The 128,229-nt window shown below is 39.3% G+C and overlaps 13 protein-coding genes across 14 annotated transcripts; 4 read left to right on the top strand and 9 right to left on the bottom strand.

Annotated features, from left to right (window-relative positions):
• Positions 1-10,486: 10,486 nt before the first annotated feature.
• On the bottom strand, positions 10,487-12,491 carry LOC116197482 (ankyrin repeat-containing protein BDA1-like). Its single transcript, XM_031527638.1, has 2 exons — positions 11,600-12,491; positions 10,487-11,430 (listed from the first exon to the last, which is right to left on the bottom strand). Exons 1-2 carry the CDS (start codon positions 12,248-12,250, stop codon positions 10,621-10,623), a joined length of 1,461 nt encoding a protein of 486 aa, XP_031383498.1. The 5' UTR covers positions 12,251-12,491; the 3' UTR covers positions 10,487-10,620.
• An 18,071-nt stretch (positions 12,492-30,562) lies between these two features.
• LOC116197484 lies at positions 30,563-31,843 on the top strand. The gene has a single exon (XM_031527639.1). The coding sequence runs from the start codon at positions 31,046-31,048 to the stop codon at positions 31,646-31,648; it is 603 nt and encodes a 200-aa protein (XP_031383499.1). The 5' UTR covers positions 30,563-31,045; the 3' UTR covers positions 31,649-31,843.
• Positions 31,844-36,223: 4,380 nt separating this feature from the next.
• LOC116193957 lies at positions 36,224-37,063 on the top strand. Its single transcript, XM_031522694.1, has one exon. The coding sequence runs from the start codon at positions 36,224-36,226 to the stop codon at positions 37,061-37,063; it is 840 nt and encodes a 279-aa protein (XP_031378554.1).
• Positions 37,064-42,789: 5,726 nt separating this feature from the next.
• LOC116197481 (ankyrin repeat-containing protein BDA1-like) lies at positions 42,790-45,099 on the bottom strand. Its single transcript, XM_031527637.1, has 2 exons — positions 44,228-45,099; positions 42,790-44,023 (listed from the first exon to the last, which is right to left on the bottom strand). The coding sequence occupies exons 1-2, from the start codon at positions 44,876-44,878 to the stop codon at positions 43,076-43,078; spliced, it is 1,599 nt and encodes a 532-aa protein (XP_031383497.1). The 5' UTR covers positions 44,879-45,099; the 3' UTR covers positions 42,790-43,075.
• A 21,229-nt stretch (positions 45,100-66,328) lies between these two features.
• On the top strand, positions 66,329-68,864 carry LOC116197505 (ankyrin repeat-containing protein BDA1-like). The gene is made up of 2 exons (XM_031527670.1): positions 66,329-67,144; positions 67,510-68,864. The coding sequence occupies exons 1-2, from the start codon at positions 66,494-66,496 to the stop codon at positions 68,467-68,469; spliced, it is 1,611 nt and encodes a 536-aa protein (XP_031383530.1). The 5' UTR covers positions 66,329-66,493; the 3' UTR covers positions 68,470-68,864.
• Positions 68,865-80,537: 11,673 nt separating this feature from the next.
• On the top strand, positions 80,538-81,235 carry LOC116196414. The gene is made up of 2 exons (XM_031526117.1): positions 80,538-80,929; positions 81,062-81,235. Exons 1-2 carry the CDS (start codon positions 80,659-80,661, stop codon positions 81,130-81,132), a joined length of 342 nt encoding a protein of 113 aa, XP_031381977.1. The 5' UTR covers positions 80,538-80,658; the 3' UTR covers positions 81,133-81,235.
• A 36-nt stretch (positions 81,236-81,271) lies between these two features.
• LOC116196415 (kinesin-like protein KIN-12D) lies at positions 81,272-95,929 on the bottom strand. Its single transcript, XM_031526118.1, has 39 exons — positions 95,602-95,929; positions 94,839-95,499; positions 94,467-94,622; positions 94,292-94,375; positions 93,651-93,770; positions 93,436-93,549; positions 93,254-93,346; positions 92,992-93,152; positions 92,818-92,892; positions 92,656-92,743; positions 92,517-92,575; positions 92,364-92,427; positions 92,219-92,284; positions 91,927-92,115; positions 91,565-91,669; positions 91,250-91,485; positions 91,093-91,162; positions 90,953-91,012; positions 90,797-90,841; positions 90,624-90,703; positions 90,125-90,206; positions 88,349-89,884; positions 87,816-88,271; positions 86,573-87,709; positions 85,179-86,282; positions 84,796-84,903; positions 84,565-84,686; positions 84,355-84,442; positions 84,200-84,274; positions 83,753-83,995; positions 83,423-83,521; positions 83,154-83,225; positions 83,016-83,068; positions 82,820-82,931; positions 82,508-82,618; positions 82,250-82,420; positions 82,088-82,153; positions 81,779-81,898; positions 81,272-81,641 (listed from the first exon to the last, which is right to left on the bottom strand). The coding sequence occupies exons 2-39, from the start codon at positions 95,496-95,498 to the stop codon at positions 81,501-81,503; spliced, it is 8,421 nt and encodes a 2,806-aa protein (XP_031381978.1). The 5' UTR covers position 95,499; positions 95,602-95,929; the 3' UTR covers positions 81,272-81,500.
• Positions 95,930-100,921: 4,992 nt separating this feature from the next.
• LOC116197946 (proteasome assembly chaperone 2) lies at positions 100,922-104,724 on the bottom strand. Of its 2 annotated transcripts, none has more exons than XM_031528228.1 (8): positions 104,594-104,724; positions 104,160-104,252; positions 103,681-103,846; positions 103,431-103,489; positions 103,139-103,257; positions 102,124-102,361; positions 101,524-101,647; positions 100,922-101,404 (listed from the first exon to the last, which is right to left on the bottom strand). In XM_031528228.1, exons 2-8 carry the CDS (start codon positions 104,217-104,219, stop codon positions 101,328-101,330), a joined length of 843 nt encoding a protein of 280 aa, XP_031384088.1. In that variant the 5' UTR covers positions 104,220-104,252; positions 104,594-104,724; the 3' UTR covers positions 100,922-101,327. The 2 variants fall into 2 exon arrangements, with proteins under 2 accessions (XP_031384088.1, XP_031384089.1); XM_031528229.1 differs by lacking the exon at positions 104,594-104,724 and adding an exon at positions 104,336-104,510.
• A 5,377-nt stretch (positions 104,725-110,101) lies between these two features.
• On the bottom strand, positions 110,102-111,895 carry LOC116194641 (salicylic acid-binding protein 2-like). Its single transcript, XM_031523501.1, has 3 exons — positions 111,149-111,895; positions 110,578-110,709; positions 110,102-110,478 (listed from the first exon to the last, which is right to left on the bottom strand). The coding sequence occupies exons 1-3, from the start codon at positions 111,620-111,622 to the stop codon at positions 110,194-110,196; spliced, it is 891 nt and encodes a 296-aa protein (XP_031379361.1). The 5' UTR covers positions 111,623-111,895; the 3' UTR covers positions 110,102-110,193.
• Positions 111,896-112,662: 767 nt separating this feature from the next.
• On the bottom strand, positions 112,663-114,456 carry LOC116195017 (flavonol synthase/flavanone 3-hydroxylase-like). Its single transcript, XM_031523967.1, has 3 exons — positions 113,692-114,456; positions 113,215-113,545; positions 112,663-113,082 (listed from the first exon to the last, which is right to left on the bottom strand). The coding sequence occupies exons 1-3, from the start codon at positions 114,162-114,164 to the stop codon at positions 112,810-112,812; spliced, it is 1,077 nt and encodes a 358-aa protein (XP_031379827.1). The 5' UTR covers positions 114,165-114,456; the 3' UTR covers positions 112,663-112,809.
• Positions 114,457-116,135: 1,679 nt separating this feature from the next.
• LOC116197260 (salicylic acid-binding protein 2-like) lies at positions 116,136-116,570 on the bottom strand. Its single transcript, XM_031527343.1, has one exon. It carries the CDS (start codon positions 116,543-116,545, stop codon positions 116,222-116,224), a length of 324 nt encoding a protein of 107 aa, XP_031383203.1. The 5' UTR covers positions 116,546-116,570; the 3' UTR covers positions 116,136-116,221.
• A 979-nt stretch (positions 116,571-117,549) lies between these two features.
• LOC116197234 (flavonol synthase/flavanone 3-hydroxylase-like) lies at positions 117,550-119,772 on the bottom strand. Its single transcript, XM_031527307.1, has 3 exons — positions 119,205-119,772; positions 118,142-118,472; positions 117,550-118,009 (listed from the first exon to the last, which is right to left on the bottom strand). Exons 1-3 carry the CDS (start codon positions 119,675-119,677, stop codon positions 117,737-117,739), a joined length of 1,077 nt encoding a protein of 358 aa, XP_031383167.1. The 5' UTR covers positions 119,678-119,772; the 3' UTR covers positions 117,550-117,736.
• Positions 119,773-125,559: 5,787 nt separating this feature from the next.
• Positions 125,560-127,562, bottom strand: LOC116197235 (probable 2-oxoglutarate-dependent dioxygenase At5g05600). The gene is made up of 3 exons (XM_031527308.1): positions 127,030-127,562; positions 126,152-126,482; positions 125,560-126,019 (listed from the first exon to the last, which is right to left on the bottom strand). The coding sequence occupies exons 1-3, from the start codon at positions 127,500-127,502 to the stop codon at positions 125,747-125,749; spliced, it is 1,077 nt and encodes a 358-aa protein (XP_031383168.1). The 5' UTR covers positions 127,503-127,562; the 3' UTR covers positions 125,560-125,746.
• Between the last annotated feature and the right edge of the window lie 667 nt (positions 127,563-128,229).

Below are 128,229 nucleotides of genomic sequence, written 5' to 3'. Positions count from 1 at the left end.
CATTTTGTTATATTGTCTCATTTTGGTTGAACTGTAGTTGGTTGTCTTGGTGGACTGGTAGTTAGGGAGTCTGGTAGATTGACAGGATGAAATTTGGTCATTTTGATGATGCTTTTTGTAAATATATCAGCCATCTTTGTACATTGTGGTGTCCAGCAGTTGTTTGTTCATAGAAGGAACAAGGTACTGTCTGTACATTTTGGTAGATTGAATGAATCATTGACAATTTGCCTTGTAAAATTCTTTCAACACTGAGTTTTGTCGAAAATCCTATTCTGAATTATTTGATGAAAAGCAATCATCTTTAATTTCACCATATAAATGTAAGACATACAAATTGAGTAATCAAGCAGCCCAATATGGTTTATGCTATTACATACATTTGATGAGTAATAAGGTGGGACAATCTACTAAAGAAGCATCAGCTTGAACAACTAATTTTACTACAATTCCATCATACACTCTGTGCTTGCAGTGATCATTCTTCCAATGCAGCTACGGCACAATCACAGACCCCAATTCATAAGAACAAAGTAAATCTTCTCCTTTCTGATCACACTATCTTCGTACCAATGAAAGGATGAACAAACAAAAGGTAATCCACACAGAGACTGAAGCTTGAGTAGACGTAAGGCCTGTGAGTCCACGGTCGACGTCGAGGACAGGCCCAGCTGCAGCGATGGGAGCATCGATGGTGTCTGTGCGCGCATGTGGGTTGACCTCTGTCTCTCTCTCTCTTTCTCTCCAAGCTCCTCTGTCTTTGTCCGTGCCCCTCTATCTTTGTTCGAGGTCCTGTGCCTTTGTCTGAGCTCCTCTCTCTCTCTCTCTAATCTACAGATACAATGCATGGAAAGCAGGGAAGAGAGCTTCCTCTGGAAAGCCACGAACTCCCAGTGGACCTCCAACTCAGCAACTTATACTTAAATCGGAAAACCCTCACCTCAAAACGACTCCCAAATTCGTCCTCCACAGCACACCAAGCAAACACAATCCAGAACCGATCAATGCAACCACACCCTAATTGCAAAAGCCCTCTCCAATTTTCGGTGGAAAAGAAACAGAGAAGGATTTGAGAGTGATTTACAGAAGGGGCAAAGTGAAAGGCAGTAACGCGGGAATGGGCGGGAAGGTAGGTGATGGGGCGGGAAGAGACAAACGTGGCAAATGGGGGGCCCGCATACCGGCACATGTAAGCAACGTTACGAATTTAACGTGCCACGTGTGCCATTCCGTCACTTTTTGACGGAAAATTAGCGTCGGGCGAGATGCTATACCAAAACGTCAACGTTAGGCTATCTCAGGTAAAAAATCAAGTTTAGGCTATAACTAAGAATTATGTCAAACGTTAGGCTATATCAGGTTATTATCCCTAAATTTTGTATGTTAAGCCTTTATAATTCTGAATAACTAGAGATCTAAACCAGTTATAAAAGTTTGTACATGTCCATACGCTCCAATCAAGCAAAGTGGAGTAAATATTACGCAAAAAATCTTAGTTCTGGGATGGGAACATGATACAGTTATATCATCCGGCATGAAATTAAAGTGTCTCAGTAATTAAGTAGAGTTCCTCCATGGTGACCTCCGGGCATAGAAAAAAAGTGTAAAAAAAAAAAGATACTTTATGTGACATCTTTTAGTTAAAGATATTTCTCTCACATCATTTCAATTGTTAATGTGATACTTTTAGATGACAGTTTCCTCACTTTTTCTAATTTTCTCAATTGAAAAAAGCCATCTCTCAATAATTCTACACTATTTTGATGTTTTGTCAATTTCAATTTCCTTCATCCAAATTATTCCTCGAACATTTTCTTCTAAGTGAAAAGAAATTGAGTTACTAGACAGGTTGAAGCTGATCCGTTTCTTTAGCAGAAGATCTATGATAGACTGTCACATTCCGCATAGATATTTATGATGGATTCATCAGTTGGGCTATCCACCTACCTGCCGGTAATTGGACTCATCAGAATTTAGGTTTCCGAAACAAGAAAAAAAAATCAGAAATTTGCATAATTGCAACGAAGGTATCTAGCTAGTAAATTCTGGGACTTCAATTGGTATAATGTCCTTGAAGATGTTTTTGCTATTTTGAAACAATATCTATATATTAGGCGGCATTGCTGTTTGTTTATGTGGTCTAAGATTCTTAGAACTTTTGGTGTAAAAAAGTTTAGGTGGTCCAAAATTAGAACTGTGGACCTTGCCATTAGACAACATGAATGTGTGGAATTGAAAGTAAGAATAGATTGGTCTCCTTACGTCGGCAAGTCAATCGGCCACAATGCGAATTCAATAGGAACAGGCAACTGTCCATTTCCTGAAGTTTCAAGGGAAAACATATAATACTTAAGCGTGCACACCGAGTAATTTATCATCTTCGTCTGTCCTAGCACACGAAAGGATGACATAATCACTAACATCGATCCACATAACTAGTGTAAAAAATAATTTCGAAGATTGATTAAATAACATCTATAATTCATGCCATCATAACTTATGTAAAATTCATCTTCGATCATTTATAATTTTCTCCAAAATAAATTCCTGCTTTTGAGATAAGTTCCACCTCTTTAATTCAGAAAATGTAACATTCATAATTCGATAAATATTAAGATAAAATAGTTTGAACATCAAAAAGTTACACTTACATGTCAAAATTTCTAACCTGTTACATCTCAACAAAACCTCCGATACATCTCAAGTTTCATCACGGACTAGCTTTGCTTCATTTGAGGCCCGATCAAGTAAACTCACAGCCAAACAAGACGTGCACCTTGTCTTAAGAAATTATTTTAGAAAATTCTTTTCCTGCCATCCTTTTCCTGGGAATGTAAAAAGAAAAAAAAAAAAGAGCGAGTTAAAGAGCTCAGTAAGTTTAACCACAATAATCACGTTAGTTCGAAACTCAACAAAAACCAAGTGAGATGAAAAGGGAAAACGAACTAAATGGCTCAATGATCATTACACAAAACAACGAGAACAGCTCGAGCCCGATCGATTTTAGTGCAGAACTTGATTTTAGTGCAAACTGACTCTAATAGACCTGACACCCTTCCGGTAAATAAACCACGGAACACCTCTCAACAAATAGAATACCACTAAATATATCCATCATCAACAACGTTAAAATTAATCAAACATCTCACAAGCATACACATAAACATAAGATTTCACTTCTCAGCAATCATGACAAGCTCATGATTCCGCACTCAAAACGAGGACTAAACTAACCGAACACAAAATTCATAAAAGAGAATATTACTGAGTTTATGTATTGTTCGAACTATAATCGGATAATAATACACAGAGTAAATCTCAACTTTACTAAATTTAATGACGCTTTTTCATTATTGATAATAAAATTTAAATCTCATTATATACTGTTCTACTCGAAGGTGATGGAACAATTCTAGCTTGCAAGTAAGATTACAACCACAAACTCAATGGCATATATCACAGAATTTTGGAGCTCAACATGTAAAAGAAAAGGTTTGATTTCTTCGGGCTTCCCCCCATTTACCCACCGAAAAAAATACATAGCTGTCCATAGCAACCGCTATGTAATGGTATCGGTGGCTGCCGATACTCTTGCGAGCTGATTTAGCGGACAGCTTTTTTTTGCTTTCCCGTGGCGGCTGAAGTGGGAAAAATAGCGGATGTCGTGGCCCCTACGGAAGCTATTCCACCATGAAGCTTATTGAAGTGATGTTTTTTTGGCATTTTTTCCTGCCTAATTAGAAAAGAGAGTAGCAATCAAACACTGAAAAGAACAAACAAAAAGAAAATGTTAAAGTTGAAGCTCATGGGGTCACGGCAATGATTCCAAAACGAACCCGATTATTCTGTTTATACTTTTTAGCACACTTATTCAACATCAATCCCTATATATTCCGAGGAACTGAGCTTCTATTCACTGTAATGCCCCATGCCAAGCAAACTTTCTTCAAAATTTTCTATGGCAGCAAGACATGCCAAGAAATCCGGAGCATACCCAACAATCTTTAAAAGAAATATCGCGATTCTTTTTCCCTTCAAAGCAGCTGCCAACTTCACATTAGAAACGTAGAAGCTTCTTTTGTTAAGAGATTCCATGTAATATATACACATATAAAGTAATGTATAGCAAGTTCTATATGTATTGGATTTTTTTCCCCTTATCGTCTCAAAAAATTCTGTTCGCAATGGGCGCGATTCTGTTACGTAATACCGCGAAATCCACATCCGTGACAACCGCTTCTGCAATCGTTACGCAAGCCGCGGCTGCGATTTGATTCCTTTGGACTTCCTCCATCAGGGTAGTGTTTTGTTTGTTTGGATGGGTTAACCCACTGAAAATAGTATATAAACTAACCAAGAGGACATCCTCTCGGATGACGTAGGCTTTTTTTTAATAATAGATAATTGATAATATGTGTGGTTGATATCAGATAAAGAATAGTGTTTTTCTTCCAGGTGTTCTCTTATTCTATTTGACTTGGGATTTTAGTTTCTTCTTTAACCGACTGAACCTTCCTGGTATCTCATTATACAATTGAATACTCAGATTTAGGCGACAGTGCTTGGATTGATTGATGTCTACACAGAAATAAGTGGCAATGATTTTTTTTTTTACCATTTATCCAATTCATCGTCAGATAATAAATAATGTTTTGAATTTTATTGTGTAGAATATTTCATTGCTTGCTTATAGATATGTGTGTGCAAGGGCACGCTGCATGCGTGTGTATGTCTACCTTCTTATATAAAGAACCAAAGGAAAAAGAAAGAAAACAAAATACTATTTCATTGGATTAAATTAATGGAAGAATTAAATAGTCGTGGCTAGGTATATATCTCTAATTTGTGGAGCTGGGTGAACATTAATATCGTTCAAGAAGAATTTCTGATTTTTAATGATCATGAGCCCACATTGTAAAGGAAATAAATTATGAAGATCTGTCATCAGCAAATATTACACGATGACAATGCTCGAATTTGGATATTTAAGAGGACAAGTACGTTACTCTATATGGCAGCGGGAGATATTTCCAGGACTTGCACACTAGACATGGGGAATTAGCGCTACACATTTTGTCATTGGCTGAGTATGGGAACAAGTTTGATCTATTTCCGTGCTTCGATAAATACGTGCAACTGTGGTAACAAAGGCACGGCTGGTGCCCTAATTTGGACGGCCAAAGGCATTTCCATGAATTAAGAGTCATCCATATGAGGATTCTTAGAGAGTTTAGCATGTAGAATATTGTAACTAGAAAATTTCCATGTAATTGGCTAGGGAGTGTACTCACTTTCTTAGTTTAAGCGGCTGCTATTGCAGCACGATTTTCTTGCTTAGTTTTTATTATTTCTGATGTAATAAGCTCGATCTTGCTAGGACTAGGGTTCCTAGGTCTACCCTATAAGCAAGAGTGTGAACAATGTTTAAGTCTCTCGACAATACATCACAAATTGGCTCAACGCTACGTACTTTACTTATCCTTACTTTTTTGCATCTTCCAACCCCTTCGTCTCTTTTTTCTTCCCTTTCATCTCTCTCCCTCACCGGATCCCTTGGTTCCCTTTTTCTTCACCTACCCTTTGGAATGTCTTGTTCCGTTCTTTCTCTCATCTTTCTTCGTCAAAGCCCTCGGCTCTATTCTTGTTTTTTTTGTCCTCGCATCCAAGCAAGGATCTGGCTTTTACCCCGATCTCGGCTCCTGGGCATGGACTTCTTTATGCTTGGCTGCCCCTAGCTGAGTCACTTGCACCCCTTGTAAAACTTCTAGCAGCTCCGCTTTTGACTTATCAATAGAGCTAGCTAGCCGGCCGCTCCCTACACAAGCATTCTAAGGCATAAAGTCGTGCGCCCGTGGATAGAACTTTGGCGGCATAACCCTCAAAGTTGCTTCATCATCCAAACGCCTATTTGACCCCTGCAATATACGACACAATTCCATCTACATGAAACCTAGCTACTGCTTACACTTATGGACTATTGGACCGTGGAGCTACGCTATAAGACGATGAGGATAACTGGTGGTTTCGCCATAACCTTGGGACAACGCCCTAACACACTTGATACACACGTCTTACCACGTGTCGGCTGGAGATGGGCTCGTCTATTTTGGGTGAAACAACTAGCTTCCCATGTCGCTCGAGGAATGCATATGGGGCAGAAACCAATCCCATGATGGCCGCTTCATGGAGACCTGAAGCCGGAACGGTCTTCTGGCAGCACAGAGCCGGTGCTACCATACACCTGCTATCTCTAACCTCTCCGTTGTCATTGAAAAGGATTAAGTTTCAACAAAGAGACTAACTATAGAGACCCCCCGGAATTTATTGTTTTAGATAATTGTTGGTGAGATTTTCTGTCACATAATAAGACTCGTGGCTTCTTCTTAAATTTATTGACATGGTAATAAGAGCGCAACCCAAGGTCCACAACGAGTAAGCTTTACCTTTTTTTCTTTTCTTTTCTTTCTTTGCAGGGTAGATTTACCTTTTATTCACTTTTAACTTTTCTGAATAAGAAGCAATGCTTACGAGGAAAGCTTCCTGTGTGCGAAAATCAACTACTGGACAGAAGAATGTCTTCAAGGGAAAAATCTCCAGAATCATCACCTGTCGTTGCACGGCACTCTTGTGATCAACAACAATTTGACTGTGTCTTTAGGAGTTTTGGGAGACATGAGGAAAGCCCAATGGGCCCTCCGGAAGCAAAAGCTCACCTTTTATGTATAATGGATTGTTCATGACCTAATCTATCATATTTACAATCATATATAGTATGGTGACGAATCACATATTTCTTGCCATACTAGCTAGGTTATATATTTCCACTGTAGATAACCCATCCTTAACCTATATAACGAGTTCTGGCTGGCTAGCTGACGCAGCGTACAACGCGAGTAACCGTCACAGACCCGTTGATTCGCGCACGAGTACCGGAACTACGACCTTCTATACCTGTTGATTCTACGAATACCAGGAAATAAGTATCAAACTCGAATCGATCCGAGATTAGACAAAGTAAGAAAGTTCTGAATTTTATTGATAATCTGAAAAGACGACTCTTACTCTCCAACCCTAGGGTTTACATCACTTAAATGTAATTAAAAATGCCTAAATTGCACAAAAGACATAAATTTTTCCTGAAATTGTAAAAACGCCCAAATAACATAAAAATGCCCGTTTGAGGCCCGAAACGACCGAATTCGGCCAAAATCTCGTCTTTTCACAGCCAAAGGCTGTGAGTTTTGCTCTGGAGGTCGTTTCCTTCGAGATAGGGTCGTCAGAACCTATTTTTCTCGAAATACCGATTCACTATGTCTTCTGCCGCATCATTCTTCCATGGGTGGAGAGAAGTCGCCCTCAAATTCGCCCTAGGAGTCCAAAGATAAAATCAGCAGCATGATCCTCGTGAAGAAAGTCTTTGTCTTCAAGAATGATCCTCAGCAAGCGACAATAGGCAAAATCAACAGCATGCTTTCCCCCATGCCCATCGAAAACCCCATAGAAGACATTAAGCCCACCGCTTAGATTCTCGAATCCATAATCATGCGCAAAATTATCCACACAAACATACACATATTCCATACTTGACCGAAAACCGATGTCAGCCCATGCTCCAAAACGGATGATTGGAAAAAATCATAACTCAAAATACTCTATCGCAGTGATGGGTTCGATAGAGACATCTAACATCCTTGTCCTCATCTGATCACAATAATGAAAAAGTTTATCACCTCCAATATCATTTAATAAGGATTTGTTGACAACGAACGTTGGTTTTCCTTGATCATCAAATACAAATTCTGCAACTTCTTCTTGATCTTCATCTGAATATATGTCGAAAATTGGATTGGCTTCATCGTATGATATGTCTTCCATCCTCCGATCCAATTCGTCCTCCTCCGCAGCACGACGTTGATTAGCCGTTCTTTGAGGCGGCATTGCTGATCCAAGAGCGAACCTGGCTCTGATACCAACTAATGCAGCGTACAACGCGAGTAACCGTCACAAACCCGTTGATTCGCGCACGAATACCGGAACTACGACCTTCTATACTTGTTGATTCTACGAATACCAGGAAATAGGCATCAAACTCGAATCGATCCGAGATTGGACAAAGCAAGAAAGCTCTGAATTTTATTGATAATCTGAAAAGACGACTCTTACTCTCCAAACCTAGGGTTTACATCACTTAAATAGAATTAAAAATACCTAAATTGCACAAAAGACATAAACTTTTCCTAAAATTGTAAAAACGCCCAAATAACATAAAAATGCCCGTTTGAGGCCCTAAACGACCGAATTCGGCCAAAATCTCGTCTTTTCACAGCTAAAGGCTGTGAGTTTTGCTCTGGAGGTCGTTTCCTTCGAGATAGGGTCGTCAAAACCTATTTTTCTCAAGATACCAATTCGCCACGTCTTCTGCCGCATCACTAGCCTGGTATCAGCTAGACCCTTTTTCTACTGTGCGTATGAATCTACTATGAGTTTCGACGTGCTGGGACTGAGTATGAGTGAACCCCTCCAGGCAGCTTTGTACTTGGAGTGGCTCAGCCATGAAAAGGAAGAGGCTGACAATAAACCTATCATCACCGCCCAGACAGTATGAATCAGACTTGGGCTCGTCTCAAGAGCGTATCAATTGATCTCGCTGGGACCACCAGCCACATGGTTTTGAAGAAGGTGCAGCCAAGGGAGGCCACTGTGGCACACATGGCTAGTGACAATAGCCATAAGCAAGCACCGCATTCCGGCAACATAGCCCTACCTAACAGCAAATAACAGGAGTGTATCAATTGATCTCGCTGGGACCACCAGACACATGGTTTTGAAGAGGGTGTAGCCAAGGGAGACAACGGTGGCACACATGGCTAGTGACAAGAGCCATAAGCAAGCACCGCATTCCGGCAGCACAGCCCCACCTAACAGCAGATAACATTAAAGCTTTTCTCTAGTTCGGTCCAAGCTTTTTATAGCTAGTGTCATGGCTGGCTCCACATGCCACCTCAGGCCGCCATCCCTGCCTGGAAGGTGATGGTGGCCGCCGGCACCATAGCCAGCTCCCTCCCTTTTTTCTCCGATTGATTTTTTAAAATTTATTTTAAGAATAATTTTCTATTAAATAATCTTTGGTGGGGTCTAGTCGTCGTTTCAAATCGTGTCGCGTAACACCGTCATGTCCACGTCAACCATTACCGTTAAAATAGACAAGAAGATTGACGGCTAAAAACGCAACTAAAACAAAACGCCACACTTTGTATGCAATTTATATAAGGTCATGCGAGAATTAGGAGTTCGAGCAAAAGCTATTAACCCTTATAACTTCTTGTTATTATGGGGATGGCATGAAGTATCTGATAACAGGTAAAGTATATAAAGAAGCCCCGACTTTGCTATGTAAATTTACAGTAGCAATATATTCATTTTGGTCGCTTGTAGAAAGTAACGGAAAAACAATAGGAGGAGCAAAACATATTCGCTCCTTATCCTTAATTCTTGGGTTGATCAAATCTTGCTGCGAGACCATAGGAAGTCTCACGAATGTATCAGCAAAAATGTGAATGACCTGCTTAGATCGACTCGAAAAAAATTAGGATGGACCTAGAGGACACAACTTTGACCCGTGTGTTCTCCGACTTCAACGTCCACATCAATTGTGTATATATTTGGTATAGGCAAGTGCATATTAATTATATGACTTCATGTCTCCAATGATTATTCACCAACAAAGATCAGTTTGCCTCATTTAGTACTGTTAACATGTTACGTTGAATCATTGGTAAAGGGTTCTGCCTTGAGCTGGAGACTATAACATTGTGGTAAATGCATTCGATCTTTATGTCAAAGACTATACAGACCGTCACAAGAAGTTACTCAGGATAACGAAGTGATCTGATTACTGTTGGCTGGCCTTCGACGTAATTCTTATTAAAAATTCCCTTTTTAATTAAAGGCTATTGGAATATATACATATGGAAATATTCATTGGAGAGAGGCCGGCCATTGGAGGGGAAGTGCATATGCATACAACCTCTATGATATGTACATGAAAGCGGCACACAATTTGTCGCCTTACTGTGCTAACAAACCGTTAGGATTTTCTCCAGTTTCGAGATTGTTTCACCTTCAAAAATAATAATTAAAAATGGAAATTATATGTGGATAACTTTGGAATATGGTACATATATACGTGTATATATATATTTTTTGTGGGAAGTTTCAAATTCAATCCTGGCAAGTAAGACTTCCCATGCTTTTTTAATTCTTGTACTGGATGTATATATATATATATATATTTACAATACGGTGACAAATTACATTTGCCTATATATGCGTTTAAATTCTTGCCTGGTTAGCTATAGGTTATTTAGGACCCGTTTGGTTTCGGAGTTTGATTTTAGAATCATGATTTTGATTTTAACTCTACCCACTATATAACAAAAACACACGTTTTCTAAGTCAAATTTATAATATCATCTCATTTGTCATTTTCCACAATCAAAATCAAAATCAAAATCAAAATCAAAGTAACTTTAACTCTGAATTCAAACAGCCTCTTTAACTCTGAAACCAAACGCACTCTTATATTTCCATTGTAGATACTCATCTGCAGATACTCCACTCCTAACATAATGGTTCTGGCTTCCTAGCATGGCCGCTGGAATCAGCTCGATCGAGTTTCAACGTTGTAAACCAAGCACCTTTGGGCACAAAGCGTTTCAGCCAGAAACACATGCGGACCAAAAGGAAGAGCCCGACAATACATGCAGTCACTGCCCACACGATGTATAGACCATTCTTGAGCTCGTCATAATGGTTTGTCATGTGACTGGGGACCACCAGCCACATGGCTTTGAAGAAGGTGAAGCCAAGGCAGGTGACTGTTCCACTCATGACTAGACACAAGAGCCATAGGCAGAATTTGTGGCTCAGCGGGAACCCGCTAATGACCAGGAACAAGACCACAAGTGACCCGAGGAATGAGACCATGTTGTACTTCATGAATTCGTAGTACTCGCCAGGGTAGTAGTAAGAAAGTACCGCCTTCCCGGCAGAACACATTGAGTCTGTGCTGTTTTTGCAGTAACCCTTCATGTCCATAGTGGTGTCGTTCTGCCATACACCGCCCGGGGGTGCAATCGCTGCCTGGAAAGTGCAGGTTGCGATGATGCTGGACACCATCATCAGGGACCCCTTTTGCTCATTCATCCAGTTCCCGCGGTATTCCATGATCGAATTAACAAAGTGCCACACCCGTGCCTTTCGTGACTTGGGGACCGGGCAACGTGCCTCCGCAGGCACTTGTACCGCTCCCGCTCCGGCTCCTGCAGCAGCTAGGATTTCCCGAATCTCCAGGCTCTTGAAGTTTTTGGGGGAGGGGTTTAGTACATCCTCTGTCCTAACTCTCGGTAACTCGTGCAAGAAACTCACCATCTGCGTATGCCGTCAACCCATCAGCCAATCAATTATAGGCTTATAGTACGTAAGATGATATATATACACTTCATTTATCAGATTGACAGAATCATTATAAAGTACATATGTATAGCTGGAAAGATCTATATATATATAAATATCCATATGTGTGCGTGCGCTACGGTACCTCTATCTGATTCAGCATCACAGCTAAGTGCAAGACAGTGTTGCCATGGGAATCGGTCATCTTCAGGACCTCCCCATCATCACTGGTCGAACCCAGCACGAGTTTGAGGACCTCCAAATGGTTGTACTTCACGCACAGGTGGAGAACGCTATCTCCATCATCGACCTTCTTCTTCACAGACTCCCGCGCAAGCTCCGACTTCAAGAGCTCCTGGACCACTGGGATTCGCCCTCTCATGGCTGCTAAGTGGAGCGGGACCCTTCCCTCTTGGTCTTGGATGAGAGAGGCCTTTCCATTTGCTTTCAGCAGCTCCTTTACGATCTGGTCGTGGCCATTTGCTGCTGCCAAGTGGAGAGGGGTGCATTTCTCCGAGTCCTGCTCTGTGGCAAGCTCGGGTCTGAGCTTGAGGAGCCGTTTCGAGAAGTTGAGGTGGCCCATAAGAGCCGCCAAGTGCAGGGGAGTTTCTGCAAATGATGTAAGTGAAACTCGATGGAGTATTACCTTCCCATATTGTTTGAGCAAATCGTCTAGGGCGGCAACTGAACCCGCAATTGCTGCGTCATAGAGAGCTGCAGCTATTGTGGAATGGTTTCCTGGCAGTACGAAGCCGGGGCTACTACTACCGCCTGCTATCTCTAACTTCTCCATCATTTGAATGGCTTTGGTATGTAGCTGTTTCTCAGATTCTGTGGCAGGGAATTTAAGAATGCCGCCACGAAGCAAAGCACGGAGCTGATCGACCACCCTTGTTAACTCGCTCGTTAGATTGATCAGGATGCCGTGCACGTCAGGACACAACTATCAGACCGCAGACTAAGCTTTACTTTACTCACGCTAAACTTTTGTGGGAAGTGTAAGGGTTACCTGAAGGGTATTTATCCATACACTTAGATATATGAATTTTGCACATCTCTAATATCAACAAATAGAAATTCTAAAAGTTGAGTCCTCCTTTTACGTCATGCTCGATGACGGAAGCAAAAAAGATTTCCATTCTCGTCATGCTCTCTCCCTCTTTCAACCTCATCGCATCATTGGAAAGGCCCACCTCCTTAATCCGAACCAATCGAGTTGTCGTTAAACGTTGCTGACATCAGCCCCACTGTGAATAAACACAAAGCGATCCGGTTGTTTAATTAAACTATATATATATATATATCAGTTAATCATTTAAGCTATATATATAGTTCAATTAAGCTGCACATACACACAGATATATATATATATACACACACACACACATAAACAAGACGCATTGCACGGCAATTTATGGCTTTTTCTTGTCCTTTTATAATTTCTAGAAAATACAATAATTTTTCATAATTTTCTCATATGGGTATAGATTTTGGATTTTATATTATCCACCGTCGGCTTTTCAAATTACACCACGTGTCCCATTAACTCTTAGCTCTAATGGTGTTAGTCCTTTAATTTGTCTTTTTTTTTTAATTTTAATGTTATAACAATATTGTCTTATTTACAAAGACTAACTTCCTAGTTCAACAACAATTCTATAGGGCAATATTGATATACAATAACTAAGAATATACAAGAGTCCTTGTATATCTTCTCTCATGTACAACATTCATCTTCTTTTTTTCTCCAGGGATTTCACATTCACAAAAAAAATAAATAAATTTAAAGGATAAATGTCGAGTAATGTCCAGTCTCTATTTTAATTAAAAAAGTTTACATTGAATTTATAGTGTTACAGTACAAAAGAAAATATTTTGAGTCTCATTGTGTCTTTGATTTAGCATCTATACAATTAAAATTTCAAGGATTGTCTCCCATAAAATATTTTAAGAATCTAGAAATGTCCTTATTTCATATTATCTTACAATATTCATCTTCTTTTTTCTTATGTATTGTAATGCTATAAATTCCATCTAAGAAAATATTAATAAAAATAAAGAATAGACACCACTCTTTTTTTTATGAATAGACACCACTGGTCGTTCATAGACGCGATGGTTCAAAATTATATAGAACATGAAATCCATGGAGAAAAAGTGAAGATGAATATTATAAGAAAATAAGGTATACAAGGATTTTTCTAAATTCTTAGAATATCGTATAGGACAAGATCCTTGAATTTTTTACGGTAAGGAGATCCTTCAAATTTAATTGTATAGATTAACAATATTAATCAAAGACACGATCAGACTCGATCTATTTTCTTCTATACTATATGGCTATAAATTCAATGTAAAAGAAACTTTAATTAAAATAAAAATTTGACACCCCTCGACGTTCATATACATAATCCTTTAAATTTATTTTTTATTGAATGTGAAATCCATGGAGAAAAAAAGAAATTAAAGTTGTATGGAAGAGAAGATACACAAAGACTTTTGCATACTTTTATAGTGCGTTTAGTGCGTGAGAATCTATCCACATTCTTAGGAATGTGAATTATTTTCTCTGGAACCCATCGGATTCTCATGTTTGGTTATTAGGTCATGGTAATTTAAGATTCCCACCCTTGCATTCACACATGGACGTAGCCAGAAATAATGCTCAAGGGGGCAAGTTAGAAAATTTTAGGACTTATGAGAAATTTTTAGGGGTAAAAGTCTAATGACAAAATAATTTGGGGGCATTTGTGTTTCCTAGGGGGCAAAAGTTCATATTTTAACAAATTTTTATTTAGAATGATTGGGAATTGCAAAACTCAGGAGGCAATTACCCCTCCTGGAGCTTTACTACCTGGGCCCCGGCATTCACGCAAGAGTGGTAATGTATATTCCTACCAAGGGGGCCGGAAAGTGAATTCTCACTTTAATGGGAATATATATTATTGGTAATTATTTTACTGATAAACTACCAAACGCACTCTTAGATTATTATGCAACAATATTACCTTAGAGAATTGGTGTTTAATTAGAAAGTTAGTCAGAATTTAGGTTTATGAAACAAGAACAAAAAATCAGAAAATGGCATAATTGCAAAGAAGGTATCTAGCTAGTAAATTCAGGGACTTTAATTGGTATAATGTCCTCGAAGATGTTTCTGCTATTTTCAAGCAATATCTATATATTAGGCAGCATTGCTGTTTGTTTCTGTGGTCAAACCGTCAAAGTCTAAGATTCTTAGAACTTTTGGTGGAAAGAAGTTTAGGTGGTCCATAATTAGAACTGTCTATTGGCCCCACTGCGAATTCAAAAGGAACAGGCAACTGTCTATTTCCTGAAGCTTCAAGGGAAAAACATAATAATACTTCAGCGCCACACAGAGTAATTTATCATCTTTGTCGGTCAATTTGTAGAGAGAGAAAGCTTTCAGAGACCAAATTGTAAATGTAGTCCATTGAATGTTGATTGATCCTGAGATGAGTCTTTTTGTTATTACTCTCACACTCTCTGAGCAATTTATCATCTTCGCCGGTCCTAACACAGGAAGGGACGACATGATCACTAACATCGATCCACATCACTAGTGTAAAAAAATAATTTCGAAGATTAATTAAATAACGTCTATAATTTATACCTTCATAACTTACGTAAAATTTATCATCGATCATGTATAATTTTCTCGAAAAAAAATTCTTGCTTTTGAGATAAGTTCCCAACTCTTTAATTCAGAAAATGTAACATTCATAATTCGATAAATAGTAAGATAAAATAGTTTGAATATCGAAAAGTTACCCTTACATATCAGAATTTCTAGTCTGTTACATCTCAATAAAACCTCAAATACATCTCAAGTTTCATCACGGACTGGCTTAGCATGATTTGAGGCCCGATCAAGTAAACTCACAGCCAAACAAGACGTGCACCTTGTCTTAAGAAATTATTTTAGAAAATTCTTTTCCTGCCATCCTTTTTCCTGGAAATGTAAAAAAGAAAAAAAGAGTGAGCTAAAGAGCTCAGTAAATTTAACCACAATAATCACGTTAGTTCGAAACTCAACAAAAACCAAGGGAGATGACAAGGGAAAACGAACTAAATGGCTTAATGATTATTACACAAAACAACGAGAACAGCTTGAGCCGATCGATTTTTTTTTTTTTATACAATCAATGACCCATAGCTTCAAACCAACTAGCAAAACTTGATTTTAGTGCAAACTGACTCTAATAGACCTGACACCCTTCCGGTAAATAAAACACGGAACACCTCTCAACAAATAGAGTACCACTAAATATATCCATCATCAACAACGTTAAAATTAATCAAACATCTCACAAGCATACCCATAAACATAAGATTTCACTTCTCAGCAATCATGACAAGCTAATGATTCCACACTCAAATCAAAGACTAAACTAACAGAACAAAAAATTCATAAAAGAGAATATTACTGAGTTTATGTATTGTTCGAACTATAATCGGATAATAATACACAGAGTAAATCTCAACTTTACTAACTTTAATGATGCTTTTTCATTATTGATAATAAAATTTAAATCTCATCATATACTGTTCTACTCGAAGGTGATGGAACAATTCTAGCTTGCAAATAAGATTACAACCACAAACTCAATGGCATATATCACAGAATTTACAATTCTGCCTGAAAATCAAGGAATTTCTTATTTCTTGTGCCGTGACAGGATTGTTAAAACAAGGACTCCGTTCGGTACTTTTGGTAGAACTTGGTATGTTATTCTCGATTTTTTAAGATCAGCTCAAGATTTGGGAAGAAAAAAAGGAAAATAGCTTTATAAAATTCCCTTGAAAAATTCCATGCCTTATGTAGCATATGTGAGAGTAGTCTTATTGTGTCTAATAGCCGAAGCGTCTAGTGTTCTTTATAATACTACTTCTGTGAATATGGCATAGAGTGTGGAGTAGAAGATTGTATCGTAGTTGCATTAAATAGTAGGATAAGGGACGACGACTGGATCGAGTATAAGATGGTAGAAAGTTCGATTCGAATGAATTTAAGCTTATACCATTCGCATAGCATGAGTACCGAATGATGTGCTGAAATTGCATTAAAAGCTTTAACAACTTATTTTTATTATCAAACACATGCCTATACAGTAACATCGAAGACTTTGATCAGTAATCCAGCGAGCAAGTCATTCGAGTCAACTTCTTGCTTTTCCGGAGAAAACTCCCCAAGAACTTTCAGAATGATCTGCGAAACACGAATTGGCCTCCAAATCCTAAAACATTTGTTTAGATAACGGGTTAAGAAGGGTTATAGAGGAAGCTATGGAGGATTATATTATAAATTTTGTATGTTAACCCTTCATAATTCTGAATAACTCGAGATCTCAACCAGTTATAAAAGTTTGAACATGTCCATACGCTCCAATCAGGCAAAGTGGAGTAAATATTACGCAAAAAAGCTTAGGTCTGGGATGGGAACATGATACACTTGTATCATACGGCATGAAATTAAAGTGTCTCAGTAGTTAAGTAGAGTTCCTCCATGGTGACCTCCGGGCAGAAAAAAAAAGTGTACAAATAAAAAAAAAAAGAGACATCATGTGACATCTTTTAGTTAAAGATATTTCCCTCGAATCATTTCAACAGTTAATGTGGCACTTTTAGACGATAATTTCATCGCTTTTTTCAATTTTCTCAATTGGAAAAAGTCATGCCCAATAATTTCATATTATTTAATATTTTGTCAATGTCAGTTTCTTTCATCCGAATTATCCCTCAAACATTTTCTTATACGTGAAAAGAAACTCAGTTACTAGACAGGTTGAAGCTGATCCGTTTCTTTAGCAGAAGACCTATGATTGACTTTCACATTCCACATAGATGTTTATGATGGATTCATCAGTTGGACCGTCCACCCACGTGCCGGTAATTGGATTCATCAGAATTTAGGTTTTTGAAACAAGGAAAAAAATAATAATCAGAAAATGCCATAATTGCAAAGAAGGTGTCTAGCTAGTAAATTCCGGGACTTTAATTGGTATAATTTCCTTGAAGATGTTTTTGCTATTTTGAAGCAATATCTATATATCAGGCGGCATTGCTGTTTGTTTATGTGGTCTAAGTCTAAGATTCTTAGAACTTTTGGTGTAAAAAAGTTTAGGTGGTCCATAATTACAACTGTGGACCTTGCCATTAGACAACATTAATGTGTGGAAGGAAGGAAGAATAGTTGGTCTCCTTACGTCGACAAGTCAATTGGCCACACTGCGAATTCAATAGGAATAGGCAACTGAGTAATTTATCATCTTTGTCGATGAAGTTGTAGAGAGAGAGCTTTCAGGGACCAAATTGCTAATGTAGTCCATTGAATGTTGATTGATCCTGAGATGGCAAGTCCTTTTGTTATTACTCTCACGCTCTCTGAGCAATTTATCATCTTCGCCGGTCCTAACACACGAAGGGACGACATAATCACTAACATCGATCCACATAACTAGTGTAAAAAATAATTTTGAAGATTAATTAAATAACATCTATAATTTATGCCCTCATAACTTATGTAAAATTTACAATCAATCATTTATAATTTTCTCGAAAAAAAAAATTCTTGCTTCTGAGATAAGTTCCCAACTCTTTAATTCAGAAAATGTAATATTCATAATTCGATAAATAGTAGGATAAAATAGTTTGAACATAAAAAAACTACACTTACAGATCGTAATTTCTGGCCTGTTACATCTCAATAAAACCTCCAATACATCTCAAGTTTCATCACGGACTGGCTTAGCATCATTTGAGGCCCGATTAAGTAAACTGACAGCCAAACAAGACGTGCACCTTGTCTTAAGAAAATTATTTTCCTGCCATCCTTTTTCCTGGAAATGTAAAAAAGCTAAAGAGCTCAGTAAGTTTAACCACAATAATCACGTTAGTTCGAAACTCAACAAAAACCAAGTGAGATGACAAGCGAAACGAACTAAATGGCTTAATGATTATTACACAAAACAACGAGAACAAATTGAGCCCGATTGATTTTTTTTTAATACAATCAATTACCCATAACTTCAAACCAACTAGTAAAACTTGATTTTAGTGCAAACTGACTCCAATAGACTTGACACCCTTCTGGTAAATAAAATATGGAACCCCTCTCAGCAAAGAGCATTCATATGCGTTGTGCGAGCACATCACCGCATACCCATGCATGCACGTTTTGCACACCCAGGCCAGTTTGCTCTCCTTTGCTCTTGCATTAAGATTGCGGACACTTCTTGCTCCTTCGCTTTTTTTCCTCTTCCCATTGCAGGAAATAACTAAACCCAAACGACCACAATCAGGATAACAACCACCTCTCAACGCTGAGGCCCAACCCTCCCTCCGCAAAGATCACAAGCAACTACTCCGACAGACAGAGGAGATTCCAACCCACACGTCACGGGATTTACTAGCACAGTCATACCTCCGACCGAAGTATGGGCCCACCCCAGCCTTCGCTGTGAACACCAACCAGTCACCGGAGCAACACGTGCTTTTCCTTGGACTCCTTTTTTTCATTCATTTATATGCATTCCTAAATGGGCTCCCGGCTGGAACAAACTCCCTAGGGGCATTAGGATAGTCTCAGCGATGTCCTATCGGTTCTATCGGGTTTGTTCAGCTCGCCTATCCCCTTAGAACCCGGCTCCTCGAGCCTTCCCTAGGACGATTGTGTTTGTCTACCCGTTCCCGGGGAAAGTACACATATGCGGCCCTCAATCACGGTCTTATTGCTCTAGGGTGGTAATGACTAGACTTCCGAAATTGACTGTCTCCCATGCGCGACACCCCATGGGTCGCGCACTGGACGAGGGGATTTCCCATGAGCCCACTGTACATTTTTTACTGCATATTCCACCGCATAATCTCTTTTGTCATCTTTCATAGGGACGCGTCAGTCACAGACGAAGAGCGATGCGCGGGCTCACACCTTCGAGAACTCCTATCGGGCCTCATTCCTTATACTTCGACAGGGAAGAGGCTCGACGCGGAGGTACCCCCTGCGAAGCCAAAGACAAAAGCGACCGAACAAGCTATACATCACCGATGCAACCCTCTTAGTTAACAACGAGTATAACCTCGGGACCAAATGCATCCAATCGGCTTCAAAAACATACATTTTAAGAGGGCACCCGTTAGGGGAATCACAAGACACGGTTGAGGACAATGATCGTACAAAACATCTGTTACGAGCCACTTCAACAAATGAAGTCCAAGGCATCCTCGTCCAACATCCACACTGGGTAAATCTCTTATTTTCTTTCTAGATAACAGGGAAAATTCACATGTAAAGCTTGTAAGGGTAAATGACACGAAGTTTGGCTCCGAGTGCACAAGAGTCAAACTTTCAAGAAAGCCAGCTCTCACAAAATAGGGTTGGGACAGCAAAACGCAACAAGTCTTCACGAGGGAAAGCACGCCAAAACGGCCTCGGTGATGCAAAGTCGAGGAATTTCCAACCAATTCACGGGGCACAAAACAAACCCCAGCTGCAAAGAAAAAAGAGAGAGAGAGCAAAAAGAAGCGGGAAAACCTGCCATTGAAGAGAGACAGAAAATACGCGAGAAAAATCCACCAATGAATAAAACTAGGTACCACCGAGATTTAAAACTCTGGCACCGCCAATTCGAAAAAGAATCAACAAAACCTCGACAAAAAGAGGTGCAGCAGACACAACTCCTCGATGGAGACAGAATACAATGCACTCGGAGGTCGAGTCCTTCAAACCCGTCACCTCTGCAAGCTCAAGAGACAAAGAATCGAGCCCGCTAGGTTGAAAACCCATATGGGGCGACCTAGGCTAAAGCTAGGGCAAAAGAGAGGTACGACCGAAAATCCTGAGATGGGCGGTCGTGATAAAATGAGAGTTCATCCTCTTTAGGTGGAAAGGTACGGTCCTGAAGTGGGTGATTGTAGCAAAAGGAGAGTAAAACGAGAGATAAACAAAACAATCACCTTAGGGCCCTTGCACATTGTGCGGACTAGGGATTCCCCAGGGAAATGGCCAGGTTATCTATTCCAATATGATCCCCGATCTGCTCTCCTGCACAACTAAACTTTCCAAGGCGGATTCTTCCTCAGACACAGTGGGCAACCAAGTACATCATTCGAGCAGTTCAGCACAGCCCACACAAGAGCAGGATGGAAGAGAAGAGGGGGTATATCTCGCAGCGGATGTGAACCCATGTATCCTTTTAGCTTAGGACAATATGCTCCCCGAGTTTTCTCTTTTCTCTTTGTCATTGCATAACTCCAAACGGGTCACAGCCACCCTTTTAATCGATTACTACAAAGCCAAAATCTCAAATATTCCTTTCCAGGAGTCTAGTCATAACACTCTGGAAATGACTAGATCGAGATCTGACCAAATTTGCACTAAAATTCCCATGCAGGTCACAAACGCAGCCGCCCTATGGTACCATGACAAGAAGGATCCTAAACTGACGGGCGCGTTGAATAACCGACAAAGCCGCTGGGGTATCATTGAGGACGTCTTGATATGCCCGTGCGTGACCAACAGGAGCCCTGGAGGCTTCACATCAAGGCCTTCGAAAACGGAGCCCCATTCGCATCTCAAAATAAAAAACTCTTCACGATTCGCTCTAGCGACCTGAAACTGAAAAGCATGCGTCGCAAAGATTTCCTTTTACCTGTTTCTACACAACTTTAGTAACTCACCGATGGTCTAACAGGGTCACACGTATAGCAAACTGTAAGAACTACGGCAAACTCTGATCCCCTGTCTAAGGAGGTACATAGGCGCTCTTAGAGCTCGAGTCCCGCATCACAAGACGCAGGTCCCTAGCGAATGAACAACCGCCCCAGGTGGTGAACGAGCAACTGCCCTAGGCGGAGCAACGAGCAATTGCCTCGTTAAACTAGCAAGCAACAGCCACAATAACGAGGTTGGTTTCCAGCAGAGATAAAACTAATTGCCCTAGCGGTAATGCCAACTTTTGGCAGACCAACAAGCAACTGTCCTAGTGGCGAGACCGGGGCATCCCCAACAAACAATCACCTCGGCGGCGAGGCCAGCTGCCAGTAAGAGTAACAAGCAATCAATCCAGCGGCAAGGCTAGGCTTCGGCAGATCAATACGTAGACACCCCAGCATTGTAGCCGGCCTATAGCAAAGCAATACTAACAAGCAAGTCGCGCAGTTGTCTCAACAGCAACGTCGACCTCCGGCAGATCAGCACCAATTAGCCTTGCACATTCAGCCCACTCCACTGTCCACATCTAACGAAGAATTGTGCTAATCTTTGTGGGTGAGCCACTTGCGATTCTCACTCTCCTCCGAGGCAAGATGGGTCAAGATCCCAAGAGTCAGTCCAACCTATGACACTGCCTCCTACGGCAACAATCACAAACAACTAGAGCATTCCTGGTTAACACAGCAATCGGACCATCCCGCCAAGCACGCAAAGTAATTCAGCCAGCATGCGTCTAGTCCTCCAGCAAAGTGCAAGCAACGCCTACCGCTGCACCATCCCAGCGAAGCTCTGACCCAAATGCCAATCAGACCAGATAATCTTCCCCTTGTGCTTCATGCAACTCCTTAGTGCTCAGCCTTCTGTGTCACCCTTCCAAACAAATATTTTAAAATTCCTGCACACGAGTCTGTCCCGATTTTAAATTCCTACACAAGGGTCCGTTTCGACTTTTAAATTCCTGCACAGGGGTCCATCCCAACTTTTAAATTCCTGCACAGGGATTCGCCCCCTCGGGTCCGTCCCGACTTTTAAATTCTTGTACAGGGCCCGGGTCCATCCCGAATTTTAAATTCCTGCAGAAGGGTCCGTCTCGATTTTAAATTCTTGCACAAGGGTCCGTCTCCCAGGTTCGTCCCGACTTTTAAATTCCTACACGGGGGTCCGCCCCCTCGGGTCCGTCCAGACTTTTAAATTCATGCACAAGGGTCCGTCCCCTCGATTCCGTCCTGACTTTTAAATTCATGCACAGGGGTCTGCCCCCTCGTGTCCGTCCTGACTTTTTAACTTCCTGCATAGGGGTCCATCCCCAGGTCTGTCCTGCGGGTTCGTCCCAACTTTAAATTTCAGTTTCAGGTCCGTCCCGACTTTTAGATTCTTATTCCAGGTCCGTCATGACTTTAAATTCTCGATTTTAAATTCCAATTTCAAGTCCGCCCAACGAGTCCGTCCTGCCTTTGCATCTTGTTCCAGGACCAAACTGGGGTACTTCTCAAAATCTTTAACTGCATCCTCTACTCGAACACACAGCCAAAGAGGGGCAAGTTGTCAGCACCCCATTTCGGTCCATCGGCTCTCAGGGAAAAAATCGTCATTTTTGTGATTCGCATAAATAAAATTTTTTCAATTGATCGCCTGAACATTTACGATTTTGAAAAGTAGGGAATTTTTTTAGTGTAATGTCGATTTCACAATTATTCTTGAAAATACCCTACTAAATATTCTTGAATTTCACGCGCGTCGATGTCAATTTTCAAAATCAGGGACGAAAACCCGAGATCGAAAAATGTTTCATTGCACAATGTTGATCTGTGAATTTTTCTGAACACAATGCTGTTCTCGGATCATTTTTTCGATATCCAATTGGAAAGACCATAATTTTAATTTGTACACGCGTCAAGGAAAAAAAAAAGGGTCAGAGCCTTTGACCGTTGTCTCCGCTTTCCTCTTTTTGCCCGTTGCTTTTCCCGCCCATCCTTCTTCATCTTTCCTTTTCTTTTTCCTTTTCTTTTCTTCTCTGCTTCGCCTCTGACCTGAAGCCTGCGGCCACCTTCCCCCCTGCCATGCCTGCCGCCTCTGAGCGCATGCCTCCTATGCCCGTGCCTGCTTCACAGTATGCAGCCCAAGCTTCTCCCCACGCCACGCAAAAATGAATGCCTGCAGCTTCTCCCTCTGCCCAACGGCTCCCTCGCGCTCTGCCATCTCCCTCCTCCTCATGGCATCTCGGTGGCTTGCCTCCATCTTCGGCAACTTCGAGGACACCAGCAGTGGCTTAGGGAAAAAAAAAAAAAAACTCCACAGGCCAACTCCTGTAACGGGGCTCCCGCCGGACTCTCTCTCGGAACCGCTCAGTTCACATCCCCTGTTTTCCTGTGAATCGCTCGGCTCCTCTCAGACACTCAGCCTCAGATCACCATCACTCCCACAACTCTCTCAGCACCCTCTCGGTTCCAGAAGACACCCATTTCCCTCCCAGTCCTCGCTCGACAACCCCCGATCGCCCTAATTTTCCCCCGGAAGCTCCTCAGCCTAACTCACTGACCCTTAGCTCACAGAAAACAGAGGCCCTCAACACACACTCTCAGTTCACTCACAGCTCACGCCACTCCCCAATATGCTGACCGGACGACTCACGACCCAGGCGGCCACCTTCCCGCGCTCGGGGACTAGCCAGGAGGTCGCAGGCAGCCGAGCCGCGACGCTTGAACCACCCTAGACCACCCCTCCTTCCTTTTTTTTTTATTTCAGTTTTGTTTTTTTTCAAGATTCTGGCGACCACGGACTGTTTGCAGCGGCGTCTAGGGAGCCAGAAGTACCCTCACCAGCCTGGAGAAGCCGCCCGAACCGTTCGAACCAGCGAGCCCCCCCTTCGGACGTCTTCCACCAGTCGAGTCTGTCACGACCCAATCGGGTACCGTGCCCAACAGCCCAGCGGCCCAGTCCAGCCAGTCCAGCCCAGTCCAGTCCAGTACGGTCCATCAGCCCAGTCCGGCCCAGAAGCCCAGTCCGGCCCATCACCTCTTCTGGGCGTTTTCTCCATCAGTCGGGCCTGCCATTCCCGACTGGGTACCCGACTCGTCCAAACCGACCCGACTCGTCCAGCATTTCCTCCTATTTCCAGAATCGCCCCCATTCTTCCCGAACTAGGTAAAATCTTGACTTAGTGGCATGCATAGGGCTTTATCTTCTGATGTTATGCTTGCTTAGATGATGACAAAAATCCATGGTGAAAAAGTGAAGATGAATATTATAAGAAAATAAGGTATACAAGGATTTTTCTAAAGTTTTAGAATATCATATAGGACAAGATCCTTGAATTTTTTTTCGGTAAGGAGATCCTTCAAATTTAATTGTATAGATTAACAATATTAATCAAAGACACGATCAAACTCGATATATTTTCTTCTATACTATATGGCTATAAATTCAAGGTAAAAGAAACTTTAATTAAAATAAAAATTGACACCCTCGACATTCATATACATAATCCTTTAAATTTATTTTTTATTGAACGTGAAATCCATGGAAAAAAAAAAGAAATTAAAGTTGCATGGAAGAGAAGATACACAAGGACTTTTGCATATTTTTATAGTGCGTTTGGTGCGTGAGAATCTATCCACATTTTTAGGAATGTGAATTATTTTCTCTAGAGCCCATCGGATTCTCATGTTTGGTTATTAGGTCTTAGATTTCCACCCTTGCATTCACACAGGGACGTAGCCAGAAATAATGTTCAAGGGGGCAAGTTAGAAAATTTTAGGACTTATGAGAAATTTTGTTGGGGGCAAAAGTCAAATAACAAAATAATTTGGGGGCATTTGTGTTTCCTAGGGGGGCAAAAGTTAATATTTTAACAAATTTTTATTTAGAATGATTGGGAATTGCAAAACTCAGGAGGCAATTACCCCTCCTGGAGCTTTACTACCTGGGCCCCTGCATTCACACAAGAGTGATAATGTATATTCCTACCAAGGGGTCGGAAAGTGAATTCTCGCTTTAATGGGAATATATATTATCAGTAATTATTTTATTGATAAATTACCAAACGCACTCTTAGATTATTGTGCAACAATATTACCTTAGAGAATTGTGATTGAATTAGAAAGTTAGTCAGAATTTAGGTTTATGAAACAAGAAAAGAAAATGACATAATTGCAAAGAAGGTATCTAGCTAGTAAATTCTGGGACTTTAATTGGAATAATGTCCTTGAAGATGTTTCTGCTATTTTCAAGCAATATCTATATATTAGGCAGCATTGCTGTTTGTTTCTGTGGTCAAACCGTCGAAGATGGACCTAGAAGACACCACTTTGACCCGTGTGTTCTCCGACTTTAACGTACACATCAATTGTGTATACATTTGGCATAGGCAAGTGCATATTAATTATATGACTTCATGTCTTCAATGATTATTCGCAAACAAAGATCAGTTTGCCTCATTTAGTACTGTTACCATGTTACGTTGAATCATTGGTAAAGGGTTCTCCCTTGAGCTGGAGACTACAACATTGTGGTATACACATCCGAATTCATATGTAAGAGACTATACTGACTGTCACAAGAAGCTGCTCAGGATAACGAAATGATCTGATTACTGTTGGCCAGCCCTCGACATATTTCTTATTAAACATTCATTGGAGAAGCCGGTCATTGTAGGGGAAGGGCATATGCATACCACCTCCATGATATGTACATGAAAGCGGCACACAATTTGTCGCCGTAATGTGCTAACAAACCATTAGGATTTTCTCCAGTTTCGAGATTTTTTCACCTTCAAAAATAATAATTAACAATGGAAATTATATGTGGATAACTTTGGAATATGGTACATATATAACTGCATATATATGTTTGTGGGAAGTTTCAAATTCAATCCTTGCAAGTAAGACTTCCCATGCCCTTTTAATTCTTGTACTAGATGCATATATATATATATATATATTTACAATACGGTGAAGAATTACATGTATATTATTTGCCTATATATGTGTTTAAATTCTTGCCTGGCTAGCTATAGGTTATATATATTTTCATTATCGATACTCATCTGTAGATACTCGATTCTAGGGGCGGAGCCAGAATTTTCATCCAGGGAGGATAAAAATGTTACTTCATATAAATAATACATAAATATTTTTTTCAGGGGGCAAAATACTAATTTTATATAGAAAAATTCATAAATAAACATACTAGTGGGACAAAATTAAAAAAAAAAGAAATTCGAAGTTTAGGGGGAAAATTGCCCCTCCTGCCAATACATTAGTTCCGCCCCCACTCCATCCTAACATAATGGTTCTGGCTTGTTAGCACGGCCGTCGGGACCGAGTTTGAGTAACCTCCTCGAGGCATCTTTGTGCACGAATCGTTTCAGCCAGGGACACATGCGGACCAAAAGGAAGAGCCGGACAATACCTGCCGTCACTGTCCACACGATGTGTAAACCTTTGCTGAGCTCTTGATAATGGGACTGCATTCTATCGGGGACCACCAGCCTCATGGCACTCAAGAAGGTGTAGCCAAGGCAGATGACTGTTGCACTCATGACTAGACACAAGATCCATGGGCAGAATTTGTTGCTCAGCGGGAACCCGCTTTTGACCTGGAACAAGATCACAAGTGACCCGAGGAATGAGAGCATGTTGAATGAAGTCGTAGTACTTTGCAGGGTATAGGACAAGATCCTTGAAATTTGTTTTTTTTTTGGTAATGAGATCCTTGAAATTTAATTGTATAGATTAATAATATTAATCAAAGACATGATCAGACTCCATATATTTTCTTCTATATTATATGGCTATAAATTCAATGTAAAAGAAACTTCAATTAAAATAAAGAATTGACACCCCTCAACATTCGTATACATAATCCTTAAAGTTATTTTTTAATGAACGTGAAATCCATGTAAAAAAAAAGAGAAATTGAAATTGTACAAAAGAGAAGATACTCAAGGACTTTTGTGTATTTTTATAGAGCGTTTGGTGCGTGAGAATCTATCAATATTCCTAGGAGTGTGAATTATTCTCTTTGGAACCCACCAGATTCTCATGTTTGGTTATTAGGTCGTGTAATCTAGATTTTCACCCTTGCATTCACACATGGATGTAGCCAGAAATTATGCTCAAGAGGACAAGTCAAAAAAAATTTATAAGAAATTTTTAGGGGCAAAATTCAAATAATAAACTAATTTGGGGTTGGGGGGCATTTGTGTTTTCTAGGGGGCAAAAGTTAATATTTTTAACAAATTTATATATAGAATGATTGGGAATTGCAAAACTCAGGTGGCAATTACCCTCCTGGAGCTTTACTATCTCCGCTCCTACATTCACACAAGAGTGGTAATATATATTCCCACCAAGGGGCGGAAAGTGGATTCCCACTTTAATGAAAATATATATTATCATTAATTATTTTACTGGTAAATTACTAAACCCACTCTTAGACTATTGTATCATAATGTTATCTTAGAGAATTGTGGTTGAATTAGAAAGTTAATCTCTCTTTCTTGTTTTTTTTTTTTTTGCTAAATAAGAAAGTTAGTCGTTGTAAATAGGGGAATATTGTTATAAAATTATAATTACACACATGGAACAAAATAGTATATTCAAGAACATAATTAATACCTGGACATACTATAGGAGTTGTTCACGCCCTTATTTATGATAAGTCTCATGCATATTTACTATTCTCGTTACGGATGAAAAAAAATAACGTAATGGGAATTACGTACATAATTCTCATTAAAGCGAATCAAATGTTCCATGGGGGGGGTAATGATTAGACCAATAGGCGTTCAGCCAAACACATGAATACTTTGTGTGGCCATAACCTCATTTCGACCGGCCTCGAGGAAGCAAAGGAATGACACCTTGCTGCTTACTAGAAAAGAAAGTAGTCGGGACAGAGCAGTGCCCCCTAATTGATTTTGGTGATATATACTCGTGGACAGTGTTAGTAGGAGGTTTCCCAGATATCGAAGGACTCCAACTGAATTTTTAGTGATGCCCAGGTGCTAAGCCAATTGATTTTTCGGCGACACCTACGGACGGTACTACTGCTCAAGACGGAGTACTCGGATATTTGCCCGCAAATTGTGCCAATTAAAGTTGCCTCAAATAAAGCACTGTGGAGTATTGTGGAGTCTTTCCGACCGATGTCAATTTATAAAGGGACTCATTATTGAGTATTGTGGAGTCTTTTCGACCGATGTCAATTTATAAAGGGACTCATTATTGAGTATTGTGGAGTTTTTTCGACCGATGTCAATTTATCCGACGTGATGCTGTGTCAGACTGTATGGGGTCCCCAATAGCATAAAGGCTTTGTCAAAAAAGATTTTTCAAATTGCCGGGCAGAAAGCCAACATAGCACGAGGGGATCAATATACACATATAGAATGATAATATATATATATATATATAATATATGAGAACATGATTATTACCGTATGAACGATTGCACCTTTATGGAAAACAAAAAGGAGTGGGCAGATCTAATCAACCTGTGAGGCCCGTGAGTTTCAAAAAGCAATTAATTATAGGAAAATTCTAACATGACACGACATTATGGTAACACATTTTAGTTATTTTAGTTGAATTGTCTAGTATTTTTTGACTTTATTTGAGAATAGAGTTTAACTCCATTACTACTATGCTCTTCTCCATTTTTTTTTAAAATTTAACAATATAATCATTAATATTTTATTTTTCTCTCACATTTAATAATAAATCCCCATACATATTTTTTAACAATTATTAAGATCTTTTTTTAATAACAAATTCTCTCATTATATTTTATTCTTTCATCAATTCAACAACATAATCATTACTTTCTTTTATCTTTTTCTCCTATTTAATAATAAATTCTCATACATACTTTTTCCTAACAATCATTAAAATCGTATTTAAATATACATATTAATATTTGGAACGGAGTGGAATTTGACTCAACTCCATTACCAAACACAACATTAGTATTTTAATTCAAATATTTAGTACCGAACTGAAAATACTAAACATTTACACTAAAATACTAAATATTTGAAAAAAGATAAACTTTTGAAGTGAAATACTAACATAATATCTGGTAACGAAGTTAAATTTAATTTAATTTAATTTTGTTTTTGTAAACAAACAAACCATAATGTTTCACCATAACATTGTGACATGTTAGAGACACCCTCAATTATAATATATAATAGATTATTAAACACGGAGCAATGCAGTGACGCACCTCACGTAATAATCAAAAGGTTTCACGCGTCACGTGGCGAAGTAGGGTCGCTGAAAAATCTCTCCTAAATCAGAGATTCAAGTATTTTTCCATTTTTATATTAATACATCGAAAGTACATTGAATGTAGGTAGAATATCGAGAAGATGAGGAACTATACAGTTAAATCTTCCAATTAGAAAAGATTATTAATATGGCTCATCGTGTCCATATAAGACATGCATAAATCGGATGATCATCCCAATGAAGATAAGGGACACTATTAGTCTCAATTTACCTATATAGTGTCGAGCGACAAATCGAGTTAGAAAACGTGTATCAAGCAATATAGTTACACTATTAGTCTCAAACTACCTATAAACACCCCACGATCCATGCCCGTCATAGACATCCACAAGCAACAAATCGAACTCTACTCTAGACTATACGATCTGAAGGGAAAAAGGAAAAAAAAAAGCCATAAATGGAGAGGAGAAATTGCTGCTCCGGGAGCCATATAGTATCAAGAAGATATGTACACTGACGAAGGCCGACAAAAAGGGACTTGGTGAAAATTGATTATTGAGAAATTTTATCAATAATAATAATAATAATAATAATAATAATAATAATAATAATAATAATAATAATAATAATAATAAGTAAATTAATATCTTAAATTGTGATCATTGTTATTTGTAAAAAATATAAATATATGAATACAAACCTCTGGTTGGGGCTGTTGTTGGGGCTTCTGGGGGGCTGTCCAGAGTGAAAATTATCAAAGCGTAAGTTCTCGTGGCGTACCCTCAGCCTTTGGTACTGTCGCAGTCTCGCAGAGCCCTTGTGCTCCGATGAAGACCTACTAATATCTACATATATTATATGATACTGTACATGTGATAAACTAATATCTATATATATATGTACTGCCAAAAAAATCTATATATATACACGTATAATACATATATATGTAGACATAGACGTGTACACGGAATTATGCCCTAAAAAAATAAAGTTGATTCCAATTCCGAGTTAAATCAAATAGAAAATAAAATTTGTCATTCTATTTCCATTCTGTCTCATTTCAATTCCAATTCCGTCACCAATTTTAAACTCGAAATGAAATGGAATTTTTTTTTTGGTGAAATGATATACTTTGTTAAACAAGAACCCATGTTAAGGGCATGGCCTTTTACACGTCCAGGGTGCTAGATGCACTATGTTTCTCTAGGACTATACATTACAGTCAGACCAGGGAGATTCTCCAAAAGGCGGCGGTAATCGGACTTGATACCAAACAACGCCAGCGGGAAATTGCTTATCGAGTATAGGGCCGATATTAGCATCTTCAAATTCGCCAACAAGTATCAAACTGAGTGTTCAACCTGTCTTGCGAGCAGTAGACCCATCCCACAGGCTAAGGTGATCCGCTCGCAAGGGGTGGTCTGGTCTCTGATGATGCTCGAAACTGCAACAGCCGTTATGTCCCGAGCCTGACATGAGGAGTACAGCAGCGAAAAGGGTTGATCCAGGGAAGGACTTATATACAGCTCCTATCTATATGGGGTTGGCTTGGGCTATAGTTTTAGTTATAATTTTATTGTATATATATGTGTAATTTGTAACATCATATCTATACAATAAACGGATCATGGACTACAGAGGTGACTGGATGAACGACACCAGGGGGACCCTGATGATGGTAGCCAGCATCATCGCCACCGTCACCCTCCAGGCAGGGATTGTGCCCCCGGGCGGCATGTGGCAGCAGGACATTCATGAAGGCTTGCAATGCAGCAGCAAGAATATCTGTTACGCTGGGGAGGCGGTGCTTACTTACTACTACCCTATCGACTTCATGTACTTCTTGATATGCGACATGATCTCATTCTTGGGGTCACTTGCGGTGATACTTCTGCTCATCTGCGGGTTTCCAATCAGCAATAAATTCTGCCTATGGCTTTTATCACTAGCCATGTCCGTCACTGTCTCCTCCTTCGGCCCCACCTTCTTCAATGCCGTTTGGCAGTCACTTGCCACACCTCTACAACGAGCTCAGGTTTTCTTTAATCATCGTGTGGACGGTGATAATAGGCATTGTCGGCCTCAGCCTTCTCATTCATCTGTCTTCTTGGCTGCGAGGCTCCAAGTGCAAATCTGTCTGGAGGAGATTACCCCGACTCGGCCACAACAAGTTCAAACTTGCAGTAATTCCTTACGCTCACTGGAAAAGGGGTTGAGCCAATACCAGTAGCCGGTGCTAGCCAGCGAAAATTCGTTATAATGTGGAGTATCTATAGTGGAACTACCTAGAGAAAATTACACTGTATGCTATACCCTGCCTTCGATGTTATTCTCAACTCTAGCACATCCTTTGAAAGTTACTAAGAAAGCTTATGTACATTTTATTTTTGTTCCAATTCTAGTCCACCATCAGTTTTCTGTCTAAATTAACAAAAAAGCTCATGTGGCACGTAAATTGGGCAAAATTAATGTTATGTACATATAATATATTCCTAAACATAAAAATTATTTTTTTTAAAAAATCCCCATGGGTACTTGCCGTAGTTCTTGGCATGAGGTAGACATGCATTCGTCAAAGAAAGACACCCTTCAGGGTCTGCATCCTCATACTTGCATATGAAATCATGGGAGCTAACAATCGTTGTCAGTTCTACCATACAGCCATAATGAAGAAGTGTGAAGAAGTCTAAGTAATAATACTTCAGGGATTTAAACTTGATGACCATTTGAAGGGGTGGCCGTGTCCCACAAGAATATGATTTGAGAGGAAAAGCTTTTTGCAGAACGGGCATAACCCGTGGATTGTGCATAAAGGTAAAGGGAGGGATCTTTGGGATCCTCCAGATCAAGGATACAATGATTTGACTGCACGTCGAAATGTGTTTCATGCCCGGAGAGTCAAGGAGAGTTTGCTTGCGTCAAATACTGTAAAACTACTACTCGTTGTCGCTTCACACTGAGTGTAGCTATTCTTTCATAGTCGAGCTGCCAAAGGTCCCCTAACTTTTGCCTAGGCCGCAAGGCACGTGACGACCTAGCGGGGTATTTTATTTTTAACACTTCCTTCATTTAGAGCTCACCTTTTGCTACGACTACCCTGATTGGGTCCGATCGCACCTCTCGGCTCCTCTAACTTTTTCCTGAACCGCCCTTTGCGGGTTTTCAGTCTAGCAAGGATTTCGTTTCATGCTCTCCTTTTGCCACGACTCCCCTTTGCGGGATTTTAAACCGTGCCCCTCATTCCCTAATTTTTGCCTAGGTCGCCTCAAAGAAGTTTTCAATCTAGCGGAAAATTCATTCTTTTTCTCTCAAGATTCTGAGATGAGAAAGAACAGAAGAGGAAGATTGTACAGAATTTACAGAAATTGCAGATGTATAGAATTGCACATGCATGTACATGAAGAAGCAGCAGAATGACGAAGAACTGTCAAGGATAGTACTTCTTGAGGGCATCGGCGTTGACTGAAAGCATATTTTCGTTCCTGTCCATGTCATTAAGGATGATTGCTCCTCCATCGAAGACTTCTTTGACAATGAAAGGTCCGTCATATTTGTATGCAAATTTGCCCCTTGAATATGAGGCAATGTGCAAAACTTTCCGTAAGATGAGATCGCCAGGGCTGAACTCGTATGGACGGACCTTCTTGTTGAATGCTCGGGCCATTCTCTGCTGATAGCATTGATCGTGGCAAAGTATTGTGAGCCGCTTCTCGTCAAAAAGATTAAGCTATTCATGGCGTTGTTTTGCCTATTATGCTTCCTTAAGCTTGGATTCGACAAGGACCCTCATGGAGGGAATCTCCACTTCAAATAGAAGAACTACTTCCATGCCGTAGACTAAAGAGTACGGGGTTGCCCTGGTAGACGAGCGAACACAAGTTCGATACGCCAAGAGCGCGAACGAGAGCATCTCGTGCCAGTATTTGTAGTTCACCGTCATTTTTTCAATGATTTCCTTTATGTTCTATTTCGCTGCCTCTACCGCACCATTCATTTGTGGATGATACGGAGAGGAATTGCGATGTTGGATCTTGAACTGTGCACAGAGCTCGTCGATGAGTTTATTATTCAAGTTCTTGGCCTTGTCTAGGACAAGAGTTGCAGGGACCCTATACCACGCAATGATGTCATGTTTAAGGAAGCATGCCACGGCCTTCGCAGTGACTGATGCAAGGGTGGTAGTTTCGATCCACTTAGTGAAGTAATCGATAGCTACCAGTATAAACAAATATCCGTTGGATGCTTTGGGGTTGATATGACCAATCACGTCCATGCCCCACATTGAAAAGGGCCATGGAGCTGTCATTGGATGCAGCTCATTGGGTGGTGCTCTGATCTGATTCGCGTAGACTTGGCACAAGTGATAGTGCTTGACATGCTTGACGCAGTCAGTCTCCATGGTAGACTAGAAGTAGCCCAATCGCATAATTTTCTTTGCGAGCATGAGCCCGTTCATATGAGGTCCGCAATTCCCTTCATGCATTTCTTCCATAAGGCGTTGTGCCTCATTTCCATCGACACACCGAAGTAGTGTGGCGTCTAATGAATGGCGATAGAGAGTCTCGCCACTCAACAAGAAGTGTGCTGCGATGCGTCGGAGAGTCCTTCGATCAGTGAATGCAGGGAATTGACCAGTTTGCAGTAAATGCTTGATGTCTGCATACTAAGGCTTGCCATCGATAGCCTCGATCATGTAGCAATGGGCAGGGCCCTTGGCAATCTCAAATTCGATTGGCTCGATGAGATTTTCATTCGTAATGCTCACCATGGATGTGAGCGTTGCGAGTGCATCAGCAAACTGATTCTTCATGCGTGCTGTGTATGTAAATGAGATATTCTCGAAGTTCTCTGTCAATTCTTTGAGGTACTCGTGATACGGCACCAGTTTTGGATCCTTCGCCTTCCACTGCTTGAGAGTTTGAAAGATTGTGAGCTTAGAATCGCCAAACACTTTTAGCTCCTTGACTTTGAAGTCGATTTCCGCCTATAAGCCAAGGATACATGCTTCGTATTCGGCTACGTTATTGGTGTAGGGGAAATTAGTCTTCGCTGCAACAGGGAAATGACGTCCTTCAAGGGATATCAGCACTGCGCCAATACCGGACTCGGTGGAATTGACTGCGCCGTCAAAGTACATCTTTCACCCGGGACTCTCCTCCTCATCATTCACTTGGAGGATCCCTTCATCCGAAAAGTCAGAGTTGATTGGTGTGTCATCATCAATCGGAAACTCTGCTAGATGATCTGCTATTGCTTGGCCCTTCACTGATGTGCGCAACACATACTCGATGTCGTACTCCGTTAGTTGGCAACGCCGTTTTGCTATGTTCCTCATGGAGGACGGATTGCCGAGCAGATACTTCAGGGGATCTATCCTTGACAGCAAGCGAACGGTTTGGTAGAGAGTATATTGCCGGAATCTTTGCATGACCCACACAAGTGCGCAATACATTTTCTCTATTTCAGGGTAGTTAGACTACCCTTCAGTAAACATCTTGCTCAAATAATAGAAGGCTCGCTCTGCATGTGTGGAATCGTCCTTTTGTCCTAACATGCACCCAATGGATTGTCGGCGTACTGTCAGGTACAAGATGAGAGGACGATTCGGTGAAGGGGGGACCAACACCGGCGGCTGAACTAGATATGCCTTGACTGTATCAAAAGCTTTCTGACACTCGTCATCCTATTTGATCGCTGCATTTTTGCGAAGTAGGCGGAAGAGTGGTTGGCATTTGTCTTTCAAGTTTGCTATGGAACGTGCGATGTAATTCAGCCTTCCTAGGAAGCTTCTTACTTCACGCACTGTTGATGAAGGGGGCAGTTCCATGATCGCCTTGACCTTGTCGGGGTAGACCTCAATGCCCTTTTCACTGACTACAAACCCTAACAGTTTTCCTAACTTGACACCAAAGGTGCACTTCGCCGAGTTGAGTTGGAGCTTCTACTTCTTGAGACGATTGAAGAGTCACTTGAGGTTGACTAGATGATCTTCACCTTCTTTGGACTTTGCAATCATGTCGTCGACGTAGACTTCTATCTCTTTATGCATCATGTCATGAAAGAGTGTGACCATTGCTCGTTGATAGGTTACCCCGGCGTTTTTGAGATCGAAAGGCATGACCTTGTAACTGTAATTTAAGTGTCATGTGAGATGATGTATTTTTTTTATTGTGCAATTTAGGCCTCGAGAAAGTAGACTTGTTGCAGTGGCACAAGTCACTAACTCAAAACTATGAAGTCATGGATTCAATTTTATTTAACTTTCATTGTTCTTATATTACCTCAAGTAAGAGCAATGATTTAGTAGCTTCGAGAAAAATACACCGGTCGAAATGAACATTTTCTAAACATAGTCTGGAATTAAGAGGATGTCTGAATTTAAATTATAAACATATTAAACTGATTTTTCTATTTTAACGAATTTATTTATTTATGTTATAATAAATTAAGTATATGATGAGAAACAGTTTCATTTATGAGTTGATGGAACTATACTAAGGATTCGGTACAGCAAATTGTAATATTTGTTCGGGTGATTTTTATTTTGGGTGAATACAAATTGTAATATTTAGAAGCGTCGTGCCTAACTAGTACTATATACAATACTATATATAGTAATTGTCTGCGTCGATGGGATAGCCTATGGTGCAATCACTTTTTGGAGCCATTGGGTTATAATAATAGTGAATAATTAATTAATCATTTAATTCCTAAAAAGTGATTGATCCGATAATTGCACCACAGAATTAATTTCCTGCTTGAGTTACCAAGAGCGAGGACAGAAGTAATTAACATCACGAACGGGATGGATTTCACAGTACTGAATGTACTAAACCACTCCCCCAAAGACTTCAAGAGCCTGGAGATTCGAGAAATCCTAGCTGCAGCAGGAGCCAGAGCTGGAGCTGCAGCTGAGACTGTTGTGCTTCCACCACGTCTAACCCACGGTGCCACGAAGAGGGATGTGGATGGAGCAGTAGACCTACCTGCTGAGGAACAAGCCCAAGTCCCAAAGGCATGGAAGACATGGGTGTGGCTCTTTTTGAAGCAGATCATGGACTACAGAGGAGACTGGATGAATGACACAAAGGGGTCCCTGATGATGGTGGCCACCATGATCGCAACCATCACCTTCCAAGCGGCTATTGCACACCCGGGTGGTGTGTGGCAGAATGACACCACTAACAGCAGGAACAGTGCCCGCAACAACAGCAGAGCGTGTGTTGCCGGGAACGCGGTGCTTGCTTACTACTATTCTGACGAGTACTTGACCTTCATGAGGTGGAACATGATCTCGTTCTTCGGGTCACTCATGGTCCTATTCCTGGTCATAAGCGGGTTCCCGCTCAGCAACAAATTTTGCCTATGGCTCTTGTCACTTGTCATGTGTGCCACCGTCACCTGCCTTGCCTACACCTTCTTCGAAGCCATGTGGCTGGTGGTCCCAGATCACTTGATATGCCAATATGAAAGGCTCACGAATGATGTACACCGCGTGTGGGCAGTGATGTACATCGTCGGGCTTTTACTTTTCATCCGCATGTGTTACTGGCTGAGAAGCTTCAAGTACAAAGCTGCCTGGAGGAGGTTACTCAGACTTGGTCCCAGCACGTCAAAACTCATAGTAGATTCTTACACACACTGAAAAACTCATCCAGCCAATACCAGTAGTTGGTGCTAGCCTGCCAGAACTCATTATGTTACGAGTGGAGTTTCTACAGTAGGAATATTTATAATGTTGGAGATGCGTCAGGAGCTGATAGGACAAAGTCTAACCGTTTGTCTATCCTTTAGGCAGTTAGTTGTTTCATTGTTAGCAACAAAGTAGCTTAGCAGAGTTTCCTTTGGTTGTGTTTTGGTTGGGTCTTAAAAGACAGATGTATGCAGTTCTCATTTTATATGTGCAGTTAATGAAGTGTTTCATTCCCTCATTTTCTTTGCGTGTTACTTTCTCTCTCGTTCTCTGAGTTTGTTACTGAAGCGTGACTCAGTGGCTCAGTTGTGAGTTTAACATATAGGCAAGAAATCTGCAATTTTGTTCATCACCGTACTATATAAGATTGTAGTAAATATACTGCTAAATTATCACGGAAGTCCTAAAAGCATGCAAAAAGTTTTAACTTAAATCCTAAAAGTATCAGATTTCCTCAAAATAGTCCTAAACGTTTGCTAAATGTGACAATTAGGGTGAGTTTGGGAGTGCAGTGAGGCTCCCAAACCTTCAACCTCAATTTTTAAAAAGATAATTGCACCATATAGCCTAACGTTTGAAAGAATTCTTAATTCTAATCCAAACTTGATTTTTTACTTGAGATATCCCAACGTTGACGTGTTGGTTTCACATCTAGCCCAACACTAACTTCCCGTCCAAAATTGACGGAATTGCACACGTGGCACGTTAATTTTGTAATTTTGTTTACATGTGTCATAAAATTAACGTGCCACGTGTGCAATTTCGTCAATTTTGGACGTGAAATTAGCGTCGAGATAGATGTGAAACCAACACATCAACGTTGGGATGTCTCAGGTAAAAAATTAAGTTTAGGTTAAAACTAAAAATTCCTTCGAACGTTAGACTATATTTGGTGTGCTTTCCCCCACCGGCGGTTGACTCATTTTTGCAATTGAGCCCTGCTTCTCATATCTGCCGCTACACCCGCAGCTTTAATTTCTTTTAACTTCCAAAATACTCCATTCCTTTTCTGCATAATTCCATGCTGCCCTCACCTCTCCATCTCATCTATATATATATATACAAACACACACACACACACACAATTTAAACAAAGGAGGCCCATATATATATATATATATTGGATAGTTCTAATAGAACTATTGTCTAATCTGTCTCATTTATTACACCAATAGAAATTTTATTTGTGAATGAAATAAATTTTATTCTTCTATTGATGTACATATCAGTGATTTTAACTTTTCAGCCATTATTTCAGCTGATTTGAAAAATAACATGCCAAACTCTCAACAACTTATAAAATAAGCAATTACTTTTCAGTGATTTTATTTCAGCATTTTTTCATTAATAGCAACACTCCCAAACCAAACCCTAAAGTTCGTTCTATAACTAACTGTTAAGGTTTGTTCACGTGACTTTTTCTTTTGTGCGTGGCATATAAAAATAAATAAAAACAACAAAATAACAAATTTTTAAAAAAAGAAAACTTAGCCCTTTGTTCAATCAATCGGCAGTGTCCGGTCGATCTGTGACCTCATTGGGAGAGCAGGGTTTCCAAGAGGCCCTTCCACCCCAATTTGGCCTCCCCTATCTCCAACCCTGTTTTTGAGTGGTGGGGGTGAAGAAAAATAAAATAGAAGGAGAGGAAAAGAGGGAGGAGACATCGAAACGTGGTGACCTTAGGCCTAAACCATAGGAATTCTTATTCACAATAATTCGACTCACCAAATATATAGAATGACTAGCCAATTTATAAGCTCAAGAAGAAACCAAATTAGGAAATTGGTAATATCCTGATATCATAATAAAAATGTAAATTAGATATTTAAAAATTCTAAGATATCAATTAACCTAATTCATTGATACGATCTTATTTCAAATATACTACTGATTTATAGTAGCCACGTCATTGATTTATATTAAGGAAATTATTATATTCTTATAAAAAAAAGGAAATATTCTCATATAGATAATAATAGAGAATATATAGATTATGTAATAATAGAGTATATAAATTATATGTATATAGCTCAACAAAATATATAGAAGGGAAGAAAATATACAATAGATTATATACATTGTATATACATCGGCCGATACATAGATTATTTACAATGAAATATAGTATAATAAGAGCATTACAATAATTTACAGTATAAATTATAGTCTATATAAATTATTGCAGTATTTTAAATATTATATTCTCTTTTATTAAATTTAGACATATCTTTAGTTGACTATAAATATGCATTTTACACTATTTGAGTTCTTCAACAGGTAACAAATGGTAGTTTCTTGAATGAAGGTTATTTCTTCTCTCTCTTTTATTCTCTCCTCTCATTTTTTAATGAATTGTCACATGCATAATTTATTCTCTATGATTGAAGCTCCCCAAGTACCAATCCAGATTCAAGTGGTAAGGGATTCAATGGACTCTACAGGTTCAATAAACAGTAGGTTCTCGAATAAAGGTCGTTTCTCTTTTCTTTCTTTGTAATTGAATGTCACATGCGGATTTTCTCCAATATATTTGACAGGAATAAATGGTAGTTTCTCGAATGAAGATCGATTCTCTTTTTTTTAATGAATTTTTTCATGCAAATTTTCTTCATTGTATTCGAAACTCCCCCAATTGCTCTCCATATCCAAGTGGTAAGGAATTCGGTCAACCCTATAGATGCTACCCTTCAATGAGATGACGTCTTACCTACATAAGAACAATTTATGCAAGAGATTATCCAATTTTATATATATATATTTCTTAAAAAAGTTTTGGTTAATAGCTTAAATTTTCATTAGGTTTTTGTTAGATATTAATTATTTTTATTATTTTGCCTAAAATAACTATTTATTGAATTTTTGCATCTTCCAACCCCCTTCGCATCTTTTTTCTTCCCTTTCGTCTCTCTTCCTCATCGGATCCCTTGGTTCTGTTCTTCTTCAACTACCCTTAGAATGTCTTGCTCCGTTCTCATCTTTCTTCGTCGGAGCCCTCGGCTCTATTCTCTCTTTTTTCGTCCTCGCGTCCGGGCAAGGATTTGGCTTTTACCCCGATCTCGGCTCCTGGGCTGGGACTTCTTTATGCTCTGCTGCCCCTAGCTGAGTCACTTGGACCCCGTGCGAGTCTTCTAGCAGCTCAACTATTGACTTATCAATAGAATTGGCTAGCTGGCCGCTCCCTACACAAGCATTCTAAAGCATACAGTCATGCACCCGTGGGTAGAACTTCGGCAGTTTAACCCTCCAAGTCTCTTCATCATCTAAACGCCTATTTGAACTCGCAATATACAACACAATTCTATCTACACGAAACCCAGCTACCGCTTACACCTACGAACTATTGAATTGTGGAGTTATACTGTAAGACAATGAGGATAGCTAGTGCTTTCGCCATAACCTTGAGACAATGCCCTGGCACGCTGTTACACACGTCTTACCACGTGTCAGTTGGAGATTGGCTCGTGTATTTTTAGGTGAAACAACTAGCTTCCCTTATCGCTCGAGCAACGCATATGGGGCAGCAACCGATCCCATGATGGCCGCTTCATGGAGACCTGAAGCTGGAACGCTCTTCTAGCAGCACAGAGCCGGTGCTACCATACCACCTGCTCTCTCTAGCTTCTCCATTGTCATTGAAAAGGATTAAGTTTCAACAAAGAGCCTAACTGTAGAGACCACCCGGAATTTATTGTGTTTAGATAATTGTCGGTGAGATTTTCTGTCACATAATAATAATAATGTTATGTTTGGTTTGTTAGTATGATTTTGAAATCACAACTTTAATTTAACTCTACCCAGAACAAAACAAAATAACTCATTCAAAGTGTAAAAGGTAGATCCCACACATAAACATTTATATTATTCCATTATAATACAACTCCGTTATAATTAATTCTCAACTCCATCCATTCATGTCCATGCTAATAGGTTCCTCCTCTTTCAGTGTGCTATATTTGATTTGCAATACGGTCTCGTACTTCTTCCATCTCCCTACTCATGGCTTCTTCTTAAATTAATTGACATGGTAATAAGAGCGCACCCCAAGGTCTCGTTGACCTTTTTTCCTTTTCTTTTCTTTGCTGAGTAGCTTTACCTTTTATTCACTTTTAACTTTTCTGAGGAAGAAGTCTACAACTTGAATAAGAAACTATGCTTACGAGGAAAGCTTCCAGTGTGCGAAAATCAACTACTGGACATTATATGCGATAACGTGATAACGACAAAAGAATGTCTCCAAAGGAAAAATCTCCAGAATCAGTTACCCGTCGTTGCACGGCACTCTTGTGATCAACAACAATTTAACTGTCTTTAGGAGTTTTGGGAGACATGGGGAAAGACCAATGGGCCCTCCGAAAGCAAAAGCTCACCTTTTATGTATAATGGATTGTTCATGACCTAACCTATTGTACTTACAATCATACATAGTATTGTGACGAATCACATATTTGTTGCCTATATATGTGTGTTGAAATTCTTGCCATGCTAGCTAGGTTATATATGTCCACTGTAGATAATCCATCCTTAACATATATAATGAGTTCTAGCTGGCTAGCTTGGTATCAGCTAGACCCATTTTCCAGTGTGCATGTGAATCTACTACGACTTTCGACGTGCTGGGACCGAGTATGCGTGAGCCCCTCCAGGCAGCGTTGTACTTAGAACGTCTGAGCCAGTAACACATGCGGATGAAATATACATATCATCACAGCCCAGACATAGTATGAATCAGACTTGGGCTCGTCTCAGGAGCGAATCAATTGATCTGGCTGGGACCACCAGCCACATGGTTTTGAAGAAGGTGTAGCCAAGGGAGGCAATGGTGGCACACATGGCTAGTGACGAGCCATAAGCAAGCCATAAGGTCATACTAGAATTAAGAATTTGAACAAAAACATTTAACCCTTATAACTTCTTGTTATTATGGGGACGGCATGAAGTATCTGATAATATGTAAAGTATATAAAGAAGCCCCGACTTTGCATTGTAAATTTACAGTAGTAATATATTCATTTTGGTCGCTTGGAGAAAGTAACGGAGAAACAATAGGAGGACCAAAACATATTTGCTCCTTATCCTTAGTTCTTGGGTTGATCAAATCTTGCTGTGAGACCATAGGGAGTCTCACGAATGTATCGGCATAGATGTGAATGACATGACTTTGACCCGTGTGTTGTCCGACTTTAACGTACACATCAACTGTGTATTCATTTGGTATAGGCAAGTGCATATTAATTATATGACTTCATGTCTCCAATGATTATTCACCAACGAAGATCAGTTTGCCTCATTCAGGACAGTTACCATGTAACGTTGAATCATTGTAAAGGGTTCTCCCTTGAGCAGGAGAATATAAAACATTGTGGTATATACATCCGAATCTTTATGTCAGAGGCTATATCGACTGTAACAAAAAGCTGTTCAGGATAACGAAGTGATCTGATTACTGTTGACCGGCCCTTGACATATTTCTTATTAAACATTCCCTTTTTAATTAAAGGCTATTGGAATATATACATATTGAAATATTCATTGGAGAGAGGCCGGCCATTGTAGGGGAAGTGCATATGCAGACACCCTTTATGATATGTACATGAAAGCGGCACGACAACCCCTAATGTGCTAACAAACCATTAGGATTTTCTCCAGTTTCGAGATTTTTTCACCTTCAAAAATAATAATTAACAATGGAAATTATGTGTGGATTACTTTGGAATATGGTACATATATACGTGTGTATATATGTCTGTGGGAAGTCTCAAATTTCAATCCTTGCAAGTAAGACTTCCCATGCCCTTTTTAATTCTTGTACTAGATGCATATATATATATATATATATATATATTTAAAATACGGTGACGAATTACATGTATATTATTGGCCTATATATGCGCTTAAATTCTTCCCTGGCTAGGTATAGGTTATATATATTTCCATTGTAGATACTCATCTGTAGATACTCCACTCTTAACATAATGGTTCTGGTTCTGGCTTGCTAGCACGGCCGCTGGAATCAGCTCGATGCGATTTCCAGTGTGCGCAGGAATCTACTACGAGTAACCACGTCCAGCCATCTTTGTTCTTGAAGCGCTCCAACCAGGACCACATGCGGGCGAAAAGGAAGAGGCCGACAATACCTGCCGTCACTGCCCACACGATGTATAAATCATTCTTGAACTTGGTATAACTGGCTATAATGCCACCGGGGACCACCAGAGTCATGGCTGCGAAGAAGGTGAAACCAAGGAAGACGACTGTTCCACTCATGACTAGTGACAAGAACCATAGGCAGAATTTGTTGTTCAGCGGGAACCCACTTATGACCAGGAACAAGACCACAAGTGACCCGAGGAATGAGACCATGCTGTACTTCATGAAGTCGAAGTACGTGCCAGGGTAGTAGTGAGCAAGCACCGCGGTCCCGGCAACACACACTCTGCTGTTGCTGCAGGCACCCCCTATGGCCGTAGTGGTGTCGTTCTGCCATACACCACCTGGGGGTGCAATCGCTGCCTGGAAGGTGCAGGTTGCGATGATGCTGGACACCGTCATCAGGGACCCCCTTGTGTCATTCATCCAATCCCCTCTGTATTCCATGATCTGCTTAACAAAGTGCCACACCCGTGTCTTCCATGCCTTTGGGGCTGGGACTTGTGCCTCCGCAGGTACTTCTACTGCTCCATCTACATCCCTCTTTGCGGCACCTCGGGTTAGACGTGGTCGAAGCACAACAGTCTCAGCTGCAGCTCCAGCTCCAGCTCTGGCTCTGGCTGCAGCTAGGGTTTCTCGAATCTCCAGGCTCTTGAAGTCTTTGGGGGAGTGGTTTAGTACATCCAGTACTGTGAAATCCATCCCGTTCGTGATGTTAATTACTTCTGTCCTCACTCTTGGTAACCCAAGCAAGAATCTCACCATCTGCGTATGCCGTCAACCCATCAGCCAATCAATTATAGACTTAATAGTGCGTAAGGTGATATACATACATACATACATACATACATACGTACACATATATACTTCATTTATCAGATTGACAGAATCATTATAAAGTACATAAGTATAGCTGGAAAGATCTATATATATATATATATATCCATATGTGCGCGCGCGCTACGGTACCTCTATCTGCTTCAGCATCACAGCTAAGTGCAAGATAGTGTTGCCATGGAAATCGGTCATCTTCAGGACCTCCCCATCATCACCGGTCGAACTCAGCACGAGTTTGAGGATCTCCAAATGGTTGTACTTCACACACAGGTGGAGAATGCTATCTCCATCATCGACCTTCTTCTTCACAGACTCCTGCGCAAGTGCCGACTTCAAGAGCTCCTGGACCACCGGGATCCGCCCTCTCATGGCTGCCAAGTGGAGCGGGACCCTTCCCTCTTGGTCTTGGATGAGACAGGCCTTTCCGTTTGCTTTCAGCAGCTCCTTTACGATCTGGTGGTGGCCATTTGCTGCTGCCAAGTGGAGAGGGGTGCATTTCTCCGAGTCCTGCTCTGAGGCAAGCTCGGGTCTGAGCTCGAGGAGCCGTTTCGAGAACTTGAGGTGGCCCATAAGAGCAGCCAAGTGCAGGGGAGATTCTGCAAATGATGTCAGTGAAACTCGATGGAGTATTACCTTCCCATATTGTTTGAGCAAATCGTCTAGGGCGGCAACTGAACCCGCAATTGCTGCGTCATAGAGAGCTGCAGCTGGTGTGGAGCGGTTTCCTGGCAGTACGGAGCCGGGGCTACTACTACCGCCTGCCATCTCTGACTTCTGCATCATTTGAATGGCTTTGATATGTAGCTGTTTCTTTAATTTGTGGCAGGGAATTTAAGAATGCCGCCACGAAGCGAAGCAGGAGCTGATCGACCACCCTCGTTAACTCACTCGTTAGATCGATCAGGATGCCAGGCAAGTCTGGACACAACTATCAGACCGCAGACTAAGCTTTACTTTACTCACGCTAAACTTTTGTGGGAAGTGTAAGGGTCACCTGAGGGGGTATTTATAACTTCTTTAAATTATAGATTAGCTCGTTATCTCTATACACATATTTAGGAATTTTATACGTCTGTAATATCAACAAAAAGAAAGTCTAAAAGTTGAGTCCTCCAATGGAATCAACTACATCGTCATGCTCGATGACGGAAGCAAAAAAGGCTTCCATTCACGTCATGGTCTCTCCCTATTTCAACTTTCTGCGGTACAGAATGATTATTCAGCGGTGGTGTAGTGGCGTAGGAAGTGAACATATGTGCCTCTTTATTTCTCATTTCCCTATCCCTCTAACACGCTCGTTCACCTATGAACGTTTCTTGATCGCTGTATTGTTAATTTGGAGGTTATCGCATCATTGGAAAAGCCCACCTTCTTAATCCGAACCAATCGAGTTGCTGCAAAAAGTATCTGATATCAGCCCCACTGTGAATAAACACAAAGCGATCCGGTTGTTTAATTAATCTCTCTCTCTCTCTCTCTCTCTCTATATATATATATATATATATCAGTTAATCATTTAAGCTATACATATAGTTCAATTAAGCTATATACGCGCGCGCGCGCGCACATATATATATATACATACACAAGACGCATTACCCATGCTACACGCTACACCCGGCAATTTATGACTTTTTCTTGTCCGTTTATAATTTCTAGAAAATACAATAATTTTTTATAATTTTCTCCTATAGGTATAGATTTTGGATTTTTATACCATCCACCGTCGGCTTTGCAAATTGCACCACATGTTGCATTAACTCTTAACTCTAGTGGTGTTAGTCCTTTAATTTGTTCTTTAAAATTATAATGTTATAACAATATTGCTTTATTTATAAAGACTTTAACTTTCTAGTTCAACCACAATTCTATAAGGCAATATTGTTATACAATAATCTAAGAATATACAAAAGTCCTTGTATATCTTCACTTATGTACAACATTCATCTTCCTTTTTTCTCCATGAATTTCACGTTCATAAAAAAATAAATTTAAAGGATAAACATCAAGTGGTGTCCATTCTCTATTTTAATTAAAAAAATTACATTGAATTTATACCGTTATAGTACAAAAGAAAATATTTTGAGTCTCATTGCGTCTTTGACTTAGCATTGTTAATTTATACAATTAAAATTTCAAGGATTATCTCCCATAAAATATTCTAAGAATTTAAAAATGTCCTTATTTCTTATTATCTTACAATATTCATCTTCTTTTTTCTTATGCACTGTAAGGCTTTAAATTCAATCTGAGAAAATATTAATTAAAATAATGAATAGACACCACTCTTTTTTTTACGAATAGACACCACTCATCATTCATAGACACGGTGGTTCAAAATTATATAGAACATGAAATCCATGGAGAAAAAGAGAAGATGAATATTATAAGAAAATAAGGTATACAAGGATTTTTCTAAATTCTTAGAATATTGTATAGCACTAGTGGGTGAAACTAAAAAGCCATGATTTTCATTTGACTATAGAATTAACTCAATTAGCTTAGGAATTAATGTGTTGCACGTAAACCATCTGTCTGTGAAGCTTCATGCGGATTGCAACGTAACATTTCAATGGTCACTAACCTAACGTATTCTAAACACAAAATTTGAGCTTCCCGTGTGGGGCATACGATAAGAAATCCATTGCCTTGCCATGTATTCTTGAACTACACAAGTATAGTTCCTGTTCACTAATCCTGGTCGAGAATGAGATCCCAAAAACTATGACCAGACAGGAATTAAGTGTGTTTGTTTCCACTTAATTTTAAGTCCTGAATTTTGAAGTGTTGAGTGAAATAAGTTCTTATTCAATTAAGTTGATTTTATTTGGTGAAATAAGTTCTAAAAATTTTTACATTATTACATCCTAATTGCATAATAGCCATAATACTTTCCTCCTTTCAACTTTTGCGCAGATTAATTTTTTCGAAAATTAAGGAAAAGAAAAGAAGAATCGGGATCTGCAGGAGGAGAAGGGGAAGGGGGCAGTGGTGGCCCCTATCCCGGTCATCACGCGCGCAGACAAGATTGTAACCTCAAGTACGACCTCGTTTGGGGAGGTGGAGGTCAGAATCGGAGTAATCCCTCGATCTTTCCATCTTTATGTTTTCGATCGAATTGAGAGATGGGGAGATCGGCGAGGTCGTCAACTATCCATGGGGTTGCCGGCTACCATTGAGGTTGTCGATGACCTGATCTATCGCATTGGCGGCTGCGATTAAGGCCACCACTACGCCCGATCTCCCCATTTCTCTATTCTACCGAAAATATAGAAAAAAGGAGATGGGGCGGTGGTGGCCCTAATCCCGGCTACCACTGCAACCATCAGGGCCGCCGGTGAGTCCTGAGATCCCAAGGTATCCGGGGGTCTAGATGGTGGCGGTGGTGGCCGGGATTAAGGCCACCACCGCCCCCTTCCGCTATCTCCCTAGACCTACCCTCCTCAATTTGAACAAAAAATATCAGGGGCAATACAGTAGAGACCCTCCAGCCGAGCGCATTCAGTCAAAAAAAAGTAGAAATTTTTTACTTTTTTCAGTGCAGTTTTTTACTCGACTTGATCAAATAAAGTTGTTTTAAGTTGCATTTACCAAACAAGCTTAATTTAATTAAGTACTGAAAAATTAATCGGTACTTAATTTGGGTTATCAAATAACCTCTAAGTTTCTATTGACGAAAAACATTTGAAATCACTGCAAAAGAAAAGGAAAAGGAGCACTTTGTTAAGACATGATTAACGTGGTCTGCTGTTGAGTGATGATCTTATCTTCTCGATTTCATATTTTATGCTGCCGCTTCAACAGCACGACATTCTACAATTAATTCACAAAAAATGGAAATCTAATCATTTTCTATGTGAACCCTGATATCCGGAATCCTAATTGGGTTTCGACTAGTCCAATAAGTATAGTCGATTCAGTAAAGGTAAAACTCTTCTAGCGTGAATTTTCTGCATTCATAAGTATTCGAACTCGAGACCTTACTTAAACAAAATAAGCGTCTAATTACTTAAACCAACCCAAACCCATATTTGGTTATATCTAATCATTTTTAGTTTAGCAATGCCCTCGTTATATCAATAGGAGCAATTGAAGCATTATCCCAGAAAGCAGTAAACTATACTCAGCAAAAAATAAATAAATAAAGCACTAAACCGCACTTTTTCCGCAAAATGCAGGACGAGTACCCTCAAGACAGAGCAAAAGCAGCTCTAACAATAACCGTTAGAAAAACTAATTTTGTAATTTATGTAAATGAAGCTCCTGTTCATCCCCAATAATTCTGCCCTTCTTTCTATGCAAGTTAAGAAAAAGTGGTAAGGAGTAATTGGAAGAAATTGATGGGTGTGGAAAAGGAAAGGTTATGGAAAGCCCCTACACTCATGCAAAAGCTATAGAGAGTGAAGCGTAATTACGTTCATTTCGTATCTATTGATTTAAAAATCGTAGGTTCAACACCTAGTGAGATTATCTACGCCTATTTACTAATTAATTAAAATTTTTCTTTCTTTATACTACACATCGACTCTTTTGTTAAAAAAAAAAAGCTATACAGCTCTGATTCCTTTTCACATTTGGGCCTACTTATCTTCTACTTATTATTATATAATAATTTTGTAGGTCGCCAAACTTTGTCTTCGTTCACTTGACTTAGACTTTGATTGTAGAATTCCCAATTTACGAACAAAAATGAAAAATCGTTTTGGTGTAAACATAGGAAAGAGGAAATTGTTGGAAGGATCTTGGATAAAAGAATGAAAGAGCGAGCACATTAAATTTCTTCAGCAAATAAGTAGTTGGATCCATATTCAATTTTAAAGTTCAAAATCAGTAAGTTGTAGTACTCAAGGTTTGCTTGCATGGACAATTACAAGTTGATGGGTTATCATGCCCCGAGTTCCACATCAGTTGTGTAAGGGGAGATCTAGGATCTCTATATTTGAACCATGAGTCCGATACTTATAAGTGCTAGCTTAATTTTGAGTGACACATTTAATACCATATGTAATAATATGAGCCCATCAATAAAGTTCTAGCTGATAATGTGATCATCGAATTTTACATATAAATCTCAAATCTATCACTTGAACAACCAACGTAGGGCTCAAGGTGTGATATATCTCAAATCTATCACTTGAACAACCAACGTGGGGCTCAAGGCGTGATATAGTTAGTGATACACAATCTCTTTAAAAATATAAGAATTTGCTCTGACTTTTTTTAATATGAGATTTTAGAATGCTTAACAAACCAAAAATATCAAGAGCGGAAGGCGTGTCATGGCTTCCGAATGTGGTGTGCCGCAGCCATCAGCGACTACGAAGGGTAGGCGACGAGGTTTCGTGCCGGCTGCAGGGGGAAAGATCAAGTAACTTTTTAGACACTTGCATTATTATATTATATCAATTTTTAATAAAAAAATTATTTATTTTTAAAAATTCATAAATTAACCTATAATAGAGGTGGTGGGCCCAATATATATTAATGCATTTTGTTTATAAATAAACATATATTAATACACTCTTATTTTAAAGTAATAATTATATGATTAAACATTACATTTTATCTTAAGCAAAAAATTCAAGACTATCATATATTATATTAATTATAAAATCTTGTATGAAGATTCAAAAATATTTTGTTATATCTGTATTTTATAAAAAAATATTCATTCTATCTTTAAATTAATAAATTTGTATATAGATGATAAAATCTTCTAAAAAGTATCAAAAATATTACATTTTATCGATATTTTACAAAAAAAAATATTCATTTCATTTTTAAATAAATAAATCTGTGATTTTTTAAATTAATTATTTTTAATAACAATATCTTATGTAATAATTAGAAACTTACTCTATTTTACTCTGGTTTTGTCTAAAGTATCTTTAATTTTTTTAAAAACCTAGCTCTTATAAAATATATCATAAAATTTTAAAAACTAAAAAAAAGAGAAAATCAGATTTTATCGTATCTTTTAAAGATTAAAGCAAACTGTTTATATTAAAAACTAATATAAAAATAAAAAGTTTCAATAAAAAACGAGGGATTCATACGTCATCTAATCGGCCCACTACACTCTACTGTGGAATGTGTATATGTAAACATATATAATATATATAAATTAAAGCTTATATAATATAAATAGAAACGTATATAATATATAGAACTTCATATATATATATATATATATAGATGTATATATCTATATATTAATAATTTAATTCATGCTAAGAGAGTTTTATCATTTAGTGGGCCGATCCAATTCGACTGAATTAGACGTGGCTCGATTAGGCTTTCAGAAACTAGAGTTCACACTGAAAAAAATAATTTAACATTTTAAAAATTAAAAAGTTCGAGAAAAATTTATTCTAAAACGGAGCATTTTGAGATCAGCTAGCCTGGTCCACCTCGTCCGGCCTTTATACATGTAGACTGGGGGAAGAACGAGTGGAATCGCTGTCACATGAAGATCAATATACACATATAGAATTATATATTTGAGAACATAGTTGGTTTCTTTTTTTTAGTTATAAAGGAGGTCCAATGCGAAGTATAATAAAAGAGAAATTATAAATAATTAATATAGAGCATGAGTAGCCCCATTAAGTATCAAACCTACGACTTTCAGATTAACGAACAAGAGTGTACGGTATTGCGCTATGCCCTCTTTTAATAGAGCATAATCATTTCCTAATGCAAGATCATACCTTTATGAGAAGGAAAAAGTTGTGGGTAGATTTAATCACCATACCCAGCCCACCCTCGGTTCATTGCTATATATATAGCTTAATTGATTAACCAATATCTATATCTATATTATACAAGAGGAAAGTAGGGTAGTTGGGGTAACTTTCATTATCCCAAAAATGTCCATAAGAAATGGAACAAACAAATTTTTTTCGGTGCGAACACTGGTATTCATAAGTTCAATCGGGCCTCGATTAATCTAATCGAGTCGGGTCGATCCACTAATAGGTAAAACTCTCCCAGCGTGAATTTTCTATATTTATAAGAATTTGCTCTGACTTTTTTTAATATGAGATTTTAGAATGCTTAACAAACCAAAAATATCAAGAGCGGAAGGCGTGTCATGGCTTCCGAATGTGGTGTGCCGCAGCCATCAGCGACTACGAAGGGTAGGCGACGAGGTTTCGTGCCGGCTGCAGGGGGAAAGATCAAGTAACTTTATTAGACACTTGCATTATTATATTATATCAATTTTTAATAAAAAAATTATTTATTTTTAAAAATTCATAAATTAACCTATAATAGAGGTAGTGGGCCCAACTATATATATATACATATAAAAGAAATATATATTAATGCATTTTGTTTATAAATAAACATATATTAATACACTCTTATTTTAAAGTAATAATTATATGATTAAACATTACATTTTATCTTAAACAAAAAATTCAGGATTATCATATATATTATATTAATTATAAAATCTTGTAAGAAGATTCAAAAACATTTTGTTATATCTGTATTTTATAAAAAATATTCATTCTATCTTTAAATTAATAAATTTGTATATAGATGATAAAATCTTCTAAAAAGTTTCAAAAATATTACATTTTATCGATATTTTAAAAAAAAATATTCATTTCATTTTTAAATAAATAAATCTTTGATTTTTTAAATTAAGTATTTTTAATAACAATATCTTATGTAATAATTAAAAAATACTCTATTTTACTCTGGTTTTGTCTAATGTATCTTTAATTTTTTTAAAAACATAACTCTTATAAAATATATTATAAAAATTTAAAAACTACAAAAAAAAGAGAAAATCAGATTTTATCATATCTTTTAAAGATTAAAGCAAACTGTTTATATTAAAAACTAATATAAAAATAAAAAGTTTCAAAAAAAACCGAGGGATTCATACGTCATCTAATCGGCCCACCACACTCTACTGTAGAAATGTGTATATGTAAACATATATAATATATATAAATTAAAGCTTATATAATATAAATAGAAACGTATATAATATATATAACTTCATTATATATATATATATATATGTATATATCTATAATATGTAAAATATCTTTATCTTGTAACCGGAAAGGTAAAGATATCTTACATGTCATAAGTAAATATATTTTAAATTTACTAATTTATTAATGATTTAACGATTAAAAAATTCAAAAATTCAAGAAATTTTCATTAAGAAACAAAGCATTCTGATGCCATCTTGCGGAACCATTCTCGTCCTTGCTTTCACATATATCCTAGTCATAAAGCCGGTGTGTTGTAGAGAATAGTTCCACCAATTCGAAAAGAAATTAAGAACAAAATTTTGATAAAGAAATGCATATGATAGCTACAAAGAATAAAGGCTGACTCAGCATAACAAAATATCATGCTGAACAACTTGTTTAAATAATACAGTCCTTGTAATAAATAATATACAGTTCGTGTTACATTCAGCCTAGGACACCCATCATCATCAATATCATGCTAAACAACTTGTTCAAATAATCAGTCCGTGAAACAAATAATATATTGTTTGTGTTACATTCAACCTAGGACACCCATCATCAATATCGTGCCAAACAACTTCTTCTACATCCAACATTAGTATCAAGCAATAATATACATTTTGTGTAACAAATAATATACAGTTCGTGTTCTCTTGCATGGAACCTAATAAGTTCAGCATCTAAAGATTTTATCTAAAAAAATTTAAAGAATGAAGGTCTCAGCAGCCATACTTGAATGTAGACAGTAATGCATAGACTTATTCATCGTGCAGCGGTACCTCAGTTGCCCAGTGAATTAAGAGTTGTGATATTTAGGAATGAAATTGATGCTAGAGATTGTAAGGGGTCATTGTAGGGCCGCGCGTTTGAAAACGATTTTGCTATTTATAATAGAATTTACAAAAAAAAAAATGTTTTCTTTTTATGATAATTTCATAAGATTTTTTTTACCAAAGGATTTTTTGGTATATAATTACAGAAGATTTCGAAAAGTATTTTTGATAGTTTTAAATAATTTAATAATTTAATTCATGCTAAAAGAGTTTTATCATTTAGTGGGCCGATCCAATTCGATTGAATTAGACGGGGCTCAATTAGGCTTTCAAAAACTAGAGTTCACACTGAAAAAAAATTTAACATTTTAAAAACTAAAATGTTCGAGAAAAATTTATTCTAAAACGGAGCATTTTGATATCATCTAGTCCGGTCCACATCGTCTGGCCTTTATATATGTAGATTGGGGGAAGAACGAGTGGACCCGCTGTCACATGGAGATCAATATACACATATAGAATGATATATTTGAGAACATAGTTGGTTTTTTTTTAGTTATAAAGGAGGTCCAATGCGAAGTATAATAAAAGAGAAATCATAAATAATTAATATAGGAGTATGAGTAGTCCCATTAAATATCAAACCTACGACTTTCAGATTAACGGATAAGAGTGTACGGTACTACGCTATGCCCTCTTTTAATAGAGCATAATCATTACCTAATAGAGCATAATCATTACCTAATGAACGACCATACCTTTATGGGAAGGAAAAAGTTGTGGGTAGATTTAATCACCATACCTAGCCCACCCTCGGTTCATTGCTATAGATATAGCTTAATTGATTAACCATATCTATATCTATATTATACAAGAGGAAAGTAGGGTAGTTGGGGTAACTTTCATTATCCCAAAAATGTCCATAAGAAATGGAACAAACAAATTTTTTTCGGTGCGAATATTGGTATTCATAGGTTAAATCGGGCCTCGATTAATCTAATCGAGTCGGATCCATCCACTAATAGGTAAAACTCTTCCAGCGTGAATTTTCTATATTTATAAGGACTCAAACTCAAAATCTTGACAAATGCCGAACCACTTGAACTAATTCAAGCCAGTTCAAATTAATAACCACTGCATAATGAAAATGTTATGGGTATGTTAGTAATTTCAAAGTTTTGTCAACTACCCACCAAGCTCTATCTTTCTCCAACTAAGTATCGTCTCTCTTCCCTTAATTTTCTCCCACTTCGTCTCTCTTTCTTCTCTGTCACGTCTTCTTTCATCTAATACTTTCCTTATTTAATTAATTTTATCAATTTATATTTTAATTGATAAAATACCTTCAATAGTTGATAAAAATCTATTTGGATTGTTATATCGTCTGTCCGTGTAAATTATTTCTCCACAGTCAGTTTTTCCAATTGCGCAACGTGTCCCATTAACTTCTAACTCTAATTGTGTAGCCTTTTAATTTGTTTTATTCTTTAATTATATTTTATAACAATATTAGCTTATTTACGACGGCTAACTTTCTTATTTAACCAAAAAAAAAAGACGAACTTTTTAATTCAATGACAATTCTCTAAGCTAATATTGTTTTACAATAATCTAAGAGTGGTAGTTTATCAGTAAAATAATTATTGATAATATACATTCCCATTAAAGTGGGAATTCATTTTCCAGCCCCCTCATTGGGAATATATATTACCACTCTTGGAGGGCTAATGGCCCCCTGAGTTTTGCAATTCTATATATAAATTTGTTAAAATATGAACTTTTGCCCCCCTAGAAAACACAAATGCTCCCCTAATCATTTTATTATTTGTCTATTTTGCCCCTAAAAATTTCTTATAAGTCCTAAAAATTTTAACTTGCCCCATTGAGCATTATTCTGGCTATGTCCCTGTGTGAATGCAAAGGTGGGAATCTAGATTACCATGACCTAACAACCAAACATGAGAATCCGGTGGACTCCAGAGAGAATAATTCACATTCCTAGAAATGTGGGTAGATTCTCACGCACCAAACGCACTATAAAAATATACAAAAGTCCTTGTGTATCTTCTTTTCCGTATAACTTCAGTTTCTTTTTTTCTCCATGGATTTTACGTTCATTAAAAAATAAATTTAAAGGATTATGTATATGAAAGTCGAGGGGTGTTAATTCTTTATTTTAATTAAAGTTTCTTTTACATTGAATTCATAGTCATATAGTATAGAGGAAAATATATCGAGTCTCATCTTGTCTTTGATTAATATTGTTAATCTATACAGTTAAATTTCAAGGATCTCCCTACGAAAAAAAAATTCAAGAATCTTGTCCTATACAATATGAACGACGAGTGATGTCTATTCATCAAAAAAAGAGTGGTGTCTATTCTTTATTTTAATTAATATTTTCTTAGATTGAATTTATAGCCTTGCAGTACATCTGAAAAAAGAAGATGAATGTTGCATGATAATAAGATATAAGGACATTTCTAAATTCTTAGAATATTTTATGGGAGACCATCCTTGGGATTTTGTTTGTATAGATTAACCATGCTAAATCAAAGACACAGCGAGACTCAAAATATTTTATTTTGTACTATAACGCTATAAATTCAATGTAAGAAAAATTAGTTAAAATAAAGAGTGGACATCACTCGATGTTTATTCTTTAAATTTTTTTTTATGAACGTGAAATCCATAGAGAAAAAAAGAAGATAAATGTTGGACGTAAGGGAAGATATACAAGCACTTTTGTATATTCTTAGATTATTGTATAACAATATTGTCTTATAGAATTGTGGTTGACCTAGAAAGTAAGTCTTGGTAAACAAGGCAATATTGTTATAACATTATAATTAAAAAATAAGACAAATTAAATGACTAACAGCATCAGAGTTAAGAGTTAATGGGACACGTGGCGTAATTTTGAAAAGCGGACGGTGTATAGTATAAAAATCCAAAATTTATACCCATACGAGAAAATTATGAAAAATTATTATATTTTCTAGAAATTATAAAAGGACAAGAAAAATACATAAATTGCCATGCGTGCTACGGGTAATGCGTCTTGTATATGTATATATATGTGGGTGTATATAGCTTAATTGAACTATGTATATAGCTTAAATGATTAACTGATATATATATCTTAATTAAACAACAGGATCGCTTTGTGTTTATTCACAGTGGGGCTGACATCAGCAACTTTTTGCAACGACTCGATTGGTGCGGATTAAGAAGGTGGGCCTTTCCAAATTCCAATGATGCGATAACCTCCAAATTAACAATACAGTTAGGGCCGGCAATATTTAACACGACACGATAACACGACATGGATACGACGCGAAGTTAAACGGGTTCGGGTTGAGGTTTTTTGATATTCGGTCTAAACGGGTTCAATCCGTTTAGACACGATTAATAAACGTGTCTTAACGAGTTGAACCCGTATAATCCGATTAGACACGATTAAACCTATTTATTTAGAAGTATTTAATCGTGTTATTTAATCGTGTAATCCATTAACCCGTTTATCTAATCGAATTTACCAATATACCATTTCACTAACCCTAATTTTGAAATTCCTCCTGCAGCACTGCTCACTACTCAATGCTCAGTTTGCTCCTGCGGTCGTACCTCCTGTCCTGCTCCTGCCTCCTGCCGCTCGACCCTGCGACCTCGGACCCCCGTGACCGCGACCCCGCGAACCTCGACTCGAGCCCTCTCTCCGACCTTAGAGATGACTGCTAGTTTCACGGGGCGCAACGGAAGCGAAAAAGGAATAGAAATTCAAAATTTCCTACCCGTGAAACTAATTCCAAGACCTACTAGAAGAATAAGAGTAAATGAAAGCGTACCTGGAATATTTAAATTTGTCGACCGAGCGTCCCACGTGTGACGCCTCTACCAGTATCCACACCGACTTTGTCGACGAGTCTTCGAGATCGGCGATGCTAGCGGCCAACACTCGAAAGAAACACCGATGCAACACCCGAAATTTTAAGACTAATGGGGTTAATTCAAATTGAACAATTCAACTTGAATTTCCCCACATTAATGCACGTACACACATATGTATGTATATGCTTATGCATACATATATATCACATATATATGTATATATATAGCACACGTATATCTCTGTACATTTACATGCACACATATATATAAGCATAAGGGGGGAGACTTTCAAGTCTCTTTACCGATGTGGGACAAGAGGAATTAAGAATTCCAAATCGCCATGTGTCCTCACATGGATCGTGCATCAATTGTGTCTATTTAATCTAATAAATCGAGTCTAATTAATCGACAAATTTAATCTCATTAAATATCCGATTAATCGGTCGCACCATAAATTATCTAATCTCTATTAGACAATTTTATTATTTCAAAATATCTCGTCAATTTAGTCGTAGTGTGTGACCCTGTAGGTTCCCAATTACGTTGATAATAATATCGAAATCTCTATTTCAATATTATAAACAGTGAGCGGCATCTAGCAATGCATCACTGTTACTCAAGTAATCGGAAAGTCAATTTCTCGACGAACCTCGTGACCTATATTACCGTGTAATATAATCCATTGTCCTCTATATCTCTATTGAGCCCAAGGCATGGTCGATGACATCCTTGTATGGCTCAATATCTCTCTTTCTTGGTTTACCAGGTAAGTCTATCAGAACAAATGAGCTCGATATCGTTATATCGACTCATTTGGGTATGCATACACTTTTAGACTTAACCACCAAGTGGCCGTGAGATATCGCTCCCGTTTCGTAGGAGGGACAAATCCTATCTCGGTCACTCACATTCCTCTCCATGCTCTGTAATATACTCAATAACTGTCTTTATAACCAGCCTGTTACGGTGGCGTTTGACAGTATCAAAGTATATGACATTACATGTAGGAATCCATGGTGACCTCAAGTCAAAGGACCATTACACTATAGTCACTTTGAGATATGCTAATGACAGTCACGTAACAACCCATGTAGCAATCTCATGGCGAATCAGTCCAATACACATTACTCTTAATGTATACATGTGGTGTGATTTGATATCTCCATATCCATGACCTATGAGATTTGGTCATCAATCAACACTCACACTAGTTTAACCGTATTACCGTTGTCCTAATTAACGATAATACTTTGACTATGGACATTTAGGAATAATGTTCAGTAATTATAGGATCTCACAATCAAGTCACACTTGATGCCTATTGAACCTACTATTCCAAGGACATTATTGTGTAAAATCATATTTAGCGCAATCTACACAATAACAGATATGCCTCGTTTTATAATGAAATAGATATCATATTACAAAAATGATTATAGATTGCCTCTAGGGCATACACCAATTCCCAACAATCTCCCACTTGCACTAGAGCCAATCTGGCACATGTCTTATGCCAATAGATCTAGTGTGAGCCTCGTGCTTGCGCTGCACAAGAGGCTTCGTAAGTGGATCTGCGAGATTCTCATCTGTTGGTATTCTGCATATCTTCACATCTCCTCTGTCGATGATCTCGCGAATGAGATGGAAGCGCCTGAGTATATGTTTGGATCGCTGGTGAGACCTGGGTTCCTTAGCTTGCGCAATGGCTCCATTGTTGTCACAATAGAGATCCACTGGGTCTGCGATGCTAGGAACCACAACAAGTTCTGTCACGAACTTCTTGATCCAAACGGCCTCTTTTGCAGCGTTAGAGGCAGCAATATACTCGGCCTCTGTGGTAGAATCGGCTACTGTCTCCTGTTTGGAACTCTTCCAACTCACAGCACTTCCATTTAGGCAGAACACATACCCTGACTGCGATCTACTGTCGTCCTTATCGGTCTGGAAGCTAGCATCGGTGTAACCTCTTACAACGAGCTCTTCTTCGCCTCCATATACCAAAAACATCTCCTTAGTCCTTCGTAAGTACTTAAGGATGTTCTTTACTGCAATCCAATGTCTTTCACCTGGATCTGATTGGTATCGATTCGTCATACTCAAAGCATACGAGACATCTGATCGAGTGCATAACATAGCATACATGATGGATCCAATAGCTGACGCATATGGAATCCTATTCATGCGGTCCCTCTCCTCTCGAGTAGAAGGACTTTGAGCCTTCGAAAGGCTTATGCCATGTAACATAGGCAGCGACCCTTTCTTAGAATCCTGCATGCTAAAGCGCCAAAGCACTTTATCTATGTATGCACTCTGACTTAAGCCAAGCAGTCTCCTGGATCTATCTCTATAGATCCTGATACCTAGCACGTAGGTAGTTTCGCCTAAGTCCTTCATAGAGAAACACCTTCCCAACCAAGTCTTCACAGACTGTAAGGAAGGAATGTCATTCCCGATTAGAAGTATGTCGTCTACATACAACACCAGGAAGATTACTATGCTCCCACTAACCTTCTTGTAAACACAGGGTTCATCTTCATTCTTGATGAAACCAAACTCTTTGATTGCATCATCAAAACGAAGATTCCAGCTCCTAGAAGCTTGCTTCAGCCCATAAATAGACCGTTGTAACTTACAAACTTTTCTGGCACTATGTGGATCGACAAAACCCTCAGGTTGTGTCATATACACATCCTCGAGGAGCTTCCCGTTCAGGAAAGCAGTTTTGACATCCATTTGCCAGATCTCATAATCATTATAAGCTGCAATTGCAAGCAAGATCCTTATAGATTTAAGCATAGCCACCGGGGAAAAAGTTTCGTCATAGTCAACACCATGAACTTGTCTGAAACCTTTTGCCACAAGTCGGCCCTTAAAGGTAATCACATTACCGTCCATATCAGTCTTCTTCTTGAAGACCCACTTACACCCAATGGGTTTTGCCCCTTCAGGTGGATCAACCAAAGTCCATACTTGGTTAGTGTACATGGACTCCATTTCAGATCTCATGGCCTCCAGCCATTTCTCAGAGTCAGGGCCTATTACGGCTTCCGCATAGGTTGTAGGCTCATCATTATCTATGAGCAATACGTCATTGTCTTGAGTCACGAGAAATCCATATCTCTCGGGCTCATGACGTATCCTACTAGACCTACGAGGCTCCTGTGTCACCTGTGTAGAAGATTGTGCCACAACAACTTGTGGTACTTTTTCTGCAACATCGCCCGTCGATTGGTCAATGTCATTTTGTGGTAGAACTTCCCCAAGTTCTAATTTCCTCCCACTAGTTCCTTTGGAGAGAAACTCTTTCTCAAGGAATACCGCAGTTCGAGCGACAAACACTTTGCCCTCGATGGGATTATAGAAATAGTATCCTCGAGTTTCCTTAGGATACCCCACAAAGTAACATTTGTCCGATTTAGGGCCAAGCTTATCCGAAGACAATCTCTTCACATAAGCTTCGCAACCCCATATTTTTAGAAAAGACATCTTGGGACGCTTCCCATACCACATCTCATATGGTGTCCTTTCAACTGATTTCGACGGAGCATTGTTTAATATGAGAGCAGCTGTCTGTAGAGCATATCCCCAGAAGGAGTCAGGTAAGTTTGCATGACTCATCAAAGATCGAACCATATCTAATAAAGTTCGATTCCTCCTCTCAGCTACACCATTCCACTGTGGTGTTCCAGGTGGAGTCAGTTGAGATAAAATCCCACACTGTTTAAGATAGTCAGCAAACTCATAGCTCAAATATTCACCTCCTCGATCTGATCGAAGAACTTTAATGCTCTTACCCAACTGATTCTCCACTTCATTCTTAAATTCTTTGAACTTTTCAAAGGATTCAGATTTGTGTTTCATCAAATACACATATCCAAATCTACTGAAATCATCAGTAAATGTAATGAAGTAGAGATACCCACCTCTAGCAGGCTTGTTCACTGGTCCACATACATCAGTATGTATGAGAGCCAGATGATCACTAGCTCGCTCACCTTTTCCGGTAAAAGGGGCCTTAGTCATTTTCCCCATTAAGCAAGGTTCGCATGTCTCGATCGATTCTAAATCAAACGAGTCCATAATCCATCCTTATGGAGTCTAGAGATGCGATTCTCGCTAATATGGCCTAAACGACAATGCCAGAGGTAAGTCGGGTTCGAATCATTAGATTTGAGCCGTTTGGTTTCCACATTATAAATAGGCGTATCTAGATCAAGAACATACAGACCATTACTTAAATGTGCACTGCCATAATATACATCATTCATGTACATAGAACAACACTTGTTCTTGATAGTGAAACAAAATCCCTTCTTGTCCAAACAAGAAATAGATATTATGTTTCTACTAATAGCAGGTACATAATAACAGTCGTTAAGATCTAATACTAGCCCAGTAGGCAAAACTAGGTGATAAGTCCCTACAGTTAATGTAGCAACTCTTGCTCCATTTCCAACTCGTAGGTCCACTTCGCCCTTTGCCAACGATCTACTGTCCTTTAGGTCCTGCATATTTCCACAAATATGAGCACCACACCCGGTATCTAATACCCAAGATGTAGAAGTAGTAGATACATTGATCTCTATAACATGGATACCTGAAGTGGAAGTCTCACTTCCCTTCTTCTTCTTCAACTCCTCCATGTATACCTTACAATTCCGCTTCCAATGTCCAGTGTTGCCACAATGGAAGCAGTAATCATTCTTCGCCACCTTGGCTTTAGGTTTCAACGCACCCAAGTCAAACTTGGATGCACCTTTAGCCTTCTTGCCTTTACTCTTGCCCTTGCCCTTTCTTTTGGTCTCCTGGACCATTAGAATGGACGTCCCCTTGCTGATATCATGCTCAGCTGTTCTCAACATGTTAAGCAGTTCAGGCAATGGTTTATTGTAGTCATTCATATTATAGCTCATGATGAACTGACTATAACTGCTGGGCAGCGACTGTAGGACTAAATCTGTGGCCAACTCTTGACCTAGAGGAAATCCCAATCTTCCCAGAGTCTCGACGTACCCAATCATCTTGAGTACATGAAGACCCACTGGGCTACCCTCAGTCAACCTTGCCTGAAAAAGTGCTTTAGAGATCTCGAATCTCTCATGTCGGGCCTGCTCTTGATAGAGCTGCCTGAGATGCACGATCATATCGTACGCTTTCATGTTCTCGTGTTGCTTCTGAAGCTCCGAGTCCATGGTGACTAACATGAGACATCCGACGTTTACGGCATCATCATGATGCTTACTATAAGCATCTTTCTCAGCTTGGGGGGCATCGTTAGGTGGTGGCGCAAGAAGAGGTTGCTCTAAGACGTATAGTTTCTTTTCTTGGGTGAGAACAATTCTCAAGTTTCGATACCAACCAAGGAAATTATTCCCTGACAGATTGTCCTTATCAAGGACAGATCGCAAACAGAAAATACTAGAAGTGCTCCCTGCCATGGTAACTACCACAGAAATATGCAAAATAAGTATTACGACACAACAATATTTAATGAGGACTTTATTAAATATTGCTCCCACTATTTATATCAAATCAATGACCCTCACCATTGATTCAGAGAATATCATTCTCATAGTAGCTCAAGATCCATATCTCACCAAGCTCTGAGTCAGCGAGGGCTGATTCACCCAGAATTGGCTATTTAGGTAGGGAACTCACTTTCCCAATTGCATCACATGCAACTCTTGATTAGTTGGGTGAATAACTCCTTATTCAAATCTATCTTATAGATCGATGCCCAACTACATGCCTCTGAACTCCTAATCCTATTAGGCTTGTTCAGTTAAGTCCGACCCACTGGTAAACACCACATCTTACTAGGATAGATGAGGGCATCCTGCGAAGGCAAGGTCTACACACTCATCGATCTTGGTCTTGACGAGCGTTACACGGTGGAAGAATATGGACTTAATATTTTGAGGGATTTTATTAACATTTAATCGATCTCACCTTACACTATTATGTAACCATTACATAATAGTCCACACGTATAACTATTATACTAACACAACTAGCACATAGTTCAAGTCTAACAGTCATGCACCGCAAATATCAAACATAATCACACCAGTACCAAGCATAAAATCATATTTTATGCTATTATCTACTCGGATTCTAACTAGCTAGGCTCTGATACCAATTGTTAGTTTCACGGGGCGCAACGGAAGCGAAAAAGGAATAGAAATTCAAAATTTCCTACCCGTGAAACTAATTCCAAGACCTACTAGAAGAATAAGAGTAAATGAAAGCGTACCTGGAATATTTAAATTTGTCGACCGAGCGTCCCACGCGTGACGCCTCTACCGGTATCCACACCGACTTTGTCGACGAGTCTTCGAGATCGGCGATGCTAGCGGCCAACACTCGAAAGAAACACCGATGCAACACCCGAAATTTTAAGACTAATGGGGTTAATTCAAATTGAACAATTCAACTTGAATTTCCCCACATTAATGCACGTACACACATATGTATGTATATGCTTATGCATACATATATATCACATATATATGTATATATATAGCACACGTATATCTCTGTACATTTACATGCACACATATATATAAGCATAAGGGGGGAGACTTTCAAGTCTCTTTACCGATGTGGGACAAGAGGAATTAAGAATTCCAAATTGCCATGTGTCCTCACATGGATCGTGCATCAATTGTGTCTATTTAATCTAATAAATCGAGTCTAATTAATCGATAAATTTAATCTCATTAAATATCCGATTAATCGGTCGCACCATAAATTATCTAATCTCTATTAGACAATTTTATTATTTCAAAATATCTCGTCAATTTAGTCGTAGTGTGTGACCCTGTAGGTTCCCAATTACGTTGATAATAATATCGAAATCTCTATTTCAATATTATAAACAGTGAGCGGCATCTAGCAATGCATCACTGTTACTCAAGTAATCGGAAAGTCAATTTCTCGACGAACCTCGTGACCTATATTACCGTGTTATATAATCCATTGTCCTCTATATCTCTATTGAGCCCAAGGCATGGTCGATGACATCCTTGTATGGCTCAATATCTCTCTTTCTTGGTTTACCAGGTAAGTCTATCAGAACAAATGAGCTCGATATCGTTATATCGACTCATTTGGGTATGCATACACTTTTAGACTTAAACACCAAGTGGCCGTGAGATATCGCTCCCGTTTCGTAGGAGGGACAAATCCTATCTCGGTCACTCACATTCCTCTCCATGCTCTGTGATATACTCAATAACTGTCTTTATAACCAGCCTGTTACGGTGGCGTTTGACAGTATCAAAGTATATGACATTACATGTAGGAATCCATGGTGACCTCAAGTCAAAGGACCATTACACTATAGTCACTTTGAGATATGCTAATGACAGTCACGTAACAACCCATGTAGCAATCTCATGGCGAATCAGTCCAATACACATTACTCTTAATGTATACATGTGGTGTGATTTGATATCTCCATATCCATGACCTATGAGATTTGGTCATCAATCAACACTCACACTAGTCTAACCGTATTACCGTTGTCCTAATTAACGATAATACTTTGACTATGGACATTTAGGAATAATGTTCAGTAATTATAGGATCTCACAATCAAGTCACACTTGATGCCTATTGAACCTACTATTCCAAGGACATTATTGTGTAAAATCATATTTAGCAATCTACACAATAACAGATATGCCTCGTTTTATAATGAAATAGATATCATATTACAAAAATGATTATAGATTGCCTCTAGGGCATACACCAATTCCCAACAATGACGTCGACCTCGAACCCGGCTCGACCCCGCGACTTCAGCGCAGCAACTTCCACCTCGCGACCCTCAAATCGTCGATTGTTAAGCCCTCGACCTCGAGCCCTCTCTAACTGTTCAGACATTGCGACGTCACCGAGACCTCAACCGCACGGCCTCGACCTCAGGTATCCTTGTTGGCTGCTCTGCAAACCCGCCCGCTGCACTCCCCTTCCCTGCTTTGCTTTGCTCAATTTGTTGCATCTTTGATTTCGTCCAATTTTGCACTTTGTTTTCTGCATCTTTGATTCCGTGCAGAAGAAAGATTAGATGTGTTTAGGTGTTGTTGATTAGAGGTGTTGTTTAGGTGTTTGCTCAGTTTGCTGCATCCATGGACATAGGTTCATCTTCACTATCTAGCACGGTGGTCACGCTTCTCTTCCCAGCAGACTGCATCCTTTGCCCTCTTTTTCGGCTAGACTTCAGTATGCAACAGATTTAGTTCAAATAGATACTAAGGATTAAAATTACTATCAAAATCAGTAGCAACTACCTTGCTTATTCCTCTAGCCAGACCAGTCCTCTCATGAAGGCCATCTAGAAGCTCGGCCATAGAATGATCAGTATATCCATGCCTGGGAACTTCCACAGGGGATGCAATTGGTGACTCGGGATTCATTTCTTCTTCGGAATCTGCAAGGTTGTTTCCAGCTGAGCATACTACAGGCTATTACATGTTATTGTAATCTTTTTTTAAGACTTAAAAGTAGACTTATATCTCATGATCTTTGTACTTCCTAGATTATGATCCATTTCTATGAATGAAATGAGCATGGTTAACTTTTTAGAAATTTCTTTTCGGAATAAACAGGTCGTAATCGTGTTAATGTGTCAAATAAACGGGTCGTGTTAACGTGTCGACTAAACGGGTCGTGTTAACGTGTTCTTGTAATCGGGTTGATCGGATAAACGAGTCGTGTTAACGTGTCTGTGTAACCGGACTAATCGAATAAACAGGTCGTGTTAATGTGTCGGGTAACCGGTTATAATCGTGTCGTGTACAAACAAGTGTACCTATTATGACACGGTTCGATAAACAGGTTTAAACGTGTCGTGTCCGGGTTGACACGAATATAAACAGGTCGTGTACGTGTTTTCAAAACCTGACCCGTTTAATAATCGTGTCGTGTACAGGTTATGACTTTGATGACACAAACCCGTTTAACACGACACGTATAAACACGACACGACACGAATTGCCAGCCCTAAATACAGTGATCAAGAACCGTTCATAGGTGAACGAGCGTGTTAGAGGGATAGGGAAATGGGAAATAAAGAGGCACGTATGTTTCAGTTTTGATAATCGACCCAAGGCGAAGCAATATATACCACTACGCCACTACACCACTGCTGAATAATCATTCTGCACCGCAGAAAGTTGAAATAGCGAGAGAGCATGACGTGAATGGAAGCCTTTTTTGCTTCCGTCATCGAGCATGTAGTTGATTATGTTGGAGGACTCGAACTTTTAGAATTTCTATTTGTTGATATTAGAGATGCGTAAAATCCATATATGTAAGTGTATATGTAAAATTCTCACTTGGGCCTACCCAGACTTAAGCCCATCTGCAATTCAAAATCTTTAAGTTAATAGGTAACTGGACCCAAACCTTATATAAACTTGTAGTTTATTTTTTAATTTTTCTATGTGAGACAACATATCTTAACAGTATAGATATAACGAGCTAATCTATAATTTAGAGAAGTTATAAATACCCTTCAGGTGACCCTTACACTTCCCACAAAAGTTTAGCGTGAGTAAAGTAAAGCTTAGTCTGCGGTCTGATAGTTGTGTCCAGACTTGCACGGGATCCTGATCGATCTAACGAGTGAGTTAACAACGGTGGTCGATCAGCTCCGTGCTTGGCCTTCTGGCGGCATTCTTAAATTCCCTGCCACAAAATCAGAGAAACAGCTACATATCAAAGCCATTCAAATGATGGAGAAGTTAGAGATAGCAGGCGGTAGTAGTAGCCCCGGCTCCGTATTGCCAGGAAACTGTTCCACGCCAGCTGCAGCTCTCTATGACGCGGCAATTGCAGGTTCAGTTGCCGCCCTAGACGATTTGCTCAAACAATATGGGAAGGTAATACTCTATCGAGTTTCACTGACATCATTCGCAGAATCTCCCCTGCACTTGGCGGCTCTTATGGGCCACCTCAAGTTCTCGAGACGGCTCCTCGAGCTCAGACCCGAGCTTGCCTCAGAGCAGGACTCGAAGAAATGCACCCCTCTCCATTTGGCAGCAGCAAATGGCCACGACCAGATCGTAAAGGAGCTGCTGAAAGCAAATGGAAAGGCCTGTCTCATCCAAGACCGAGAGGGAAGGGTCCCGCTCCACTTGGCAGCCATGAGAGGGCGAATCCCAGTGGTCCGGGAGCTCTTGAAGTCAACGCTTGCGCTTGAGTCTGTGAAGAAGAAGGTCGATGATGGAGATAGCATTCTCCACCTGTGTGTGAAGTACCACCATTTGGAGGTCCTCAAACTCCTGCTGGGCTCGACCAGTGATGATGGGGATGTCCTGAAGATGACCGATTCCCGTGGCAACACTGTCTTTCACTTAGCAGTGATGCTGAAGCAGATAGAGGTACCGTAGCGCGCACACACATATGGATATTTATGTACCTTTCTAGCTATAAATATTGTTAGAAAAAATTCACAGGCCTACTTCGGACTCGAGTCTATCCGCAACTTAAAATCTTAAACTAATAAGTTACTAGATCATTGTCTCTTATAAACCTATGGATTTTTTCTTAATTTTTTCATGTAGGATTATCTCCAACACCCGCCATCACCATTCTCCATATAGAAGAGAAACCGTCCGAACACATATGTACTTTATAATGATTCTGTCAATCTGATAAATGAAGTATATATGTGTGTGTATACATATATCATCTTACGTACTATAAGTCTATAATTGATTGGCTGATGGGTTGACGGCATACGCAGATGGTGAGATTCTTGCTCGAGTTGCCGAGAGTGAGGACAGAAGTAATTAACATCACGAACAGGATGGGTTTCACCGTGCTGGATGTACTAAACCACTCCCCCAAAGACTTCAAGAGCCTGGAGATTTGTGAAGTCCTAGCTGCTACAGGAGCCGGAGCCGGAGCTGGAGCCGAGACGGTATTACTATCACAACCACGGCTGACCCTCACTGCTGAGAAGAGGGCTGAGGCTGGAGCGGTACAAGTGCCTGCAGAGGCACAAGTCCTAGTCCCCAAGTCATGGAAGGCACGGGTGTGGCACTTTGTTAAGCAGATCATGGAATACAGTGGGGACTGGATGAATGACACAAAGGGGTCCCTGATGATGGTGTCCAGCATCATCGCAACCTGCACCTTCCAGGCAGCGATTGCACCCCCAGGTGGTGTATGGCAGAACGACACCACTACGGCCACGGGTGCCTGCAGCAACAGAGTGTGTGTTGCCGGGAACGCGGTGCTTGCTTACTACTACCCCGACAGGTACTACGAATTCATGAAGTACGACATGGTCTCATTCCTCGGGTCACTTGTGGTCTTGTTCCTGGTCATAAGCGGGTTCCCGCTGAGCAACAAATTCTGCCTGTGGCTCTTGTGTCTAGTCATGAGTGGAACAGTCACCTGCCTTGGCTACACCTTCTTCAAAGCCATGTGGCTGGTGGTCCCCGGTCACATGATATCCAAATATAACGAGCTCAAGGATGGTTTATACTGGGTGTGGGCAGTGACGGCAGGTATTGTCGGGCTCTTCCTTTTCGTCCGCATGTGTTACTGGCTGGGACGCTTCGAGTACAAAGATGCCTGGAGGCGGTTACGCAGACTCGGTCCCAGCGCGTTGAAACTCGTAGTAGATTCTTCCACACACTGGAAATCACATCGAGCTGACTCCAGCGGCCGTGCTAGCAAGCCAGAACTATTATGTTAAGAGTGGAGTATCTAAAGATGAGTATCGACAATGGAAATATATATAACCTATAGCTAGCCAAGCAAGAATTTAGACGCATATATAGGCAAATAATATGCACTTGCCTATACCAAATGTATACACAATTGTGTCTTCTAGATCCATCCTAATCTTTTTTGAGTCGATCTAAGCAGGTCATTCACATCTATGCCGAATCTGCCGATACATTCGTGAGACTTTCTATGGTCTCGCGGCAAGATTTGATCAACCCAAGAATTAAGGATAAGGAGCAAATATGTTTTGCTCCTTCTATTGGTTTTCTGTTACTTTCTACAAGCGACCAAAATGAATACATTGCCACTGTAAATTTACATTGCAAAGTTAGGGCTTCTTTATATACTTTACCTATTACCGGATACTTCATGCCGTCCCCATAATAACAAGAAGTTACAACAGTCAACAGCCTTTGCTCGAATTCTTAATTCTAGCATGACCTTATATAAATTGCTTACAAAGCGCTTTGTTTTAGTTGTGTTTTTAACACGCCATCAATTTTCTCGTCTATTTTAATGGTAACGATTGACGTAGACATAACGGTGTTACGCGACATGATTTGATTGGACGACTAGACCCCACCATAGATTATTTAATAGAAAATTATTCTTAAAATAAATAATAAAAAAATCCATTGGAGAAAAAAGGGAAGGAGCCGGCTGTGGTGGCCACGCCGGCTGCCACCATCACCTTCCAGGCAGGGAGCCCCCAGGTGGCGTGTGGAGCCAGCCAGGACACTAGCTATAGAAAGCTTCGAGGAAATTAGAGAAAAGCTTTAATGGTATCTGCCGTCAGTTAGGGCTGTGTTGCCGGAATGCGGTGCTTGCTTATGGCTCTTGTCACTAGCCATGTGTGCCCCCGTCGCCTCACTTGGCTAGGCCTTCTTCAAAACCAAGTGGCTGGTGGTCCCAGCCAGATCAATTGATACGCTCCTGAGACGAGCCCAAGTCTAATTCATACTATGTCTGGGCTGTGATGATAGGTATATTGTCAGCCTCTTCCTTTTCATCCACGTGTTACTGGCTGAGACACTTCAAGGACAAAGCTGCCTGGAGAGGTTCACTCAGACTCGGTCTCAGCGCGTCCAAACCCGTAGTAGATTCATACGCACACTGGAAAATGGGTCGACCTGATACCAGGCTAGCCAGTCAGAACTCGTTATATATGTTAAGGATGGATTATCTATAGTGGAAATATATAACCTAGCTAGCATAGCAAGAATTTCAACACATATATATAGGCCAGAAATATGTGATTCCTCGCCATAGTATATGAGATATGTAAATATAATAGGTTAGGTCATAAACAATCCATTATACATAAAAGGTGCGCTTTTGCTTTCGGAGGGCCCATTGGGCTTTCCCCAAGTCCCCCAAAACTCCTAAAGACACAGAGTTAAATTGCTGTTGATCACAAGAGTGCCTTGCAACGACAGGTGACTGATTCTGGAGATTTTTCCTTTGAAGACATTATTTTGTCGTTATAACCTTATCGCATATAATGTCCAGTAGTTGATTTTCGCACACTGGAAGCTTTCCTCGCAGGCATAGCTCTTATACAAAATTGTAGACTTCTTCCTCCTCAGAAAAGTTAAAGGTGAATAAAGGGTAAAGCTACTCAGCAAAGAAAAAAAAAAAAAAGAAGGTAAAGCTTAGTCGTTGTGGACCTCGTGGTGCGCTCTTATTACCATGTCAATAAATTTAAGAAGAAGCCACGAGTCTTATTATGTGACAGAAAATCTTACCAACAATTATCTAAAACAATAATTCCGGGTGGAGAAGTTAGAGATAGCAGGAGGTATGGTAGCACCGGCTTTGTACTGCCAAAAGACCGTTCCAGCTTCAGGTCTCCATGAAGCGGCCATCATGGGATCGGTTGCTGCCCCATATGCGTTGCTCGAGCGATATGGGAAGGTAGTTGTTTCACCTAGAAACAGACGAGCCAATCTTCGGTTGACACATGGTAAGACGTGTGTATCAAGCGTGTCAAGGCACGGTCCCAAGGTTATGGCGAAACCATTAGTTATCCTCACCGTCTTACAGCATAGCTCCACGGTCCAATAGTCCGTAGGTGTAAGAAGTAGCTGGATTTCGTGTAGATGGAATTGTGTTGTATATCGCGGGCGTCAAATAGGCATGTAGACGATGAAGCGACTTTGAGGGTTAAGCCGCCAAAGTTCTACCCACGGGCGCACGACTTGATGCCTTAGAATGCTTGTGTAGGGAGCGAACAGCTAGCCAGCTCTATTGATAAGTCAGCAGCTGAGCTGCTAGAAGACTCGCACGGGGCTCAAGTGACTCAGCTAAGGGCAGCCAAGCATAAAGAAGTCCCAGCCCAGGAGCCAAGATGGGGTAAAAGCCAGATCACTGCTCGGACGCGAGGACGGTAAAAGAAAGAATAGAGCCGAGGGCTTCAACGAAGAAAGATGAGAGAAAGAAGAAAACACTACCCTGATGGAGGAAGTCCAAAGGAATCAAATCGCAGCCACGGCTTGCGTAACGGTTGCGGAAGCGGTTGTCACGGACGCGGATTTCGCAGTATTACGTAACAGAATCGCGCCCGCTGCGAACATAATTTTTAGAGACGATAAGGGGAAAAAGAACTCCAATACATATAGAACTTGCTATACATTACTTTATATGCATATTACATGGAATCTCTTAACAAAAGAAGTTATACGTTTCTAATGTGAAGTTGGCAGCTGCTTTGAAGGGAAAAAGAATCGCGTTTTCCTTTTTAGGATTGTTGGGTATGCTCCGGAAAATTTTGAAGAAGTCAGCTTGGTATGGGGCATTACAGTGAATAGAAGCTCAGTTCCTCGGAATATATAGGGATTGATGTTGAATAAGTGTGCTAAAAAGTATAAACAGACTAATCAGGTTCGTTTTGGAATCATTGCCGTGACGCCATGAGCTTCAACTTTAACATTTCCTTTTTGTTTGTTCTTTTCAATGTTTGATTGCTACTATCTTTTCTAATTAGGCAGTAGCTTTACAGAGAATCTCTGCAAAGTAGATGTCGAAAAAAGGCCAAAAAAACATCACTTCAATAAGCTTCACGGTGGAATAGTTTCCGTAGCGGCCGCGACATCCACTATTTTTCCCAGTAAAGCCGCTACGGGATAGAAAAAAAATCTGTCCTCTAAATCGGCTCGTAACAGTATCGGTGGCCATCGATACCCTTACATTGCGGTTGCTACGGACTGCTATTTATTTTTTCGGTGGGTAAATGGGGTGGAAACCCGAAGAAATCAAACCTTTTCTTTTACATGTTGAGCTCCAATATTCTGTGATATATGCCATTGAGTTTGTGGTTGTAATCTTACTTGCAAGCTAGAATTGTTCCGTCACCTTCAAGTGATTGCTGAGAAGTGAAATCTTATGTTTATGTGTATGCTTGTGAGATGTTTGATTAATTTTAACGTCGTTGATGATGGATATATTTAGTGGTATTCTATTTGTTGAGAGGTGTTCCGTGTTTTATTTACCGGAAGGGTGTCAGGTCTATTAGAGTCAGTTTGCACTAAAACCAAGTTTTGCTGGTTGGTTTGAAGTTATGGGTAATTGATTGTATAAAAAAAAAATTCCATCGGGCTCGAGCTGTTCTCGTTGTTACGTGTAATAATCATTGAGCCATTTAGTTCGTTTTCCCTTGTCATCTCACTTGGTTTTTGTTGAGTTTCGAACTAACGTGATTATTGTGGTTAAACTTACTGAGCTCTTTAACTCCCTCTTTTTTCTTTTTTCCTTTTGACATTTCCAGGAAAAAAGATGGCAGGAAAAGAATTTCTTAAGACAAGGTGCACGTCTTGTTTGGCTGTGAGTTTACTTGATCGGGCCTCAAATGATGCTAAGCTAGTCCGTGATGAAACTTGAGATGTATTGGAAGTTTTATTGAGAAGTAACAGGCTACAAATTCTGATATGTAACTGTAACATTTTGATGTTCAAACTATTTTATCTTATTATTTGTTGAATTATGAATGTTACATTTTCTGAATTAAAGAGTTGATCTTATCTCCAAAGCAGGAATTTATTTTCGAGAAAATTATAAATGATCGATGATAAATTTTACATAAGTTACGAGGGCATGAGCTATAGATGTTATTTAATCAATCTTCGAAACTATTTTTTACGATAGTTATGTGGATCAATGTTAGTGATTATGTCGTCCTTTCGTGTGTTAGGACCGACGAAGATGATAAATTGCTCAGAGAGTGTGACAGTAATGACAAAAAGACTAGCCATCTCAGGATCAATCAACATTCAATGAACTACATTAACAATTTGGTCCCTGAAAGCTTTCTGTCTCTACAACTTGACCGACAAAGATGATAAATTACTTAGTGCGCGCGCTAAAGTATTATATGTTTTCCCTTGAAGCTTCAGGAAATAGACAGTTGCCTCTTCCTATTGAATTCGCAGTGTGGCCAATTGACTGGTCGATGTAAGGAGACCAATCTCTTCTTCCTTCCAATTCCACACAGTAATGTTGTCTAATGGCAAGGTCCACATTTCTAATTATAGACCACCTAAACTTTTTTACACCAAAAGTTCTAAGAATCTTAGACCACGTAAACAAACAGCAATGCTGCCTAATATATAGATATTGCTTCAAAATAGCAAAAACATCTTCAAGGACATTATACCAATTAAAGTCCCAGAATTTACAAGCTAGATACCCTCATTGCAATTATGCCATTTTCTGATTATTTTTTTTCTTGTTTCTGAAACCTAAATTCAGATGAGTCCACTTACCGGCAGGTGGGTGGACAGCCCAACTGATGAATCCATCATAAACATCTATGTGGAATGTGACAATCATAGGTCTTCTGCTAACGAAACGGATCAGCTTCAACCTGTCTAGTAACTCAATTTCTTTTCACTTAGAAGAAAATGTCCGAGGGATAATTTGGATGAAGGAAACTGACAATGAAAAAACATCAAATAGCATAGAATTATTGGGGATGGCTTTTTCCAATTGAGAAAATTGAAAAAAATGAGGAAACTGTCGTCTAAAAGTGTCACATTAACAAGTTGAAATGATCCGAAAGAAATATCTTTAACTAAAAAATGTCACAGCAATTCTCTGTTTTTTTTTTTTTACACTTTTTTCTCTGCCCGTGGGTCACCATGGAGGAACTATACTTAACTACTGAGACACTTTAATTTCATGCCGTTTGATATAAGTGTACCATGTCCCCATCCCAGAGCTAAGCTTTTTCGCAAACTCCACTTTGCTTGATTGGAGCGTATGGACACGTTCAAACTTTTATAAATGGTTTACATCTCAAGTTATTCAGAATTATGAAGGGTTAATATCCAAAATTTATAATATGATCCTCCATAGCTCCCTCTATAGCCCTTCTTAACCTGTTATCTAAACAAGCATTTGAGGACTTGGAGGTGAATTCGTGTTTCGCAGGTCATTCTGAAAGTTCTTGGGGAGTTTTCTCCGGAAAAGCAAGAAGTTGACTCGATTGACTTGCTCGCTGGATTACTGATAAAAGTCTTTGATGTTACTGTATAGGCATGTGTTTGATAATAAAAATAAGTGGTTAAAGCTTTTAATGCAAATTCAGCACTTTAATGCAGAATTTGGAGGACTGGGCATCGTTGTGGAGAGGACAAGGGGGGGATCCATATCATTCGGTACTCATGCTATGCGAATGGTGTAAGCTTAAATTCATTTGAATCGAACTTTCTACCATCTTATACTCGATCCAGTCGTCATCCCTTATCCTACTGGTTAATGCAACTACCATACAATCTTCTATTCCACACTCTATGCCATATTCACAGAAGTATTATAAAGAACACTAGACACTTCGGCTATTAGACACAATGAGACTACTCTCACATATGCTATATGAGGCATGGAATATTTCAAGGGAATTTTATAAAGCTATTTTCCTTCTATTCTTCCCAAATCTTGAGCTGGTATTAAAAAATGGATAATAACATACCAAGTTCTACCAAAAGTACTGAACGGAGTCCTTGTTTTAACAATCCTGTCACAATACAAAAAATAAGAAAATATTCCTTGATTTTCAGGCAGAATCAAAATGATGTTGAACAAAATTCGAAGGTATCCTGTGATATCACTAATTGCTCTAGTATGAAATATCAATCCAACTCCGTGTTCATGAATTAAATGCATGCATGAAATCACTTGTGTGGACCCGAATTTACATTTCATCGGGGCCCACATGCATGCATAAGATCACACGGCTTGAGAGTATCCACCTTCCCGGGACGCGAATGACGCGTGCATGAAAAGAAGTCACCACTACCTATTTACGACCCGAAGGTCAGGCATATGGTCTACTGAACCGAGAGTTCTGAATTCGGAGTTCTGTTACGTGCGGACCTAAATCCCACACACCTTATCGGTACTATAGTTTGTCTGACGTTTGCCATTTTTAATTTGTTTACCATGTTGATTAGGTTTTACTCGTCTTACTCGATTTGACATCGTAAATTCATTAAGAAATGACCGATTCGGACTAAGAACCCGAGAGAGGGATAGATTCTCATGTCAAGGGTTCAGCCCACCGTCCTAGCGTCGTGATTCGCTGGGCCATGATGACCGATTCCCCGCACGGGCCGAAACCGAGAAACGTAAAACCTACTCGTCCCTGGGGGATGTAGACTGACTCGACCGGTTCAACACTCGGACCGTTTGCTCGCCGACCAGGATCATTACATGAATAAATATACAAATAAATTTATCATAATGTACTCTCAATATAACACAAATACATCAATCGAATCCCAATCGGTTTGCATTCAGACAATAGTTCGCTCGTACTCACTGTGAGTTTGGAAAATCGAAACTGAAATTAATGTGATGCGGGCTCATGAGAGCCAGGGGCCGGGTCCAACTGAATCGATGGGTCCCAGGAGGACCAAGTGGTCCTCGAGATGGCCAGGGGATTGGTTGAGCTCTCGAGTAATTGTTTAATCTCGTTTCACACACTCGAATCTGAGTCATCCTCCGCTTGGATCCTGCTTGGATTGAGACAGATGACTCAAGGTTAGACCTCAAGCCGCGCTCGGGTCGCGCGCACTCGGTGCGTAGGGGCGTTGGACCCCGTGATCGATGGTTAAGTTGTTGGACCCCGTGTTGCTCGTGTCCTGTGAGTTCAGGCTCAACTCAAATAAAGCATAATAAATCAGACAAGTGGTGACTTATCTGTCAAGTGTACATGATTATCAAGTTATGATTCTAGATTGCTTGGCACGCAAGTTTCTGTACTAGGAACGCAAGCCTTGTTTGGGCACATATAATAAAAAATTTTGCCACGGGTCACTCAAAGGAAATGTTGCATTCGTTCTTTGTTTAATGACCACTCAAAAGACAAGGAATCTCTTCCTCGAGTGTGGTGGTGTGTAAATTTATTTTAAGTTTATCTGATAGGTGACACTGAAAGGTTAACCGTTATTAACCTTTATGATCGGAGTTCGACTTTTACTTGAAGCCTAAGCCTATGATTTGACATGTCCGTTCCCGTGTTTTTTATTATGTCTAGTGTGTGATTAGTCCGATTTTTTGTTTTACGATAAACCCGATCTAAGACACTGACTTAGGAGGTGGGGAAAGCGAAACATCACGAAGGTGCCAAGATCTATGCTCATGTCCTATAAAGGACCGGAAAAAGTTTCACGGGTTTCCTTGCTTGTGTCTCTAATCCACATTTCTAAACGCCCGATCTATGTTAGAATGATCGAAACACTTTAGTCAGAGAGAGAGAGGCTTGTGCAGAAAGACAGTGGGTTAGAATTTGAACAAATTCGAAACGTTGGGCATTCTCAGATTATTTTTAAAGGAGCCGGAGCCAGAGCCGGAGGCAAGACTGTGCGACCCCGGCTTCCAACCCTTCGTCATGAGAGGAGGGATTTGGATGGAGCAGTAGAACTACCAGAGGCACAAGGGCAATTCGCAAAGTTGTGGATGTCAAGGGCATGGCACTGCGTGAAGCGGCTCATGGACTACAGAGGGGACTGGATGAACGAACGACACGAGGGGATCCCCGATGATGATGGTTACCATCATTGCAACCATCACCTTCCAGGCAGGGATTACGCCCCCCGGTGGTGTGTGGCAACCGGGCACAGGAGAAGGCTTGGACAGTTCCTGCAGCAATGACAACGTCAAATTGTTTGTTACGGGGAATGCGGTTCTTGCTTACTACTACCCTAGCAACTTCATTCCGTTCACGACGTACAACATGCTCATTCCTAGGGTCACTTGTGGTATTCCTTCTCATAAAGCGGGTTTTCCATCTCAACAACAAATTCTGCCTATGGCTTTAATCGCTAGCCATGTTTGTCACTGTCTCCTTCCTTGGCCTCACCTTCCCCAGTGCCATGTGGCTATATATTGGTCCTGGAGCACTTGCTAGACCGCTATGACGAGCTCAAGTCTATTTCACTCCATGTGTGGACGGCGATGATATGTATTGTCAGCCTCAGCCCTTTAGTCCGCCTATCTAATTCCTGGGTGAGAAGCTATATGTGCAGCAGCAGCACCCGCTGCAAAGCTGCCTGGAAAAGGTTTCTCAGACCCTACCCGAGCTTCTCGAGAGTACTTCCAGAAAATTCCCACGCACAAAATGCATTGTGATGATACTAGCCAAAGCTAGCCAGGATCGTTGTGAGCAGTCGCACATAAATGTACATGGTATTGACAAGTACGCGGTCCAATGTTAATCATATAGGTGGCAAAAAAAAAATGTAATTTTCTTTTTGTTTTCTATTAATAGTGGGATAACCTATTAATTTTGTCACTGGATTTTCATGTCCAATTAATTATCTACTTAATATATGATAATGTCAGAGATTCATGCCGTCGAGAACTGTCCCCCCAATAGGGTCAGATTCAGTTGATATCTCGAAGACGAGGCAAGGCCCGCTACTCTGTGGCCAAAAGTATATGTGCTGATATGCACGTTATCAAATAAAGAGTGTCCATCAATTTGAGAATGAAACAAAATGCTTGTGTTTATAAGGTGAAGATTTGCTTACCAAAGCTGTAATTTTAGAATATTTACCTTTATTTTTCGGTTACAAGGGAGGTCCGTGGGCCTAGTATAATGAAATAGTAGTCTCACTAAATATCGAACATGGAACCTCTTGGTTATCAACCGAAAGTGTACGTCACTGCATTACACCCTCTTTTGATAGAATATTTACCTTAGCTGTTAGTTATTATCATGTGACCTCAGGGCATAGGTTCATTCTTACCTTCTATTTTGATTTAGTTTCGAGTAGGGAGCATACTTAAGCTATGCTAAAGGAAATCAAATCGAAAAAGAATCTTATCAATTTCTCCGAGAGGAAGGATGGAAGGGCTGAGGGGTTCGAGGAGAATTGCGATCGCGATGGAACTGATGACCATGATGGTCATCTTCTTCATGGTATCGATGGTGGAGAGTTCTAACTTGTGCAAAGGCCGCATGCAATTTAAAGTGCATTTCCCGTCCCGCAGGAGAAAGTTTGCCACCTGCAGTGCCTGAAGAATGAGAGTCGTCTCGCGCAAGCACTGCTCGGGCCTGTTGATCACTGCAATTTTGGTTGCATAAGCTCGGCCTGCTCCGATTCACACATCGCAGGTAGGCACACCTTCTCCGAAGGTTGTGGCCGGTGGCATCTATGCTTGAATTCTCCTTTTTTTCATATATTTTCCATGGATAAAATCTGTTATAATTTTTTACCTATGCTGATATTCAGATGCCAAGGCAATGCGTGGCTGCATCACATCTTGTTCGGATAGCTGCGACAAGGCTTATGTCCCTCACTAGAATCGGAATGTTTATATCTATTCAAACAACGAAAAATAAAAGCAAGATAACTGAAACTATAGATTCCGTAACAGCATCATTATTCTTGCTTGCAGCTGTTTCTAATGCCATATTCCCCCGTTGGACTTGCTTTTGTATGTATAAAGAGCGATTCAATAGATAGACTTTTCAATTTCATAACATGTTGAAATTACAGTACCGACGATGTTAATGTTTTCCAAATTTCCGGAATTTTCATGGAGGTCAAAGGATAAACATTTTGAAAAGTCATATATTTTGGAAAGTCATATGTACAAATAGTACAAGCAATATGCAGCTCAGCAACAGATGCAGAGCAGAGGAACAGCCTCGGACAAAATCCTGCGATGTACTGCCTGACTTGCCGGTCTAAAAGCTGAAAGAAATAAGGAGAGCGATTGTCCTTCTAAGAGTTGCATGGTTCTAACTGCATGTAATCTTACAGGCGATGATCAATACAGGAGGTGCTCGGACAGACATGCCCAGTAATTTTGTAGATTTTTTTATCTGCAGAAGAGGTCCCTAACCGACTTGTTAGTCTCGCTAATCTGAGATGCTGTAGTAAGATAATTATAATATTATATGATCCGATATTAACAGAGATCACAACTGCATTAAGATGGCAAATGATCTCTTTAAATTAGAACGAGGAATCAAAGAAAAGGGAAAAGGAAACGTACACAAATATCTTCCATGAATTAAGATACACTGATATCGGTGAACTTATGTAAAGACCACATTGATTATAGCAAATATTTGATCATAAAGGATCTCATCACGAAATCATCGTATATAGAGAAGCCTTGATTATATGATCAGATTCCATTCCAAGCTTTTCCATGCTTTACTGTAATGTAAGACAAAGCACGGCCACATGAATACTATGGCAGGACGAAGCACAGATAAGATTGCAGAGTATGATCATCTCGTCTGCCTATATAAGATTTTCCGTCTTATTAAAGAATGCAAGGACTCGCCCATCTATGTCAAAAGGAAGAGATCAAATCCTTCCAATTTGTGGGCCAAAGTATTTATGTTATGATCTGCATGATTATATTTGAATATTACCTTCTAATCTAAACTAGCTTTTTTTTTCCGTGGGTGAATTCATTTTCTTATATCTCTATATCATTTTATTATGATAATAATTTACATTTTCACACACCAGTTTTCTTATTATAAATAATAATTTTTAATCATTAATTTTAATTTACAAATAATAGAGTAAATTACTTATTATAATAATAATTTAGAACTAATTATTTCAATAAATATGCCATATCTTAAACAAAGTGTTAATATAAATATGTATCATATATTAAGTTTTGTATTTAAAATAGAAGTTTGTTTCATCTTTTTGTTAAACCTTGTTTAAGAGATCCTTAGTTTTAAGCTTTATTTTTGTTTTATTTATAACCTTAAATTGATAGCGCTAAGGCATAATATATAGCGGAACAATAATTTTTTTAACTTTTATTTATTATCAGTTAATTTCTTTATAATGTTCATATCATTTCAATTCAATATATGTATATGTATATGTATATGTTCATTTTAATACAAACACACACACATATATATATATATATCATTTCTACAACAATTAGTTTGAATTTTGAAATATATTTATCTCTTAACATAATAAAATATTTTCAATATTGATCTTAAGTTTCATATGATAACCAATTAATAAAATTAGACTAATTTTCAATGTTTCGATAAATACTTTCAATTAGCAGTCTCAATTATGGTACATTCTGTATATTATTAATCGTTCTATATTACATACTTAATTTGATTTACATTTTTGAAATATGAAATTTTATGACAACTTATTTCAAATATTTATTTTTTATTTTATGTCACTATAAGTTGAAATATTATAATAAGAAAAGATATAAGATATATGAATTATTTTAAATCATCTCGTTAATTTTTTGCATAACTTATTTTTATTTTTTTCATTGCAATTTGTTGATATATTTTAAATCATCCCGTTAATCTCTTACATAATTTGTTTTTATAATTTTATTTCATTAATAAGAAGGTATATATTATTAAAGAAGTCAATAGATTTACCTCTATATACAATTTAAAAAATTACTATTTTAACCCTTATTAGGCGGGTTATACTTTATATATATATATAGATTTGCATCCAACTATGTAAGGAAGGGCAACATTCACTTTACTCATGTATGATATATATCATTAAATCCTTCTAAGATTTTTTTGTATCTAATTGTATATAAAGGGCGCCATTCACTTTCTCGTATATAAGCCACGCGAGAGGAAATCAAACCGAATAGAACCATATATAATTTCTCAAAGTGGAAGATGGAGGGGCTGAGAGGTTCGAGGAGAGTGGCAACCGCAATGGCGATGATGGCCGTGCTGGTAGTCGTCTCAACTGTATCAGGGGTGGAATGGCAGGATAAAATTCAATGGTGCAGCTTTGCGTGCTCCCTCCAGTGCTCCTTTGTCCCGGACCAGAACGTCTGCCTAATACAGTGTCTGAAAAACTGTGGGGGCGGGGCTGCGCTGCTCGGGCCCCTTGGCCACTGCAATGTCGGTTGCATAAGATCTTCCTGCTTGGATTCACATCCAGGTACGCATCCATCTTTTCACAGAATGATGGCTAATGGAATACCGATGATTACTCACACATCATTTTGAGCATTCTGCTCATGACTAATTGCAAGACTATGATCTGATATTTTTCGTACATGCTGATGTGCAGATGCTGAGAAGATGCATAGCTGCATCTCGTCCTGTTCAAATGGGTGCAACGAGGTTTATGTCTCTCACTAGAATTTGGAATGTTTACATAAACGGAATTAGGAAGCTATAAAAGGGAACCAAATGAATAAATTCTGTATCCGAGTTAACATTTCCTCAAGCTTGTTTATGGTGTCATTGCCTCTTTGGCTGTCTATGCTGAAGCAGTTCATTGACCGTAAAGGATGAATAAACTCTTCGATTGATTCAATAATAAAATGATTTAGCAACAGATTATTCAAAAAGTAATGAGAATTGCCAACTCGTATATACAAGTGATGTGATGGAATTACAGACAAATTTATATGCACGTATAACACAATCTCCCTACTATACGCCTCAACAACAGATTCAGAATAAAGAAACAGCCTCGGATAAAATACTGAGACATATCGCCCTATTTACCGGTCAAAAGATGATAGATATGAGGAGTGGGATGTCCTTCTTGGAGTCCTGCAGTTCTCATCTGCACGTAACCCCACTGGTGATGGTTGCTGAGGCATGAGCTCACTCAACCGAATCATCTCGCTGTACATTTTATTCTGCGACAAAAGTCCCTCTTGTCTTAAAGAGAACAGATGGTTTAAAAACCGACTCCTTGCTCTTATTCTGAGATATTTAAGAGGAATTCATAGTTTGGTCGGGTTCAGAACTGTTGTAGAAAATATCAAAGGTTTACCTTAGTCTTGAGGTCATGCAGCTCACTTGCCATCAAGTCGAGCTTCTTCTTCAGCTGTTCGAGTGCCTCTTCAGCAATAGATGGGCTGACTTTTGAGACTGGTCTTGTGAATCCAGCCACCTGAATAGACCAAACCAGTTTAAGGAACTCCGTAACAAGAGAAAACTGTCTTGAACGACCCTTAGCAAAAGGGTCTTATTTGAAGTAAACGTGAGAACTAGCTTTTGTTATGGAAATTCGAGGAAGACCAGGAGAAAGCTAGAAATGAAATTCCATTATCAATTGCAGGGGAAAAAAATGCATCCATACCTTCAACACGCTAGTGCACAAGCCCAATAACTTCTGTGCCAATTGCACCCTTTCCTCCTCGGTTTCCTATTAGTAGATTCACCAAAGTTTGCCCATTAGTGCCCCAAAAGAAAAGATCAGGCAAACTCTAATCATACATACATATGTACAGGCTGCGCTTACCTTAAGCTTGTTATTCAGAAGCTGTTCCTCGTCAAGGTTTACATATGGGTTCTTCCCAATAGAAGCACGATACCGAGCAAGCTCTTCCTTGACACGTGATAGAACAAACTCAGCTCGTCGCAGTTTGTTACTCAGCTCTTCATTCTGAATTTTCAGCATGTTGTTTTCCTCCTGTTGCAGCACATGAGATCCTGAATTAAATTAGACTTTGGTACTGAATGATGAATAGAAAAACCAAGGCGTGGGATAAAAACTTGCCTTGATTTTAGCGTGATGATGGATGCGTTGCTGGAGGTTTTGCTGACCAGAGAGCCTCGATGTTTCTTCTTCAAGCTCCATAACCATTTTCTTATAATTCGAGTTCTCCACCTGCACAAGAAGTAAAAGTTGTAAAGATGGAAATCATTCGGTAATGCAGGGAGATGGTACTAGATATGTATGACACAAATAATCTATATGTGTCATTTTTAAAATTGAAGTCATTTGATTGAACCTTTTTTCTATTAGCCTATCAAAAAGAATTTTTTTCCGTATTAACTCTTTTTCCTAAAAGAAGGGTCCATTTTCAACCTTGAGCATATCGTTTTCAGTCTTGAGCAACTGATCACGCTGCCGAAGACTTTCCAAGGCAACCTGGGCTGCTACCAGCTCGGCCTGCCTCCGATCCATCTCATCCAGCCATCTGGAAAGATTAGAACAGAAAGTTAGAAATATCAAAACTCAATATCCGAATGCAAAGCTTTCAACTGATAGTAAATAAGCATACCCTTGTCTTTCCATGATAAATTCATTAAGCTGCTCCTTCAATCTAATCACCTCCTGCTCGAGAATCAAAAGACGTAAACCCCGAGAGCTAAAGAAAATACCTAAGGAATGCATATAATCTCAAGTTTTTTTGACCTACATGCTGAGGTTCTGAAATTTTCCCCTCAGGCTTCCCCGATATTTTCTCCTCTTGCTGGGTATGCAACAGAGACTGAAAATTACGAGATAAAAATCATGATGTTAGCATTGACAGTGAAATGCAGAGTGCGTCAGACAAATCGAATTGACAATGCTGCTTGTCCTGCATCTCCCTGTGTGGCATCCGAAAACGTGAAATTCATCTTTTCCCGTTGTTCCAAGATATGAGGCGTTTGAAAATTAACCTTGCAAGGTAACTACATAGCTTACCACATAAGAGGTCACATCCAACTTGACTCCGAGTAAGTCCCGAATTACATCATGAGTCATGCTCTCAGCAGCAGCCAGTTTGGCGTTCAGCGTAAATATCTGACAATAAAACATTAAAGAAAGCACCTTAGAATTTGCTACAATCTCGTAAAGTTAAATAATTTCACTATTGTGCTTTCCTCCATGAAAACACCTTAGGCTGCGATTTGATCGGGAAAAATAGTTATAGATTTCTATATCATGTCTCAAAACGCATTAAAAAGTCAATCCTTTTAAGCCCTACACGATGAAAGAAGACCTGGAAAGGTGTTGTATTGATGCCCATCTTACCTCTTTCTGTTTACTAGCAACAGCAGATTCGAGCTCATCAATCCGTAGCCTTGCAGAAATTAAATCCTCGTCCTTCTCAGACTTGATCTGCTGAGCCAAGCCCAGTCCAATGCACTTAAAAGGTGAACCTGAACCCCGAGGTCTGGAGGAATTTTTCTCCAACTTCTGAGGGATAGAATTCGAGGCTTGGGTGGAAGCAGCCTCAGCCCTTACTTGTTCTGCCATGGCTTCCAATGCCTTGAACTGCATCCAAAAATATGGAATTTAAACCTTCCTGAACTATTTGACACGGACCACTGATAAAGGTGTACAGAAAACTATCTAAAACCAAAAGGTCCAGTTTTTCAGATGGAGTATTAAGTAGTTTCCCCATTGGCTGGCCCAAAACTCAACTATAACTGAATATTACAGATGAAATAGAGCAATTAAAGCCATTATTATAGTTACCTTTTGCTTGTACTCGCTGGCCTGTGCTTCCGCATGCAAATTTAGCTCAGAGATATGACTTCTACAGTTGGAAATCTATCAATTTTCACAGAAGAAATATTCGTTATTGGTGCTCAGGACATAAAATGAGGAAGTTCGATAAAAGGACAATATACCTCCAACTCCTTTTTGGCTATATCCCGCTCCAGAATCTGTATTTGCTTAAGGGCTTTCTCAAGGTCAGCCTTTTTCTCATCTAGATGCCTATAGATAATAAAATATATACATATATATCATTAATGGGCATTCAAAGTGACATCACGCAATTTTAACAAGGAAGCAACATGTAAACGGCCAAAAGAGAAGCCCAGAAGAATTTGTCATACATTTTCATATCAGCATCAGCATTCTTAAATTTTTCTATCTGATTTTTAACAGAATGGAGCTCCGATTCTAGCTCTTCTCTCAACAGACGTTGTCGTTCTGCTTCTCCTTTGACAATGTCAACCTGTGAAGTAGAAGATTTATTGCACATGTTAGGGCGAACATTAATCAACCAAATGGTTCTAACCTGAGAAAGTTAAAACCACAAAACCAAGTAACAACTCAAAGCTGACCTTGTTTTCCAATGCATCTACTGTGCATCCCAGCTCTCTTACAGACAATTCTAGCAGCTTAACTTCCTCCTCCTTGTCTTGAGCATAGCTCTCCCTTGCTTCAGCCATCTGAGATTGTAGGATTAGTTGGGTAGTATGCTTCACAAAACCTTAAGCTTTTACCATGAACAATGTTCTTTACATGACAAAAGATGAAATGCTTTAGCTTCTAAATTCTTTAAATTTCCAATTCTTATTGCTCTGCTTATTTTCACCTCTAACTACCCTAATTTGCACATGCACATCCTAGTTAATATATAACAGGAGCTGAAAATCATATAAATCTTAAGAAGTCGAGTCAAAACATTGACATCAGTAAATCAAATAAAGGCTATATCAGGTACCTCTTGAGCTTCTATGGCAACTGCCTCATATTTTTCTGCCACAGTCTGTGTCTTTTGAAGCTTCTCCTTCAAATCAAGAGCTTTGGCTTGTAACTGATCTCTCTCGAAAGCGAGCTCATTCAGCTCGGTCTTCAAGTACTCAACCGCAGCATTTAGTTGGTTAACAGTATCAGTCACATCTGATACCTCCATCTCCAAACTCTCATTCAATTTTCTTCGTTCAGCCAACTCCTCCTCAGATGAGATTTTCGCTGCCAAAGCCTCTTCAATAGAAGCTTTCAGCCCTACATTCTCCTCAGAGAGATATCTCACAGACTCACGTTCTTTCACGAGGTCCAATTCAAGTAAAGCGATTGTATCTGATTTCTCCAGCACCTGAGCCTTGAGCATTTCAGCATGAGCCTCAACTGCATCAAGCTCATCAGACTTCATCGCAAGTTCATCTTCTAAAGCCTCCACAGAAGCCACCATCTTCTCCATCTCATCCTTCTGGTCCTGGCAAATAGAAGTGGACTCTTGCAACAATCTAAGATCAAACGATAATCCTTCTAGAATGGAGTCCTTCCTTGACAGTTCAGCTCTAAGGGCCGAGTTTTCAGACATCAGTTCTTCAATATGGCTGTCCAAGGACATAAACTCTCCCATGAACTTGGTACCTAGTTCCCTGTCTTCACATATCTGCTGAAACATTTTGTCTGCAAGAGTGAAGCTTCTTCTCTCCAGTAAATCAAACAAAATGCTATGAGATGCATTGATGTTCTTCACCAATTGAGTGCAATTTCTGGTATTCAAGTTTGACTGGAAGAGAAATTCTTGCTTAAATTCTTCATTAGCCTCCAACTTCCGGGTTTTCTGACTCAACTCCTCTGTCAGGAGAGACTGCGAGTCCCTTAATTCCTTTAACTCAGCATTTTTCACCTCCAAATCTGAGCTAAGTCCAGAAATGTTAGTCTCCAGAAAAACAATCTTGTCTTTCAACTGGAGAGTTTCTCGATTTAACCTCTCTAATGAGGTTAGAGATGATTCACACTCCGATCTCTTCTCTGCCAGATCTCGAAGCACTACGCTGGTTTCATTTTTCATTTCCGCCATCTCCTTTTCAGTGACTCGTGTTCCTCCCTTAAGCCGATTATGTTGCTTAATTCTTCATCTCTCCTGCCCAACTCATATCTGAGCTGTTCCCTCTCACCTTCAAGTGATTGTATGCGGCTCATTAGTGTCAGTTTGGTACCTGTAATTTCACGAACCTCTGCTTCCAAGGCATGGTTCAAAGAATTAACTTCACTGAGCAACTGAACATCCTGTTGAAGGTTTCTGATGACTCCCTCCATTTCCAAGATCTTTGAACTGCTTTCATTCAGCTTCATTGACAAGTCTTGCCTCTCTCGTTCCCTTTCTTCTAGTGCTCTCTGCATAGTAGAATTATCCGAATCATGCTCCATCAGTAACAGTTCTTCCAACTCAGCATCAATTCCTGAAAGAATCATTTCCCTAGATAATTTCTCAAGATTGTCAACTAACTTGGCTTTTTGGAAAGCCATTTCTTCCATCTCCCTTGTCAAGATAACCGACTCAAACTCCTTTGAGCACAATTGTAACTCGAACTTTTCGAACTCAGAATTCAGGAGCTCCTCTTCCTCCTTCAGCAGCTTTGCAGCACTTAAGTTGCTCAAGTCCAGCTCCTTCATCAGAACTGCCAGCTGCGATCCAATGGAATCAGACCGCTGCAACATCATCTCCTCCTGAAGCTGTAATTCCAGTATCTTTCTCTCAAAACCATTGATCCTACAACTCAAATCCACAGCTTCCTTCTCCTTCCTAGAGATACGGTCAAACCCATTCTTGATATCAGCCAGTAGTTTTCCTTCTAGAAATCTACATGTTTCAAGCTCTCTCCTCGACCGAGAATTTTGCTCCCTCAGATCTGAAAGGAGAGAATCTGTCTGGCATAGACCATGCTGAAGTAACCCGTTCTCTGCATTCAGCCCGGTCACTGTTTCCAATAGAATCCCCATGTGGCAAAGATGAAGACTTGACAAGGCACAGTCTCGGACAATAATTTCAGACCAGATCTCCTCAAGCCATGATTTCACTAACTTCACCGAGTCAAAAACACTGGACTTCACAGGGCAAAATTCGTCTGCTAGCAGTACAAACTTCTCCTCGCAAGTTTTCGCAAGTTCTGCGACAATTCCCTCCACCTCTGCAAACAGATTCCCTGTCTCCATCAAGTGCAAGCCAATTTGCTCTTCAAGGCTTGCAAGCTGCTGATCTCTCTTACCGTTGATGGATTGCAAGTTATGTATTTCTTCAGTTAGTGCATCCCTCTCTTTAAAGAGTGATGTTTCACTTCTCTTGAGCCTCTCAACCTCGAGCTTCATCGTTTCGTTTGCTATGGTAAGTCCATTGATCAGAACATCTGCCTCTTTCAGAGTGTCTTGCGCCTCTGTAAATTTAGCAAGGTCGAAAGAAGCCTCTGCAGATTTCTCAGCTGCAGCCATCTCAGCATCACCAACCTCCTGTTCGAGCAACTGTGATATTGAAATACAGTCAATAGATAGAGAGGAACAACATTATTTTCTAAAAAAATTGAAGTATTCTCTAGTAATACACGTAAAAGATACATTAGCATGTTACCTCTTTTACCATGCACCAGTCATTGCCGACGTCCAACATCATTAGTTCAAAAGTCTGAACCTTACTGTAAAAAGTTTCTATCTTGAGTTTTGATTCATCTTCAAATCTATTCATCACTTCCTGTAAACTGAGCACTTGACCAGCCAGATGATTCATATTCTCCCTTTCTTGCTTCTCAGACAACTGTCTCTCTTCTTTTTCGATCTGCAGTTTGGCCATTTCAACTTGCATATGCTTCAGACTTTCAAGCGCAGACCCTACTTCTCTTTTCAGCATCAAAATGGTGGCATCTCTGCCGTATTCTCCATGGTAACTTCCTCCAAAATCAGAATTTCCTTCACACTGATACCAATCTCCAAGCTGTCCCTCCTTGCAAGGAAGATCGCAATCTTCAGCCTTTGGGCCCTCAACTAGTCCCAAGTCTGTGCTCTTCTCCTGGCAATTTTCAGTTTCTATCTGCAAACAAGAATCAGAAATAAAATTTAAGAAAACCCACATTCTTGGCTGAAAATTGAAAATTAATGTTATTTTACCTCTCTTTCCTCCCCAAGATGGAAGAATGTGTCTGTTTTCTTATCATTTGTCCTTTCAGGATGTTTTTCATCATCGAGTAAAGTGCTCATGCTAGACCTCAGGGTGCATGTACCACTATTTAGCTTTTCCAACATGTGTCTCGCCTGCAAAATGTTGCCCTCCTCCACATCTTCAAGCCTCTGTTTCATTGCATTCACATGCTGCTTCTCCCCTGAAAGTGCCTGTCTCAGAGACTCGATCTGCTTCTCTAATTCTTCAATTTTAAAAGCCTGTTCATCTAGAAGAAGATCCTTCTTCATGACCATTTCGACCGACTCCCTCAGTTCGGAATCCTTCTGCTTCAACTCACTAAGGTGATTGAAATTTACCTCCGATAGTCTACTCACAACTACAAAAGCTGCAGTTGCACATGTCGATGCGTTTCTCATGTTATCTTTAGCCAATTTCAGTCTCTCTTTGAGCCTTTGAACTTCATATGACTTACCATTCAATTGGGAACTGAGCAAGCGAATCTCCTTCTCTTTTTCTCTGCACTCCTGCTGGTGTGCTTCGGTGATTACTAGCGCTGCCCCTCTCAGAGACTTCAACATCGATTCCAAATTGTTTCTCTTACTGTTTGCTTCCTCCAAGCAACTGCTCAGTTCTTCAATCACAACTTCCTTTTCTGAGATGGCTCTGACCATCTGGTCTAAGTGTTCAGAAATCAAAAACCTTCTCTGGGGGAAGGAACTGTTTATATTGTCAAGCTCGTCGGAGGCAACTACAAGTGATTCATGCCCATCACCTAGTACTTCCTCAATCTCAGTTGTCAAAAGCTTCCATTCCTCTGATAAATTCTGCAGTTCCATTTCTTTCTCCTCAAGCAATTCACTCAGATGTCTGTTTTCATTCTCCAAGAAGATTGTTTTCTTCTCGGTCTCGATCTCTTTGAGCTCACTATCACGGATTTGCTGCTGAAGAAGCGCAAGCTCCTCCTGCATACAGACAATAACCTCAGCAGTCTCAGCCTCAACCTGTCCGCGGACTTGGTCCATTTCCTCCTCATTAGAAGCTTGAAATGCTAGATCACTCTGGTACCACAAGTTCAGCTGCTTGGCCTTCTCAAGAGACTGATGCATCCTGTTAAGCCTAAACCGCAGTGGAGATTCATCACTCTGCACTTTCTCATTGGGTGGTTGATCCCTTAATATCACACTACTAGAAATCTGCTTCTTTAACGCAGCAATTTCAACCTCCTTCAGGCTGAGAAGCTTGGTATATTGATTGTTGCTGTTCTTCAAGTCTTCCAACTCGTTGATTGAAAGTACTTGTTCTGACTCGAGAGCTTGAATAACAGATTTCGCCTCGTGCAGTTCGGAATTCACTTCTTCAAATAGTTTTGTTGTTGATGAAAGCTTTTCTGTCATCATCTCAAGATCTCTGCTCAAGCAGATCGCTCTTTCCTCTGACTCAACCCGGGATACTCTCTCCTCTTGCAGTAAAATCTTCAGTATGTCCAACTCCAACTGTAACTCAACAATTTCTTCCGGGAAATCCTAAAAATGGAAATTATCACCCCATTATTAACATTGAAGACACCAATGAGAAGGACAATGTCAAACTAAAAAGTTTGCTTCAACTGAAAATGTTGATTGCTTATAAGAGCTCAATGTTTTCTGGTTGCCATGCTGTAAATCAACAAAAATCAGTTTCTTTTTTTTTTTTTCTTTTTGACATTTGTTGTATGTCTCTCCTCCCGTTTAAGTATAAAATGGTTGTTCATTGATCAATATTACCTTTGTTGATTTAAAATTGCCAGCTAGACCATTTTCCTGAGCATTCAGTTTGTCAAACATAGAACGTAGATCCTGTATTTCTCTGCAAAATGTCAGGCAGAAAGATCAGAAGACAGCGAAAAGCAGAGAATACTACGAGGAATTTCCACGAAAAAGTTTCAAAAACTCCTGAACTTCATTGTATGATAGCTCCCATTTGTTCTTGGGCTGAAATGTAGTGGAAAGCCTAAAGCTTAAACTCTAACAATCAGAGTAGGGGCTCTTGTTTCTTCCATGGAAGCCGAAAAATTACATGAGCTCATTTACCTTGCTGTTTACTTACTTCTTCTTATACTGGAATATTTAGAAATTCTTGGAAAGACCAAAATTATTTACTAGAAACTAATCTTGTAGTACTTATTTTTGCCAAGGCCAGTGCAAAAGCAATCTAATCAGTCAATTTAGCATGAAAGAACTCGAAAAATAAAAGAGAGGGAGAAAAATTTAGAATACGCCCTACCTACTGAGCTTAGCATTTTCCTGTAAGCAAGATGTAAGGTTATTCCTGCACTCCTCCAATTCATTTTGAGTGTTTTTCAACTGTAATTAATGAAAGAAAACTAGTTACCATAACAGATGAAGAAAAAAGAAAAAGGAATTTAGCATTCTGAATCTAATCTAATTAAAACAGACCTCTGAGTGAAGAGAACCATTTTCCTTGCTCAGATGCACAGCTTCCTGCAAAAATCAAAACATTGGTAGAGGCCCAAAAGGGTGACAACAAAGTAAAATAAATAAATAAATAAATAAACAGCAGTTAAACTAACTGGTGCCAAACAAAAACCAAACCTGAGGCTGCAAACTCAGATAAATATGCTGTTCTGGATTCGCATCAATGAATTGAAGTAACTAAAATACAAATACCAAATTATACATCAGTAAAAATATATATATATAGTAAATTTATTTTCTCGGTTCGGTGGATATACCTGATCCCTCAGTTTAGACACTTCTTGCAGTAGTATATCTCTCTCTCCTTCCTCATAGAATTCTTGAAATCTAAGAGAACGGAAAAAAAAAAAAAGGACTTTATTAAGATCTTAATATAACATAGCTGGAGTATTTGCTGTATGGCCAAAACTATACCTTCTTAATTGGTCTAAAAGTCTAATGTTCTCCAGGGCAAAGCGAGTTACTTCAGGGTTCTTATCAACTTTAGCCTGGAGCAACTGAATCTCTTCAGCAAGTGCTTTGTTTTCTTCACGCAGATAAGATTCAGAATTTATCGAGCCAGCCGTAAGTGACTCCATTCTTTGAATCTTGTCTTCCCTGAACTTGAGCATCATTTTGGTACACCTGGTGTCTTCCTCTCTTTGGTGGACCTGAAAGCCAGTGAGAGGTCAGATTAATGGAAAGTTTTCCCGAGAAATAACTGAATAAGGTAAAGGAATAAAATGGTACCAAACGGTTCAGCTGCTCAATTTCAGCTTCCAGTTGCTTAATCGACATATCTGCCATTTGCTCCCTTCTCAAGGCACCAGCAAGTGTTGTCTCCAAAGACTTTAACTGATCCAACACCATCAGCAGCAACATGTAGTGTTAGATGATGCGTGTGCGGAAATATTAAGAGATTAGAGATATTCTCTTTTACAGTATTTGTTCTGGGTTAAGAATTTTTCAACTCATTGAGCCATCAATAAACTATTCATTTTGATTCTTGAAGAAGTCTATAAACATCTGCAGCATGATCAACCAACATTTATAGAATTTATAAAAGAGTCAGAAGAAATGCTTCAATCACAGAAATTTGTATATTAGTATACCTGTTTAGTAGACATTCTGACAACGCCTTTGGATTCAAATCCAAGCAATTCCTCTGCCCTTTGTGAACCCTCTTCACCTTTGTTTTCCAATGGAACTTCTTCCTCTAATTCCATATCATCATCAATGCTTATTGAACCAAATGACAGAGATCTGGAGACATTTTGTCGTTTAAGGGCTGCAAGCTCCTCCTGTTCAACAGTTTATAGTATATGGTGTTGAATTCAGGTACTTGGTCTAGCAACTTTTATGCAAAAACATCTCCTCAAAACATAGCAGAATTTCCTTCTTTACCTGAAGCAGGCGAATCTGCCGTTGCAAAGCAATTACATCACCTGTTGAGTCCTCATTCACCACAGCCTATACCCAAAAAAAGAACATCAGCTATACACGTGATGATTGATAAAAAAAATGCAAATGCATAGATTAATGTGATTACATTATTCTGAATAAGCTTAGCTCTCTGAGCAAACTTCAAAGTGTTTAAGGTCTCAGCAGCGGCACTGCAAGAATAGACATGGGAAGTGAGTGGTGATTATAGAAGTTAGAGCAACTTGCATCTAGCTTAAAGGTCGGTGGTATGAGAAACTACCATATAGAAGGGCTGACATTAGCAACAATTACAGTTTTCGAGTTTCCACCAAGAGAATCCTGCACATTATTGAAGAGTGATGAAGACATCATCGCCGAAACACCAATATCGGCAAAAAAGATAGGGTGTTGAGGTTAACCTGGAGCAGAAAGGTTAGCCTTGAATCTCTGTATGGAACATGTTTAGGTTTCCCATTTGCAACGTCCACTAGAACCATTATGACATGACTACATGATCGAAAAATTTGTGTTACTTTAATGAACATAAAGTGTTGATGAATTAATGCAAGTGATTTAAGTACCCTAGAGTTGAGAGAGATTTGTTGATATTTGCAGCTTCTTTCAACCGATCTCCTTCAGCACCGGAAGTTTTTTGCCTACGAAATATAATATGATTAGCTGAATTGCAGTCCACATAATATAAACACTACATGACATAGTCACGAGATTCAGCAAGATTATGCACAATATATTACCTCTCAGATCCAGCAAGATCGACTAGATTCAGTCTAGCAAATCGCAGGTTTGTCGTGGAATCCTTTTCCCATCTGCTCTCAATTACACAGGTGAACACACTGTGGGAACGACTACTTTCTCTGTTCATGTTTGTGGCTGCTACTCTTCTGTTTGAAGAACCCTGCATGCAATAAGTGACGGTTAGATTGCATAGGCTAATATATGGAAGAGAAAGATAGGGGACACAAATGTCAGACATAAGAGATAGTTGTAGATAATAACCTGAATAAGGAGCCTCACAATATCCCCAACAGTTTGCACTTCAAACTCAGAGAGGTTTTCCACATAGACACCTTTCTTCACATCCTCCCGCAGCTAAAAGTGAATCGAGAAGAAATTATAGTTTCAAGTATTTTCAAAATTTCTACTGTAAGATACTAGTTACTTTAAACAATTGCACTTACAAGCAAATTTGTGGATGACGGATCGAGGAGATCCGTAACTTGTTCGTTATATATTTCTAAGAAAGAGCACTTGCAATTATACTTCAACTTCTCATCGCTCCGACTGTCTTCTTCCTACCATATAGAATAAACGTCACAGTTAATTTAATATCACTTTGAATCGACAGAAGTTATAGAAAAATAAAGGTATGAATACGAAGAAAAAACAAACTTACAGCTTGAATACGAGCAAACAAGAATTCGAAAATGCGCGGCGTCATTCCACGGTTGGGGCTAGGCTTGAATTCTAGGTCTTCAATCTCACCAAGCATGGTAAATGTCTTTCCGCTTCCAGTCTGCAAAACAAAACTCAGTCATTAGATACAGAGAACTAGAAACACAGATCTACAGAAAGCTAGACTCATCATGAGTTCAGCTAATCTTCGCCCTGGGCAAGAGATTTAGGAACAAAAAATTTTAACTTTAACTCAACACACTACACAACAAAAACACACATTTCCCAAGTTAAAAATTTTAACTTTAACTTTAACTCGACACACTACACAACAAAAACACACGTTTTCCAAGTCAAATTTATAATCACATCTCATTTGTCCTTTTTCACAATCAAAATTAAAATCAAAATCAAAGTTACTTTAACTCTGAATCCAAACGCACCCATAGTATCTTTTCCAGATTAGACACCGAAGCTGACAGAATGCGAGTGATGCTGATAATTGAAATTTTGCAGTAAAATATACAGAAACTATATTAACGAGTAAACCTGTCCAAATTAGGCCTACTATTGGATATTGAGCTACAAACAAACTTTTCACGGAAACACTTCAAGAATGACTAATCAGGGTAAGAAAATCACCTGGCCATAAGCAAACATGCAGCTGTTGTATCCAGACAAGCAGTTCTCCACCATTGGGAGACCAACCATTCTAAAAAGAGTTTCCTGCAATAGCCAACTATTTAGCGAAAACGAAGAAAATTTCTGCAAGATGTTCTTTTTTATGTTTTTAAGTTATCGTATTTCTTATTCTAACCTGATCAACAGTTTCGCAGGCTACATGATCGAAGGTGAATCGGGTCTCGGGTTGCCCAATCCATGTGATGCTCTGAGCACTTTCTTGCTTCAAACACCTATTGTAACCATGCATGCTTCGTTCCATGCTATTGAGGGGACGGACACGAATAAGAACCTGAACATTTTTTTTTTCACAATGTTAGCATTTTTCATTTCAAACCACTACTTTGATCCACTAGGAAATTGCATTGGAAACAACTTCAAACGAATAAGATTCTTCTTAGAAACTTAATTCTTGCAAATTATCAGAACCAAATTCACAAATTATAATCGATTTCAAGAATCAGTTCATGCAAATTGGCAAAAAGTTGAACCAAAAAAGCAAGCTTACCTGTACATTGTGGTCCATCCAAAATGATGGGTCCTCCTTAAGATCAAAGTGAGGCACTTCGACTGTATTAACAATTGTAGAAGGGCCATTAGAGCTCGGACATCCTCTATACAATGCAGAGAAGTTCCCCCACCTCCCACCTCCATTCCCGTCGATCTTACTCTTGAAGATGGCACTTGGAGGAGGCTTACTCACGCTCTTATTTGGTGTGCTTTGCGTTGAATTAGTCTCTGAGTAGTTAGAATAAGCTCTTCCCACTGTCCTATTTATCTTTGGAGTTGTGAGTGTCCCGGCGACTCCTCGGCTTGAGACAGAATAATTGCTTAGGTCACCCTTCGCATCCTCGCCCGTCTCACTTGGCTCATTTTTCGCCCAACCAAAACGGTGCCGAGCTGAAACACCCAGACTGTACTTCTCAGGCGTCCGAGCAGGCAATGCAGGCCCCTTTGGCTTCACCGGGGTCCTATCAGCTTTGCTCTTGGCGCCGCTTTCCGGCTCCGGCCTGCTGGTCACAACCGGTTCCTGAATCGCATTCAAAGGAGCTCGAGATGAGTCCAGGCTAGGTTGAGCCAAGGAGGATGCTCTAGAGCTGACGGGTATGTTCTCGATTTCCTCGTTCTTGCCCGAATTCCGGCGCAAGAACTTCAAATCCCTCAGCATCCTGTGAAAAAAACCCCGAAACAAGAACAACTAATGACACTTCGCGACACCAAAACCGAGCTTCTCAGCTCTGCAAAAGCAGGTGGTCGAGCAGTACCCGTACCTGGAAGAAGAATTGAAGAAGAGAATCCCTAACGGTCTAACGAATCCCCGAATCTTCAGCTGCTTTCGTCGTCTCCACGAGCAATGGTTGAGCTAGCTAGCGAAACAAAACCGGGGACGATGAGTCGAAGAGACAAACCGAAATCGCCATAAGGGAATCACGAACGTCTCTCCGTGTGCTGTTCCATCGTCCGGAAGCCACAGAGATCGCTGAGGAATTTGAAAATGTGAGCTTCGGAGTTCGAACAGAGGTGAGGGGAAAGGGGGAGTTCTTGTTTTTGACTTTGGGACGGGCTGTCGGATTGGATGGACGGCTGAGATGGGGATGAGGAATTCAAAATGGACGGTGGAGATTGATTCGAGAACATCACCGCTTGCGGGAATTTGAATTTGAAAGGGCCAATTTGAAAAAAAAAAAAAAGAGTAAGGTAAGCGCGAGAGGGCATATAATTGCGGGGCTTTTTACCTTTCCTTTTTCTCACCCTAACGGCTATGGCTATATACGGCGACACAGGATCTTTTCCTCTTTGAGCTGCGGACCCGGAACTTTTGCATGTTTGCAGTTACACCCTCCTCTCTGTTTCTTGGCAGCCCACACGACGCGATAGGGCACATGAAAATAGATTGATCTAATAGAAGTCAATATTTCACGTCGGGAAAGATACACTTGGCCCATTAACATATCCATCAATGTCATCTTTGTCACTAATGTTTTAGTTTGCATCACTTTACCCATTCATGTTCGAAAAGTGTGTAGCCATCGAAGAATCTGTTTAATATCATTTTGGTCATTTATATTTTATTTTTTTGATGAGTAATATGATATGGCATTACTAAATTGAACTTATATAATTGATCGGGTATCTCTCAAAAGTACAAAGATCACCAAAATTTGACAAAGATCCATCCTGCCCCAAGTCACAGGCGAGGGAATTCTCCGACCTCGGAATCCAGATACCAAGACCAGTCTGAACATATACTAAGAAAACTAATAATGTTTGAAACTAAACTCCTAATCTCCCATGGCGAGCTAGGGGATGTAAGATGGCTTCAACTAGTAGCATAGCATCATAATGGAGCCAAATCTTCCTCCAACCTCTATCAACAGCCATGGATAAAACAAGGAGTGCTGCCGGAGCCTCGGCTTGGAGAGATGTGGAATCTGCTGAAATTTGAAACCACGGAAAATTGATTTGGCTATTATGTCGTGCATCAATCTGTAGCACTCCAACAAGACATGAATTGTTACTGTTCCAAGCCGCGTCTGAGGAGACAATACACTAATCGGATCCCGTGATATCTAGTGGTGCTCAGAGTTGCAGAGGCGGTTCACATCGGTTCACCAAGCCAAGGCCGAGATAGCCTCCGATCGATGAAGCTAGGGCGCGGCTAAGCTATAATACTCGGCCGAACCTCTCTTTCTCTCTCTCACTCTCTCTCACTTTTCGGATCTTAAGAATAAACAACATGCCTAGAATTAATTACAAGACACCATATCTATATATAGATTTATCCTAAGGATCTAATTGCAATAATTAATTAATATATTAATTAATCTATATTAATTAATTACTCACAAATTAGTCTTGAACTTTAAGTCATCTAATGACTTACCCTTCAAGTAAGAAAGAAGGATCATTCTAATTCTTAACACAAAGTTTCCACTTATACACAATCTATTTATATAAACTTTCCAAATAAGGAAACTCTCTTATTTCCTTAATTATATTTAACCTTGATGTTGGACTCGGCTTCGGAATGTGCTAGCACCTTTGCAACCATATTGTAAGTCCCATTCGATAATTAATTCCTAATTATCTTCCTTAATTAGAATTAATTCTTTTCTCGGCTTAAACACGCTCAATGTGTGTGACTAACTAGGTTCACACCAAGTGGCAATGTGATTATAATATCAACTTGTTTGACATTATCATAAACTCTTTTCTGTAACTAAAAGAATAATTTCAAGAATGTCATTGGCTCCCAAAGTTCACGAGTGACGCTTAATAGTATATCATGACAATCCAAATAGTAATGAATGTATAATTAAAACATTCTAATGAACTTGTGACCATATACACCATGCATTGAGTCCCTTCACTACAATATCCCAATCTAGTCAGGGCCATGGTAAATGTCAAACCCTTTAGTCGACCATATGGATCATCTGGTTTCATTGTTGGATTTGTTGCACTTAAACAGAAACTCTTTTCTATTCAAGTCCATCTACCCTGACCGAGGATTCTCGATCCATAATAAAACTTATATCCTTAGGACATTTTCCCTGTTTACTCAAGTTAGTGAATCCCCTCTTGATCGGATACATACCTCTAAGTATAATCAACTAGGGCCACCACCTTCCGAATACTCATGCTAAACACAAATATATTAGCAATAGTAAATCCTAATTACCCATATATGAGATAGCGTTTCATATTAGGTCAAAGGACTATATGCATTAATACAATCTAGATAATATTCATTGACATTAGTAAACTACCGTGAGAATATTATCTAAGTGTCACGTTCAACTACTTATCACATAAGCACCCACATGTATGTCCTAACAACGGTTGTCATATAGCATGATACTCGCTACTCCATCTTCATTAGTATCTATATACTAATAATGTATACAGACAGATAATAATCTATCAAAAGAGATAATTCCTAGTTAAGTCTCTTACAATCGTAAACAGTTTAAGGATATTCTTATTGAACTATTTCGTCACTCATATTCTTAACTCTTTAAGAATGAAGTATTCAAAATATCTTTAAAACTCTATTCAAATAAACATAGATAATATATTAATAATAGAATAAACTTCATTGCCATTAAAGGAATCATCCGAACTTTGGGACATATCACTAACAGTTCCAAGTTGCGTCTAAGGAGACGGTGCACCAATCGGGTCCCGTGATGTCTAGTGGTGTTCCAAGTTGAAGAAGTGATGTGGCTATCTGGATGGGGAGTTGTTCTATGGGTCGTCCGATGTTGTTATGCTCCCTGAAGTTCCTCTTGAGTTTTTTGATGTGCTCATGAAGATTTGCAGCTTTTCCCGAAAAATAAGACATCATTTCTAAAGTTCCACAGTTGATAAAGAGTTACTGCCCCATAAAAAGAGAAACACAACTTATCAGCTGGACTTTCCATGAAAGTAGTAGGAGGGCAAGCAATGAAGTTAATCAAATCTTTAATCGAAGTGCTCGGGATAATGCTCAATGACAAATCCCAAGGTGATTTCTTCCAATAACACAATAAAAGATGCAATCTCCGTAAATATGGCTTGTTTAATCGGAGCTGGTTTGACAAAGGGGACACGGTGCGTATTCTTTACTAAACCAGGGGAGACTAATCTCCATAAATGGATTTTGAAACAGTCATGGATTTTGAGCTTCTAAATTTCTTTCCAAACAACTCCATTTTTGCTTTGGAAGTGGCGTTGTTGGTCCTTCACATAAAAAGATTTGACAAAGTACTTCCCTAAGGAGGTGGGTGTTCAAACTGCTAAGTTGTCGTAATCCTCTTGAGGCAAATGAATCTTGAGTATGTTCTCAACTATGCTGTGATCAAGTCGATTTGTATGGAAAAAGTAAGTCACGCACCTAAGCTCATAATTTCATAATGATGTCTAAACTAGGGGAGGGTTTAAGATCGACCATACCTGGGATCCAAGGGTCGTACCAAGCTAAAGTGGAAGAGCCATTCCCTATAGAGAAACAGGTACTTACCTGGATTGTGTCCTTATACCATTGGAGACCCTTCCAAATTGGGGAGGCAGTGGATGTTGCTCGGTGACGAGAGTTTAGAAAGTTACCGTATTTTCCTTTTAGGGCTTGGAAGGTAAGGCTATTTGTGTTTGCAATTAGAGCCCATGCAGTCTTGGAGAGCATTGCTTTGTTGGAGTCCTCCGCTTTTCGAAATCCTAGCCCCTCCCCCCCAAACGACTTCGATTGACAGATAGAGTCCCAATTCTTTGGAGTGTAGTACCTACCTGTTTCTTTGTTACTTCCCCTCCAAAAACGTCTTGTCAATCTATCAATACTATTTAGGGTGGATTTCGGAAGTCGAAAGAGTGACATAGGATAGATCGGGGTGTTGTTTATGATTGAGCTGATTATAGTGGCTTTTTCGGCCCAATAGAGAGCTTTTGCTTTATAGGAGGCCAAGTTGCCCTTGATCTTATCGATTATGAATTGAAAGAATTCATTTTCCTTCTTTTGGAGAAAGAGAGGGTTGCCCAAGAACTCGGTGTCTTCCTTTAGTTTCCTCGTGCTGAGGATGGATTTTGCTTTTCTGTGCATGTCCGCTGCAGCATTTTTTGAAAAAATGAGGTTCGATTTTGAGAAGTTGACTTCTTGACCCGACTTCCAAGGCTCTTGAGAGGATGAGAAGTTCGTCTGCAAATATTTTGGCAGTTAACTTTTTCTAAAAACGTGTCAATTTAGTCGTTATCGCTTGCAACATTTAATTAATACCAAAATTATTTCCAAAATTAATACATTATTAGTAGATCTTTTTTAAAATTCATACAATCAAAAATTTCTTAAAATTGAAGAAAGAAAAATGCGAAGAGACCAACGCCAACAACCTCACCTGAGTCGCTGGTGGTGGCAAGTCAACGACCACTGACACCCGGTTCCATCCAAGGTATGCCCCTTTTCTCTCGTTGCAAATGAAAAGAGAATATGGCAGATCCGAGCAATGATGGTTCAATGCCAACCACCAATGTCCCAATAGAGATTACCAGTGGCCTCACCAGTTTTATTTCCAATATATCTCGAAGACTATGAGAAAAGACATATCCAGGCAGCCACGCCTGTGTTGGACTGCCATTGACCGTCGTTCTCTTCGTCTTCCTTTGTAATTTTCAATTTTTCAAATTTTGAAATCTTCAAAAGTATCTAATCATAATATAAGTTTTGAACCATTATTGAATACTTTGCCTAGAAATTTCAAGATGTTAAGTTTAAGGTTCAACTGACAAATTTTTACATGTGATAATGGCCAAAGTGGAATAAAGAAAGCATCAGTGCCTAAAATGATATTGGAGTATAATGTGAATAACCAAGTTGATGAATTTTAGAAAAAGTGAATGATTAAAGCAAAACAAAATAAAACTTACTGATGAACCTTACTGGGTAAAGTGATACTGAAGGGGAAATTTAGGGGGCAAAGTGTCTTCACGTTTCAGGTCGGCAACAAGATAACGCCGTGTTTCCAGAGTGGATTAAACTGTTTAATGTACCTTGCAAACATAACCAGGATTCCTTCCATGCACGAAGGAAGTGATGAGCTTCGGCTTCGGGTCTCTTGGAGCTCCAAGACAAATATGACCAACGTGTACATGCATGAGGCTCAAGTCGTACCATCTGCAACACCATAGACTGTCCCCAGAAAAATGATACATGAAGTTGCCCATGAGTTTATCGAACATCGTGTAGACACTCATGACCCAATGATCATCGAAGTATTGGCTACATCAACTTAAAATGCTATGCTATTACAAGAGCTCATCACTGAAATTCGAGTTGTTTTGAATTCAAAATCCATCTAAAAGTTTCAGGAAATCTCGCCCCAGATCAAGAACTCTTCTGCTACTCTTAAAAAGTAGGTCTTCTGTAGAGAATACCCGATACAAGTTCTCTAGGAAGGACCACAAACTATCATCACTCCGAGGAAAACCCACGATAACTCCTTTTGTGCGTCGCTCTTTCCTATGCCACCTAAAACATGGAGATATCTGGCGGTGGTCCATACACAGAATTCCAAGAAAACGGGATGACCCAGTCACTACTATCACCTGCACCAAAAACCAAGAATCGAACAATGATAGCACATGGAAAGAAAAGCCACATGCAAAGCAATACTGACATGGTAATAAAAAGGAACTAGAGAATAAAAAAGCAGATCTCAACTCACCGTGGGAATCAGGAGAACTGATTCCTAAAAGCCTACAGGTGGCTTCAGCGAGATGGATAGCTTCAGGAATGTTGTCCCCTTCAGAGCAATAACATAACAAGCACGTAACTTCTAAACCTTTTGCCTGTTCAAAATTAATACATATTGAAAAATTCAGTCATCGTGCATGAAGATCCCCAAAATGCTACCATTTATTATATTGTAAACTTAGAAGAAGAGCATTGAAATTGGTAAATTAAAACCATAAAGCCGAAGAAAAAACTGGGACCACGGAAAAAATTCTGAGAAACAGCTTTGCTGTTGTTCAAACTGCAATAAGAAAAATAGATGCAGAATTCATACAACCTTCAGATTCTCATTTACCAAGTACTTGACAAAGAACAGACCCCTCATTCTATGAAATAAATTTTTTATCCAAATTTGAAAAAATGGGAATTAAATCTTGTCCACTTAAATTTGCAAGATTTATAAACTGAAGAAATAAGTCAACCAAAGTAGTTAAGAAATGCAAATTATCATGAATGAAGGGCCTTCTAAGACTATTCTGAAGGTCGCATGTTATGCTCCATATCTAAACGTGATTTTATTTTGTAACAATACCTTGAAGCAGGAGAAAAGAGCAGAAAAAGGCAAACTTGGGTAATAATCTTCTTCTTCGAAATCATCTTCAGCAGGCAGAGTATCCTCTGCTGCAGAATTTCCTTCAGCTACAGTCCTAAGATACTTCCAACACCTCTGATCAAGGTTATATTCAGGCAGTTTCTTCCATCCAAGCCGTTCACACAGATCATCTGTTCCATCAGGGTTGGAGCTGGATAGATAGTATGTCTGCAAGCCACTGAACATCCCAAATACAGACAACTTGATTGGAAACTGATCCTATTGATACTTTCATATTGAATGGTAAGAGAAGAAGTTTCGTGAAATAGGATTTCATGCAAACTTAAAAGCACTACAGCCCTTAAATAAGAGAGATATCTAGTAAAATAATAACACTAACATTATGCTATGCCCGTGTACTCTACTACTTCCCACCAAAATAAAGATGGGAGGCTCAGTAAAAAAGATATTTCATTTTTATGTAATTGTCTTTTCATCCTTTACATACTTTTTCGGGAAAATTAACATACAGTTTCACTCTTCACTAAATAATCTTTATCGTCATTCATAAAGAAATCAAAGTGAAGATATGAAGCACAAAAACTTCCATAACCGCTCAGTGCTGAGCAGATACATCTTTCAGTCTTCCAGGCCCAAAGTTGGATATATATATATATATATATATGTATGAAACATGTAGGCATGAGAAAAAATATTTTAACCTATATATACATGAAACATGTAGGCATGAGAAAACCTACTTTCGAGCTAATAATCCAAAAAAAAAAAAGCAGAAAGGATTTTCGTCCAGGGGGGGCAAAAATGTTATTCGATATAAATAGTACATAAATGATTTTTTTCGGGGGGGAAAAATACTAATTTTACATAGTTTTGGGGCAAAATTTCAAAGAAATCCAAAGTTCAGGGAGGGCAATTGCCCCCCCTGCTAATGAGCTGGCTCCGCCCCTGAGCAGAACCTAGCTGAAGTGTACAAAATGTGTACTGCTTCAAGTACCTTGACATATCAATCCTTTGCCATCTCCCAAAATCCAAACTAGAGAGAACAACAACACGCTTCTTCCCACTTGCAACAGCGAAATCTGCCAGATTCTTTGCAAATTCTATCATCATCCCCTGGTAAAATGGCCATATATTTCCAGTTATTATTGCATCAGTATAATACTAAGATAACTCAAAAGAAAACTGGTTTCACCAACTACACGAGGGAAACTCAGATGGTTTTAGAATTAAAAGGCGAAATATGTTCATTAATAGCATGAAGCATGAGATTGAGTTGTTTCCAGTACCTTTACAACAGGGGATCTTTGTTGGACAAGAGTCAATCCATTAGAAGTTGAATCATACGCTACAACCAAGAAATGACCCATTACTATATGTTCCTATAATCACTACTGCAATGCTTAAATCAACGGCAATTTTGTCAACTAAATCCATTTGTTTTTCTCAAAAAGAGCCTTAGGATCATAGCAACCAAGCACTTTACATCATCCACTGATTTCAGATTTTTAGATCGTAGTATTAAAAGCAAAAGCATACCTTCAAGAGGGAGAGCAAGCTCCCCTTGGGGAACTGGCCCGTATGCATCATTACCAACACACGGGAGAACATAAGGATCATCTAATAACCCAATTCTCTCAGCTCTTAGACTTGATATCAAAAGGTCTACCGCCAACTGCCCCACATTCCCAATCGATAATGCAGGCTACCTTAAACAAAATGATAAATTATTTTCAAAAGCATAAATAAAAGGAATAATGAATTTAAAATCGATAGCCAATTGGGTATCCATGACAGGAACCAAACAAGATTAACTATTCAACTTGCCAACAGTTTTGAGTGCTATGATGTATATCAGATAAAAAGGATTGGCACCATATAGAGACAAGCAAATATATGTATGTGCGTATATATATATATATCTCTATATAATACATATATATAAATTGTAACTCCATTTTGCATTTCATTAGATGACCAAATGAGTGATTCAACGATTAAGTGAAGGATGAACCCACCAGTACGAGCCTGGAGCAGTGTTCATTAACTTGTTTGCCATCTTCAACAATGAATTCCATTGGGCAGCACTTGCGTACCTGAAAAACAAATTCCTGGTCCAGCCAACTCCAATTAGCCCTAATCAAAGCAATGGAAGGAAAGCATAAACCTAGAGATTGGTCGGGAGATATTTAACTGAGTTACTGATTAAATGGTACACTGAACTGGAATACCAATCAAAAACTGCCTTTCATACGCTTCCTTCTCCCTATATCTCATTCATTCCCATCTTCAGCTTCATCCCTAACCCCTTTTCTCTTTCTAGCCCACCATGGACGAAATGTCCAATCGATTGGCACTTACTTGCCGAACGATACAATTATCATAAACTACAGCTCCCAATTCCTACTTAGGAAAGCTTGTCATCGTCGTGAGAGAGGCAGAGCTCGCCTACCTGAGGCTGAAGCACAGCGGAGTGAGGCTGAAGCTGGCCGGTTAGACGGTCTCTGTAATGGCAACTTCGGGCATGATCGGCTCTCTTGTTTCGGAAGCCTGAAGGTAGGACCTAGGAAGCTCTTTTCTTTTTCTTCTAGCATTTGAGTACACAACTTAGTGAAAATTTTAACTTGACCATCAAAGGTTCAGTTTAGTGTCGGTTTGGCCAGTAAAGTTTTCGTCGTGGCTACATTGGCCACTCAAAAAGCAAAAACTATGCTATTTTACCCTTTTGGTTAAGGTTATCCCGAGTCCGTCCAGACTCGGGTCCACTCGTGGAGCATCTGCGACTTTGAGAAAGATCGATCCGCTATAACATTTCGCAAATTATAATTCTAGCCAACTCCACTAAATAGCAGTGGTCCTAGGTGGTCAGATATGGCTATAGTGAGGTCACTTGCACGGGTGAGGTCATCGTTGGTCTTAACTAGGTTAGTTCGAGATGGTCTTTACAAAGTAACACCATCTCAACTTCCTAGTGCCTTTATAGGCCATCAATCATGACCTTAAAGAAACCACATGTAACTTCTTTGATGCAAGGGTGGCCAAAACTGAGTAACTACTGACATTCCTTGTGGTTCGGTAACTGGATTTGACATCAACTTCATTCATTAGGGCCATCGATTGGCCAAGTAAAGGTAATGGTATATCTTGTAGCGCCATTGGCAACCTCAGTTGGGCCGCTATCGTCCTCTCTGCTTTAGCTTTGGTTTGCCTCTCAAAGAGGCACGACGGGCTTTCAACCTCGAAATGGTCTTTTCAATCATTGATTTTTACATTCAAGTCATTAATGAAACGACATCACGCTATCATATCGTAACAACTTTACGCCCTTCCCTTTCCTGCGTGAAGAATATCTACGAAAAGTAAAATTCCCATCCCTCCTCTCCTCTCCTCTCCCTTTTTCTTCCTTCTTCTTCATTCCCCTTACATTTTTGCTGGATTTTATTTGGCAAGGGTAAGGGGAGGAAAGGGAGGGAATCGAATTGGACAGACTATTTTTTATTGTTCGGATTGAATTAATTTGGGATAAAATTGAAACGAGAGAAAATTTTATTTGAATTAATTAATTAGTATGCGCTTTAATAATATGTTCTTGTAAATTAAAATGGGCAAAAGAATATTTTCAAATTTTTAATGTTTTAGTCTGTCCTTTTGCCTCCAAATTCTCCATTGGTGAATTAATAATCAATATATATATATATATATATAAAGTTGAATTCAAGGCAATAAATAGGGTTAGAACGGTAAGTGCAAAAATAATATAGGGATAGAACAGTAAAGGCCTAAATTAAATAAAATTTATAGGAAAATAATTAATATTTATTATGCACTAAACGCATTGAATAGTAGCATGATGGAAAACTAATTCTTAATTGTTTTCAGTCATTGCTAGTAAACAAATAATCATAATTTTGTTCATTAAATTGGATCTATAAACAATTATGTAATTGTTTATTTATCCAATATTTTTATGCTACTGGAATATAATACACTCTTTTTATGTCTAAACATATATATATATATAGTAGAATTCAAGGTAATAAATAGGATTAGAGCGGTAAATGTCAAAATAATATACGGTAAGAAATGTAAATGTCTAAATAAAATTTAAAGTTAAAAATATTATCTATAGAAAAATAATATTATTCATTATGTATTAAATGCATTAAATAGTAAAATGACGAAAAACTATTTCTTAATTGTATTTAGTCATTGTTAGCGAACAAATAATCATAATTTTATTTATGAAAATGGATCTATAAAAAATACTATAATTGTTTATTTATCGAACTTTTTTATATTACTGAAATATAATACACCTTTTTATGTCTAAATAATAGTTAGGATTAAAATTAAGTACTAATGCCATCTTTGACAAATTAGTGGTAAATAGCGCAAATTAATTAGAAATGTGTATATATATGAATTATATATAAATAAGTCACTCCACTCTAAGTTAAAGTCATAGATATTTGTACATGAATGATGAGATTTTATCAATAAATTCAAAATAAAAATCTTATATAAGGATGTTAATACTCATCGATATATATATATATATATATATAAACTTAAGTCCCACCTGAATCCTAAAATTGATAATATTTATGATCAGTTTTAAGAAATTAACAATAATATTGCCTGAAGTCAAATATTGACTAAAGTTAATTTCATTAGAGTAATATATCATATATGAAATAAAATTAAAATTTGCCTAAAATTTACTTGAGGTACTTAGATTAAGCTTCTATTAGGAGTTTTTAAAATTAATCCGTGTAATGCAAGGCGTAAACATGACTATATTTCGTAATAAAGTTTGATTTTATTTAACTTAGCTTAACTTAACTTTTTTCTCAATTTAACAAAACAATCATTTTTTTTAATCTTTTCTTCAAATTCTCTCTCATATTTTTTCTTATTTATTATTTAATTAATTTTTTAATACCAAATTCTCTAACCTATTCAATTCTTTATCCTTAATTCAACAACATAATCATTATTTTTTAATCTTCTTCTTTAAATTCTTTCACATAATTTTTCCAATTACCTTTATCTTCATCACCTCAAATCAAACTAAATCAAATTTAATTTAATTTAACCTCGTTTCTAAACATTAGCAATGTAATATCCGAGGGCAGGAAAATCCCTAAAATTTGCAATGCCGAACAAGCGAAAAGGGAACCCTCCCTCCCTTTCCTCTGTCTCTCCTCCATTTCCCTATATTTTTTTTCAAATCAAACAAAGTGTTAATGATACTATCCAAATAAAGAGTTAGAGTGATGATAAAATTGTCTCAATAATTAAAAATTGGTCCGTCTTATGATGGTGGCGAGTGGGTAAATTTTTCCACCCGCAGCCACCATCCTTTTAAAAGTAATCATATTGATATGATTTTATTTTTAATTTCTTCATTGCAGTATAAATTAATACTAGAAATGTACTAAATTTTTCTTTGGAAAACACGATGTCATAGTACTAGTATGTGATTGAGATTAAGTCTCGCTTAGACAGGTTGTGACTATAAGATTCTTTTACGAATTTTGAGCTCTACACCCTAAGTAAAGTTCGTTATTTAAGATTAGTCGGACCACTTATTATATTGATGACTTTCTAATTAAAAATATTAAAAATTCAAATAAAAATATAGCAAGTAAAAATATTAGTGTAATACCTTATGATATGTTGATCAGTGTAATCTTTTAGAAATTTTGAATTATCTACTGGCAATCCAGAGTTCATAATATTCATGCATATGTAAAATCATTAATTTCAAAAGATTGAACAAAAATTTTTTTTGATCCGTGGCATCGGCCGAGTGCACGCTTGTGTATATCAAACATGCAAATTTCTAAAAGATTACATAAATCATAGTGGCCCGATCTTCATTCAATTCCGAATCTAACATCCAACTAAAAAATTCTGAATCTAACAACACAAATATTATGGATAATTTCTTTCTTTGCCATTTTTAATTGGATTTTAAAAGTTAGGACGCTGACGCTTGTCGGTTGCAATCACCAACACTAGCGGATAACTATCAAACATGTCAGCATTCAGAAATTTCTTTGAATTTCATTCGACGCAGTTAAAAAATTCAAACATTATTGATCATATAAAAAATAAAAGTATATTGAAAGAATAATAATAATAGGAAAATAAAACCATCTATATATATATATATATATATATATGTTTTACCAACATTAATTGATTGAATTGACTTAGCGCTAGTTTCCCTTAATTAATGTCTCGCGTTTGAATTTTGTGAATGAAAAAAAATTGAGGGAGTTTACCTCATTAATAGACTGATCCAACTTGAACCGGATTAGTAGGAGTCCGACAGGCTTTCGAATACTAAAGTACATACTAAAAAAAAACACCATATGTCGATTACGACCACACATTAAAATATACGTCCGTTGGAGTCCCGAAAGGCCATTTCATCCAAACTAGCTCCTTCCGTTCATTAACAAACAGCTTCTTCCTCATATCTTTCCCCCAATTTAATGCTCTCCCTATCTCCCACTCCCTCTCATCTATAAATTAGAGAGACGCGGAGATCATTCAAAGAGAAGAGGACGATATCGACAGCGTTGTTCTACTTGTCTTATATAGCAAATAAAGGTTATGATACTATTCAGATCAGCCATGGAACTGGCAATGGAGTTCATCTTCGTTGCAGCGCAAGCTCTCAGCATCGTCAACGATGAGGATTCGCCCCAGCGCCGGAGCTTGCAGCGTAGGAGTCCCAGCTCTGCTGTTGCTCCTTCTGTTCCTTTGATCGGGTTGGTTCCATGAGATCTATGCCCCGCGTGCGGTCTCAATTCGAACTCATTAGGTTGTTACTGGAGATGAAACGGATCGTACATGCATGTTTGTTGTGCTTGTCTGAGCTTCATGAAAGTTCAGGACACTGAAAGTTTTGGTAGATGTGAATAGTTTTGCATGTTTCATTGTCTGATTTAATTACAATTGGAGATCATCTTGTGTGGTTTTCATTTGACACGTTCACGTGAATGTATACCACATTCTTTCTCTATATCTTACCACGATATGAGAAACATTGGCATGTGATTCATTATTAGTATAAAACGCCGGCATTTCTTTCGCACGTTCGCTCGCGCTTGAAATCAGTTAAAACTCGTAACTCCATCTCATCAGACGTGCATCAATGAATAATCATCAGTGTTGGTCAATTATCACATGTGATCGTAAAAGTCACTATGTCCCACATGTACAAATCCTCGTTTAAATGATTAGTGTGATGAGATATGAATCGTCCATAAACACACGCGTAAGAAGCTGAGTTCAATCCGATGCATGGGAAAGTCGAGTTCCATCTGATCATCACATATCCGATGATGTCGTTTCAGTGATATGGATAAGAAGGTGCGAGTTCAATCTATTGCGTTACGTTTGGGTTTTTGATCCTCTAGTTCATAAATAATAATAATCATAATGATGATCATAAAAAGGTCATGCTAACGTATTTTCCAAGGGAAAAAAAATCAGCATGCATATGATATATATATATATATATATATATAATATTTATAGGGGTAAAGCGTGCATCATGTGTCTCAGAGGATAAGATTCAGCAAATCTTTGAACTTTTCCATTTGTACGAAACGTAATGTTGAGGGATGAAATATTCCATTCAAAGATGCCTTCGTTCTTCCATAATATCATTGTTATATAATGTGGGGTCTGATCGCAGTTATAAAATGTAATATTTAAATTGAAAAATCCATATTAAAGAAATATTATTTTCAATCTTCTTTTCTCAATTTTCATTTCTTTCATTATATTATTATTTGGCAAATGACAATAATCTTTTTATCCAAAAAAAAATCAATGACGACGACTCTATTAAAAGAAAAGGAGATAAAATATAAAGAATCATGAAAAAGTCTATTAATAAAAATTAAATTTAAAATCTCTTAATTTCAATTGAGAGTATATATTACTGCAATATATAGCCATTCTTATTTCAAATTATTTGAGAAGACCATTTCTCGAATAGTCGACAAAAGAAGGGAATTATGCGTGAATTATTCATGAATACTTCCTAGATACGTTGAGAAGATGGGAGCAGAGCTCCAATGGCCTTGACATCATGACCATGTGATCCGATCCCTTGATCTTCAGCACCTCGTTAGGAGGGTTCCTCTCAAGCATCCACTCCACGAGATCGTTCGGGGTCAGCCGATCTCCCTCCGACTGTATGAAAACCTTGGACACGGTCCCATACCGCTCTTCCGACAGTGCTATTTCCCTCGACATATCTTTGTCGCTGAATAGGCGCAGTGGCCTCATCAGTGTGGCTGCCAGGGTCCAGTCCTGTCGGTTCGTAAGATCCACATCAATTACATTACTCAATCGAAAACGGAAACTTATGCCGAATAGAATACGCTGGGGCTAAGACCGATACGAGGTTACCTCGATGGGGCTGAGTTGGTAAACTCGCGTTGCTAAATGAATTGGGCCGAAGATGAAAGTGGTCGGCGGATTATTGGGCCCATTGTCGTAGGTGTAGCGGCTGTCTAGCACCGGCCCCGATCTCCTCAGTGACTTTTTTGATTCACACCCATATCGCATTCAAATTATTAAAAAACAAATATTAATATTAATGCCATAATTTGACCAACCCCTAACAAAATAATAATAATAATAATAATAAAGCATACCCCTTAATATAATCAATGCATCCACCTACTGAACTGGGAACGCTGACATTCGGCGATATCATTAGGACATTTATATTGCGTCTTTGTATTTCGTAGTTTTTTTTTTTAATTGGGCACAGACTCCTTTTATCATGAAAAATAAATAATAATAATAAAACTCAGATAATTTTATGGTTATTTTATTTTAATTTTGATAACGTATTACCGGTTGAATATGAGCCCCTCATTGATCCAATGACCATTAGAAGGTCATGGACAGTTAGATCGATATCCGGAGCATAGAACTTCCCGAAAAACGGAACCAATAAGAGAAAAACAGGTACCTCATTATTGAGGATGGAGACGTTGAGGGAAGGGCCGGGCATTGGGGCAGTGACGAAAACAGCCACAGAGATCTTACGAGGAAACCTCTCCATGGCCTGGGAGATGGCCAGGCCACCCAGGCTGTGCCCGACGAGGACCACCCTCTGGCTCGAGTTGAGGGACATCATCAACTCCGTCAGTGGCTCAAAATAGTCGGAAATTGACTTCAGGGAGCTGGCCTGTCGCGGGTCAACCCCAGAAGCAGCCAGGTCCAGTGCCGTGACCTCGTGGCCCGAGGATCTCAATAGCCTGACCAGCTTGTACCATGACCACCCGCCATGGCAGGACCCGTGCACGAGGACAAAGTGATGCCTTGTACTTGGGGTAGGCTCCAACGTCTTTGGCGATGCATCGTGAGCCAAGCTCAGGAGGAGGACAAGAAGAAAGAAGGGTAGGATCGGTTTCTTAAGGAAATCATAAAGCATTCTTTCCATATCGATCGGTTCGGTTGGGTCAGATATCACGGATGCTGCCGGTGAAACAATTTATAGGGATGATTAATCCTACTTGAAAATGTTTACGGTCACAAAGGGGAAATTAACTATATTGACTCATTGACTTACGAGATATATATTGATATATTTATGTATTCCCAGTCAAATCGTTCAGGGATTTAATATTGAGCTTCTTCTTCTTCATTTGACTGGACCTTTTATGCTCTAAGGCCAACTGATGATCACGCTGATTAATTAATAATATCCCAAAGTTAGAGATTTAGATTACCACATATGATCAATCCGATCGAAATTAGTTGCTTCCTATTGGTGCAATCGTCGATATCGCCCAATCGAGGCTCCAAAGTTTTGTGCTCAAGGATCAAAAGCTCTCGGCTATATATGCGCGGCTCAGTTCCGATGTCCCCATCTTGCATAGGCCCAGCTATTGATGATATGGATGATAAGGTTTCGATTTTCCGGAAACAACCCGATATTTTCTTGAGAAATGTAAAATTTTCTCCAATATTTATGGAGCTCATTCGCTTCCTTTGATAGACTACTTACAAGTGAGAGATATATTTTAACGCCCTTATTAATATATATATATATATATATATATATATATGTTAGTGCATCATGTGGCCTGTTTGGACCCGTGCTTATGAACTTATATGAGTTGTCAAGAATAAGGAACTAGTACAATGAAACAGAAAATTCCGTACAAGCGACGGTTACTATAATCAGAGTCACTACCGCCAAAATCTCCCTATTCGAAGAGAGGGAATGGGGGAGATTGGAGGTCGGGGCTGGCAAAGATGCCCCACCGCCCCTCTCGTGGTGTTCCATTTCCTCTTCCTGTTCCTAATGGACTCATACGGTCACACAGATTTAACATTCCAAAGTTTAGAAATTTAGACCACGACATATGATAAATACAATCGAGAAAAAAAAATTAAAAGAAAAGAAGTTGCACACTACTGGCCGTGCAGGGGAATCATAATCGAAAGAACCAAATATATCCTCTATTGTTTAAGAATATATATTGATAATTATTTAGGAGGGAAATCCACTGCGTCCGACAAGTGTACTTTCTAATGTACCAACAACCCAGAGTCCATGTTATCACTACAAGTACAAGCCAACATCGTACAATGTCAAACGAATTCTCGCACGCCTCATTTAGTTTAATTGTTCTTGTTCTCTGGGATCCTGAAATGGTGGATCTGGATGTTCTCGACATTGAGCTTCATGAAGTTGCTGCGCGTCCTGGTGATGTGAAACTTGCCCCAGTTATACGCCCGGTACTTGGCTGGGTTCTGCTTCGTGATGAGCTCCTCCAGCGGCTTGACCATTGTGTAGTGAGCCGGGTTGAAGAAGAATGGGATTGAGAACCTCTCCTTCTCTGAGTTCACCATCACCCTGTGCTCCACGCTCTCGTACGTCTCATTGCTCCAAACCTAGCAAAGGCATTTTCACGCGGCACGTCAGTTGATGATCGTCATCAGAATCTCGGAGATCATCTTGTGATGCAGAGGGCCTGATATGAAGGTGGGTGACATTATTGAAAAGCAGGCTAAATATATATGTACCTGAATAATGTCACCAATGTTGATGATGTAAGCATTGGGGATGGGCTTGACCCGGATCCATTCCCCGTCAGACTTCCTCCTGACCTCTAGGCCCCCAACATCGTCCTGTGCGAGGACGGTCAGTGCCCCGGAATCTTTGTGGTGGCCAACACCGAGAGCCAGATGAGGAGCTGGGCAAGGCGGGTAGTGGTTGAGGCGCATGAAGGTGGTCTGGTGGTCATTGAAGAAGCCATGGAACCTGTCCGCTGGCAGGCCCAGGCTCAGGGCAATCAGCTCCATCAGCCTGAATGCGAGCTTCTCCACCGCTTTCGCATACTCTTCGCAGGCTTCCCTGTATCATGGCACATACCTCGAGGGTCAGTCGGATCGAATTTCTCAACCTAACCGCCCCATAAAATTTTGATACAATGTCGGACGTGTAAGCAGCATCTCATTCAATTTGGTTATATCCAGCCCAAAAAAAATTAAATTTAGTACCTCAATTCAGGAAGGTTCTCGGGCCACTTATTACTCCACTGTGTCACCTCCTCATCGTCTGGCGTGTACGATGCCGGGATCAGGGTCGGGTCGTGCAAGGTGAAGTCGAACACTTCCTTCCAATCCCTAACGTTCTTGGTGTGCTCGGTGTCGTAGTAGCCCAGCGTGCTCACCTCGTCCCTCCTCACCTTCCTCTTCTCCTCTAGGGGCTGGCCAAAGAACTTCCGCGCAGCCTCCTCGAGCCTCCTCAGCTTCTCCAATGGCACTCCGTGGTTGATGACCAGGAAGAATCCCCATTCCTTGCTCGCACTCCGTACCTCTGCCATGAGGCCCTCGATGGCCTGGCAATCATCGGGGGAGTTGATCAGAGCTGAGAGGTCGATCAACGGGATCCCCTTGGCCTCGGCAATCGCACAAACCACCTTATGCTGGTGGTCGATGTCTTGAATGAAAGCAGGGTCGACCTCTCCCATGGCTGTTGCTAGCTAGCTATCTAGTTTGATTGGTTTAGTATAAGATTCACTCTGTAATTTTCTTATTTTATGGTGGAAGATTAATACCGAATGTTGGTTCATATTTATAGCACGAGAGGACAGGATTGTGGTTACACTGAATCTGGAAGGGTTTTCAGGCCGGTACGTTCGGACAGTCCAAGGTAATCATTGGGCGAGGGTGACGTTTGTGCTTGCATGTCTTGTAAAAATGAGTTGTGTCGTACTTGGACGTTTATGGTAAAAGAGATAGGGGAGGCATGAATTTGGTCTCCAATTAAGCCATATCTGATCATAAAATCAAGACTTTTCATTGATCCTATTATGGATTGTACCATTGTATAATAGGAATATTGTAACAAATTTGGTAGTCATAGATATTGGTCATATAGGAATAATTAGTTTCCTTTTCATGTAAAGGCACATGACCTGCGACCATAGTTTCCAATGAAATTAACTTGGATTGTTCCAAATTTCTCATGGTATCAGAGCGCCTTCGCTCTTCGACCGATTAAGTTTTTCCGACCTCCAGAATGTTGGATGTGAGTGAAGATGAGAAAAGTCCAAGACTGGACACTAGCTCGTCTAAGAACAAAGAGGAAAGGGATAGCTTGGTAAGGAGCATGGAAATCCCGCCGGTATACCGTCTTGGGTCGTCAGATAGCACGAGCGCCCAAGTAATCGGCTTCATGCTTAATGGCGACAACTGCCTGGCGTGGTCATGAGCCATGTTGATTGCGCTTCGGGCAAGAAACAAGTTGCCCTTCATTGATGGGTCCCTGAAGAAACTGGGAGAAAATGATCCCCTTAGAGAGCGATGGGAAAGGTGCAACTCGATGATTCTGGCATGGATGTTCAACACCATGATGGGGAGTCTCCAGGCCACAGTCGCGTATGCGGTGGATGCCAGAAGCTTGTGGAACGACCTTAAAGAGAGATATTTCGAAGGAAATCAATCTAGGATTTTCTAAATCAAAATCGATATCTGCCTTCTAAGGCAAAAAGGGTTGAGCATTCGGGACTACTATAGCAAATTGAAGCTGATGTGGGACGAATTAGAGTTTTGCCTGGAGCATCCATGCTGTAGCTGCGGGGCAGGAGCCGTGATAGTTGCACAAAGAGAGACGGAGAAATGCTTCCAATTTCTCATGGGACTCACCTTAAAAATCAACACGATTCGTCCAACCATTCTCAACATTGAGCCGATGCCGAACTTGAACAAGGTATACAAGATGGTGGAAAACGAGGAGAGGCAGAAATCGGTCACGCGTGCGCGTGCCCGAGAATTGATTCCAGAATTTGTTGTCTTCTTCGCCAAAGGAGATACAGAGTGCGGGGGGGGGGGGGGGTGGGGTTCGGTAAGTTGCAAGGAGAATCGAAGGAGAGGACGACTTGTGGGCATTGTGGGAAGATGGGCCATGCGAAGAATACATGTTGGGCCCTTATCGGGTATATGTCTTGGCATTCCAAATCCAAGACAAAAGCAAGAAAGGGGCCCGGACAAGGACAGACCAGGCCGAACAGCGGGCCGAAAGCAAAAGCCCAAACTCAGCGTGGCCCAGATCACGCAAATGCAACCCAGACCGGACAGGGCAGTGGATCACAGGTTGAGAGATTGGAAGCCCTTCCCGATGACCAATTTAACTGATTGCTGTCCATGCTCTCACAAGATGCCAAGGACCCAAATCAGCTAGTCGGTAATGAGTTTAATTTTGTAGACTTGCAGAACGAATGGATTTTGGACACAGGAGCATCAAGCACATGACGGGATCCTTGAAAATTTAATCAATACATCCACTGATTGAATCGGAAACGCTAACATTTGGCTATATCATTAAGGCATTTATATTCCGTCTTTGTATTTCTTCTTTTTCTTTTTCTTTTTTCGCATTGGGCTCGGGCCTCTTTTTATCATAAAAATAAAAATAATAATAAAACTCAGATTATTTTATGATTATTTTATTTTAATTTTGATAATGTATTACCGGTTGAATATGAATCCCCCGTTGATCCAATGACTATTAGAGGGTCATGGACAGTTAGATTGATATCCGGAGCATAGAGCTACCCGAAAACCGGAACCAATAAGAGAAAAACGGATCCCTCATTATTGAGATGGAGACACTGAGGGAAGGGCCGGGCATTGTGGCAGTGACGAAAACAGCCACAGAGATCTTACGAGGAAACCTCTCCATGGCCTGGGAGATGGCCAGGCCGCCCATGCTTTGCCCGACGAGGAGCACCCTCTGGCTCGAGTTCAGGGACGCCATCAACTCCATCAGCGGCTGAAAATAGTCAGAAATTGACTTCAGGGAACTGGCCTGTCGCTGGTCAACCCCAGAAGCAGCCAGGTCCAGTGCCATGATCTCGTGGCCCGAGGATCTCAATAGCCTGACCAGCTTGTACCATGACCACTCGCCATGGCAGGACCCGTGCACGAGGACGAAGTGATGCCTTGTACTTGGGGTAGGCTCCAACGTCTTTGGCGATGCACCGTGAGCCAAGCTCAGGAGGAGGACAAGAAGAAAGAAGGGTAGGATCGGTTTCTTAAGGAAATCATAAAGCATTCTTTCCATATCGATCGGTTCGGTTGGGTCAGATATCACGGATGCTGCCGGTGAAAGAATTTATAGTATTGATTAGTCCTACTTGAAAATGTTTTAAGGTTACAAAGGGGAAATTAACTATATTGACTTACGTGATATATATTGATCTAATGATTCGTTTATGTATTCCCAGTCAAATCGTTCAGGGATTTAATATTGGGCTTCTTCTTCTTCATTTGAATGGACCTTTTATGCTCTAAGGCCAGCTGATGATCACGCTGATTAATTAATAATATCCCAAAGCTAGAGATTTAGATGACCACATATGATCAATTCGATCGAAATTAGTTGCTTCCTATTGGTGCAATCGTCGATATCGGATCTTCCCGATCGAGACCCCAAAGCTTTGTGCTCAAGGATCAAAAGCTCTCGGCTATATATGCGCAGCTCAGTTCCGATGTCCCCATTTCGCGTTGGCCCAGCTATTGATGATATGGATGATAAGGTTTCGATTCTCCGGAAACAACCCGATATTTTCTCGAGAAATGTAAAGTTTTCTCCGATATTTACGGAGCTCATTCGCTTCCTTTGATAGACTACTTACAAGGGAGATATATATTTTAATGCTCTTGTGGTTTTCCATTTCCTCTTCCTATTCCTAATGGACTCATACGGTCACGTTAACTGGTCACACCGATTCAACATTCCAAAGTTTAGAAATTTAGACCACCACATATGATAAAACACAATCGGGAAAAAAAATTAAAAAGAAAAAGAAAAAGGAAAAAGAAGTTGCACCCTACTGGCCGTGCAGGGGAATCATAATCAAAGGAAGCAAATATGTCCTCCATTATTTAAGAATATGTACTGATAATTATTTAGGAGGGAAATCCACTGCGTCCGACCAGTGTACTTCCTAAAGTACAAACAGCCCCCAGCCTATGTTATCACTACAAGTACAAGCCGACATCGTACAATGTCAAACATGTCTCGCCCGCCTTATTTAGTTTAGTTGTTCTTGTTCTCTGGGATCCTGAAATGGTGGATTTGGATGTTCTCGACATTGAGCTTCATGAAGTTGCTGCGCTTCCTGGTGACCATAAACTTGCCCCAGTTATAAGCCCGGTACTTGGTCGGGTTCTGCTTTGTGACGAGCTCCTCCAGCGGCTCGACCATTGTGTAGTGAGCCGGGGTGAAGAAGAACGGGATGGAGAACCTCTCCTTCTCTGAGTTCACCATCACCCTGTGCTCCACGCTCTCGTACGTCTCATTGCTCCAAACCTAGCAAAGGCATTATCACGCGGCACGTTAGTCGACGATCGTCATCAGAATCTCGGAGATCATCTTGTGATGCAGAGGGCCTGATATGAAGGTGGGCGACACTATTGAAAAGCAGGCTAAATATATATGTACCTGAATAAGGTCACCAATGTTGATGATGTAAGCATTCGGGATGGGCTTGACCCGGATCCATTCCCCATCGGACTTCCTCCTGACCTCTAGGCCCCCAACATCGTCCTGTGCGAGGATGGTCAGTGCCCCGGAATCTTTGTGGCGGCCAACACCGAGGGCCAGGTGAGGAGCCGGGCAAGGTGGGTAGCGGTTGAGGCGCGTGAAGGTGGTCTGGTGGTCATTGAAGAAGCCACGGAACCTGTCCGCAGGCAGGCCCAGGCTCAGGGCAATCAGCTCCATCAGCCTGAATGCGAGCTCCTCCACTGCTTTCGCATACTCTTCGCAGGCCTCCCTGTATCATGGCACATATCTCGAGGGTCAGTCGGATCGAATTTCTCAACCTAGCCGCCCCATAAAATTTTGATACAAGCAGCATCGCCTTAAAGTTCTGATGAAAATATCCAGACACCCCACCAAAGTTTGATTTTAAAATCATGATTTTGATTTTAACTCTACCCACTACACAACAAAAACACACGTTTCCCAAATCAAATTTATAATACGATCTCATTTGTCATTTTCTACAATCAAAATCAAAATCAAAATCAAAATCAAAATCAAAGTTATTTTAACTCTGAAACCAACGTACTCTAACCAATCTGATCAGAATCAAATCAAATAACTATAGGCCCCGTCTGATACGGGGGAAGGAATGAAATGAAATGGATGAGTTGATTGAGAGAAAAATGGTGCGATTCTTGGATTAAGACAGAGAAGATGATGCATATTTAACATAATAAAAATCTAAACATAATAATGCAAAATTTTATATTTTTTCATTTTGTTGTTAAAATTTATTGAATTAATAGAGTGAATATTCCTTAAGTTTTTTTTTTTTAAGGGAAAGTTCGTTTCATCAAATTTTTTTTAAAAAAATTATCATCACAGTGCGGAATATATATGAGGTGGTTGAGATGTCCACTTTATTCCATTCCAATCAGATGTGATGTAATAATCATGAAATTGGCAATTGCTTTCTTTCTCCATTTGGTTTTATCCAGCCCACAAAAATTAAATTTAGTACCTCAATTCAGGAAGGTTCTCGGGCCACTTATTACTCCACTGTGTAACCTCCTCGTCGTCGGGCCTGTATGATGCCGGGATCAGGGTCGGGTCGTGGAAGGTGAAGTCGAACACTTCCTTCCAGTCCCTAACGTTCTTGGTGTGCTCGGTGTCGTAGTAGCCCAGCGTGCTCAGCTCGTCCCTCCTCACCTTCCTCTTCTCCTCTAGGGGCTGGCCGAAGAACTTCCGCGCAGCCTCCTCGAGCCTCCTCAGCTTCTCCAAAGGGACTCCGTGGTTGATGACCTGGAAGAATCCCCATTCCTTGCTCGCGCTCCGTACCTCCGCCACAAGGCTCTCAATGGCCTGGTGATCGTCGGGGGAGTTGATCAGAGCTGAGAGGTCGATCAACGGGATCCCCTCGGCCTCGGCGATCGCACCAACCACCTTAGGCCGGTGTTCAATGTCTTGAATGAAAGCAGGGCTGACCTCTCCCATGGCTGTTGCTAGCTAGCTATCTAGTTTGATTGATTTAGTTGAAGATTTACTCTATAATTTTCTTATTTTTATGGTAGAAGATTAATACCGAATGTTGGTTCATATTTATAGCACGAGAGGACAGGATTGTGGTTACACTGAATCTGGACGGGTTTTCAGGCCGGTACGTTCGGACAGTCCAAGGTAATCATTGGGCAGGGGTGACGTTTGTGCTTGCATGTCTTGTAAAAAATAGTTGTGTCGTATTTGGACGTTTCTGGTAAAAGAGATAAGGGAGACATGAATTTAGTCTCCAATGGAGCCATATCTGATCATAAAATCAAGACTTTTCATTGATCCCGTATGTTTCTCGACTAAGATTGGTTTTATAGAAGGAGTTCAGTTATCACGTGTGCCAATACATCGGCAAATTCGATTCGAATTCTGTTCAAGAAGTTTGATCTTCGACTTATCGTGTGAACATTTTTGAAAGTCGAATCCTGATATTCGAAAACTCAATTGAGCCACGACTAATCCAGTTAAGTCGAATCGGTCCAATAAAGGGTAAAACTCTTACAACATTGATGTTTTGCATTCAGAATGACTCGAAACCGATACATTGCTTAAACGGAACAAGCGCCGAACCGCTTGAATAAACCGAAGTTGGTATTCTAAGCTCCTTCTTTGCATATGTGGCATCCGCATAACAGATCCAACTAATGCAATTTCACTGACAATGGAAAATTTCATAACAATTATAATGCGGTAAGCAGATGGAACTATGGATCGCTAAAATATACGTGGAGAATAGCTAAAATATTCATGGAGCGAATTTGTTTTCCTTAATTGGACTACTTATAAAGAATAGATAAATTTTCATAATTTCATTTCTTCATAGATGATACCATATTGCTATCAGGTTGATCGGCTCAATGGAAATTCTTGTCTTTCGAAGTGATGCATATACATAACTTATAAGAGAGACATGTATTATCTAGGATTGATAAGATATATAAAAAGGAAAAAAAATTTACCTCATATATCTCATGGTTCTACTGTCTTTTCAAATCTATCATATATTTTTAAAATTATCAATGCGGGCATTTGTAACTGCGAATTGCGACTTCAATAGAAGATTTCACGGACAGCAAACAACCCAGGTAGAAGATTTGTTGGATGTCCAAGGTACATGGATAATGGGGGGTGTGGGTATTGACCATCCATTTGAAACTTCGATTTCGGAAGTTGTTGCTGAAGAAGAAGTTTCCTCTTCTGAATGGAAAATGAAGTACCTTAAATTAAAGATTAAGGAATTGGAGGAGGAGTTAAAGCACCAGCAGAGTCATTGTAATGATGTTAGGGTAGTTGTTTTTGCAATTTGCCTCTGTAGTTTGATTGAAATTTTGTTTGAGATGTGGTTGGGCAGTAAATTCTGTACTGGCAAGTAGGCTTGTACTTTGTACTGAGTCATTTAACTGGTAATGAAATACAATTTTTGTTGGATATCAGTGTATTTCTATTGACTGGTAATGAAATAAAATTTCTGTTGGATGTGAGCGTTTTGCAGATCTTTGGATATCATTGTTGGATATCAGTGTTTTGGAGAAATGTTCCATTGCAGATATTTGGATATCAGTGTTTGTTCAATCTGGTGAAAGGGTGTTTTGGAGATATGTTATATTTCAGATCTTTGGATATCAGTAGAAATGGTGTTTGTTCAATCTAGTGAAAGGGTGTTTTGGATATATGTTCTATTGCAGATCTTTGGATATCAGTATAAAGGGTGTTTGTTCAATCTAGATATCATTAAGTCTGGTCCCGCCCTGTCTTTGTGCTACATTCTCGCCTGATTTGTCTAGTTTCATGGTATATGCTTGCCCTGTCTTTGTACTGTACTGATATTGCAAGTGTGATTGTCAAACATTTTCTTCACCTGTAAGTACAAAGGTTCTTCATGAATTTAACAACTATCTTCTAATGACAGTTCCTCTCTGTACACCTCATTCTTATATACTTTTTGCAATTTTTTTTAAAGTATACGTTCCTTTGGGTTTTCACAGAAGCAAAATAAATTGCATCCTTAAACTGTTTTCCATCTTCAAATAGTTGACCTACGGTAAAAGTTAGCCACTCACAAGTTGGTTCATATTTAAAGAAATGTACTTGACTTTCTGAAATAACTTCTCGGTTGCTTTTCTCTCAATATGTCATCATCCCCAAACTTTGAACTTGATTCGCCAAAGTTAATGCTGCAGGCCTCATTAGAAGATGAATAATCGGTTATGTATCATTCATCTCCTGCATCAACAGTAACAATAGCGCCCTTTTTCTCTTTGCCCTTGTTATCTTGCTTCCCTTATAATAGTTTGTACATCCTTTTGTAGACTCAAACTCTTCAACTTTTCAGCTCTCTTCGCCTTCGTAATTTGAACTTGGGATCTGATGTCTTGGAGCTCAGGATCATCTTCTTTACTTAGATCTACGGGAACATTTTCGAAAGCAAAATCACTCTCACTCCGACTATTATTTTTTTCACTTTCTTCTATAGCTCGATCTACAACAACATCAACTCTCTTCCTTCCTAAAACACCTCCCTTAGTAGCCTCATCACCTTCCTCAGTAGCCGCCTTATGTTGCTGAAATGCTTTAGGGTTGGGGTCGGTTATGTGCTTGACATACAGTTGGCAATGTTTATACTCCAATAGCTGCCCTATGAGTTGAATGACAAAACTATCATTGTAAACCTCAAATAAGCCCTCTTTTAACCCCTTCCCATGGACCCGACACAAGACCACCTCTACATTACCTTCGTACCCCATCTTTTCTAATTCTTTCACCATATGCGTAATAGACACTTTGTTTGGATATATATCCCAACGCAATATTTCACCCCCACTGTACAACAATTCTCATCCTTCCTTAAAGGACCCGCCATGGTGTATTTCAAGAGTTTATCCATGATAGTTGAAGTTGTGAAAATCATCCATTCTACAAGACCAATGTAATAGAACAAGCATCACAATATTGACAAGCATCACGATATTGACAATCTTTCATTAAAACACGGTTTGCTAAAAAATTTCAACAGTTCATGAATAGTACTTACTAAGGAAAGCACTGAGGACTTCTTCTTCTTCAGGTTGGGTCTGCTGCTCTCCATCCGCAACCTCCTCCCCTCTCCTCCTCTCTCGCATAATGTGACCTCGTACACCAATTAGGGGTGCTTCGTCTTGTTGTTCTACTGCGAACAGAGACAACAAGAACTCATAATCTTCTTCAGAACTTTTCTTCTTCGGAAATTTCAGACTTTCAGTTCAATCAAATGCTAAACTGTACAGGCAAATCAGGAAGTCACAAGTGCATGAGTTGCAAGTTCTGTTTTAAGCCATGAGCTTGTGCTCGTAAGTTAGTCGATGACCTCTCTAGGGTTCTTTATAAAGATGTTGTTCCTGCTGTTCGAAGAGAAACAAAATATTCACCAGCAAGTACTCGTTTTTGTTGTAACCTTTTTAGATGTATGCTGAAGATGCTAATTAATATCATCAGCTCAGCTGATTTCTACGATATGTTTTCTCATTAAAGTTGAATGATGAAAATCAGGAACACCGAGATTGAAATCGAAGAAATTGGAAGCTCCCTCATTTACTAAACTCATAAGTTGCGTTTGGTTTCATAGTAGGATTTTAAAATCAGATTTTGATTTTGATTTTGAGTGGTATAAATGGAGCCCACCTTTGACTTTGTATGTGTTATGTTGTTTTATTGTGGAAAAAAGTGGTATAAATGGGGCCCACTCTTTGACTTTGTATGAGTTATTTTGTTTTGTAGTTGGTAGAGTTAAGTTAGAATTGTGATTCTAAAATACCATCTTAAAACCAAACAGGCCCATAATCTTCAAAACCGAAGAAATTAAAGTTCACTTCCACGATTTCGAAAGTCTGGAAAAATTGGAAGCTACGAAAGAAATTGGAAGCCATAGAGCACCGAGATCTCCACAGCTAGAAGAAATTTCAAGCTGGGTTGGGGAAATGAAGTGAAGGGCAGGAATCCGGAAGTTTTAGGGTTTCAACTTGAACGGAACTTTTTGGGTTTCAACCCGAGATTTCGGGTTTTCTATTCAAGGCAAGGGTGCCACGTCATCATTTAAAGGACATGTGGAAGGAGTTGACGGCATTAAATCCACGGTGGCGGGTCGGTAATGGCAGCGGACGAATAGGACCACCGTAGACACTTTTCCAAACCTTTTAGGGCTTGATTTTTCGAAGTGAAACTTTTAGGACTCAATGTCAAAAAATCCCAAACATATAGGACCTCAAGTGTCATTTTCCCTTTATTTATTTTAGCTTCTAATTTTTAATGAATATGTCATTTATAATATAATTTATAGAATAAAATTTATAAATTACATTTATTATCGATGTAGTAATTTTAATATATAATATAAATTGACCATTGTAACCCTATTTAATATAACTCTATTTAATGTAAAGTGTCATTCATTTATTATTTATATAGATTCATCTACAATTTATTTTATTTATTTGTATCAACTAAAATTTTTATTTCGAAATTATTTTTAAGTACATTCGACAAATGTTTAATTTTTTAAAGATTACTTGTAATACATTTTTGTTTTTAAATTAATATATATTTTTAAAATTAGCATATAATTTTGTAATATGTCTTCTTAATTCAATCTATACCAATAAAGGATGATTAATGCAATCTCACTAGGACTTCCTGATTTGATTGATTAGGGAAACTATGCATGAATGTACAATCCTAAAATATCTTACTAATTCAAAATTGATTCCGTTATAGGAAGATTCGGAAGAATTATTGGTAGATTATATAAGAGAATAATTGTAACAAAGAAAAAGGAAATTAATACATTAATTTGAGCAATCATACTATACGTTTCTAATTCAATTGCAATATAGGGATATTAAAAAGAAAATTCAATACATTACATAAGAATAAAATCATAATGAAGGAAAAGGAAATTGATGCATAAATTTGTGCAATCTATATATATCGTAATTTAAATGATACCAATATAGAAAAAAATAGAAATATTTATTTATTTTTAAATTTTTAAAAAGATTTATTTATAGGAAAAGTAAATTTCATCAGAAATTGAACAAAATGCTTCTTGAAGGAATTTTTTGAGGGAAATCCATAGAAAGCTTGACAAAGAATTTGCAAGATTTTCCTGGAAAATTCCATCAAAAACTTACAGAAATATTTCTGAGGAAAATTTAGTCTGAAATTTCTTAGGGAACATTTCCGTGGAGAATCCATCGGAAATTTCTCGAGGGAAACTTTCCCTCAAAAATTATTCCATGGAAATAATGAGTTTTATTAAAGTATTTTTAGCATATAATTGGATTACGTTTATCAATAAATCAAAAAATAAAATTATGAATTTATTAAGTGAAAAATATTTAATTGTAAGTAAGTAAGAACTTATCTATTTTCTTGTTTAACCGTTCAACAAATTCTTCCTTAAATTTACAAGAGTGTCCCCAAATTTTTTTTCTTAAATCAATAAAGAATATCATTAAATCACGTTAATCACCACCACCTTATTAAGGTCATCGAAATTTTTTACAAAGGCCGTCAGGCAGTCCGCTACCTCCTACAAGAGATGGTTACTAAAATATGAGCCGCTACTATAAAATCTCCCTCTTTGAAGAGAGGGAATGGCAACGAGCCCCACCGCCCCTCCCGTGGTTTTCCATTTCCTCTTCTTGTTCCTAATAGACTCATACGGTCACGCTAACTGGTCACACCGATTTAACATTCCAAAGTTTAGAAATTTAGACCACGACATATGATAAATACAATCGGGAAAAAAGAAGAAGAAGAAGAAGTTGCACACTACTGGCCGTGCAGGGGAATCATAATCAAAAGAAGCAAATATATCCTCCATTATTTCAGAATGTATACTGGTAATTGTTTAGGAGGGAAATCCACTGCGTCCGACAAGTGTACTTCCTAATGTACAAACAACCCACAGTCAATGTTATCACTACAAGTACAAGCCAACATCGTACAATGTCAAACATGTTCTCGCACGCCTTATTTAGTTTAGTTGTTCTTGTTCTCTGTGATCCTGAAATGGTGGATTTGGATGTTCTCGACATTGAGCTTCATGAAGTTGCCGTGCGTCCTGGTGACCAGAAACTTGCCCCAGTTATACGCCCGGTACTTGGCCGGGTTCTGCTTTGTGACGAGCTCCTCCAGCGGCTTGACCATTGTGTAGTGAGCCGGGTTGAAGAAGAACGGGATCGAGAACCTCTCCTTCTCTGAGTTTACTATCACCCTGTGCTCCACGCTCTCGTACGTCTCATTGCTCCAAACCTAGGAAAAGCATTTTCAGGCGGCTCGTCAGTCGACGATCGTCATCAGAATCTCGGAGATCATCTTGTGATGCACAGGGCCTGATATGAAGGTGGGCGACATTATTGAAAAGCAGGCTAAATATATATGTACCTGAATAATGTCACCAATGTTGATGACGTAAGCATTCGGGATGGGCTTGACCCGGATCCATTCCCCGTCGGACTTCCTCCTGACCTCTAGGCCCCCGACATCGTCCTGTGCAAGGATGGTCAGTGCCCCGGAATCTTTGTGGCGGCCAACACCGAGGGCCAGGTGAGGAGCCGGGCAAGGCGGGTAGTGGTTGAGGCGCGTGAAGGTGGTCTGGTGCTCATTGAAGAAGCCACGGAACCTGTCCGCAGGCAGGCCCAGGCTCAGGGCAATCAGCTCCATCAGCCTGAATGCGAGCTTCTCCACCGCTTTCGCATACTCTTCGCAGGCCTCCCTGTATCAGGGCACATATCTCGAGGGTCAGTCGGATCGAATTTCTCAACCTAGCTACCCAATAAAATTTTGATACAACGTCGGACGTGTAAGCAGCATCTCCTTCAAGCTCTGATGAAAATATCCAGACACCCCCCCAAAGAAACTCTAACCAAACTGATCAGATTGGAAGGAATGAAATGAAATGGATGAGTTGATTGAGAGAAAAATGGTGCGATTTTTGGATTCATACAGAGAAGATCATGCATATTTAACATAATAAAAATCTAAACAATAATGCAAAAAATTATTTTTTTTCATTTTGTTGTTAAAATTTATTGAATTAATGGAGTGAATTTTCATTAAGCTTTTTTTTTTTTAAGTAAGGGAATGTTCATTCCATCAAATTAAAAATAAAATATCATCACAAAACGGAGTATATATGAGGTGAAAGGTTGAGATGTCCTTTTATTCCATTCCAACCAGAGGCGCTGTAATAATCATGAAATTGACAATTGCTTTCATTCTCCATTTGGTTATATCCAGCCCACAAAAATTAAATTTAGTACCTAAATTCAGGAAGTTTCTCGGGCCACTTATTACTCCAATGTGTCACCTCTTCGTCGTCCGGCCTATACGATGCCGGGATCAGGGTCGGGTCATGGAAGGTGAAGTCGAACACTTCCTTCCAGTCCCTAACGTTCTTGGTGTGCTCGGTATCGTAGTAGCCCAGCGTGCTCACCTCGTCCCTCCTCACCTTCCTCTTCTTCTCTAGGGGCTGGCCAAAGAACTTCCGCGCAGCCTCCTCAAGCCTCCTCAGCTTCTCCAATGGCACTCCGTGGTTGATGACCTGGAAGAATCCCCATTCCTTGCTCGCGCTCCGTACCTCTGCCACGAGACCCTTGATGGCCTGGTGATCATCGGGGGAGTCGATCAGAGCTGAGAGGTCGATCAATGGGATCCCCTCGGCCTTGGCAATCGCACCAACCACCTTCGGCCGGTGTTCGACGTCTTGAATGAAAGCAGGGTTTACCTCTCCCATGGCTGTTGCTAGCTAGCTGTTCGATTGATTTAGTTTAAGATTCACCCTATAATTTTCTTATTTTTGTGGTGGAAGATTAATACCGAATGTTGGTTCATATTTATCGCACGAGAGGACAGGATTGTGGGTACAGTGAATCTGGACAGGTTTTCGGGCCGTTACGTTCGGACAGTGCAAGGTAATCATTGGGCAAGGGTGACGTTTGTGCTTGCATGTCTTGTAAAAAGAGTTGTGTCGTATTTGGACGTCGCTGGTAAAAAAGACGGGAGTTTGTTTCTCGACCAAGAATGGTTTCAGCGAAGGAGTTCAGTTATCCCGTGTGCTAATACATCGGCGAATTTGATTCGAATTATGTCCATGAAGTTTGACACGCGGCTTATCGTGTGAACATTTTTTAAAGTTATTCTAAGCCCCTTCTTCTTCTTTTTTTCGGTGTGAACCATGATATCCGAAAAATCTAATTGAACCCCGACTAATACAGTCAAGTCGGATCGGTCCATTAATGGGTAAAACTTTCACAATTAGGGTTTTTTTCATTCACAAGAACTTAAACCTGAAATCTTGATTGAGCAAAATAAGTGTCGAACTATTTGATTAACCTACATTGATATTGTAAGCCTCTTCTTTGCATATATGGTGTTTGCCGTATAATGGATCCAACTAATGCAATTTTACTGACAGTGGGAAATTTCATAACAATTATGAGTGTGTGCGATAAGCAGATGGA

Source organism: Punica granatum, chromosome 2 (assembly GCF_007655135.1).
Source record: "Punica granatum isolate Tunisia-2019 chromosome 2, ASM765513v2, whole genome shotgun sequence".
Taxonomy (NCBI): Eukaryota; Viridiplantae; Streptophyta; class Magnoliopsida; order Myrtales; family Lythraceae; genus Punica; species Punica granatum.
Note: the sequence above shows the minus strand (reverse complement) of the source record. Positions and strands in the feature narration are given on the sequence as shown.

Bases quoted from the DNA above. Each gene is read 5' to 3' on its own strand.
- LOC116197482 (XM_031527638.1), bottom strand. From the start codon at position 12,250: ATGATGGAGAAGTTAGAGATAGCAGGCGGTAGTAGTAGCCCCGGCTTC. The intron at 11,431-11,599 runs GTACCGTAGCGC...CGGCATACGCAG, and splicing joins TGATGCTGAATCAGATAGAG to ATGGTGAGTTTCTTGCACGA.
- LOC116197484 (XM_031527639.1), top strand. From the start codon at position 31,046: ATGGACTACAGAGGTGACTGGATGAACGACACCAGGGGGACCCTGATG.
- LOC116193957 (XM_031522694.1), top strand. From the start codon at position 36,224: ATGGATTTCACAGTACTGAATGTACTAAACCACTCCCCCAAAGACTTC.
- LOC116197481 (XM_031527637.1), bottom strand. From the start codon at position 44,878: ATGATGCAGAAGTCAGAGATGGCAGGCGGTAGTAGTAGCCCCGGCTCC. The intron at 44,024-44,227 runs GTACCGTAGCGC...CGGCATACGCAG, and splicing joins TGATGCTGAAGCAGATAGAG to ATGGTGAGATTCTTGCTTGG.
- LOC116197505 (XM_031527670.1), top strand. From the start codon at position 66,494: ATGATGGAGAAGTTAGAGATAGCAGGCGGTAGTAGTAGCCCCGGCTCC. The intron at 67,145-67,509 runs GTACCGTAGCGC...CGGCATACGCAG, and splicing joins TGATGCTGAAGCAGATAGAG to ATGGTGAGATTCTTGCTCGA.
- LOC116196414 (XM_031526117.1), top strand. From the start codon at position 80,659: ATGGAGGGGCTGAGAGGTTCGAGGAGAGTGGCAACCGCAATGGCGATG. The intron at 80,930-81,061 runs GTACGCATCCAT...GCTGATGTGCAG, and splicing joins CTGCTTGGATTCACATCCAG to ATGCTGAGAAGATGCATAGC.
- LOC116196415 (XM_031526118.1), bottom strand. From the start codon at position 95,498: ATGCTGAGGGATTTGAAGTTCTTGCGCCGGAATTCGGGCAAGAACGAG. The intron at 83,069-83,153 runs GTAGGTCAAAAA...ATTCTCGAGCAG, and splicing joins AAATTTCAGAACCTCAGCAT to GAGGTGATTAGATTGAAGGA. The intron at 82,932-83,015 runs GTATGCTTATTT...TAATCTTTCCAG, and splicing joins TTTATCATGGAAAGACAAGG to ATGGCTGGATGAGATGGATC.
- LOC116197946 (XM_031528228.1), bottom strand. From the start codon at position 104,219: ATGGAATTCATTGTTGAAGATGGCAAACAAGTTAATGAACACTGCTCC. The intron at 103,490-103,680 runs GTATGCTTTTGC...TCTTGGTTGTAG, and splicing joins GCTTGCTCTCCCTCTTGAAG to CGTATGATTCAACTTCTAAT. The intron at 101,648-102,123 runs GTATTGTTACAA...AATTTTGAACAG, and splicing joins CTCTTTTCTCCTGCTTCAAG to GCAAAAGGTTTAGAAGTTAC.
- LOC116194641 (XM_031523501.1), bottom strand. From the start codon at position 111,622: ATGGAAAGAATGCTTTATGATTTCCTTAAGAAACCGATCCTACCCTTC. The intron at 110,710-111,148 runs GTACCTGTTTTT...GAATCAAAAAAG, and splicing joins TCTCCATCCTCAATAATGAG to TCACTGAGGAGATCGGGGCC. The intron at 110,479-110,577 runs GTAACCTCGTAT...ACGAACCGACAG, and splicing joins ACCAACTCAGCCCCATCGAG to GACTGGACCCTGGCAGCCAC.
- LOC116195017 (XM_031523967.1), bottom strand. From the start codon at position 114,164: ATGGGAGAGGTCGACCCTGCTTTCATTCAAGACATCGACCACCAGCAT. The intron at 113,546-113,691 runs GTACTAAATTTA...GCCATGATACAG, and splicing joins GAGAACCTTCCTGAATTGAG to GGAAGCCTGCGAAGAGTATG. The intron at 113,083-113,214 runs GTACATATATAT...TGCCTTTGCTAG, and splicing joins ACATTGGTGACATTATTCAG to GTTTGGAGCAATGAGACGTA.
- LOC116197260 (XM_031527343.1), bottom strand. From the start codon at position 116,545: ATGGCACTGGACCTGGCTGCTTCTGGGGTTGACCAGCGACAGGCCAGT.
- LOC116197234 (XM_031527307.1), bottom strand. From the start codon at position 119,677: ATGGGAGAGGTCAGCCCTGCTTTCATTCAAGACATTGAACACCGGCCT. The intron at 118,473-119,204 runs GTACTAAATTTA...GCCATGATACAG, and splicing joins GAGAACCTTCCTGAATTGAG to GGAGGCCTGCGAAGAGTATG. The intron at 118,010-118,141 runs GTACATATATAT...TGCCTTTGCTAG, and splicing joins ACATTGGTGACCTTATTCAG to GTTTGGAGCAATGAGACGTA.
- LOC116197235 (XM_031527308.1), bottom strand. From the start codon at position 127,502: ATGGGAGAGGTAAACCCTGCTTTCATTCAAGACGTCGAACACCGGCCG. The intron at 126,483-127,029 runs GTACTAAATTTA...GCCCTGATACAG, and splicing joins GAGAAACTTCCTGAATTTAG to GGAGGCCTGCGAAGAGTATG. The intron at 126,020-126,151 runs GTACATATATAT...TGCTTTTCCTAG, and splicing joins ACATTGGTGACATTATTCAG to GTTTGGAGCAATGAGACGTA.